Source organism: Microcaecilia unicolor, chromosome 11 (genome assembly GCF_901765095.1).
Source record: "Microcaecilia unicolor chromosome 11, aMicUni1.1, whole genome shotgun sequence".
Lineage (NCBI taxonomy): Eukaryota > Metazoa > Chordata > Amphibia > Gymnophiona > Siphonopidae > Microcaecilia > Microcaecilia unicolor.
In genome coordinates, this window is record NC_044041.1 from 197,361,435 (window position 1) to 197,505,613 (window position 144,179).

Sequence of the window (144,179 nt, forward strand, 5' to 3'; positions counted from 1 at the left end):
TGTGACTTGAACCTGAGCGACCTCTTCGAAATGCCAAATTTAAACTGGCTCTCTGGCTCTGTAAGCAGAGTAGGTTCTCCTGTCTCCTAAAAGCTCACAATCGGGGGGGGGGGGGGGGGGTCAATTCTCAAAACCTACCATTGGCACTAAGATCAGTTAGCGCCAGAGTACCGCACATATTAACGCGTGCTGAATGTTCAAAGGGCTTTAGCAAAGGAAACAAGGACATTTGAGTGACAGGAGATGGCGTCACATGACAAGGCTGAAGCCATCTACACCCATAGAGGTTTAAGTGCTTCCCTACACGGCTGCCGCCATCTTGATACACTCAAAATACATTACTTTCTTTGGCCGCAAACTCTGCCTACTGGCTTCAGGTCACATAACGGGCCAAGCATGCTCCCGCTATCTCCTATCAATTAAACCTCCTTGGTAGGAAACAACATGCGCACCAAAGATGGCAGCAAATTGTATTTAAATGTAGTCAAATGGATGTTAATGAGGTCATTTCATATTCTCTCCCAATGCTCAAAGAATAGCACAGAAACAAATGTTGCCCTTAACACTGGAAACTTACTGCCAACTTGGGGGTGATGTCGAAGGTTTTGAAGAGAGGATTTCTTCAGCATTTTTCACTTTAAACTGACAGTTTTGTCGTCTCTTTGAAATGGAATGGAGCTTGTGCAGCCCCAGTGGTGTAGCTATAGGGGGGCCTGGGGCCCCCAGTTTGGCTGGCGGGGGTCCGCCGACCCCAACCCCCGCTAGCTGAAGCATTTATCTCTCCCGTGCTGATCTTGCACTTGCCTCCTCTCCTGTTTCCAGTCGCTCCCCCCGCCGCTGCAGTCCGCGGTCTCACCTACCTGCCTCCTCGGCTCTAGGCCCCCTTCGTTCAAAGCGGCAGTCGCAGATCGCCTCTCTTCTGGCCTTGCCTCCCTGTGTCCCGCCCTCGTCTGATGTAACTTCCGGTTTCCGTGAGGGCGGGACACAGGGAGGGAATGCGTGGGATAAACATAAAGGAATCCTATTCAGAAGGAATGGATCCTCAGAAGCTCAGCGGAGATTGGGTGGCAGAGCCGGTGGTGGGAGGCGGGGCTAGTGGTTGACTATAAACCACACCTCACTAAGCGCAGCTTACAGAATAGTGCTTTTTTTCGGTGTCATATATAGAATTCACTCCTAAATACTAAGAAGTTAGCATTTAGCGTGCGATAAGCTTTAGTAAAAGTGACCCTTCGTATTCTATAACAGAACTTAAGTATGTAATTGTTATAGAATTAGAGTCACAACCCCAGTAAAGTGGACACCCAGTTATAAAACTGTCCCTTATGATTATTCTTCAGGAAGGAGAACCACAGCACAATCGTACGTGTGCTAGACAGCTTTTAGCTCCTAAAATGTACTCAAGAAATTCGGTTCCTTGGAAGTGTGTATGACTAGACTTGCTGAAGTTGTGATGCCTGAGACAGAGAAGGAAGTTACATTAAATTACTATCTTACTTCTATTTCCTCTGCAGTGTTACAACTTCTGCGTCTTAAGACAATGCGTTATTCGTCGGAGGGGGCTGCAATAGAGGATTTGTTTTTCATTATTCCTCTATCACTGTCATTGCTAAGGCACGCAAGACTCGTCAGTTGTCAAATCTGCAATCAAACAGTGTCATCCCAGCTGTCTCTCAACCTTTCTCCTTATCTTTAAATCATGAAACAACAACATACAGTGAAACTGATTTAAGAAGGTGGCCCTTCCTTTCATTTACAGTGCCACTGTCCCAGCTGGGAAATGTCAAATTCCCCCTTAGTCTGTTCTCATTCAGGAGGTAATTTTATAACCCGGGGTCTAGGCAGGAAAACCACGTCCGCGGGTATAGTGTTGTCTGTTTAATAAAAGCAACATATGAACCTATGACCCTTACTTTAGAAGCTCAATTCATGTTTTGGATGTCTGAAAACCAGCATTTACACATCCACATTGCATGGACAGCCAAATCTCAATTTTATGAAGCTGGGATACAGAGGTCTAAAGCTGCAGTACATCCTTACAGCAGAGAGGGGATAGTTGCCCGACAGTCGTCACATTTTAAGGTGAATTAATTTCAAGTGTATAAATAGAAAAAAGAAAAAATATTACTGTACAAAGATAGAATTAACTATACGTTAGGAAAACATTTTTGGATCTGTGTGACCAATGACAAAGTGGGTGGGTAAGTCTCATTGACTATGAATAAAAATGTCAGTGAGTGACACCCCTGAGATCTATCGATATCACTGATTGGTTTGGAGTCTATTGGGACCCACAAAATGTTTTTTTTCTTTTGACATTGAGAGAGAGTTTATTCTGAGATTTTATAATGTCCCTTGTTTTGTCCCATTCATAGTTTGGATGTTTACGTTCGTAAAATGGACATTCATGCTGGATTAGGGTTACCATATGTCCGAATTTACCCGGACATGTCCTCTTTTTGAGGACATGTCCGGGCAACCAGGTGGGTTTTCACAATCGGCCCGTTTGTCCAGAAATCCGGACAAACGGGCAGATTGCTAGCCTCCCCTCCCCTTACTTACTACTGCCCTGGTGGTATAGTGACCTCTTCCGCCTTCGGGGCAGGAAAGAGCCCCCTCTTTCCTGCCCGGAGCGCTGCTCTGTATGTATCCTTCCTGTTGGTGATATGGGCCCCGATTCAAAATGGCCACCGAGAGTTGAAGTGACCTCGTGAGATTTCAACTCTCGGTGGCCATTTTGAATCGGCGCCAAGATCACCAACAGGAAGGATACATACAGAGCAGCGCTCTGGGCAGGAAAGAGTGGGCTCTTTCCTGCCCCAAAGAGGTCACTAGACCACCAGGGTAGTAGTAAGGTAAGGGGAGGGGGAGTGATGGGGTGTGTGACAGGGGGAGGGGAAAATGTAACAGGGGGTGGAGCAAGGGCGTGACGGGGCAGAGCGGGACGTGAAAGGGGGTGTGTGTGAGGGGGCGGGGTGGTGTGTGAAAGGGGGAGGGGCATGTGTCCTCCTTTTTGGGGGACAAAATATGGTAACCCTATGCTGGATGGAACCAGCACCTGAATATACAGTTCTCATGTATTTTACAAAAGGCTGGTGGTACTAGTATTTTAGAACAAGATCTGCAACCAGTGATGTACCAACTTGAATGTCTTTATCCTCGGTCACATGTCCTTTCTAAAATGCAATTCCACATGACTTTATACGTTCAGCGGGGGAAGCTGATAGGCAAAGTGGAGGTAACCGACCCAACTGCGACAGAAGATGGGGGACAGGTTACTGGACATACTGTCAAGGAGGCCCCCTCCTCAGACCTCAGCCTAAGGCAGACAGTCCAAACCTCAACCAGTGATGGGGCCATGCAAATCTTTTTAGCAGTGCTGCCATACCACCATCTTCACTCCACCCCTGTCCCCACCTCTCTCCAAGGCTCCTCCTCCAACAGAAATGACATCATTCTATGCAACTAGTGCAGCGGAAGCAGTGCAGTTAACCCATGCTAGAGTGAGTGACCATGGATGCGCTGGGCGGGCAGGCTAACAGACAGCAGCAGCAACAAGACTGGTAGAAGGAAGGTAAGAAGAATTAATGCTGGGTGGGGAGAGGAGGGGGGAAGGAAATATGCTGGATACCTGGAGCAAGGAGGTAGAAAAGGGAAGGGAAGATGTCAGATATGTGTGGGGGGGGGGGGGGGGGGGAGTCTTAAGCTGCCCCTAGGTGGGGGAATAGCTGGAGGTTCCCCTAGAGCAATGATTCCTAAACCTGTCCTGGGGAAACCCAGCCAATCAAATTATCAGGATATCCACAATAAATATGCATGAGAGAGATTTGCATACCAAGGAGGCAGTGCTTGCAAAGCAATCTCATGACTATTCATTGTGGATATCCTGAAAACCTGGATAGCACTTCTGTGATCTTTCCCTTCCCATGACATGCCCCCCCCCCCCCCCCCCAAAAATAACAAAATAGAGCGTAATTAGCACACACTGACAGGCAAATTACCGCAAAATGCCTTTTTTTCTGCATTAAGCTTACGTTAGCACTTAACACGGTTTAGTAAATCAAATCAGAATGATTCTTATTAACTGCTGTATCCTCTTCTCAGAGTTCATTGCGGTGTACAATAGGCAATAAAGATAAGAACATACAATAGAACAATGATTCAAATCAATCATAAAAATATATATAAATCTGTCTAATTAGTAGTATTACTAGGAAACAAAAAATGTCTTAACTTTCTTACTAAATAGCGAGTCGTTTCTCTCTCTTTTAATACATATCGGAAACGAAGTCCACAAAGAAACCACCTTAGATGAATATATATAATTAACAATTCTAAAAAGATGAACATTCTTAACAGAAGGTGGACATAACGTCAAACAGATGAAAATCCAAACAGCAGCATTACTATATCAAGTTTTTAAAAAATTAATCTCCAAGGGCCTCTTAGATTGTGAGCCCTCTGGGGATGAGGATATGCCTACAATACCTGAATGTAATTCTCCTTAATCTTCTACTACTAAAAAAGGCGTGAGCTAAACCCAACATGATGCACGCTAAGCTGCAAATTCTAGAACGACAGTGTTGTTGCGGTTGGGTTCTAGAATGCTAGTATAAGTCTACATTCACATGTCTAACTTTAGGCATAAGCACTTACACTCGTTCAATGGCTCAGTTAAGCACAGAAATGATAGTATTCTATAACTTGACACGCCCCTGACCCGCCCATGACCCTCCCATGTCCACGCCCTCTTGTAGTTCCACACTCTGGAATTTGAGTGCTCAACTTATAGAATACCAACTAAAGCCCTGATGCTCAAAACTCCGGCACTATTCTGAATATTGCTGTAAAAATACCGCAGGAAGAGCACAGAAGTACAACGCCCTAATGCTCAATGCTAATGAGATGCAAATGTAGGCGCAGTCATAGCATTGAGCTTTAGGGAGTTGTGCGGGAGGATGGTGCTGGTGTACGCACAGAACAGTTCCACAGTAAGCTCAGCTCCTGTGCGCGTGATTCTGGTAAAACGTGAAGCACACACTTGAGGGGCATAATCGAACAGGACGCCCAAGTTTTCCTGAGGGCATCCCCGCAGGACGGCCCCGTGAAGGGGCGGGGAAACCACTATTACTGAAACAAGATGGGCGTCCATCATTCATTTCGATAATACGGTTGGGGACGCCCAAATCTCAACATTTAGGTCGAACTTAGAGATGGTCGACCTAAATGTTGAGATGGTCGTCCCCGGTTTTCGGTGGTGATGGAAACCGAGAACACCCATCTCAACGACGACCAAATCCAAGGCATTTGGTCGTGGGAGGAGCCAGCATTCGTAGTGCAATGGTCCTCCTCACATGCCAGGACACCAACCGGGCACCCTAGGGGGCACTGCAGAGGACTTCACAAATTGCTCCCAGGTGCATAGCTCCCTTACCTTGGGTGCTGAGCCCCCCCAACCCCCCCTAAAACCCACTCCCCACAACTGTACACCACTACCATAGCCCTAAGGGGTGAAGGGGGCTCCGCCACATTGCCTGCTCTCTCTTCCCCTCATGTCCGGCACGCTCGTTTTCACTAAAACCGTGCCGGACCGTGAACACGATACAAAGGCATTATAATGTCCTCATTTTTGTTTTCCATTCCTTTCCTAATAATACCTAACATTTTCTTTGCTTTTGTTTTTGACTGTACTTGGAACCGTCCCTTTTGTAAACGTTTGCGAGAGCCAAAAAGGCAGAGGAGCACAGGAAATAGCATCTACAGTTATATTTCATAGAGAACATCTCCCATAAATAAGGTGTCAGATACTGCTACAGGGTGCACTGTGTCACTTAAAACAATATATATTTTTTTTTAAAGGGGAAAAAAATCAAGTGTTAATCAAACAAAGCACCTGGTTTCTGTCAGATGAACAGCTGTGAAAGATATTTCTGTGGAAGGATCAATACAGCTTACCTGACTGTCTTGTCAATGTTAGAATTGTCTGCAGAAGGAAATCATGGAATTAATGATGGATACGGGAAGCACACTTTGTTAGATACCTGTGCAAATGTGTGATTATTTTTAACGTTCCTCTGTAAGACCTCTACCTGCTATTTAATCATTCAGCAGGAATCTTGTGCAGTCTGCAGGAAGGAGGCTTTCCCTGTTTTCATTCCTGCTACATCTCAGTGCTTAAAAATCCAGTGCTACAGTCTCCTAAAACCTCTTAGGTGGAAAATGACACCTTCAAATTATGGTCACATCCTCCCTTCTTCTTTTCTTTTTTTTTTTTTTTAAATTGGAAATGGCATTTGTTTCTCCAAAGAGACATTTGGATATCACACCGGCACTGGATTCCCTTTAAAAAGCGTCTTACAGCAGGCTGCAAAAACTGTTATATTAAGGTGGTATCTTTATAAGGGGCCCAATATTCAAAGCTAGTTATTTAGGTAACGGATGCTGCTACCGGGGCCAGTCAGTGATTTTCTATCCAGATAATGTTGCTTAAAATGATCTCAGACCACTTCGGGGTAATGTCAGGGCAGAGCTAGATGTTTTTCAGGTACCACCTATATTTCCCACTAGTACCTGGAAACCAGTGCGTTTTTTTTTCTAGCAAAAAAGGTGCCGGTACTCAAATGACAGGCCACCTTTCAGGGGTGGGGTGATCAATGAGAGCTAGGCCCCCCTGCAACCAGTCACAGAATCTATGATAAGGCAGAATTGGTGTGTAGAGCCTGAGCTCTTTCATTAAAACTTGGAGACCATGGGTCAATTTTAGTAGACAATGGAAAAGGTGTCGGTACTCAGTACCCCCAAGTACCCCCTCAAAAACAACCCTGCTGGAACTATTCAGGTAACTAAGGACAAAAACCCCCAGCTGAATTAAAAGGTAACCAGAAAATGTCTACCAGCTGGTATATACCCAGATTTCCTACAGCAATATCTGGGTATCAGCTGGCACTGAACAACTGGGTTACAGTGTGAGTAATGGGAGCCCAAAGCAGAATCAGGCGGAAAGTGAGAGGGATATCATTGGGAACGTATCTCCTTCTCTTCAGCAGGATATGAGAAGGGAAATGAGACTTGAGATACCACCTTTCTGAGGTTTTTGCAACTACATTCAAAGTGGTTTACATATATTCAGGTGCTTATTTTGTACCAGGGGCAGCAAAGGGTTAAGTGACTTGCCCAGAATCACAAGGAGCTGCGGTGGGAATCGAACTCAGTTCCCCAGGATCATAGTCCACTGCACTAACCACTAGGCTGCTCCGACAGAATAGAGTGACGGAAGATGGAAAATGATCAACCAGGTTACATTCAGTAAGTCTTCCTATCACCTTAACAAAAGACTCCTTGAACTAACTAAGTATTTGACTCTTTGGTCGGGATTCAGAACATTGCCCCCCTAATTTTATATAATGCATTACAAGTGAAGCATCTAACTTTAGAAACTCAAATGGAAGTTAGGTGCCCAAACAAAGGGTAAATGGAACTTAAGAGTTTAATTGAACTTAGGTGCTTTCTATAAGTGAGTGTTTAAGTACTTTAGTGCCTGACTACAAAGGGGACTGAAAGCCCACCTCTTTAACATTGCTTTTGACTCGTAACCACTTTAACCACTCGCCTCCACCTACCCTCCTCTCTTCCTTCCCGTTCACATTAATTGATTTGATTTGCTTACTTTATTTTTGTCTATTAGATTGTAAGCTCTTTGAGCAGGGACTGTCTTTCTTCTATGTTTGTGCAGCGCTGCGTATGCCTTGTAGCGCTATAGAAATGCTAAATAGTAGTAGTAGTAGTAGCATGTGGGCAGGGGATGGGCGGGTCACACACTTAGGCACCAAACTAAGGGACCCTTTTACCAAGCTGCGGCAAAAAGGGGCCTGCACTGGCATTGGGGTGTGTTTTTGACGCAGCAGGTAGAAGGTAGGTTTTTCTGGTTTTTTTTTAAAGAAATGGCTACGCGGCAAGTGAAGCGCTTGCCGCGTGGCCATTTCAGGGGGGGGGGGGGGAGCCCTTACCTGCCACCCATTGAGGTGGTGGAGAGGGCTCCAGCGCTAACTGGGCAGCGTGCAGCACTGCCCAATTACTACCAGGTATACTGGGGTAGGAAGTACCGCTGGGCTGCTGTGGTAGCCTGACAGTACTTCCTTTTTAGGGCTAACAAACGTAAAATGTAAAAATAAAATATCACATTACAAAACATTGAAATATGTTTATCCAATTTCTTTTAGGTATTTATGCTCATGAATAATGTTTGTTTCATTTAATCAACTTGATATTAAATCACATTGATTTTTGACTCATTTATCAGGTATTATAAAAGAACAATACAGTGTATTGATATGTCATTTTGTTTTTCATGTGAGATATTTATATTTCAATGTTTTCTAATGTGATATTTTATTTTTACATTTTACCGTTGGTAGCCCTACGTACTTTAAAGATTCTATACAAAAATTTCTATATTAATTCATATATGTCGCTTTTAGAATATACATATCATAGTAACATAGAAGATGACGGCAGAAAAAGACCTGCACGGTCCATCAAGTCTGCCCAACAAGATAACTCATATGTGCTACTTTTTGTGTATACCCTACTTTGATTTGTACCTGTGCTCTTCAGGGCACAGACCGTATAAGTCTGCCCAGCACTATCCTCGCCTCCCAGCCCCGCCTCCCAACCACCGGCTCTGGCACAGACTGTACAAGTCTACCCAGCACTATCCCCGCCTCCCAACCACCAGTCCCGCTTCCCACCACCGGCTCTGGCACAGACCGTATAAGTCTGCCCAGCACTATCCCCACCTCCCAACCACTAGACCCGCCTCCCAATCTATCATTTTATATTGGTTGCTATTGAGTATATAATTTTATGGATATTAATAGATTTTTTATATGTTTTTAATTTTGCATATCTAGACACATTTTGTTTGTGATTATACAAGTTTTTAAATGTCATGTCATTTGTTTTGTAGCCCCTGACGCAGCCCTGCTGGGCGAAACACTGCCTGTGTCGGGCTGATTCTGAATATTTTTGTTATTTAATAAATTGATATTTCTCTTATCGATCTGCTCTTTTGTGTTTCCATTTTGGAGTTTGCAGACCGGTTGCCCTGTTGTTTTCTTGGACCCTTAGTAAACAAGGCCCTAATAGAATATTATTTATATGTTACATATATATCCCACATTTTCCCACCTATTTGCAGGCTCAACGTGGCTTACATAGTACCGGAGAGGCGTTACAGACTCCGGTGTAAACAAATACAAAGTGATCTTGTGGTAAGATAAAGTTCATGTGTCACAGCTACACTAGGGAATCGTACAACGGAAGAGTTGTGTTATGTCCATTACATACTTTAGTTTTGTTGTGTTGCAGAGATCAGGCATTTATGTTGGATCGGTAAGGTATGCCTTTTTTAACAGGTTAGTTTTTAGTTCTTTCCAGAAGTTTAGATGGTCGTACGTAGTTTTCAAGGCTTTTGGTAATGCATTCCACAGTTGTGTGCTTATGTAGGAGAAACTGGATGCGTAAGTTGATTTGTATTTGAGTCCTTTGCAGCTTGGGTAGTGCAGATTTAGGTACATTCGTGTTGATTTGGAAGTGTTTCTAGTTGGAAGGTCGATCAAGTCTGTCATGTATCCCAGAGCTTCACCGTAGATAATTTTGTGAACCGGAGTGCAGATTTTGAAAGCAATGCGTTCTTTGGGAGCCAGTGTAGTTTTTTGTATTATAAGCTCTAAGGTGCCAACATTTATCGCTAAAATTTACACCTACCTGTTACGTGGTTTAAGTGTTGGCACCCAAATACTAACTTAGACTCTATACCAGTGGTTCCCAAACCTGGTCCTGGAGGCCACCCAGCCAGTCAGGTTTTCAGGACATTCATACTGAATATTCATGAGAGAGATTTACTTGCACTGCCTCCACTGCATGCAAATTTCATGAATATTCGTTGTGAATATTTGAAAGGGATTAATCCACAAACAAACCATTTCCAGAGACGGGAAGGTAGTAGAACTAGAGGACACACATTGAGGTTTAAGGGGGGGGGGGGGCCGACTCAGGAATAATGTCAGGAAGTATTCTCTTCTCCCTTGCTTTTGGCGCCTAACCACCTTCCCATTCCTGATACCTACACTGACTACATAGTTTTTACCTTTAGATTGTAAGCTCTCTTGAGCAGGGACTGTCCTTCCCCATGTTTAAACTTGTACAGCGCTGCGTAACCCTGGCAGCGCTATAGAAATGCTAAGTAGTAGTAGTAGTAGTAAGTACTTTTTCAGGGAGAGGGTGGTAAATACCTGGAATGCAAACGGTAACAGAATTTTAAAATGCACTGGACAAACACAAAGGAATCCTGTTTACAAAGAATGGATCCGAAGCAGCTTAGTAGAGATTAGGTGAAAACACCGGTAATTGGGAAGCAAAGCCAGTGTCAGTGCTGGGCAGACTTCTACGGTCCGTGCCCTGATCGTGGTTGAATAGATCTGGATGGGTTGCAGTGGAGCTTTTCAGGGGCCTCAACGACAACTTCAGAAATTTTAGAACAAGGACCGAGCTGGCTATGCCCTGAAAATGTCAAATCAAGATCAAGTGTACATATGAAGTATCACATACCATTAGTTTATCTTCTACATATGAAACAGGGGCGTATCTGCGTGGGGCCACAGGGGCCTGGGCCCCCGCAGATTTCGCCCTGGACACCACTACTGCCGTTAACGTTGACGTCCTGCACGTACAACGTGCTGCGACGTCAGACTCCGTCCAACTGGAAGGATGCAGCTTTCACAGCACGAGGATGAAGAAGTTAAAGAAGACCTCGGCTGGGCTGGCGGGGGTTGGGGTCCCCCGCCAGCTGAAGTAATATTTTTAAAAAACGGCAGGAGGAAGCGGACCTCGGGCGTAGGTGACGGCGGTAGGCGGGGAAAGGGTTGACGGCGGTAGGGGGGGGCGGCGGCCGGGGGGGGCTATAATGTGCCCCCTCACTCTAGCCCCTGCCCCCCCTACCGCCGAACCTCAGATACACCCCTGATATGAAGTATCACATACCATTAGTTTATCTTCTCGGGCAGACTGGATGGACCGTACAGGTCTTTATCTGCCATCATCTACTATGTTACTATGAAAACCTGACTAATGGCTCGGGTGCCTCCAGGACTAGGTTTGAGAACCACTGCTCTAGGCTATAATTAAATCTGGGTGCCTTGATGCTATTTATAGAGTACTATCTTAGCACACAGATTTTGAGCATCTAATTTTTAGAGCCCTCTATAGAATTGCTGCCCTCCCCCATAGGTTCAAATCCCAAGATTCTTTTTTGGCGGAAGGGCAAGTGTAGAACCTTCACACTGACATAACAAGCTTAATAAACCCATAATCAGACAAATTGTTTCATATGATAACTAATATATCATTGAAGAAGAGGGTAGCATGGAGTGGAGGAGTGGCCTAGTGGTTAGGGTGGTGGACTTTGGTCCTGAGGAACTGTTCGATTCCCACTTCAGGCACAGGCAGCTCCTTGTGACTCTGGGCAAGTCACTTAACCCTCCATTGCCCCATGTAAGCCGCATTGAGCCTGCCATGAGTGGGAAAGCGCAGGGAACAAATGTAACAAAACTAAAATAGATACTATTGGAAATTCTACATGGAATGTTGCTACTATTGGAGATTCTACATGGAATCTTGCTACTATTGGAGATTCTACATGGAATGTTGCTATTCCACTAGCAACATTCCATATAGAAGTCTGCGCAGGCTTCTGTTTCTGTGAGTCTGACGTCAGACTCACAGAAGCAGAAGCCTGCGCGGCCACATTGGTGATCTGCAAGGGCCGACTTCTACATGGAATGTTGCTAGTGGAATAGCAACATTCCATGTAGAATCTCAAATAGTAGCAACAGTGGAGAAGTGGCCTAGTGGTTAGGGTGGTGGACGTTGGTCCTGGGGAACTGAGGAACTGAGTTCGATTCCCACTTCAGGCACAGGCAGCTCCTTGTGACTCTGGGCAAGTCACTTAACCCTCCATTGCCCCATGTAAGCCGCATTGAGCCTGCCATGAGTGGGAAAGTGCAGGGTACAAATGTAACAAAAATAAAATCGATACTATTGGACATTCTACATGGAATGTTGCTATTCCACTAGCAACATTCCATGTAGAAGGCTGCGCAGGCTTCTGTTTCTGTGAGTCTGACGTCCTGTACGTGCAGGACGTCAGACTCACAGAAGCAGAAGCCTGCGCAGCCTTCTACATGGAATGTTGCTAGTGGAATAGCAACATTCCATGTAGAATCTCAAATAGTAGCAACAGTGGAGGAGTGGCCTAGTGGTTAGGGTGGTGGACTTTGGTCCTGAGGAACTGAGTTCGATTCCCACTTCAGGCACAGGCAGCTCCTTGTGACTCTGGGCAAGTCACTTAACCCTCCATTGCCCCATGTAAGCCGCATTGAGCCTGCCATGAGTGGGAAAGCGCGGGGTACAAATGTAACAAAAAAAAAAAAAAAATAACAATTACTCTAAAGTTGGTATCGTAGGACACAAGTTGCTTATATATTTTTGGGAAACGGTTCTACCAGGCCTATCCTGCAAAACTTTTTTTCTATATTATTGTCAAACATATTTCAGTGAAAGCACAAACAAGGAATTTGAAAGAGATGATTGCTTCCTTTGTAGGGGACAAGAATGCCTACTGGGAGGGGAACATATATGAATTCTGATTTGCAATCATTTCCACCACTTATGAGGTCTCTGGACTTATTCCTGCTGAGCTTAATTTACCGAGCGCTTTGACTAGATCACCGGAGAACATTACAATCACTTTGACTTGGTGATGCCCAAAGCACTGTGGAGAAACTTCAAATGACTTTTTCAGTAGCACAGAGCATGTGACCTCATCATTAGATACTACTACTACTTAACATTTCTAGAGCGCTACTAGGGTTACGCAGCGCTGTACAATTTAACAAAGAGAGACAGTCCCTGCTCAAAGAGCTTACAATCTAATACACAAGTGAACGGTCGGTCCGATAGGGGCAGTCAAATTGGGGCAGTCTGGATTCACTTAACGGTAAGGGTTAGGTGCCGAACGCAGCATTGAACAGGTGGGCTTTAAGCAAAGACTTGAAGACGGGCAGGGAGGGGGCTTGGCGTAAGGGATCAGGAAGGTTGTTCCAAGCATAGGGTGAGGCGAGGCAGAATGAGCGGAGTCTGGAGTTGGCGGTGGTGGAGAAGGGTACTGAGAGGAGGGATTTATCCTGTGAACGGAGGTTACGGGCGGGAACGTAAGGGGAGATGAGATTAGATGCCAAGATGTGCAAAGAACAGGCAACTTCTTGAAAACCCACATTTACCAAATTGGGGGTGGGGATGGGACTTGATATACCGCCTTTCTGTGTTTTTTTGCAACTACATTCAAAGCGGTTTACATCAGGGGCATATCTGATAGGAATTAACCCCACAGAATCCCTGGAATCCTTTACATAAAGGTTCTATTTCACCAATTTGGTGTTAGACCAGGGGTGGAGGTATTGAGGTCTATTTGATAAAGAAATCTACTGCAATATTGGAGGTCTGGGTCATTACATACGTTTAACCTTGGAACAAGATAGATATAGAACATAGGAAGCCAAGGTACCTAATTAAGGAAAAATAGAGAAGTAGTATACCATGCCATACTTTGTAGTGTTGTTCAAATATTTTTACTGCTCTAATTGCCTCCTGTTCATGTTTGATCTATTCTTACTGTACACCGCCTTGAGTGAATTCCTTCAAAAAGGCGGTAAATAAATCCTAATAAATAATAAATAATATTCTATAACAGTGTGCATCATTTTTAGGAACACCTATGCCCCTCACATCGCCACGTTCCCTTTTGAGATTTGCATATTAGAATTAACGTGCAGCACTTTACAGAATATGCTTAGAAAGTTGCACACACAAATTCTAATTAGTGCCAATCGGTGTCAATAATTGCTTTTAGTGGACAATTATTGGTGCTGATTGGCTTGTTAAACAATTAAGTTGCACACACAAATTGGCCGTGTGGCTAATTTGCATGCACAACTTTAGTCACCATCAGGGCCAACAAGAGACAAAGCTGGGCCCGGAACAATGTGCCCCGGCCTCCCCGCTGCTGCCACCACCCCCTGCCTACCTGCTACTGCTCCCCCCACCTGCCCATGGCCACCGCACCTCCCTGCCTGTTCGCTGTCACCACCTTCCTCCGCCTGTTCACTGCTGCTGCAACCGCACCCCCACCGGAACCACCCCTCAGCCAGTTCAACCTCTCTCTTGTCTTTCCCTCCTCTTCTCGGCAGTGTTCCTGCAGGGTGCGGGCAGCATAAAAAAAAGAAGCAACTTACCTCTGGCTGGCCTCTGAAATGCTTCCTCTGCTGTGTGTCCCGCCTGTGTGGACCCAGGAAGTTGTATCAGAGGAGGCGGGACAAAGCAGAGGGAACATTTTCAAGGCCTGCCGGAGGCAGGTTGCATTCTTTTTTTATGCTGCCAATAGCCTGCAGAAGCACTGCCGAAGGCAGGAGGAAAAGATGAGAGAGATACCGAACTGAGCAATACTTATAGCCAGAACTGGGGAAATTTCCTGCCCCCCGACCACCCCTCTCGGGGGCCCTGGTTGCCATATCTAGAACCCAGGGGTTACTGCAAAACTGCATGGGAATGTTAAAGTGGGTGGAGCATGGGCATGTCACCTCCCAAAGCCCTACAACTTATAGAATAATCTAGGTAGTGTGTGTGGCATGGCTCACTTAGATGTGTCCACTAACTCCTGCCATTGAGTTGACATAAGTACACTTAATCTGATCCCCCAAATCCAAGGAACCTTCAAGAGCTGCTTCTATTATTTGTGAGAACTGTGCCGCCTCTCTCTTCCCATTGAGAAGGCAAGTCTTGTGTCAGTTGTGCATGCCATGATAACATCAAGACTAGATTATCGTCATGTGCTCTACACTTAGGGTTACCATATGCCCGGATTTACCCGGACATGACCTCTTTTTGAGGACATGTCTGGGCAATCGGGCAGGTTTTGCCAGCCTGCCCGTTTGGACAGCCCGCCCGCTTGTCCAGAAATCTGGACAAACGGGCAGATTGCTAGCCTCCCCTCCCCTTACCTTACTGCTGCCCTGGTGGTCTAGTAACCTCTTCCGCCTTCGGGACAGGAAAGAGCCCCCTCTTTCCTGCCCGGAGCGCTGCCCTGCATGCATCCTTCCTGTTTGCTGATCTCGGCACCGATTCAAAATGGCCGCCGAGAGTTGAAGTGACCTCGCGAGACTTCAACTCTCGGCGGCCATTTTGAATCGGCGCCGAGATTAGCAACAGGAAGGATGCATGCAGGGCAGGAAAGAGGGGGCTCTTTCCTGCCTTGAAGAGGTCACTAGACCACCAGGGCCAGTAGTAAGGGGAGGGGGGTGACGGGGTGTGTGACAGGGGGGGAGGGGAAAATGTAACATGGGGCGGAGCTAGGGCGTGAAAGGGGGTTGGTGGGTGTGAAAGGGGGCGGGGCAGGGTGTGTGTGTTGGGGGCGGGGCATTGGGACATTTGGGAGTCCAGCATTCTTAGTAGAACGACAACTCAGACATCCCTACAGAGCAATGGGACACCCTAGGGTCTGCTGCAGTGGACTTCACATAAAAGGTCTCAGGTACACATCTCACTATTACCCCCTTGTATTGTACTAATCATCATTTCTATAGTACTACTAGATGTACGCAGTGCTGTACACATTATATGCAGGTACTTTCTCTGTCCCTAGAGGGTTCAGAATCTAAGATTTTGTACCTGGGGCAATAGAGGATTAGGTGACTTGCCCAGGTCACATGGAGCTGCAGTGGGAATTGAATCCAAGTTGCCAGGATCAAAGCCTGCTGCCCTAACCATTAGGCCACTCCTCCACAAACCTACTGCACCCGACTATACACCACTACAATAACCCTTATGTCTGTGTCACCTATAGGTGTGTACTGTAGGTTTTACAGGGCTCACACTTTCCGCCACAAGTGTAACAGAGATACAGGCCTGGGTCCCCTTCTCTAACGTGCACTGCACTGACCACTAGGCTTCTCTAAGGGACCCGTTTGCTGCTCTAATAGGAATAGCCATAACATCTGAAGCAGTGGCGCAGCCACAGGTGGGCCTGGGTGGGCCGGGGCCCACCCACTTAGGGCTCAGTCCCATGCAACAGTAGCACATGGTAATGAAAATGCTGCTCTCCACAATACTGGCACCTTCGCATGCTCAGTTTTCAGCACATGCCTGCTGCAGACTACCAAAGTGGAGACCAGAGAGAAGCATTTTCATAAGTACATAAGTAATGCCATACTGGGAAAAGACCAAGGGTCCATCGATGTGGGGGTGGAGGAGAGAACATTTAGTGCCCACCCACTTCTTGCCTAGGCCCACCCAAAATCTGCTGTCTGGGTACGCCCCTGATCTGAAGCTGTCATAGAGGCTGGTATGCACTGTTTCTTTCACATCTTACTGGGGGGGGGGGGGGGGGGGGGTCATGCTTTAATCCCTCCAGTAATCATCTGGTCTTTTAGGGGACCTTTTTACAAAACGTCTAACTTTTAGACCTGAATGTTTTTGCTTTGTTCCAATTTGGCAAAACAAAATGTCCAAGTTTTTGGGGAACACCCAAATCCCATCCCCAACATATGCCCCCTTACGATTTGGATGCACTGCAGATGAACTGCATTGAAAAATATCTTAACTATAGCGATTTGGACGTTTTGGCTTTTTTTTTTTTAACCCCCACATCCATCTGCCGCTTTGTGGACGTTCTTCTGTTTCGAAAATGAGCCCTGCATTCTATTTTTTCTAAAGCCTACTTTTAAAAAGTGTCAAATATAAAAATCCAGAACAGATATGTAATTCCATTATTCCAATCAGAGAGTAAGTATTCTGAGTACGTCCTACTGTCAGACTCCGGCTCGGCTGAAGACCTGTCCGTCAAGATACCAATACCGAGAAAATTGAATCAGAAGGCTCTTTCTGTTTATTCACTCTTTCCTCTTAGCCTGATTTTTGGTTCCATTACTTGTAGGTATTTTCTTTTATTTATTGTTTTGAGGGAAAGAGAGGGGGGGGGGGGGTGGTGTTGAGGAGCAGAAGGTGGAAAACCGCCAAACAATAGACCGGTGGATGCATCTTTTTAAGCAAGCATGAAATGTATAGAAGGCACAGAAGAGAGACTAATGTACTCCTCCTTCCCTTCTTAGAAAAGCAGCCTGTAGGAAAAGAAACCATGCCGGTAATTTAGTTTCAACCTAAAGGTGCTGTTGGTGTTATTATTTTTCTGATGTTTGAGCTAGCTTCCATGACATCGTCGGCTTCCCAAGCGGCCAGTTTCCACATAGCATAGCCGTAATACTCCTTAATATTTTCATTCTGATGTAATTTGCGGCCCCAGCTTTTTAAATATCCGCTCTGTAATAATGTTTAATTTCAGGGGTCACTCCGCCAAGGAGTATATTAAAGCTTATAAAACTCATTTCCAAAGCTCAAATATCAAGCTGTGATCAGGTTAGGAGGGCAGCATCTGTGAATATTTCATCTTTTATCATGCTGATAATAAGGAGATGACAGAGCCGCGTTATTACAATGAGAGAATTGCTCATTTCAACCCTGGCTGCTGGAAGCTAAGGTCTGCAGAGTGTGTTACTCAATAAAAGCAATTCTGATATGAAAAGCAAGTTTACTGAGAGCTACCACAGTGTCTGATTTGATTATTATGAATAATATATGGAATAGGAGCTTGCATGGCAGGTGTGTTTTGTTGGGGGTGGGCAGGAAAGCTTAACTTTTGACGACGGAGGGGGAGAGAAATAATTTATCAAGAGTAGGCTATTCTATAGGAAAACAAAAGTAAAGAAGTCTTTTTTAAAAAGAAAATCGGAAAATAATTGTAGCGAAGGCAGTTTAAAGGGCTACGGTCGTTTGGAATATACATCAGGAATTTTAGTTTCTAAACGGAACCAAATTTTCCAGGTGTGTAAATTACATCTGCGGTGAGGGTACGTCAAGGTTTCTGTACGTTTATAATACCTGCAGGGGGGGTTGGGGGTGGAGATAGAGTTGCAATTTTCTCTGATAATGCTGTGTTCCGTTACCTTGTTTGTTTGGTTTTTTTCAGTGTGTTGTAAGCTACTATGTTTGATCTTGAACTCAATAAACAAGGTTGAAACACAATCCGGCTTATTTTCGAAACAGAAGGACGCCCCTATTTCGACCCAAATCGGGAGATGGGGCACCTTTCTCCCGTGGGCGCCCAAATCGGTATAATCGAAAGCCGATTTTGGGGCGCCTCCAACTGCAGTCTGTCGCGGGAACGGACAAAGTTGACGGGGGCGTGTCGGAGGCGTGGTGAAGGTGGGACTGGGGCGTGTTCATCGGCCGAGGAGAGATGGGCGCGCTCAGCTGATAATGGAAAAAAAGAAGGGCGCCAGAAGCGAGAGTTTGGGTCGCTTTTTTGGACCCTTTTTTTTCACGAACAAGTCCCCAAAAAGTGCCCCAACAGCCCAGATGACCACCAGAGGGAATCGGGGATGACCTCCCCTGACTCCCCCAGTGGTCACTAACCCCCTCCCACCAAAAAAAAACAAAAAGAACTTTAAAAACTTTTTTTTCCAGCCTGTATGCCAGCCTCAAATGTCATACCCAGCTCCATCACATCAGTATGCAGGTCCCTGGAGCAGTTGTTAGTGGGCGCAGTGGACTTCAGGCAGGTGGACCCAGGCCCACCTGTGACACTTGTGCTGCTAAATGGGAGAGCTCCAAACCACCCCCAAAACCCACTGTACCCACATCTAGGTGCCCCCCTTCAGCCATAAGTGCTATGGTAATGGTGTAGAGTTGTGGGCAGTGGGTTTTGGGGGGATTTGGGGGCTCAGCACACAAGGTAAGGGAGCTATGGACTTAGGAGGTATTTTAATTTTTTTTTGTTAATTTTTAAAAGTGCCCCCTAGGGTGCCCGGTTGGTGTCCTGGCATGTGAGGGGGACCAGTGCACTACGAATCCTGGCCCCTCCCATGACCAAATGCCTTGGATTTGTTCGTTTTTGAGCTGGGCGCCTTCGGTTTCCATTATCGCTGAAAACCGATACCGCCCAGCTCAAATCCGCCCAAATGCGATGCATTTGCCCGGCACAAACCGTATTATTGAAACAAAAGATGGACGCCCCTCTTTTTCAAAAATACGGTCTGTCCCGCCCCTTTGCGTACCCGACCTCGGAGATAGGCGCCCATGGAGATGGGTGTTCGCGTTCGATTATGCCCCTCCACATCTACTTGTCTAGCTATTCACTGCTACCCCCTCCCCCTCTAATTCTGTACTTCCGCTCCTTACTAACTAGACTATGGGGCCCTTTTACTAAGCCACGTAAGCGTCTACGCGCGCCCAAAGCACGCCAAAATGGAGTTACCGCACGGCTCTTGCGGTAACTTCATTTTTGGCACGAGTCCGATATGCGCGGCCAAAAAATTATTTTTATTGTCTGCCGCACGTATCGGATGCACGCCAAGTGGCATTTGGCATGTGTAGGTCATTATTGCGTGAGACTTTACCACTAGGTCAATAGCTGGCGGTAAGGTCTCAGATCCAAAATGGATGTGCGGCCATTTTCATTTTGCCACGCGTCCATTTTCGGCAAAAATTTTAAAAAGGCATTTTTTTTGTAAGTGCGCTGAAAAATAATTCTGTGTGCGCCCAAAACACGCGTCTACACTACCGCAGGCCATTTTTCAGCGCACCGTAGCAAACGGACCCCTATATCTATAGAAGAACTCTGTCTTGGGAGCTTTTTTTTTTTTGGCAGGTCGTTTTAGCCTAGAACCTTTTCAAACTTGTTTCATTTGCCCATTACAGTTACAATTGAACTCCATACTGACCCCAACCAGGGGCGTATCTGGACTCTGGCGGTGGGGGGGGGGGCCAGAGCCAGAGGGAGGGGGCACATTTTAGCCCCCCCCCCGGCGCCACCGATCCCTCCCCCCGCCATTTCCGGACCCCCCCCCCGCCACTGCCAGACCCCCCCCTCGCCACCAATGACACTCTCCACCCCCTCCCGCCGCTGCCAACCCTCCCCCGCTGCTGTTACTTACCTTTGCTGGCGGGGGACCCCAACCCTCCGCCAGCCGAGGTCCTCTCTTCCATGCAGGCTGCAAGTTGCAATGCTTCCTGTTCTTCTGAGTCTGACGTCCTGCACGTACAACGCGCAGGACGTCAGACTGAGTTCCAAATTCTGAGTCTGACGTGTGCAGGACGTCAGACTCAGAAGAACAGGAAGCGTTGCAACTTGCATCCTGCACGGAAGAGAGGACTTCGGCTGGCGGGGGCTTGGGGTCCCCCACCAGCAAAGATCGGCGACGGGTTGGTGGCGGGAGGGAGGGGGAGGTGGAGAGGGTCAGTGGTAGGGGGGTCCAGGGCGAAATCTGCGGGGGCCCAGGCCCCTTTGGCCCCACGCAGATACGCCCCTGACCCCAACCCAGTACCTTTACTTTATTAAAAAAAGAAATACCACTGTACCCATCCCTATACTATTATGATACTCTAGGATCTTTCTGGCACACGGTTTCTCATACAGCCCTAAAATCAGAATTCAGACCAGACTACCACAAATTAGGGTGAATTAGGAGGGGTAGAGGAAACAAGTTTCCTGAGTTTGCAGAACAGGTTCAGAGCATTAGCTGAAGACCAAGTGAAGGTGGTAATGATAACACTGCAAAGGAATCAATGGCGTTAAGCCACCTAGATTATTGCAATTCCATCTTCGCCGGATGCAAAGAACAAATCATTAAGAAACCAAACGGCCCAAAACACAGCAGCCAGACTCATATTCGGAAAATCAAAATACGAAAGCGCCAAACCCCTAAGAGAAAAACTACATTGGCTCCCAACTAAAAGAACGTATCGCGTTCAAAGTCTGCACCTTGGTCCACAAAATCGTTCACGGTGAAGCCCCGATCTACATGCCAGATCTCATAGATCTGCCAACTAGGAACACAAAAGGACAGCATGCACATACCTGAGCCTCCATTACCCCAGTTGCAAAGGACTCTAATATAAATCAATCTATGCGTCCAGCTTCTCCTACTTAAGCGCGCAACTATGGAACGCACTGCCTACTGTCATAAAAGCAATGCACGACCTAACAATCTTCCGAAAAACGACTGAAAACCAACCTGTTCAAAAAGGCATACCACAATGATTCATCCTAAATACCAGACTACGAAATAGTAACAAAACTAAACACAGCTGAACTCCCTACACCGGACTACCTCACTTATTTGGACACGCGCAACGCGTTATGCACCACCATCTCATTTCCCATACCGGAAATTAACTTTATATATTCGACTGTTTAATTACCCTATGATTTACTCTATCATCCATGAACATTAATGCAACACCACTTTGTAACATATCCTACGGCATTATGTAAGCTACAGAAATGATAAGTAGTAGTCTTTGGGATTCCGCACAGAATTTTGCTACTCTGGGATTTCTGAATCTTGCTACTCTTTGGGATTCTGCATGGAATTTTGCCACTCTTTGGGATTTCGGAATCTTGCTACTCTTTGTCCTTATCCCTTATTTGTCCTGTTTGTCTGGCCTAATTAGATTGTAAGCTCTGTCGAGCAGGGACTGTCTCTTCATGTTCAAGTGTACAGCGCTGCGTATGTCTAGTAGCGCTTTAGAAATGATAGTAGTAGTAGTAGTAAGCCACACTGATCCTGCAAATAGGTGGAAAAATGTGGGATACAAATGCAACAAATAAATAAATACATTTTTATGACTGCTGTTGCATCTCTTTTTATGGCCAACAGAGTGAAAAAAAAACTTTTTGGGTGGATTCCTCCTGATGCAGATTTGAAACTTGGGGGTTCCTTGTCGGGGATTTGAGCAGTGCTACAGTTGATCTGCTTTTGGAGCTGTCCGGGATGGACAATTTTGCTGAAATGTAAAGGTTACTGAGACCACCCAGGTGGATACGCTAAGTTACAGTTTTTACTGTGCACCTGTGATAAAAGCAGTTTAAGGGAAGGCTGTCTTTGTAGGCGTCCCTGGCGGTTGAGGTTTCGATTTTGTAATAGGATATTCAAAGGTTATTTCCAGAGCAAATTGAATGGTATTTGTTTCAACAGATAAAAAGCGATGTCCCAATTCCTTCGCCTCATACGCCCTCAGAGACTGGCCCTTATCCTCATATCTCCCACAATCACCATGCATCTTCACAGCCAATTAAGATTGCAACTTAATTGGCTGATTTAAAACAAATAGGAGGAAATATTTTTTCACTCAATGAATAGTTGAGCTCTGGGACTCTTTGCCGGAGGATGTGGTAACAGTGGTTAGCGTATCTGGGTTCATAAAAATGTTTGGACAAATTCCTAGAGGAAAAGTCCATAGTCTGCTATTGAGACAGACATGGGAAGCAGGGGCGTAGCCAGACACCCAATTTTGGGTGGGCCTGGGCCCAAGATAGGTGGGCAGAAGAACTGTGCCTTGTCCCACAAGTGATTTGGTCTCTCCCTCTCTTGCCTGCATGCCATATGGTCTCTCAAACATCCCCCTCCCCCGCATACCTTTTAAATAGCAGATTTTCACCGGCAGCGAGCAGCAACTAATACACAGTGCTCATGTTGGCCCCACACCTTTCCCTCTGATGCAGCTTCCTGTTTCCACCTAGGCAGAAATACATCAGAGGGAAGGCTGTGGGGCCGGTGCGAGCAGTATGTATGTCACTGCTCACTGCAGGCGAAGATCTGCTACTTACAAGGTATGCAAGAGGTACGGTTACCATATTTTGTCCTCTGAAAAAGAGGACACATGTCCCGCCCCCTGCCCCGCCCACACCCCCTGCCCCTTTTGCATCCTCACCCCGCCCAGGGCCACATATTCCTCTCCCCTGCCCCCCCATCACCTCCCCTGGGTCACCTCACCTCCCCTTACTTACTATCTACTGCCCTGGTGGTCTAGTGACCTCTTTGGGGCAGATTGGCAAAACCCGCCCGGTTGCCTGGACATGTCCTCAAAAAGAGGACATGTCTGGGTAAATCCGGACATATGGTAACCCTAGTTTTAGAGGATTAGGTGTGTGTGTGTGTGTGTGGGGGGGGGGGGGGGGGGGTTGGGATGGGTCTGGGGGCAGTCAGGCCCGCCTTTTTAAGAAGCCAATCAGGCCATGGCTCAGTGGTCCAATGCTCTCAGCCAGAAAAAAAACGCTTTAAAATATCAACCTCCTAATGTTTTAGTCCAGCTCCAACCAGTAGAGCAGACCTTTCCCCATGACTGGGAGTCCAGGAACTAGAACCTTGCATGTTAGTGACCCCTCTAGGGAGCAAAGTCACATTTTAAAATGAAACATTTTGCTCCAGCCTCTAACATCAAATGCCACACTTACTATGTGAGAGAGAGAGAGAGAGAGAGAGAGAGAGAGTGTGTTTGTGTTTTCAGCCCCGCAGAGTTACACTAGTCCATGAAAGTCAAGCAAGGTTTTCTTCTCCCCCCCCCCCCCCCCCCCCAGTTTCACACATTATCATCATCATTTCCCCTCCATTTAAGAGTTGCTAACGATGATCACTCTGGAATCCAGACTAGCTTTCCATTATCTGGTGGCACTGAAAATGCACTGGAGGAGGCAACAGTAACCATGAGCCATTTCTATTTTTGAACATTCACTGGAAGCTGCAGGGGAGCCCGTGAGATTTCCTTCACTTTTGAAATTGTGTTGGGATATTATACCCAATATGCTAACGACAGAGTCTTTAGAAATCCAGCAGGAAAAGGGCCAGATAATGAAACAAAACTTGAAATCTAAAGGAATGCTATTTTGTTTTATTTTCCCAAGATCAAAATTTCCTAACAAAGTTTTCCATTAACTGTCCTTTTATAAAAGCCTACCCTCCTCGTGGAGTGCTACAGCAGGACTTCCAAAACCTGTCCTGGTGACCCCCCCCCCCCCCCCCCAAGCTAGTCCGGTTTTCAGTTTATTCACAATGAATAATCATGAGATAAATTTGCATATACTGGGACTCTAGTATTTGCAACTGATCTAAAACACATTTACCGCAGATATTATGAAAACCTGAATAACTGGGTTCATCATGGCAGGTTTTGGAAGCCCTCTGCTAGAGGCAGGATGGGCAAAGGTGATTGATCCTGCAATACTAAGCTGGACAAAAAAAATCCCATTTCCCAATATCAGCATCAAACATATAAACGGCGAGTGACCGTACTTCCCTCTCTGCCCCGCCCCCGCGTCAATACGTGATGACGGGGGCGGGACAGAGAGGGAAGTCTCTACTGGCATGCTGCAGACGTCAGAACCGCTCCCTCTCCCCTGGAGTCGCCGCCGCCCCTCCATCTGGCCCGAGCACTGTGAACTTACATCACCACGCAGCAGCAGGCACATCAGCAAAGCTGCCATCGGGCTTCCTTCTCTGCCTTTGTCCCGCCCTCGCTGACGTTATGTCACACGAGGGCGGGACACAGGCAGAGAAGGAAGCCCGCCCCGACGGCAGCTTTGCTGATGTGCCTGCTGCTGCGTGCTGATGTAAGTTTACAGTGCTGCGCGGGCCGGGTGGAGGGGCGGCGGCGGCGACTCCGGGGGAGGCGGGGCGGCGCTGACCTCGGGGGGGGGCTCGGAACCCCCCCCCCATTCCCAAAGTAGCCCGTTTTCACGGGCTCAACGGCTAGTTAAATAAATAAAACATGTACATCACTTTTTTTTGGGGGGGGGGGGGGGGGAGGGTCTAACATGACCAAACACAAAAGATCCAAATGTTTGCGTCATGGTAGCCCATGTTGATAACTTACCTCCTTAGTGTGAAGTTTGTCTCTTGTAACCAGAGCTGATATTGTGATGTCATAATGCCTCAGTCCACCAATAAGAGCCAACCTCATCAGTGATGTCACAATGGCTTGATTGTTTTAGACGACTCATTTTTATTATATATATCAGCGATTTTCAATTTCTATAAACATTTCTTCTTTTTTTTTTTTTTTAGAGGGGGGGGGGGTGAAGTTATCATGCATTATTGTTAAGATGTGTTTTTCTTTACTGTTATCCCCAGTTATTAGAAACTAGGTCTCACTGCATAAAATGGGACCTTTGCTAAAATAGCATGTCTTAATGGTAGCCCAAGTTGATAACTTCCCTCCTTAGTGTGAAAAGTTTCAGTCTCTGGTAACCAGAGCTGATATTGTGATGTCATAATTTCCACCAATGCCTAAGAGCGACCTCATCAGTGATGTCACAATGGCTTGATTGTCCTATATTAAGTTCATTTTTATTACATACAGTAGTGATTTCCATTTCTGGAGACATTTCTTTTTTTCTTTAATTAAGGGGGGGGGGGGGGTGGAGTTATCATTGTGTTATGTTACTGTTAACCCCAGTTATCAGTAACTAGGTCTCATTGTATAAAATGGGGCGGGCACTAAAATATCATAGTAACATAGTAGGTGACGGCAGAAAAAGACCTGTACGGTCCATCCAGTCTGCCCAACAACAAAAACTCGTATGCGTTACCTGACCTTGATTTTTATCTACCATTTTCAGGGCACAGACCGTAGAAGTCTGCCCAGTACTAGCCCCGCCTCCCAACCACCGGTGCTGCCACCCAATCTCCGCTAAACTTCTAAGGATCCATTCCTTCTGAATAGGATTCCTTTATGTTTATCCCACGCATTTTTGAATTCCGTTACCGTTTTCATCTCCACCACCTCCCGCGGGAGGGCATTCCAAGTATCCACCACTCTCTCCGTAAAACAATACTTCCTGACATTTTTCTTGAGTCTGCCCCCCTTCAACCTCATTTCATGTCCTCTAGTTCTACTGCCTTCCCGTCTTCGGAACAGGTTCATTTGCGGATTAATACCTTTCAAATATTTGAACGTCTGTATCATATCACCCCTGTTTCTCCTTTCCTCCAGGGTATACATGTTCAGGTCAGCAAGTCTCTCCTCATACGTCTTGTAACGCAAATCCCATACCATTCTCGTAGCTTTTCTTTGCACTGCTTCAATTTTTTTTTTACATCCTTAGCAAGATACAGCCTCCAAAACTGAACACAATACTCCAAGTGGGACCTCACCAACGACTTGTACAGGAGCATCAACACCTCCTTTCTTCTGCTGGTCACACTTCTGTCTATACAGCCTAGAAACCTTCTGGCTATGGCCACCGCCTTGTCACACTGTTTCGTCGCCTTCAGATCCTCAGATACTATCACCCCAAGATCCCTCTCCCCGTCTGTACATATCAGACTCTCACCACCTAACACATACGTCTCCCGTGGATTTCTACTCCCTAAGTTTATAAAGTATTAAAGTTCTTTATTAAAACAGTGAATTGACCCAGTTCCATGACTTAATAGTAAAATAACCCATCTTAACAGCAGCCCTGGTTAATAACTATCGTCACTTAATGGTTTAATCTGATCAAGGGGTCTGTAACAATATTTATAACTTTCAACAGTAAGTCAGGCTTGGATGCATAAAAGACCTGAAAGCCTTCAGGGAACGGCAAGATGCAGGTATTGTGGCTTCATAAGGGATGCTTACTCCGTACCTCAGCATAGTACTGGAAAGTACTGTATATCAGATGCAAAAGAGCCTTCGCTGCTCTGCATAGATCCCATCCTATTATTTGGAAGAGAAGGCGTACAAATTACACTGAGCTTAACTACATTCCAGCACAAATTGGAGAACACGGTACCTGTCAAAATTCTCCCTACTTGAAGACCCGGATTTATTGTATGTAGAAGAAATTAACATCCCCTTTCTAATGCCCTGGTGTCTTATTAAAATCAGAAGAAAGACTAGACAGAAATACTATGTGAATGCAGAAAGAACACACATAAGTTGGGATGGAAAAATTTGACTCAGACCCCACGGAGAGCCAGGTTAGAGGTTTGGTAGCTCAAGTCAGGAAGAGCTTAAATAATTCAAGGTGGCCCTGGCAGTATTAAACTTTTCTTTCATGGGAATGGCACAGATGTGATCATTTCATTGGCAGATGAGCACTTCTGCATCAAAATAATGCCTCTTCCTTCATCTGCCTCTCGTCATTTGAGATGGTATCACAGCAGTTCTAGTGCAGATTACCTTAATGACTCCTTTTACTGTACGGAAACGGAAGAAATGATTGATAGCATCGATTCAGGTCATCGGACGACTTTATACGGTGACTCTAAATGGCCTAATAAGCCATTTGAAATAATTCAGGCTTCTCGACAAATACACAGTGCCCTAAAGAGACTCATTCTCCCTATTAATGGCCAAAAAACAGCATTTTACAGCTGTACCTGCTGTATACCACCATGGGTGAATCACTTTATAAAGGCAATTAATAAATCCCAATAAATATTAATGAGTACATAATAGGGATGTGCATTCATTTGAAACAATGTAGGAAATGTCATCCCGATATTTCCTATGATGTTTCATGTCATTGGCAAGTGAAAACGTGCGGAGAAAAACATGACAGTTTGTGATTTTTGGTGTGCTGTCAATAGTGCGCACTCTGAGTGTTGCAAAGAGTACGTGCTCTTAAAGCAGGGCCGGTCTTAGCAATTGCGGGGCCCTGTGCAGACCAATTCAGCGGGGCCCCATGCCCGCCCCCCCCCCTCCTGTGCCCGCCGCCATAAGCCATAATTTATCAGAGTTTAATAGGAGGTTTAGAGCACTCAGAACCCCACCTCATCCCGTATGCTGCGTCCCGTCACTGCGGAAGCAGGAAGTGACATCAAAAGAGGGTGGGCTGCAGTAGCGAGGAGGCTCTGGGCTCAGCAACTGACGGGATATCGAAATTACTGCTGCTGCCTGATGCTCTCTACTGAAACGTGGATGCACATTAAGGTACGGAGGAGGGGAGGTGTTCAGAGGCAGGAGGACACCCAAATGTTATGTGCGTTGATATAGAATATGGCCAGACGGTACCTAACTGTAGGCACTGGCATTTAAGTTTGAACATAACAGACCTAAATTCCAGGCATCTACAGTTAGGCGCAGTTTATAGCTAAGCGTGATTCTATAAAGGACACATACTCTTTATAGAATCGCGCTGTGCATTAAATTTTTTGCACTAGTTATCCTGTATAATAATTTGGACCTCTGCACTTCCGTCTGGCTGCCTGGGTTCGTAACACAGTTCCTATTCGTCTGCGCTGTGGATGACGTCACAGGGCGGACCAATGGGGGAAGTAAGAGGGAAGGGAACCCAGCAGCAGCCACCGGAGGTGAGTAACCAAACGCCCCCCTCCCCCCCGAGTTCCATGATCCCCAACCTCCCTCTCTTCCTCCCTCCTTCCACTCCCGTCGTCCGAGTTCCACGGGCCACGACGGCCCCCACTGTCGTTAGAGTTCCGCACCTCCCCTCTCCTCCCATTTCTGCCTCCCAGCGCCTCCCTCCCTCTGTCTCTGTGGCCTCCGAGTGCAAGGAGGACGTGTGCGGGTGCCCCAGCCCTTCGTACGTGGCAGCTGCTGTTTAAAAAGTTTTACCTCCTGCTCGGCCGGCAACACTCAAGTCCACCAAGCACAGACGCCGCTTCAGACAGGCTGTGGTTCGCTGCTCCTGTGGTCCCACCCTTCCGCAAACAGGAAATGAGGGTGGGACCAGAGGAGGGGGGGTCCTGAGACGAGGGGGGAGGGGGTCCTCAGATGAGAGAGGGTGGGGGGTCCTGGGGAGAGGAGGAGGGGGAGGGGCCCTGGAACCTTGCTAGCGCCCGTTTCCTTTCTGTTGGAAACGGGCCTCTTTTACTAGTAGAGTATATCCCAAGATGTACACAGTATTACTGAATATCGAGGATCCACACCTAAATTCTTAAATCTTGCCTTTTTCCAACAAGCCTTTCCCTCTTCTTAACCGATGTTGCTCTCGGCTCTTTCACTGTGACTAAAGACTGAAGACCTAGTACTTGTTTTGTCTCCAAACTATTGTCTTGTCTTTCGTTTTTTTTGAATGCGTGGTTGCCTTATCTTTTTCTTTCCTATCGAAAATTTTAGTTCTTTTTCTACATACATAGTAGATGACAGCAGAAAAAGACCTGCACGGTCCATCCAGTCTGCCCAACAAGACAAACTCATATGTGCCACTTTTTGTGTATACCTGACCTTGATTTGTACCTGTCCCTTTCAGGGCACAGACCGTATAAGTCTGCCCAGCACTATCCCTGCCTCCCAACCACTAACCCCGCCTCCCACTACCGGCTCTGCCACCCAATCTCTGCTAAGCTCCTGAGGATCCATTCCTTCTGAACAGGATTCCTTATGTTTATCCCACGCATTTTTGAATTCTGTTACCATTTTCATCTCCACCACCTCCCGCAGGAGGGCATTCCAAGCATTCACTACTCTCTCCGTGAAAAAATACTTCCTGACATTTTTCTTGAGTCAAATATTTGAACGTCTGTATCATATCACCCCTGTTTCTCTTTTCCTCCAGGGTATACATGTTCAGGTCAGCAAGTCTCTCCTCATACGTCTTATAACGCAAATCCCATACCATTCTTGTAGCTTTCCTTTGCACCGCTTCAATTCTTTTTACATCCTTAGCAAGATACGGCCTCCAAAACTGAACACAATACTCCAGGTGGGGCCTCAATAACGACTTATACAGGGACATCAACACTTCCTTTCTTCTGTTGGTCACACCTCTCTCTATACAGCCTAACAACCTTCTAGCTAGGTGCCTATAGGGATATTGTAGGCACAATACATGGTTAACCAGCGTTAAAGATGTTAATGTGCCTATAACATAGCTTAGTAAACAGGGCCCTGAATTAGTGATTACTCTCCATACCACTGTATATGTTTGCACACCAACAACTTGACCTGGGGGAGGGGGTGAATGGAAGGGGGGATAGGGTATATTGTATCTTAGTCTCTCTGTTCTCATGATAGAGTCAGAAGAAACCCAGCTCTCTCCATGCTTTGCCAGTGTTTTTCCTTATGATTTTCTTTTATTGTCCTGTTGGCTGTCCACTTTGTCATTATATACTAAAAATTAATAAAAACAGTTTAACCTAAAGAACAAAATTACAGAGCATATATGTAAGCATAGATTAATGAGACAAAGCTAACATGGATTAAATACACAAACAGAGAGTAGGGTTAAATGGTCAGTAATCTCAATGGAGAGGAGTAGATTGTGGGGTTCCCCAGGGGTCTGTGCTGGGACTGCTGCTTTTTAACATATTTATAAATAATCCAGAGATGGGAATAACTAGTGAGGTAATTAAATTTGGTGACGACACAAAGTTATTCAAAGTTGTTAAATCCCTCACATAGCTCTGGTTCTGGACAGTGTCAGATTTCCTCTCTCGCCCCCCCCCCCCCCCCCCCCCCCCCCCCGATGCCATGGTTTGTGTTATTATTTTATTGTAAACCGCTGTGAACTACTTGCTGGGTAGAGCAAGTCTTAACAAATAAATACTACATACATTTACGTGGCAGGATTTACACCAGGTTTCAGTTGGTGTAAATCCTTATGCCCAAAGTCTGGCATGGAAATCAGCTCCAAGCCCTATGCTATAAATAGCTCGCAACCCGGAGCGTCATTTACAGAGTAGCACTCCATGAAGGTGTAATTAAACTCTGGAATTCGTTGCCAGAGAATGTGGTAAAGGCGGTTAGCTTAGCGGAGTTTAAAAAAGGTTTGGACGGCTTCCTAAAGGAAAAGTCCATAGACCGTTATTAAATGGACTTGGGGAAAATCCACTATTTCTTGGGATAAGCAGTATAAAATGTTTTGTACATTTTTGGGATCTTGCCGGGGTATTTGTGACCTGGATTGGCCACTGTTGGAAACAGGATGCTGGGCTCGATGGACCTTTGGTCTTTCCCAGTATGGCCACACTTATGTACTAAGGTTTTTCTCAGTGCCCAAATTTGGGTCCCATTATTGAAGATGAGAACACAACTCTTAACAACGTTGCATCTGTGATGACATAAGGAAAACAAAATGAACATTCCCAGAACCTACACAGGAAAAAAGGCAGAACAGCATTTTCTAGCTGTTCACCCCTAGCATACAACCTTGTCTATTTGCATAACATGCTGTTTTCTCTATTAATAGGAAGAATTATTTCAGTCTGTGCCTTCTAAAGGGGTTGATAATAGTTTAATGACACCTTCCACCATCAAAATGAAAATGCTACTAATGAATGAAAACCACCGGCTCTGGCACAGACTGTATAAGTCTGCCCAGCACTATCCCTGCCACCCACCACCGGCTCTGGCACAGACCGTATAAGTCTGCCCAGCACTATCCCCGCCTCCCAACCACAAACCCCGCCTCCCAACCACCAGCTCTGGCACAGACCGTATAAGTCTGCCCAGCACTATCCCTGCCACCCACCACCGGCTCTGGCACAGACCGTATAAGTCTGCCCAGCACTATCCCCGCCGCCCAACCACCAGCCCCGGCACAGACCGTATAAGTCTGCCCAGCACTAGCCCCGCCTCCCAACCACCAGCTCTGCCACCCATTCTAGGCTAAGCTCCTGAGGATCCCTTTCTTCTGCACTGGATTCCTTTATGTTTATCCCACGCATGTTTGAATTCTGTTACCGTTTTCATCTCCACCACCTCCCGCGGGAGGGCATTCCAAGCATCCACCACCCTCTCCGTGAAAAAATACTTCCTGACATTCTTCTTGAGTCTGCCCCCCTTCAATCTCATTTCATGCCCTCTCGTTCTACCGCCTTCCCATCTCCGGAAAAGGTTCGTTTGCGGATTAATACTTCGTTTGCGGATTAATACTTCGTTTGCGGAATAATAGACTCAGGGCTTTTTTCGAGGGGGTACTGAGTACCGGCACCTTTTCCATTGTCTGCTAAAATTGAACCATGGACCCCAAGTTTTAATGAAAGAGCTTCAGGCTCTACACACCAATTCTGCTTTGTCATAGATTCTGTGACTGGTTGCAGGGGTCTGGCTATTGTGGGATGGGTCCCTCAGTGATCACCCCACTGCTGAAGGGTGGCCTGGCATTTGCGTACCGGCACCTTTTTCGCTAGAAAAAAACACGCTGATCAGACTAGACAAAGGATTATTATCTGCCTGGATCTTATCTGAAGAGCAGCTGTCCAATACTGTTCCTTTTTTCATTTTTTATATAAGAACGTAAGATCAGCTATGCTGAAGCAGACCAAGATACGTCCAGCCCAGCACCCTGTCTCTGACCAGGTTGCATGACTCCAAAGTAAGTAGAAAAACCTACCTATTCACAACACTCTACAATTAACCATATAAAACTATGGACAACCTCCCTACGTCACAAATGTTAATATACTAATGTAACGCCACCCAAACGTCAACTGTAAGCCATTTTGAACCAAAACTTGTTTTTAGATAAGAGAGTGCATAAATAAATAAATAAATATTTCATGTCCCAGGATGAACAGTGGCTCTCCCAAGTTTACCTAATAATGTCTTATGAACTTTTCCTCCAGGAACTTGTCCAATGGCAAATGCCTGACGTGACCACGTTTAACTAGTCATTTCTCTATAATCTATGCACTGGAAAAGACTTCTCATGTGTAGTGAATCAAAAGGATAACTACAGGAACATTCACGGGGGAAGTTATCAACGTTGGGCTATTGGCAAGTTAGATTATTTTACCACAAGTCATGCTACTTTAGCCCAACGTTGATAACTTCCCCCCTGATTGTGAAAGTGAAAATCTCATTCTCGTCGCTTCACTGGCTCCCGATCCGCTACCGTATACAATTCAAGCTTCTCCTATTGACCTTCAAGTGCACTCAATCTGCAGCCCCCCATTACCTCTCTACCCTCCTCTCCCCGTATGTTCCCACCCGTAACCTCCGCTCTCAGGACAAATCACTCCTATCTGTACCCTTCTCCACCACCGCTAACTCCAGACTCCGCCCCTTCTGCCTCGCATCACCTTATGCCTGGAACAGACTTCCCGAGCCCTTACGCCATGCGCCCTCCCTGCCCATTTTCAAGTCCTTACTCAAAGCCCATCTCTTCTCCCTTGCTTTTGGCGCCTAACCACCTTCCCCATTCATGATACCTACACTGACTACATAGTTTGTTACCTTTAGATTGTAAGCTCTCTTGAGCAGGGACCGTCCTTCCCCATGCTTAAACTTGTACAGCGCTGCGTAACCCTGGCAGCGCTATAGAAATGCTAAGTAGTAGTAGTAGTATATGCAACCATAAGCGGTTTTTTTTTCTTTTCACATTAAGTGTGTTTTAAGTTTAATTGGTATTTGATATTACTTGCCTTTTCTTTGTCGAGGTCAAAGCAGTTTACAGACAGAAACAAAAAAAAAAAGGCAAAGATCTGCCACAGAAATGGCAAATCAAAAGAAAAAAAGCAGATCAAAAAAGACAAAAAAATAGAACAGGAGGGTAACAGAAGAAGTGGTTTATTACAAGTTACCCGACGTGGCCACGTTTCACCCTCAGGCTGCGTCAGGGGTAAAAAAATCTACAAAATAAAAATACATGAGTAAAACATCACATTGTATATTTGATAATAAAACATATCTAAAAACACTATCACATCATATAAAATAAAAACAGATCAAATCTAAAAACATAATACAATAAAATATAATATCAAATCAATATCAGTTAAAAACATTCAGATTAAATATGCATGCAATAAATAATAATTTTAATACAAGACATGATATCAACAAAAAATAATAATATCAACACTAAATGTATATCAACAGAACCGCATAGGACAGATTGGTGGAGATATACAACACTAAAATAACTAAATGACCATTCATACTAAATATCACCTACCTAATAGGGGTAAAAAGCAAAGTGAACCCCTAAAAGTAGTCCTACAACCACCTAAAAAATACAAAATGAAATAAATAAATAAAATCTCACAATGCTTGGCCTCAATTGCCGTCTTTTATGCACATTCAATGATCTAAAAATATTGAAATTAATATTCACTTTGTTAAAAAGTGAGAATCAGTTTACAGGTCACACTAATAACGTATCAAAAAGAAAGGAACTCCAACACAGACAAGATTTACAATCATCCATCTTATCACTGCAAGTTTGCGACAAAGAGACCTTCATTCTCACAACACGTTTCCGTAGTTATCCTTTTTTTTTTTCCCAGTATCTTCATTATACAGACAATGAATGACTAGGGGTAATGTTTGACCACTCATGCAGCCTCTTTGGGGAAATATGGCTCCGTTGGGCATTCACCTTTGAAAACAAATTGATGTTATGAATTGTGTTTTTTTTCTTTTTTGGTGCTATTTTTTTTTTTGGGGGGGGGAGGGGTCCATGTTGGTTCCTGTAGCACGTGCCACTTTTCGTGTTTGCAATCCTCTTCTGAATCCAGCTGTGTTGGTTGCCTTGACCACATCTTCCAACAATGATTGCACAGCTTAATTATGTGTTGGCTGGAAAAAGCTTTCTACGATTTTACATTTATGGAATACTGTTTTTGCTTTTGTGTTGTTTGACAGGTTAAAACAGCTCCTTCCCTATTTACTCGTTACACCTCCCCTGCAGCAAAGTTATATTTCTCTGACACATCATGATCCAAATTTTTCAAGTTTACCAGGCTAATCAGTGAGTGGAGGAGTGGCCTAGTGTTTAGGGTGGTGGACTCTGGTCCTGGTGAACTGAGGAACTGAGTTCGATTCCCACTGCAGGCACAGGCAGCTCCTTGTGACTCTGGGCAAGTCACTCTCCATTGCCCCATGTAAGCCGCATTGAGCCTGCCATGAGTGGGAAAGTGTGGGGTACAAATGTAACAACAATAAAATAGATACTATTGGAGATTCTACATGGAATGTTGCTATTCCACATGTAGAAGCCTGCGCGGCCACATTGGTGATCTGCAAGGGCCGACTTCTACATGGAATGTTGCTAGTGGAATAGCAACATTCCATGTAGAATCTCAAATAGTAGCAACAGTGGAGGAGTGGCCTAGCGGTTAGGGTTGTGGACTTTGGTCCTGGGGAACTGAGGAACTGAGTTCAATTCCCACTTCAGGCACAGGCAGCTCCTTGTGACTCTGGGCAAGTCACTTAACCCTCCATTGCCCCATGTAAGCTGCATTGAGCCTGCCATGAGTGGGAAAGCGCAGGGTACAAATGTAACAAAAATAAAAAATAATCACATCACTCTAGTCACCCAAATGCATTTACTGTCCTAAGAAAAAGAACAGAAAAGAATGTTAAAAAAAAAAAACTGGTAGAGAAGAGAAGATGGTAACACCCATGGCTACCAAGAACATCTACCCAATGTTCTGCCCATGTGTTGTGTTGGCGTCTGATAAAAAGAATGACGCTGCTTTTATTGTCATTTTGGGGATCTTGCTAGGTATTTGTGACCTGGATTGGCCACTGTTGGAAATAGGATGCTGGGCTTGATGGACATTTGGTCTGTCCCAGTATGGCAATACTTATGTACTTTATAGAATATGCTTAAATTTCTACATGGATTATAGAATATGCTTGAGCGCCTGTCCACACAACTAAATTTAGCCATAGCTGGTTATGCCAAGTAGAACTTGGCATTAATGCCGACGCCTAAATTAGGTGCAGACTGGGTATATTCTATCACAACACATATGCATTTTCGACATGTCCATGACCCACCCATTTCATGCCCATGGCCACACCCCCTTTTCAACTATGCGAGTTAGAATTTACTCACATCATGTTACACAGTATGTTTAGACAGTTGTACGTGTAAATTCTAATTAATGCCAATTAGTGTAAATAATTGCTTGTTTAATGGCAATTATCAGCTCTTGTTAACTCATAAAGACTGTTGGACTCAAGTCTCCAGTGGTGAATTGTCTTTGGTCAGCCTCTACTTTCACCTGCTGTGATTCGTCATCGTAGAGGATTCCCCCTGTTTTGCACTCTGGAAAGGGCTTCGACAGCAACTCCAGTAACTGGAACATGAGGACGGTGCCAGGTAGACTTTTACGGTCTATGTCCCGCAAATGACAAGATGCATTCAGATAGGCTGAAGTGGGCTTGTCTGAACTGACTAAGAATCCTGGTGGCTTGTGTGTTGGGTCTGAGGGCTTTCCAGGAGCTGTGGGACCCCAGTAACCTAGAAATCACCGGGGATAATTTGAGAGAGGGAGACTCGCCCAGAGGCGGTTGGGACCCAGTTGGTGGGAGGAGGGTGCTAATGTAGAGGTGGACCTGAGCTTTGCTGGGGATAGACACTCTTGAGTGGCCTCGGGGTAGCCCCAGGCAGGTGGCTAGGCGTTTCATGACATGGTATCACCTATGCTTGCTGATGGTAGGGATGTGCTTTCATTTTCCCTCTCTGTGGTCTGGATTTCTGCACCCCTGTGCCACAAAGGAGAACACCATTCCACACAGGATTAGCATTTTCATGGTTGTCTGCAAAGCTTTAGTAAAATTCTTATCACAGAGTGACCCTTGAGGAAGAGAATCCTTTATACATTTGGCTGTAAAGTAATGCTGTTAACCTTTGCCCTTCGAGGATTCCTGCTGAGCTGGGTGGTGGTTTTCAGAGCTTTTCACCCCCAAGTGGAAAATTCTCAATTGGTTTCCCATAAAATTAAACTGTATTTAGCTCATTAATAAATGCAGATACCAGTCAAGGTATTTCTTTACAGATAGCTCTTGGAATATAGTATTTTCAGTGCAGAGAATGAGAAGAAATTACTGAGGAGTATATGGGGGAGGGGGACACATCACAAAATGGTTGTGGGATTCCAGGGGGGAGCCCAATGCCAATTGTGCCCTGTGGGGGACTCCAGATTGAAGCTTCAAGGGTTTAATAGAAGTTAATGCCACTCGATGCCTTGGTAGATTTAAGAGGACCCCTGCCCATAAAGAGCTCATTGCTAATGAGGAACACCTGCTAGGTTTTAGCTGGTTATAAGCAAAGATTAAGTGTTGTGGGTTTTACAAATCCCTCTGATCTAGACGGAATGCTTTCATTTTGGAGGTGAAAAGAACGGATTCTTTGCAGGTTCTAGTGCCTTTGATTGGACCAGTAGAAGAACTGACCAGTGTGTTGCATAAAAACTTAAGTGGGGCAGATGTGAAATGAATCAGAATTGTTCCCTTCTTCTTAACTAGCCCCTTCAGAGCATCCCAGCCACTGGCAGAAGTCACTAAGGTTGTGGGAGGTGGGGTTGGGGGTTGGTTCGATTTCATTTCTTGGGGTTTCATTTAGTCTTTTGTGGTGTGTTTTTTTTTTTCCTTCAGTACCCACTTCTCAACCTTCCCATAAGAACGTAAGCATTGCCATATTGGAACAGACTGAAGGTCCATCAAGCCCAGTATCCTGTTTCCAACAGTGGCCAATCCAGGGTCACAAGTACCTGGCAAGATCCCAAAACAGTGCAATACATTTTATGCTGCTTATCCTAGACATTATCCCCTATTCTCTATTTCTGTGGATAACACTCTCATCCTTCCTTTCTCATCAGCTCCTAACCTTGGGGTCATCTTCGACTCCTCCCTCTCCTTCTCTGCATATATTCAACAGACTGCTAAAACCTGTCGTTTCTTTCTCTATAATATCAGCAAAATTCGCCCTTTCCTTTCTGAGAACACTACCAGAACCCTCATCCACACTCTTATCACCTCTCGCTTAGACTATTGCAACTTGCTTCTCACAGGTCTCCCACTTAGCCATCTCTCTCCTCTTCAATCTGTTCAAACTTCTGCTGCACAACTAATATACCACCAGTGTCGTTATGCTCATATTAGCCCTATCCTAAAGTCACTTCACTGGCTTCCTATCCGTTTCCGCAAACAGTTCAAACTCCTCTTATTGACCTATAAGTGCATTCACTCTGCAGCTCCTCAGTACCTCTCCACTCTCATCTCTCCCTACATTCCTCCCCGGGAACTCCATTCACTGGGTAAATCTCTCTTATCTCCTCCACTGCTAACTCCAGACTCCGTTCCTTTTATCTTGCTGCACCATATGCCTGGAATAGACTTTCCTGAGCCGGTACGTCAAGCTCCATCTCTGGCCGACTTCAAATCTAAGCTAGAAGCCCACCTTTTTGCTGCTGCTTTTAACTTCTAACCCTTATTCACTTGTTCAGAACCCTTATTTTATCATCCTCACTTTAATATTCCCTTATCTCTTATTTGTCCTGTTTGTCTGGCCTAATTAGATTGTAAGCTCTGTCGAGCAGGGACTGTCTCTTCATGTTCAAGTGTACAGCGCTGCATACATCTAGTAGCACTATAGAAATGATAAGTAGTAGTAGTGTTTGGGATTCTAGAATCTTGCTACTCTCTGGGATTCCGGAATCTTGCTACTCTTTGTCCTTATCCCTTATTTGTCCTGTTTGTCTGTCCTAATTAGATTGTAATCTCTGTCCAGCAGGGACTGTGTCTTCATGTTCAAGTGTACAGCGCTGCGTACGTCTAGTAGCGCTATAGAAATGATGAGGAGTAGTAGTAGTACATAAGCAGTGGATTTTCCCCAAGTCCATCTTAGTGCACATTCTTTAAGAAAGTTCACATTCTTGATGACATTCATTCCAGAACATTCTTTTTCTCTTCCCCCTTAGTCTCCTTTTCACAAATTTTGGAAGTTCTATTCTTATTCAGTCTTCATCACGTTGTTCATGTGACCTGTACTTTTGATTTTGTGGACCCATTATTTCACTAGAGATTTTTTTATCTGTGCGTCTTCTGACCACGGCTCTAAGGGGGGCCCGGCGCCAGGGTCTCTCTCTCTCCTGCTCCTGACGGACCCCGAGTGATCGCATCCCGACAGGAGAAGGAGAGAAAAGCACTGCTCTTTGCTTGCCTCTACTGCCGTGCCAGATGGCTGCTTTTCCCCCTCAGGCACATGCTCAGTTTTGAAACCGAGCATGTGCGACAAGACAAAAAAGCAGGGGCAGGACAGGCATGGAGTGAAGAGCAGCGCCCTGCTTCTGAAAGATTTTTCTCCTGTTTTTTTTTTATTTTTGTCTACTTCTCACCCTGTGTCTATGAAACAAGTCAACAATTTACAGATGCCTAAAGTGCTTGCAGAAGATGTCCAGTACACCATCCCATTAAAACAGCTCGAGAGTTTGATTTCTACCTGGGAGGGTGCCTTTCTGGCTCTCTGAACTCTGCAATCAATTGTCAATTGAGATCTGAGCAGAAAAAGCAATTAAATTATTTAAAGCCTTGTCCAGCACCGCCGCATTACCTGCCCTGCTCTTTCTTGCCCCTCACATCCTGCACGCTCTTTTTAGTGAAATTGAGCATGCTCAGTTTCACTAAAAGGAGCATGCTGGACATGAGGGGGAACAGAGGGCAGGGCAGGCAACGCGGCAGTGCCGGAGACCAGCGCTGGACAAGGCTTCAGCTGATGGGGGCTGGGGACCTCCACCAACCAAGGTATTTGTTGCAGCAGTGGGTGGGGAGGGAGCGGCAGGGTGGCGAGGTAGCGGCAGACCAAAATTGCCCCATCACCTCGGGCTCTGGCCCCCTCCCACCGTGAGGTCTGGCTACGCCCCTGCTCCCGTTATTCTAATTTTTTATTTGTTTCTAATGGGAGCTTTCACTGAAAGCCTTCTCTGACTTACTTTCAGCTCCTGAGCCAGAGACTGAGAAACTGCTGCCGTAGAAGGCAGACGCTTCGTGCTGTGGATACGATACCCAAAGTTTTATAGTTCTAATAACATTATTTTACTAAAAAAAAAGCATTAGAATTTGCTATTGTCGTCTTTATTCAGACTACTCTAAGACTGAAACAGTCCATCACTGGAAGATGGGGAGGGATCATTTGCTTGTCTCTTTAGGTAACGTTTAAGTGATAATGCAAAGAGGCACTTGTACATCAGAGCCTAGCGAGAGACACAACCTAATAATCCCAATTTAGGAGCTGTCCCTGTGGAGAAGGTTCCTTCACTCTGAGATTAATAATTGGAGAACGCAACCCATGGGATGCAGGCAGCAGCTGCCTTCAATCTGGCACACTGGTAAAAGTGCACCTGTTCTATTAAAGTGGAATCTTTACAAACAAAAAAACAAATGCAAAAGTATGTTGTCATTAGTGTACAGCAACGCTAAAAGGCATTTGAGTTGTTGTTATGCAATGAAATAGGTTAAAAATATATATATTATTAGTCACCTTCTCACAGCGGCGTACCAAGGGCGGGGCGGTGTGGGCGGTCCGCCCCGGGTGCACGCACCTGGAGGGGTGCAGAGAGCAGCTGCGTGCCTGTCGGCTCCGCTGTTTCCCTGCTCCCTCTGCCCTGGAACGGGTTACTTCCTGTTCCGGGGCAGAGGGAGCAGGGAGGCAGTGGAGCCGAGAGCCGCATGGCTGCTCCCAGCAGCCAAGAATGCGCCCGGGGGTGTGTGTGTGTGTGTCGTGCGCATCGGCGATCTACCCCGGGTGGCAGCCGACCTAGGATCGTCACTGCCTTCTCAAGGCAGTGGCATAGCCACAGGTGGGCCAGGGCCCACCCACTTTGGACTCAGGCCCACCCAAAATTGTGACACTCTTGCTGTGGCTGGTGGGGATCCCCAAACCTTGCCAGCTGAAGATTTTCTCTCCTTGGGCAGCCAGCGCTCTTCCAAATGTCAGCCAGCAGCACTTGCCTTGAGCCGACACTGACACTTGCCCTTCTACACACGCACAGTTTTCGCACGTGCAAAAGCACTGAGCACGCACGGCCTGCTGGCAGCGGCATCAGATTTTGAGGCAAGTGCTGCCGGCTGCCGTTTGGAAGAATGATGGCTCCTCAAGGAGGAGGAGGAGGAGGAAATCTTCAGCTGGCAGGGTTTGGGGATCCCCGCTAGCTCAAGTATTCAATATTTACGGTTTGTGGGCAGGGAGGGGTGGAGAGAGGAGCAAACCGGAGGGCTCAGGCCCACCTAAAATTGTCCATCTGGCTACACCCCTGTCTCAAGGTGAGTTGAAGTTCGGGTACTGTAGGAGTTCCCCTGACCCAAAGAGGGTTTGAAGTCGAAGGGGCCCTTTTACTAAACTGTGGTAAAATTTGCAGTTATAGTTTAACATTGGATTTTTACTGAATGGTTGTTGCAAATGTAACAGGTCAGCTATTGGAGGCATTCCCTCTGTTTTTGTTTTATTTTATTGCAAGTCATGTTTTAAGATTCAGTTCGTAACAGACTGTTATGTTTGGCAGTAATCTTAAATAAATCTTACTAGGAACCCTAAATGTATAACGCTCCAAACTTAATGGATCCCCGATATATAATTATACTCCCTCCTGTTCCCTATATGCTTTTATCAACACAATAAATACTTTTCTTTTAACAATTTTTTGCCTCAGCGGTGCTGATAACCAAATCTTATTTTTTGGGAAATGTATTTAGCAACAACAAGGACAACTTGAACCCCCCAGTCTGACTAACTACCTTTAAAGATAAGTACTTAAAAATGAAAATCTAAGGAAATTGATTAATATTAAAAGCCCATGAAGAAGTTGGTGCTAAATACATTTCCAAAAAAATAAGATTTGGTTATCAGCACCGCAGAGGCAAAAAATTGTTAAAAGAAAAGTATATATTGTGTTGATAAAAGCATTTAGGGAACAGGAGGGAGTATAATTATATATCGGGGATCCATTAAGTTTGGAGTGTTAAGATTCAATTCAACATGTGGTACCTGCTCCTGGATAATATGGTAACACTTACCACCTCCTAAATAGGAGACGCTGAGTGGTCCTGCATTAACTCTTCATCAGGCAGTTAGTGTGCATTAATTGCCAAATGCCTTCTATACCCACCCATGTCATGCCCCCCCCCCCCCCCCCCCCCCCATGTAAGTCCTGATTTTCCGGGTGCTAACTGCTAAAATATGCAAAGTCCCATAGTCAATATAAGCAAAAGGAAAAGAACGCCATCAATAAAAAAAGTAAAGACCTAAAATTATACAAACACATAAATCTTATGTGCAGTCGACAATACAGACAAACAAGAACAGAGCAAGTCATTCATTGCAGACAAACATTTTAAAGACAAGCCAACCCGCAAATGTCACGTATCATTAAAAGTAGAAATGCCGCATTGAGGAGAGGCATTCACAGGGATGTGTTTTGGACAGCAATTATGCCCCCCAAAAGACAATTTTAGTAACTGGGAGTGTGCAGGTACACACTTTATTTTCCATAAACGCTACCTGCACAAAAAACAGGTTCAAAGATCTGTGGCTGCTTTACATCTTGGCCAGGTATCCAGGGGAAGGAACCCATAAGAGTTGATCCCAAAGTGGCATATATATATATATAAAAGTAATAAGAAATAAAATGGGCAGTCTGAAAATTGCCCCCAGTTGGAATGTGGATTGTGCACAGGGAAAACATTTCCCAGAGAGGCTGAAGAACTAGAGGACATGGAATGAAGCTGTGAGGAGGGAAACTGAACGTCAAGAAGTAATTTTTCATGCGGAGGGGTAGTGGATGCCTGGAATGTTCTTCTGTAGGAGGTGATGGGGAGAAAATAGGACGTGCGGGAGAAACAGAGAGGAGAGCCCACATGTAGCAAGAGGGTGGAATAAAAGTATAGAGCATTTCTACGCAAAGCAAAACTTCAATGACTCACACTTTAAACATAAGACATAGAAGAGGGATAAGCCTGTTTTGGCATTGCTTCATTGACTGCCAATTGAGTGCCGGATTGAATTTAAAATCTTTTCCCCTGGCATTTTCAAGCTCTGATTTACAATAGACTATCGTACTTATGATCTCTAATTCAGGTTTATCAGCCTTCACAGGATCTTTATTCATCACATGGGAGGGGTAGGGGCAGTCCCTCCTCCAAGTGCCAGGAAGGGGTTACTTTGCAGTTATGTGTCCCTAAATTATGGCATGCTTTACCAGTGAACTTACGGTTTTATCCCTCCTGTAAAAGAAAGTGAAAAGCCTGGTTTTATGGGTGAGTTGAAAGGTTTTGAATTGGATGAAGGAGCTATGCGTCTTCTGATATCTGTTTCATTAAGTTGGTGAGCTGAGAAGGGAGATTTCATAGAATAATTTTTGTTTTTTTTAATACTTCAGCCTCTTTCGGTGAAGTTTATCAGTTATTGTGAAAGTCAGTCACCTGCACAAAGTGGCAGTTTCAACTTGTGACTTGGACTGGTCATTGTTGGAAACAGGATACTGGGCTTGACTGACCTTCATTCTGTCCCAGTATGGCAGTGCTTATGTTCAAATGTTCTCTCGTTGGGAATCTAGGCTGCCGAAGATAGAGTGTTTCCTGAGGGTACTGTAGATAGCATTGTACCTATGCACATGGAGAATAACTTGCTTAGTGAGTGGCAGGTATGGATTAAAAGGCTCCTTTAATTCATCTGTTCTCCCTTCCTACTGCAATACAGGGGCGTAGCCAGACAACAAATTTTGGGTGGGCTTAGGCAAGAAGTGGGTGGGCACCAAGTGTTCTCCCCCCTTCCAACCACCACCAAAAAAATATTTCAGCTGGCTGGAAAATGCTTCTTTCCACCTTGGCAGTATGCAGCAGGCGTGCGCTGAAAACTGAGTGTGTGCAGGTGCCAGTATCGTGGAGAGTAGCGTTTTTGTTACCATCAGGGGGCAGTCTTCAGCTGGCCGAGCTTGAGATCCCTATCAGCTACTGCTAAATGTGTGCTACTGTTGGGTGGGCCTGAGCACTAAATAGGTGGGCCCTGGCCCACCCAGGCCCACCTGTGGCTACGCCACTGCTCCAATAACACAGAAACTTCTGGACCTCCAGGCTTTTTTGAAATCTGACAATGATTTGGTCTTCATCATCTCCCTTGGGAGGCTGTGGCATGCCCCCCCCCAACACACACACACACACACACACACACGCGCGCCTGTGTTACATAGGCTGGAGCCCTGGGCAGAAATTCAAAACCCAACAGCACCCTTATCTTAGAGCAGGCTTGGTAGCCTCCTGAGACATTTGCCCTAGTTGCAGTCCCGTAACGCCAGTTCTGATGATGAAAATGTGCATCTAATGATCAAATTGTTTAACTTTCTCATCTATTGGATTTGTCCAAAGATTTACTACTTGTTCTGGAAGCCTCTGCAGAGCCTCCTTGGCTGCTATGGGACCCTCAGAGTCTGTTCTCTGAGCTGTCATCTCAGAATCCAAGAAGCCCATGGCCACTTTGCAGTCTGATGACCTTATCCATCCATACAACAAATCATGAGGTTTCCTACTCCCGATTTATCGAGCAGGAGTCATGTGAGGGAAAATGAGAACATGGATTTTCAATCTAGGAGCTGACCTGAAAAGCTCAGAACAGATGTGTGGAGGTAGTCCAAAGATCTTCAACAGTGATGTTCACTAACCAGGAAGCCCCATACTTCATTTTCCCGAGCAGAAGGAATAAATGTGTCTCGGAGAAAGTTTTTATCACACTTGGAGAATCTCTGCTCTTGCTTTCGTTTGCAAGAACCAATCTTTGAGCCTCCGAGCGCCTTGCAAATGCTTCTTTGCTCTGCAATAGGAGCTTGGAATAATGGTGCAATCCACGGTCTATTTTTAAACCAGCGATAACATAATACAAAAAAAAAAATTTGCATGAAAACCCAGTCTTCAATCTACACCTGAAAATTATTTCAATTCCCGCATTCTGTTCAGAAAAAGCCTCCGGGTCAGATTCCTGTCTTGGACTCCTCTTACCGAATAACTTGAAGATAGTTAGTCTGTGCTTAAAAATTCTGTCGTCATGGCAACTACTGTATTAAAACAGCTGCTTTTCTTCCCCCCCCCCTTCACCTACTTTGGGTCTGTATGGAATTTAATAAACAAATGCAGATTTTACAGCCCCTGGTAAAGTATGGTTGTGTAAAAATAAATAAAACATGGAGAAACTGAATGAATGCATGGCAGAAAGATCCTTCGAAAGACTGCAAAGAAAGAAACCGACTTCTGCAAAATGTTCAGTTTCATTTGACAGATTGACATCTTTTATGCCAATTTGCTGGGGCACACTGCTGTTGATGTTTGCAGGGGTGGCTGGCTGGGCTGAGGTGGCTGGCTGCACATGTTTTTGTGAAACCCGCAGGCTCTCAAGAGTTGGTGATTTGCAAGGTGTCACTGGAAGATCCCAAACTTAGATGCATTGCAGTGCTGGAGGGGAAAAAAGAGGGAAAAGGAGAAACAGGGGTGATATGATACAGACGTTCAAATATTTTGAAAGGTATTAGTCCGCAAACGAACCTTTTCCGGAGATGCGAAGGCGGTAGAACGAGAGGACATGAAATGAGTTTGAAGGTGGGCAGACTCAAGAAAAATGTCAGGAAGTATTTTTTCACGGAGAGAGTAGTGGATGCTTGGAATGCCCTCCCACGGGAGGTGGTGGAAACGAAAACGGTAACGGAATTCAAACATGCGTGGGATAAACATAAAGGAATCCTGTTCAGAAGGAATGGATCCTAAGGAGCTTAGCCGAGATTGGGTGGCAGAGCCGGTGGCGGGAGGTAGGCGGGACTGGTGGATGGGAGGCGGGGATAGTGCTGGGCAGACTTACACGGTCTGTGCCCTGAAAAGGACAGCTACAAATCAAGGTCAGGTATACACAAAAAGTAGCACATATGAGTTTATCTTGTTGGGCAGACTGGATGGACCGTGCAGGTCTTTTTTTGCCGTCATCTACTATGTTACTATGTTAGTGGATTAGAGGGAGGAATTCAGTAAAGATCGCTCAAAGTTAGACATTGGGTTGATGCACTGTAAGCAGAAATGATAGCAGCAGTTCTGCACTGCATGGAGGAGTAGCCTAATGGTTAGAGCAGTGGGCTGAGAGCCTAGAGAGGTGGGTTCAATTCCCATTGCAGCTGTTTGGCACCCTGAACAAGTCACTTAACACTTCCTTGTCTTAAGTACAGAGACTTAGGGCCAGATGCACTAAGGTCCTCGGAAGAGCCCTTCGCTTACCGATTCCATAGCGAATCGGTAGGGAATGGCCATGCATCAAGGAAACGGAATGCAAATGAGCTGCTCGTTGTAGCTCACTTGCATTCTCTATTCCCTTGGAAGCCAGTCGGCCGGTCGAGCATGCGCAGAGCAGCCAAGTATTATGCTGGCTTCTCTGCGCATGCCGAGGACGTCCTTTATGGACGTCCTTCACTAAAAAAAACAAAAAAAAGGACGTCTCTGCCGAGGCACACCTTCTCTCCCTGTAAGGCATCCCGCAGGCGGCAAACTGCACCTGCAAGTCGGGGATCGGGGAACCGATCTTCATTCTTCTACTTTCCTCCTTGTCCGCAGTTTGGAACCTCTCTCTCAAGCCCCTCCACACCGTGTCATCAAACTCATACCTGGCAGCTATCGGCGGCTTCTGCTCTGGCCGCCTTGCCCCGGGGCAGTGGCGTTCCTGGCCTGGATGGCACCCGGGGCGGAGTGCCGATGCACCCCCCCCCCCAGGTGCAGCACCCCCCCCCCCCCCCCGCTAAATGACACCTTCCCCCCCTCCAGTGAAATGACACCCCCCCCGGGTGCACGCCGCTGGGGGGGGGGTGCCGCGGCGCGCGCCTGCTCCGAGTTCGCTAAACTTTGCTGCAGCTCCCTCTGCCCTCGGAACAGGAAACCTGTTCTGGGCCAGAGGGAGCTGCAGCGAACGAGCGACAAAGTTTAGCGAACTCAGAGCAGGCGTGCACCCGGGGTGGACCGCCTCCACCGCCCCCCCTTGGTACACCACTGCCCTGGGGTGTTAGCAGCATGTCCGATGCGCCTCCTCCAGGTTTCTCTCAGCCAATCACAGAGCGTTTAGCTGTTACTGGTGTCAGCGAAATGCGCTGTGATTGGCTGAGAGAGACCTGGAGGTGGGGCATAATTGAAAGAGACATCCAGATAGTTTTTTTGATTTGGACGTCCTCGCACCCATCACAAAAAAATCTGGGGGAAAAACTTCCAAGTGCTCGTCAGGGACGTCCTTTCTTTTGTGAAGGACGTCCATGTTAGGCACTTTAGAAGGACGGCCCTGACGAGCACTTGGACGTGGCTAGGCAAAGGTTTCCGGCTGGTTGGTTTAGTGAAGGATGTCCCTGACGAGCACTTGGACGTTTTTTTTTCCTGATTTTTTTTTTTGTTAAATTTATAGAAGTTTTTAGAGGCGAATAAATCTCGCGCAGCCCCAACGAGAGGTACAGACTTCCCGTTAGATTTTCCACGGTTAGGCAATCGGAAAACGGTAGTGCATCTCATTCCAATACGATTTATAGACATTGGGGTACTAATTTGCTCATCTGCATTCCGTTTTCGTTAGCTGCTACCGTGATCGGAAAATGGCTCGGAGAAGCCTTTTGTGCATGCCACGGTTTACTACTTGCTCGTTAATGGCTCGTTGTTTAGTGCATCTGGCCCTTAGAGTCCTTTTACTAAGGTATGATAATGGGCTTCTTATCATTTGTCCTTAGTGAAAGGATCCCTTAGGTAGTGAATCCACTAGGGACAGTGAAAGTACCTGCATGTAATACTTTGGTTCTATCACAGAAAGGCGTATATCTAATCCATGACCCTTTACCAGCGTATTTTTTCTAGCAGAAAAAGGTGCCGGTACTCAAATGCCAGGCCATCTTTCAGAGGTGGGGTAATTGCTGAGGGCCCCGCCCCATAATAGCCAGGCCTCCTGTAACTAACCTCAGAATCTGCGCAAAGGCTGGCGGTAAGGTCTCAGACACAAACTGGACGCACGCCAATTTTGATTTTGATGCATGTCCATTTTTGGCAAAAATTTAAAAAAAGGCCTTTTTTACAAGCAAACTGAAAAATGGATCGGCAAGTACCCAAAACCCACGCCTACACTAATGCAAGCCATTTTTTTTAGCACACCTTAGTAAAAGGACCCCTAAAACTTTGGGAGGGGATGGTCGCTTACATCATTCACACAGAAAGCTTTCAGCTTGGAAAGAGGTGGCTGGGGTCGGGCAATATAATAAAGTCTGCAAAATCCTGCGTGGAATAGAACGGGTAAAAGCGAATCGATTACTCTTTCAAAAAGTACAAAGACACGGGGACACTACATGAAGTTTCACGTAAATACTTTTAAAACAACTAGGAGAAAATATATATTTTTTTCACTCAACAAATAATTGAGCTCTGGAACTTGTTGCCAGCAGTTAGTGTATCTGAGCTTAAAAAAAGGTTTGGACACGTTCTTGGAGGAAAAGTCCATAATTTGCTATTAAGATAGACATAGGGAAAATCACTACTTTTCCTTGGGATCTGTAGCATGAAATCTCATTACTCTTTGGGTTTCTGCCAGGTACTTGTGATCTGAATTGGCCACTGTTGGAGACAGACCCTCGACCATTCTTCTAAGGTTCGGAGATCCCTTCTCATCGTTCCTACTCCCTCCAGGATATCCACTCTATTGGCTATTTTCATGTTATCCGCAAAAAGACACACCTTTTTTTCCAACCCTTCAGCAATATCTTCCACAAATATATTAAACAGAATAGGCCCCAGCACCGACCCCTGAGGAACTTCACTGCTCACCTTTCTTTCCTCCGAGCGGATTCCATTTACCACCACCTTTTAAAAATGTTTGCCCAAAATGGACGTGCGGCTAAATCAAAATTGGCGCGCGTCCATTTAGGGTCTGAGACCTTACCGCCAGCCATTGACCTACTACTACTACTTATCATTTCTATAGCGCTACTTGACATACGCAGCACTGTACACTTGAACATGAAGAGACAGTCCCTGCTCGACAGAGCTTACAATCTAATTAGGACAGACAAACAGGACAAATAAGAGATAAGGGAATATTAAAGTTCCTGCTCTGGGGTGTGCAAACCTCAATTTTAGAAGAACTTTTTATATCTTGGTAGTAATGAGTATTAATCTGTAAACTAATGTAATGCAATTAAAATAGTGTGCCCCTAAAAGCTGGATGTAAAGGGTAGCATGACTCATGCACAATGGCCCACTGGCATCCTCAGGAAGAGCAAGGGTCACTTCCTTCACCACTATGGAAAATCTGAAACAAGAGGTGCTCTTGGTTGCCTGGGATATGATTAAATTATTCATTTACATTATTTATCAACTGCTTTTCCAAACCCAAAACTGTGTAGACCCATCAAATATACACTAATTAAATTCATCAAATGACCATTAAAGAAACATAAACTGAATAAAATAAACACAATCCTACCCCAAACTGACCCACAGAAAACCAAATTAATACCACGCCAAACCCACCCAGTCAATCCTAATCAGTGGCCGGTTCAAATCCTACTGCTGCTCCTTTTGATCTTGGGCAAGTCACTTAACCCTCACTTGCCTCAGGTACAAACTTAGATTGTGAGACCTCCTGGGGGACAGAGAGATATCCAGAGTACCTGAATGTAACTCAACCTGAGCTACTACTGAAAGGTGTGAACAAAATCCAAATAAATAAAACCAAACAACGCCAAGGTATTCCTATGAAATCTCTTCACTCTACATAAAAAAAAACTGCTATAATAACAAGTCACACAGGCTATGCCCAGTAAATGACCGCTGGTGTCAATGTTTGGGTTAGGACTCAGTAGAATAGATTAGGGGAAAAGGGCAGGGATATACTAGCGGTAAAGTCTCACAAGGTAGCCGGGCGGTAGTGACCTACACATCTCAAATGCCACCTGGCGCGCGTCTGATACGTGTGTCCAAAAATTTATTTTTCAGATGCACGCCAAAAATGAAATTACCGCAAGAGCCACATGGTAGCCAGGCAGTAACTCCATTTTGGCACACGTTGGGTGCATGTAGACGCTTACATGGCTTAGTAAAAGGGCCCCTTAATTCTCTTTATTTATTTATTTATTTATTTATATCTCACATTTTCCCACCTATTTGTAGGCTCAATGTGGTTTACATAGTACCAGAGAGCCTTTGCAGACTCCGGTGAGAACAAATACAAAGTGATGTTGTGGTAAGATCAAGTTCATGTGGCACAGCCACATTAAGGAATTGTCTAACGGAAGAGTTGGGTTTTGTCCATTACGTGCTTTAGTTTGGTTGTGTTGCAGGGATCAGGCATTTAAGTTGGATCGATGGGGTATGCCTTTTTGAACAGGTTAGTTTTTAGTGATTTCCGGGAGTTTAGGTGGTCGTATGTCGTTTTCAAGGCTTTGGGTAATGCGTTCCACAGCTGTGTGCTTGTGTAGGAAAAACTGGATGCGTAAGTTGATTTGTATTTAAGTCCTTTGCAGCTTGGGTAATGTAGGTTTAGATAAGTTCGTGTAGATTCTGATGTTTCTAGTTGGTAGGTGGATCAGGTCTGTCATGTATCCCGGGGTTTCCCCATAGATAATTTTGTGAACCAGGGTGCAGATTTTGAAGGCAATGCGTACTTTGATTGGGAGCCAGTGTAGTTTTTCACAAAGGGGTTTTGCGCTTTCAAATAGCATTTTTCCAAATATCAGCCTGGCTGCCGTGTTTTGGGCGGTCTGGAGTTTCTTTAAGGTTTGTTCTTTGCATCCTGCATAAATTTACAAGTCAGTGAGCCATTCGGTTACTTGAGGAAAACACCACAGTAGCATATAAGTCACTGTTCTCTCATCCCCCAAAGCAGGCAGACACTTGGAGATAAGGAGTACTGAGTAAATCCAGAGATGTTTTGCTGTATGCATAACCAAGCCATAATCTTCCAGTTTATCAAGTATATGAATCTGTTCTCTAAGACTAATACATTGCAGCAAGAAAGCATTGAATCAACACAAATAATTGTATTTTGTAGGAAAATATAGCCTTGCCTGCCTTGGTTGGGTCCAAAGTATATTTCCTTTTCTCACACCCATCCTAAGGCAGCAGAACTGTAACACTGATGCTTTCCAAGAAGTTCAATAGCTCTCTCTTTCTTTTACAAGTCTTGGCTTAAAATTGTTCTCTAATCTAAAACAGTTTTAAGGGGGGAGAGTAGAGGAGGGATCAAGGAAAACACTGTGTAAATGAAATCTCTTGTTTCAGATTCTTTCACGGACTTTCTCGTGTCTCGTTTCTACAATTCCCTTCCCTTTTGATTTTGTAACTCTTATCTTCCGTCTGTTCTTTAAAATGTCATTTCATTTGTACTTCAGTACTGCTCTTTCCCTAAAAAAACTGTGACCAGATAAGGTTTATAGAGCCTAATAAAACCCCTAGTACAGACTGACGCCCCCTATTCTCATTAGAAACTGAAACAGGCTGTATGGAAAACTACAAAAATTCATGCCGATAAATATACTTTCATCTAATGACAGCCACAATTAAGATAACTCCATGAAGATTCCCGTCCCAGACTACCAAGAGTCCCCTCCACCCCGTTGGGAAACTCATTTGCGAGCATCCCACTGAGGTGTCGATCTGGACTCATAAATGAGGTGTATTTTCAAAGCACTCAGCGGCACTTACAAATGCATTAGGCTCTATGTGCGTGCATCCCACGCCTTAATGAGACTACCGCGCCCCCTGGTGGTAATTTCAGATTTGCCGCATGCCCATAACATCTGGACAATTTATTTCTTTGCTCCTACGTCCGGTGTTTCCAGTGGTAATCGGCAGTTGGCACGCACCCACCGGTCACCGCAGGTGTAACATAGTAACATAGTAGATGACAGCAGAAAAAGACCTGCACGGTCCATCCAGTCTGCCCAACAAGATAACTCATATTTGCTGCTTTTTGTGTATACCCTACTTTGATTTGTACCTGTGCTCTTCAGGGCACAGACCGTATAAGTCTGCCCAGCACTATCCCCGCCTCCCAACCACCAGCCCCTCCTCCCAACCACTGGCTCTGGCACAGACCGTACAAGTCTGTCCAGCACTATCCCCGCCGCCCAACCACCAGCTCTGGCACAGACCCTATAAGTCTGCCCAGCACTATCCTCACCTCCCAACCACCAGCCCTGCCTCCCAACCACCAGCTCTGGCACAGACCATACAAGTCTGTCCAGCACTATCCCCGCCTCCCAACCACCAGTCCCGATGCCCACCACCGGCTCTGGCACAGACTGTATAAATCTGCCTAGCACTATCCCCGCCTCCCAACCACCAGCCCCGCCTCCCGATCTTGACTAAGCTCCTGAGGATCCATTCCTTCGGCACAGGATTCCTTTATGCTTATCCCACGCATGTTTGAATTCCGTTACCGTTTTCATTTCCACCACCTCCCGCGGGAGGGCATTCCAAGCATCCACCACTCTCTCCGTGAAAAAAATACTTCCTGACATTTTTCTTGAGTCTGCCCCCCTTCAATCTCATTTCATGTCCTCTCGTTCTACCACCTTCCCATCTCCGGAAAAGGTTCGTTTGCGGATTAATACCTTTCAAATATTTGAACGTCTGTATCATATCACCCCTGTTTCTTCTTTCCTCCAGAGTATACATGTGTAGTGCATGAGTCCTTACTACTAGATCAATGGATGGCATTAAGGGCTCAGGCCAGTTTTAGTCACACGCTGGTTTCAGATTTACCGTATGCTCATTTGCCGTCCCATTAAAAAAAAAAAAAAAGCCCTTTTTTGCAGATGTGGTTAAAAACTGGCCTGGCGCATGCCCAAACACGTGCCTACACTACTGCAGGCCACTTTTTACCGCGGCTTCGTAAAAGGAACCCTGAGACTTATAAAGTTACATAGTTACAATGGAACTTAGACTTTCAAAGTGCTTTGAAAATGAGCCCCTATATAGTCTACTGCTGGTGACATGATGGAGGGAAGGCTCCCAACAGTAACCAGGACCAGGCACTGTCCAGCTGCTCCATGCATGTTATCTCCTCCTTCGCCCCCCCCCCACCCCACCCAATGTGTTTTTTAAGTGTCATTTAACTGGTGCTTTGGGTGAAAATGCCTGACACTTGAATTTCATTGTCTTGCCATTCAAGGATGAGTCTTCTGTGTTTATTACATTTGTATCCCACATTATCCCACCTATTTGCCGGCTCAATGTGGCTTACATAGTACCGTAGAGGTGATCGCCAATTCCGGTATGAACAAATGCAGTAATGTTTTGGTAGAATAAGGTTCAAGTGTAACAGACACATAGGGAATTGTTTATCCCACACATTTTAAAATTTCCTTGCTATGTTTGTCTCCACCACCTCCACTGGGAGGGCAATCCAGGTATCCACCACCCACTCAATCTGTGAAAAAGTATTTCCTAATGTTGCTTTTAAGTTTCCTTCCTTGCAGATTCATTTTATGTCCCCTGGTTCTATATTGCTTTAGCTTCTTCGGAAACGGTTCATTTGTTCATTAAAACCTTTCAAGTCTTTAAACATTTGTATAATATCTGCCCTGTCCCTCCCCTCCTCTAGGGTAAACATATTCAGGTCTTCCTCGTATTTCTGGCACAGAACACATAAGGGTCCTTTTACTAAGGTGCACTGAAAATATGGCTTGCGGTAATGTAGAAGCATGTTTTGGGCGTGCGCTGAATCATTTTTCAGCGCACTTGCAAAAAAAATGCCTTTTTAAAATGTTTGCCAAAAATGGACGTGCGTGCCGCGCGTCCAGTTTGTGTCTGAGACCTTACCGCCAGCCATTGACCTAGCGGGAAAGGGCATTGTGGTGCACGCCCAATACACATGTCTGAAAATAAAAATAAAAATTTTTTGGATGCGCGTATCAGATGCGCGCCAAAAATGAAATTACCACAAGAGCCACATGGTAGCTGGGCGGTAACTCCATTTTGGCATGCATAGACGCTTAACGCAGCTTAGTAAAAGGGGACCCATAGCATTTTAATTGCATTTCTCTGAACAGTTTCAAATCTTTTTATCTCCTTAGAGAGATGTACCCTCAAACACTGAAGACAGTACCTGAAGCAAGGCCTCACTAATGACTGTACAGGGGCATTACCACCCCCTCCTCTTTGCTACTTAAGGCCCTTTCTACAGTTTTGTCCTAATACCCTATATAATAATTTGCACCTCCAACGTTCCATGTCTGGCTGCCTGGGTTTGTAACATCTCCTGACGTCAGCCAGCCTCCAGTGTTCCATTCCCCCTCACTGTCCCGCCCTCGCGTCAAGACGTAATGACGTCAGAGGGCGGAACAGTGAGAGGGAAGGGAATGCTGGAGGCGAGCTGACGTCAGGAGGGATGTTACGAACGGAACGGAAGCCAGCGCCAGCCAGCCAGAGAACGTTCAGGTACAAATCGAGGGGAGGAGAGAATCGTGGGACATTGAGGGGAGGGAGGGAGGAAGGAAAGAAAGGGGATGGGAGGACAGTACAGGGGAGAATTGCGGGACACGGATGGGAGGGCAGGGAAGAGGAGAATCACTGGACATGGAGGGGAGGGTAGAATGGCGGGACATCGAGGGGAGGGAGGGAGGAAGGGGAGGGAGAGGAGAATTGATGACATGGATGGGATGGGAGGACAATAGAGGGGAGAATCGCTGGACACGGATGGGAGGGCAGGGAAGAGGAGAATCACTGGACATGGAGGGGAGGATAGAATGGCGGGACATCGAGGGGAGGGAGGGAGGAAGGGGACGGAGAGGAGAATTGATGACATGGATGGGATGGGAGGACAATAGAGGGGAGAATCGCTGGACACGGATGGGAGGGCAGGGAAGAGGAGAATCACTGGACATGGAGGGGAGGGGAGGGAAGAATTGCTGGACATGGAGGGGAGGGCAGGGGAGAGAGAGAGAGAGAAAAAGCTTACATGACAGCCTTCCTAGGGCCCATTTCATTGTTGAGGAAACCGGCATGGTTCCACTACTTGTTCATAATCACCTCTTTAAAATCATCTGGCCACTGCTGGGGTGTATGACTCATTTCAGTGATGGTATTTTGTTTGGCTATTTTCAAAGAGAAAAGCAGCAGAAAGCACAGTGTTTTGCTAAATTTCCAAACCATATTATTTTACATATTGGCATTTTCATTGGTTTGCAGTAGCACGGACAAGACATGAATTTTAAGCATGCCCCCAGGGCAAAATCTGACAGAATACTGAATGAGAGTAGCTTCTTGGCTTTCAAAAACATTAGGATTTCTAGAAAGGAAAAGCAAATCCTTACATTCTGGGTTTCTGTGACTCTGACTTTTTTTTTCACTAATACATTTCCTGGGGAGGGTGGAACACTTTGAAAATGCATTAACCCACTGGCAGCGTTATGGAGCAAGATAGTGGCATAGCCTGGAAGACTACTTCTACCTGGCATGTCCTCTCTGTTGCTTCACAGATAAAAAAAAACAAACAAGAAAAAACCCACCTTCCGAGCATTGACTGCGTTTCTGCAAAGTATGAACATCAAGAAATCACAGCTGTGTTAAATCAAGCTCCTGCCTGATAAACACGGCAGTCTGAATTATTTCATGTGTCAGCTGACAAATGTGTCTTCTTTCTAAACAGAAGAATTGCTATAATTTAAAAAGTTGGTGATTAATTTTTAATTGCAGTATGAATATTTTTTCACTTGCTGGATGCTGTTACGGGCAGAAAGTTTTGTCATTTAAAATTCAGTTTGTATGAATCGCAAATTGTGAGTACCACAGCAAGGGGACGTCAAATGAAAATTTTTCAATAATCTTCTGTAATTATAGCTTCATTCAACCTTAAAAAAGGGAAACATATAATTATCAAGGTAAAAACATCATATTCGACTTGAATGGAAGGAAGGTGGTCAAACCCAGCTAGACTACGGAGATGGAAAGACATATGGGGGAATTTTATAAGTGACTTTTGGGTTAAATGACGCCAAAAATGAACGCTAAGTTCTATAAATGGCGCTCCAAATTGGATGCCGTATATAGGATAGCGCTTAGTGCCAGGATCTTTGCCCAGTTTTAGGTGTGAAGATTTACATCAACTGAAACCTGATATAAATCCTCCCACCTAAATTCTGTAACGCTAGCTTATTTTAGAAAGGGAAGGATGCCCATCTTCCGACACAAATCGGGAGATGGGCGTCCTCCCGAGGTCGCCCAAATCGGCATAATCGAAAGCCAATTTTTTTGCATCCTCAACTGTTTTCCATCGCGGGGACAACCAAAGTTCACGGGAGCGTGTTGGCACCGTACCGAAGGCAGGATGGGGGCATGTTGGCACCGTACCGAAGGCAGGACGGGGAAGTGGTTAAGAGATGGGCGTCCTTGGCCGATAATGGGAAAAAAAGAAGGGCGTCCCTCATGAGGATTTCGTCAACTTTACTTGGTCCCTTTTTTTTCACGACCAAGCCTCGAAAAGGTGCCCGAACTGACCAGATGACCACCGGAGGGAATTGGGGATGACTTCCCCTTACTCCCCCAGTGGTCACCAGCCCCCTCCCATCCAAAAAAAAATTTAAAAACATTTTTCCAGCCTCTATGCCAGCCTCAAATGTCATACCCAGCTCCATCACAGCAGTATGCAGGTCCCTGGAGCAGTTTTTAGTGGGTGCGGTGCACTTCAGGCAGGCGGATGCAGGCCCCCCCCTCCGACCTGTTACACTTGTGGTGGTAAATGTGAGCCCTCCGAAACCAACTGTACCCACATGTAGGTGCCCCCCTTCATCCCTAAGGGCTATGGTAGTGGTGTACAGTTGTGGGGAGTTAGGGGGGGTTGGGGGGCTCAGCACCAAAAGTAAGGGAGCTATGTGCCTGGGAGCAATTTGTAAAGTCCACTGCAGTGCCCCTAGGGTGCCCGGTTGGTGTCCTGGCATGTGAGGAGGACCAGTTCACTATGAATGCTGGCTCCTCCCATGACCAAAGGGCTTTGATTTGGTCATTTTTGAGATGGTCGACCTCGGTTTCCATTATGGCCGAAAACCAAAGACGACCTCTAAGGACGACCTAAGGACGACCATCTCTAAGGTCAACCTAAATATTGAGATTTGGGCGTCCCCGACTGTATTATCGAAATGAAAGATGGACATCCATCTTGTTTTGATAATACGGGTTTCCCCGCCCCTTCGCCGGAACATCCTTAGAGGTGGATGCCCGTAAAGATGGTCGTCCACATTCGATTATGCCCCTCCACGTGCAAATTCTAAGAACATCCTTAACCAGCCCATGCCCCTCTCATGGCCACACCCCCTTTCAGATCCACACTTAAACATTTACGTGCTCATCTTTATAGAATACCAATTAGGAAGATGCTTGCGTATATTGAAATGATAGAGGTCTATAAAATAATGAGTGGAGTGGAACCGGTAGACATGAATCACTGGTTTATTCTTCCCAAAAATACTAGGACTAGGGGGCATGCGATGAAGATACAAAGTAGTAAATTTAAAACGAATCAGAGAAAATATTTCTTCACTCAACATGTAATTAAACTCTTGAATTCATTGCCAGAGAATGTAGTAAAAGCATTTAGCTTAGCGGGGTTTTAAAAAAGGTTTGGATAGCTTCCTAAAAGAAAAGTCTGTAAGCTGTTATTAAGATAGACTTGGGGAAAATATATTCTACTGTTTTGGGATCTTGCCAGGTACTTGTAACCTGGATTGGACACTGGGCTTGATGGACCCTTGGTCTGTCCCAGTATGGTGATGCTTATGTACTTATGTCAATTATTACTAATAATTGTTAGTGCCCAATTATTGGTGCTAATTGGCTCGTTATTCAATTAAGTTGCATATGCAAATTTGGCGTAGCACTTAAAGTTTCTATGTCTTCATATATGCTTCATATTCACACTTTATCTGGGAACAATTATTATACTACTCATATTTGAAAACAAAGGATGCCAACAATGTCCCACGATCAGTCTCCTCAGAGAGAGAAGACTCCAAAATAGCAAATTATCTACACCTTGTTTTTGAAGTAGATCTGGAACCATAGGACCCCCCAAGAGCTTCCTCCGTTTGTTTCACTGCAGCACAACTATAATAGACCTTATTCAAAGGTGGAATAGAAGTTGAGGAATATTTCAAACTATCATTAAGGTATTTTTTTTTAAGAATTGTACAGGAGAGATAGTTCTGGAGATCTAGGAAAATTCAAAACCCAGAGATCCATTTATACATTTTCTTTAGCATAGAATATTCTTGTGACCGGAGTGATATGCATATGAAACAACATGCTGGGATTTTGAAAAACAGTTGAAGTAGAAATCATTGCACCAGCTCTGCAAACTATCTGCATTAAGATTGACTGCAGTAGGCATGCTTCTGTGTGGAGAAGCAGCAGCGGCAGCAGCCTGGGGAGGGCGGAGCCTGGAGGAACAGGCGTGGACCGTGGAACGGAAGGGTTGCTTGAAGAAGAACAGAAGGAACAGAGCATCCCCTTTTGATCGGTACCGGGACGGGCTGTCTTCATACTGTCCTGCCCTTGCTACGCCACTGCTTCTGCCTAGGGGTCGCCAAGATGGAATCTTCATGAAGGTTCTATAGGGAAGTGGTTCCCATATCTGATTCTCATGAAGGTACCACCCCCAGATGGGCCAGAACACCTCAAATGAATGTTCAAGAGAGATTTTTGCTTAGACTTGTTCTAACACAGGGGTTCTCAACCCAGTCCTCAGAGCACACCTAGCCAGTCAGGTTTTCAGGATATCCACAATGAATATGCATGAGATACATTTGCATGCACTACTTCCATTCAATGCAAATCTATCTCATACATATTCATTATGGGTATTTTGAAAACCTGACTGGCTAGGGGTGTCCCAAGGATTTGATTGAGAACCCCCTGTTCTAATAATAATCAGTCAAATCGTCCTGTTACCCTAAAAAGCAGAATGGGGAAGGGAAGATGTTCTTGAGAACTGGATTTGCGAATCATTAGAATAAGGTCACTGAAGGTCTGATTTAAAAGCACAGAGGGAGGGCGAACTCTTCGTGAATCATCCAAGTTTAATATTGTTGTAAAGAGATTCTCAGCATTCAACTATCTAAAACTAAAAGTGTAGCCTGAGAGGTCACTTCCCATTTCATTATTATTAAGTAGGATTTAGCTTTATTTTATTATGGCTCTTCACACAACCATGTTAGAAGTTAATTCATTTCTTACATAATCTTCTACCTATCTTACTAAATGCTAAGCTTAATAAAGTGAATATGTAGAGTGGGTATGTGGGGTGGGGGGGGGGGGGGGGGCGGAATAGAAAGTGCTGGCAGAGGAGGAAAGAGATTAAGACTAGCTGAGTGAGAGCTGGGTTTTTCTGGGTTTAGCCTAAGCCAGCCTTCAGTTTGCATGGCTAAAGGAAGTCAGACATGTGCACTTGGTATTTGTGTACACCTCTTCCAGGTGCACCTGGACTTAGCTAGCCTTAGGCTTGCACAGGTAAAGAAGACTGGACAAATTCACTAAGAATTTGTGCACACCTCTTCCAGGTGTGACTGGATTTAGCTATCTTTAAACTTTCACAGGTAAAGGAGGCCAGACATGTGCACTAGGTATTTGTGTATACTTATTTATTTATTATTACATTTGTACCCCACGCTTTCCCACTAAAAGCAAGTTCAATGCGGCTTACATAGTAATAGGGATTACAGAATATTGATAAAGACAATAAAGTTGAGTATCGCAGAGGAATAAAAGACAATAGGTAGGAGAAGGACAGGGTGAAGGGATTAGGAGAGGAGAGAGCAAGGGTAGGTGAACATTGGAAGGGGTGGAGGAGGCGGGAGGGGGATGGGTTACAGGATGAACAAGGGAGTTATGGTGGGAGAAGTAGTCAAGGTCGTTGTTTCTTGGATATGTGTTGGGTAGAATGGTTTATAGGATTAGTTTGGGTCATTTGGATAGGCTTGTTTGAATAGATGGGTTTTTAGGGATTTCCGGAAGGGTAGATAGTCATTGATTGATCTAATAGGTCTAGGGAGGGCATTCCAGAGTTGGCTGCCTAAGAAGGAGAAATTGGATCCATAATAAGTTTTATATCTGAGACCCTTGCAATTAGGGTAATGTAGGTTGAGGTAAGTACGTGAAGTTTCAGACCTGTTTCTGGTGGGAAGGTCAATCAGATTAAGCATATAGCTCGGAGATTCACCGTGGATAATCTTGTGGATTAATGTATGGATCTTGAAGTTGATACGTTCTCTGATGGGGAGCCAGTGAAGTTTTTCACGAAGAGGAGTTGTGCTTTCAAATCGAGATTTGCCAAAAATATACCTCTTCCAGGTGTGCCTGGGCTTAGCTAGCCTTAGGCTTGCACAGGTAAAGGAGACTGGACATGTGCACTCAGCATTTTTGTACAGTGTAAAGAAGAAATGCCATGTACCTTGAGCACTGAAATTTACTCTCCAGTTTTATATTGTCACTCATGGAAAGCATAACCACCATAAGTCTGTATGTCATGTTTTACTTCGCAGGAAAAGAAGTAGGAATATTATAAGAAATATGCCATCCAACTGAGGGTTGGCTGCTTTTTAAGATATTTTTCTCTTTGTAACATAAATGCAGCTGAATGATGTTGCCTGGGTTTTTGTAGCTCTATGGCTTTGTGAACATCAACAGCATTTCTTTCCTTCAAAACTTCTGGAGTCAGTGGTTCTGCAGGTATTTCAGTACCTGTGAACCATGAGCCAGATTCACCCCAAGTGCAACAGCTGCCTTACAAATCACACAGGATTTCCCTGCTGGCCCGGACTTCTTGCGGAGTGGGTCAAAGTGCCTGCAGGGTTAATTATACCCTCAGAGAGGGAGGGCAGTTTTCACCAGCTAGTTAAGGCAGGGGCTGAGCATTTTCCTACCCAAAACTGTAAGGGGAGGGCAGAGCTGTCAGAGAGCATGCAAGAATTTAATTTCTGAAATTCCCATGTGTGATTTACAGGGCAGACTTTACCCTGATCTTCAGTCCCTGATAACTTTTCCCCAACTTTGTACAGAAATATGCCAAATAACAAAGCATAGAGACATAGAAACAGAGAAATATGACAGCAAATAATGGCCAAATGGCCCTTCCAGTCTGCCCACCCTCAGTAACCCCTAACTCTTCCTTTTCCTAAGTGATCCCACGTGGTTATCCCATGCTTTTTTAAATTCTGACACAGTCCTCAACTCCACAACCTTCACCGGGAGGCTGTTCCATGCTTCCACCACCCTTATCATAAATGAATACTTTCTTAGTTTCCTCCTAAGCCTATTTCCTCTTAACTTTATCAAACGCCCCCCCCCCCCCCTTATTCCAGAATTTTCCTTCATTTGAAAAAGGCTCTCTTCCTGTACATTTAATACCCTTGAGATATTTAAATGTCTCGATCATATCTTTCCCTCCTCTCTTCCAGCGTGTAGATGTTGAGGTTCATAAGCACATAAGCACCGCCATGCTGGGAAAAGACCAAAGGTCCACCAAGCCCAGCACTCTGTCTCCGACAGCGGCCAATCCAGGCCCCAAGAACCTGGCAAAACCCCCAAATTTAATAACGATCATTATATGTTTTATGTCCAAGACCACTAACCAATTTTGTACCCGCTCTCTGGACTGACTCCATCCTGTTTACATCTTTCCGTAGGTGTGGTCTCCAGAACTGCACACAGTAAATGGGGCCTCACCAGAGACTTATACAAGGGCACCATCACCTCCTTTCTTCCTGCTGGTCATCCCTCTCCTTATGCAGCCAAACATCCTTCTGGCTTTGATGGTCACTTTTTCTATCTGTTTGGCCACTTTAAGGTCATCAGACACAATTACCCCCAAGTCCCACTCTTTGTACACAGAAGCACTTCACCCCCCTATGTTGTACCATTCCCTCAGACTCTAGTGACCCAAGTGTATCCTGCCTTTTTTAGCATTAAATCTTAGTTGCTAAATGTCGGACCATTCCTCAAGCTTCACTATGTCCTTCCTCATGTCATCCACACCCTCTGGCATGTCCGACCTGTTGCAGAAATTGGTATCATCTGTAAAGAAACAAGCATAGTAACATAGTAAATGATGGCAGATAAAGACCTGAACAGTCCATCCAGTCTGCCCAACAAGATAAACTCATTTTACATGGTATGTGATACTTTATATGTATACCTGAGTTTGATTTGTCCTTGTCATTCTCAGGGCACAGACCGTAGAAGTCTGCCCAGCACTGTTCTTGTACTAAAGGTTCTAAAGATTCTGGAATCCTAAAGAGTGACAAGATTCTGGAATCCCAATTAGTAGCAACATTCCATGTAGAACCCCAAAGAGTAACATAGTAAATGATGGCAGATAAAGACATGAACAGTCCATCCAGTCTGCCCGACAAGATAAACTCATTTTACATGGTATGTGATACTTTATACCCAAGTTTGATTTGTCCTTGCCATTTTCAGGGTACAGACCATAGAAGTCTGCCCAGCACTGTTCTTGTACCTTCTGCAATATAACATAACATAGTAACATAGTAGATGACGGCAGAAAAAGACCTGCACGGTTCACCCAGTCTGTCCAACAAGATAAACTCACATGTGCCATTTTTTGTGTATACCTTACCTTGATTTGTACCTGTCTTTTTCAGGGCACAGACCGTATAAGTCTGCCCAGCACTATCCCCACCTCCCACCACCGGCTAAGCTTCTGGGGATCCCTTCCTTCTGAGCAGGATTCCTTTATGTTTATCCCACGCATGTTTGAATTCCGTTACCGTTTTCCTCTCCACCACCTCCCGCGGGAGGGCATTCCAAGCATCCACCACTCTCTCCGTGAAGAAATACTTCCTGACATTTTTCTTGAGTCTGCCCCCCTTCAGTCTCATTTCATGTCCTCTAGTTCTACCGCCTTCCCCTCTCCGGAAAAGGTTCGTTTGCAGATTAATACCTTTCAAATATTTGAACGTCTGTATCATATCACCCCTGTTTCTCATATCACTGACAAAGATTTTAAAAAGAGCCGGCCCTAAGACCGATCCCTGCGGTACTCCGCTGTTAACACCCTTATCTTCAGAGCAAGCTCCATTTGCCACTACCCTCAGGAAATTAAATAAATAAAGGCTTTAATCCACTGATATGAGCTGCGAACCCACAAAGACGCAGGAGAAGCTGTGTGACAAAGAAATTACTAAAGTAGAATAACAGAGAACAGCACCACTTGTGTTACAGGGCAGACTTTACCCTGATTTTCAGCCTCTGCTACTTTTCAACATTTTAAACCATTCCCTTTGCTTCTATCATATCTCAGCTGGAGACTACAGCTCGCTCAGGAGTTCACTATGTATGTTTGGCCAGTAGGTGTCCCTTCGGTGCAAAAGCCAAGACTCCCCCTCTCCAACTCCTTGAGGAGAGAGGGAGGATTAAGAATATTATCTCCATGGTATCCCCAGCTCTGGTCAAGCCAAGTAACAAATCTCAGAAGCTCACATCAATGCTGGTAAGCCACTGGGCATCTGGAATAAACGGCCAGTTCATTTTACTCTACAACCCTACAAATACTGTCACTTTCCCCCTTTAATGCCAATACAAATTGAAGTTTATATTTTTGCTTAATGCTTCTTTTCTCCTCCCCCCCCCCCTCTCTATTTTCTTGGTCTGATGCATTTACTTCAATACACATTCTGAACCTCATCAGACTTATATGGTCTGTGCCAGAGCCGGTGGTGGGAGGCGGGACTGGTGGTTGGGAGGCGGGGATAGTGCTGGGCAGACTTATACGGTCTGTGCCCTGAAGAGGACAGGTACAAATCAAAGTAGGGTATACACAAAAAGTAGCACATATGAGTTTATCTTGTTGGGCAGACTGGATGGCCCGTGCAGGTCCTTTTCTGCCGTCATCTACTATGTTACTATGTTATTCTCCACCACTAACCCACCTCCAAAAAACCTGCCACTGTGTGGCATATTACACTGACTTACCCCTTTACAGGTGAAAAAGTCAGAATTCCTGTTTTGTACATTTGGAAGAACTGCGAGAAAGCTTCATCTTAAAAAGGTTTTTATATACTGCTTAGGTTTTAAAAAGGTAAGCGGTAGATAAAGCCTTTTTAAATAAACAAAAATAGAAACTTCTATTTTCAGTGGATTTACTGTTTCAAAATTAGTATTTTTTTTGTGTGTAAACCCTATGTTACAACCTTGCAGCACTGGGTTCCAAGGTGTCTATGGGGAAAAAAAACCAAATAGCTCCTGATTTTTAAATGTCAAGAGAAAAAGCAAGGAAACAGTGAGGTAGATTAGAAGAAAAATCACAGAACAACATGCTATTTTTAGCAAACAAAATGCATCAGGAGATGAATCACAGATCCATATTTTCAAGGCAGGAGGACAGTCTGAACAGTGTAGAGGTATTTTTAGCTGAGCTGCAATTTAATGACCTCAACACTTTGATGGTTAAGAATCTCAGACCTTATGAGAGATACCTATGTATGATACATGTCAGAGGTCCTTTATTTTGAAGCTGCTTGGCACCCCACTACTCTTCCTCACACCCATATATACAATGCCTAGCCTTTGATGATAAATAACTGATGAGAACTCACCTTCTCCCCTAGGACAGCAGAGACACATGGGTACTTGATTTGTGTCTACCTTGGTAGTATCGTTCCCTCAAAATGTAGACAAGCTGGTTAGAATCAATGGAAGAGAATTCAAGACATTTAAGAGGGAGAATGGCTGACCCACCTTTTGTTATTTTAAAGGTGGAAATTAGAGGGTGACATTAGCTCAGTATTGGGTTATCTGCCCACCTTTCATGGAATTTTCCACAGAATGAAAAATGCCTATTATGGGGCATAATTATCAATGTGGGCTACAATCAAGGCATGTAATAACACAAGTTTGGGTAAAATAACATATCTTAACGGTAGCCCATGTTGATAACTTTTCTTATAGTGTGAAGAGTTTCAGTCTCTGGTAACCAGAGCTGATCTTGTGATGTCATAATGCCTTAGTCCACCAATAAGCCTGCCATGAGTGGGAAAGCGCGGGGTACAAATGTAACAAAAAAAAAAACAGCCAAGCTCATCAGTGATGTCACAATGGCTTGATTGCTTTAGACTGCTCAATTTTATTATATATAGCAACGATTTTCAATTTCTATAAACATTTTTTCTTTTTTTTCAAGGGGGGGGGGGGGGGGGGAGTGAAGTTATCATGGATTATTGTTAAGATGTGTTTTTCTTTACTGTTATCCCCAGTTATTAGAAACTAGGTCTCACTGCATAAAATGAGACCTGTGCTAAAATAGCATGAGTTAGTGGTAAAATAGCATGTCTTAACGGTAGCCCAAGTTGATAACTTCCCTCCTTAGTGTGAAGAGTTAACAACCAGAGCTGATATTGTGATGTCATAATGCCTCATTGCACCAAAAAGAGCCAAGCTCATCAGTGATGTCACAATGGGTTCATTGTCCTATATATAGCAATGAACTTCCCTCCTTAGTGTGAAGAGTTTGTCTCTGGTAACCAGAGCTGATCTTGTGATGTCATAATGCCTCATTGCACCAATAAGAGCCAAGCTCATCAGTGATGTCACAATGGCTCGATTGCCATATATTTGGCTCACTTTTATTACATATAGTATTTTGATGTATAGAGCCATTTCCTTTTTCTTCAATTAAGGGGAAGGGGTGTTTTCAATGTGGGCTACTGTTAAGGCGTGTTATTTTACTATTTATTTATTAGGATTTATTTACCACCTTTTTGAAGGAATTCACTCAGGGCTGTGTACAGTAATAATAGACCAAGCATGAGCAATAGACAATTACAGCTGTAAAAATATTCAAAAGCAATACAAAGTATGGCATGGCATACTATTTACAATGTCAACACAATACGTAATAGAACATTATAATTGATAGCGAAGGGTAAAGCAAAGATGTAACATATAGAAAGGTAAGAAAGTAGGAAGAGTTAAAAAGTAAGGTGATTGATTTGCAGAAAGTTGCACGTGAGTTCAGAGACATGGTTAAATATTATCTCAGCTAGGCTAGGAGTGGATAAACATGTCCCTCTGCAGTATGTGCAGCCCGAGTCAATCCTTGTGTATGTGAGTGAGACTAACAAGTTAGTTACTTCTGTTAAAGGCTTGGTTGAAGAGCCAAGCTTTCACCTGCTTCCTGAAGTAGAGGTAGTCTTGTGTTAAGCAGAGCCTTTCAGGCAGTGCATTCCAGAGTGTGGGGGCTACTCCGGAGGAGGCTCGCTTGCGGGTATCACATTGTGTAATGTCTTTACTATTAACCCCAGTTATTAGTAACTAGGTCTCATTGCAATCTGGTAAAATCAATGGTCCTTAGCCATGCTGACTACTCTAACGGAATTTATGCCGGATGCAAAGAAAATCTTATAAAGAAGGGTCGTCTACAAGACAGTTGGAAAACGTATACTGAATGTAATCAGGAGCACCGTGATGATCCGGTTTTGTTTTGGGAGGCGGCGAAAGCGGTGCTTAGAGGTGAAATTATCAGCCACGCGCATTTTGTACGTTCGGCACGAGATAGAGAGATATTAAGATTGAGTAAGTTACTTTGTCAAGCGCGCAAACGGTTTGGGGAGACTCATGTGGAGAGCCATAAACAGCGAGTGTTAGAGCTCCAATCGGCGCTAAATGAGTTATTGCAGAGGAGGGCACATAAATCTCAGGCCTACTATCGTTATTCGCTTTATAAGTACGGGAATAAAATGGGTAAGTTGATGGCGCGTTTAATTAAACCGCGGGGAGGGAATAGAACTATTCTGACCCTTAGGAGGGAGGGGGGTGGTCTCCATACGTCTGATAAGGCTATTTGTGATTCCTTTCGAGCTTTTTACAAGGCTTTGTATGCCCCTCCGAATGATGAGGGACTGCCCAATCAGTTATATTTAGACAATCTTAAACTGCCGAAACTCACAAAAAAGGAGTTGGGTAGCCTTAATAGGTTAATTACTGAAGATGAGGTTAACTTGGTCATATCTCGCAGCCCGTTGTTGAAGGCCCCGGGTCCCGATGGACTTCGAGTGGAATTCTACAACTTGTTGGGGGATGGAATTGTGCCTGCCTTGACTAGGTTTTTGAATCATATAATAGGGAATCAGGTGATGCCTTCATGTTTGAACAGAGCACAGATCATAGTGTTGCTTAAGCCTGGGAGAGACCCTTTAGAACCGACGTCGTATCGTCCTATCTCTTTACTGAATTATGATACAAAGTTATTGGCAAAAATTTTAGCAAATAGGTTGGGGTGCTTGCTGCCTCGACTGTTACATGACAGTCAGGTGGGGTTTGTAAGAGGAAGGGCTGTGAGCAAAAATTTACGAGCGATCTTGGCCTCTTTAGAATATAGCTCGCAGGGACACTTGGCATCATTGCTGATTAGCTTTGATGCGGAAAAAGCTTTTGATAAGGTTCACTGGGAATTCCTTTTTGATACTTTAGAATGTTATGGATTCTCTGGGTGGTTTGTTGATGCGGTCCGTGTACTGTATGCTAATCCCAGTGCAACATTATTGGTGAACGGGCTTGAATCGGAAAGTTTTCCCATCCGGCGGGGCACTAGGCAGGGGTGCCCTTTATCGCCACTTCTTTTTGTTTTGACATTGGATCCCCTCATAAGAGATATTATGGAGAATCCCATGGTTAAGGGTGTACATGTGGGGTCTCAAACGTTCAAGGTTGCTGCTTTTGCAGATGATCTTTTGGTGCATCTCACGAACCCAAGGGAATCGCTAGAGGCATTGTTGGAGACGTTTCGAGAATATGGGGATTATGCTGGCTTTCGGTTAAATTTGGACAAGTCTGAAGTTTTGGCCTCCCCAGAAGTGAACCAGCGGGATTGGGGACCTGAGTTCCCGCTGCGGTGGGCTGATGAATCTTTCAAATATTTGGGGGTTCGGCTTGCCATGGATACCTCTGTACTCTATCAAATAAATTTAAAGGTTCTGTTTGATGACACTAAGGTTAAGTTAGATGCTTGGATGCATCTCCCTTTGTCATTAATGGGGCGTATAAATTTAATAAAGATGACGTTGTTTCCCCGGTGGCTGTATGTTCTGCAAACTTTGCCAGTCCGTTTGTTGCAGAAAGATCTGAAACGGATAACGCGACTTTTTAGTCGTTTTTGTTGGGCCGGGAAAAAGCCAAAATTCAGTCAGGAATTGTTAGTTGGGAGTTGGAAGCAGGGTGGCATAGGTTTCCCAGATTTGTTCTTATATAATCAGGCGTGTTTATTGCGTCATCTGGGGGACTGGATTGATTCGACTCATTTTTACACACCCACAAATTTAGAAAAGGCCTTTTTTTTTCCATATGATGTGATGGCGCTTCTTCATCTGCCTCGGAGTAGGGTTCCCGCTAGATTTAAAAACAGCATCTTGTTACAGCCGCTTCGTGAGGTATGGCAGTGGTGGGTGCGACGACTGGGGGGACATCCGTATATCACGGACTTATTACCGATAGTAGGAAATATAGCGTTTCAGGCAGGGATGGACAATCCGAATTTTGGTGCCTGGGGGCAGCAGGGAGTTGCGCGTTTAGAACATTTGTTGCAGAATAATGGGGAGTTGTTGCCATTTGAGGCTATTCAAGACAAGGTGGGAGTAGCCTGGGGTAATAGGTTTGCTTATACGCAGGTCACGCACTATATGAAGTCCTTGCATCAGGCTTCTTTGAGGGGTCGATTGGGGGACCGGGTTCGAGGTTTTTTTGAAGGGATAAAAACTGCTAGATATTCGGTCTCTGATTTGTTTGGGGCACTGGTTAAGTGTAGACCTCGGAGAACATATGAGGGTCTTAAGCATAAGTGGGAACAGGATCTGGGGTCCTCTTTGACTTCATGGAATGTGGAGGCTACTTTAAAGGGCATTCGCCTATTAGTAACGGATGAACGGTTGAGAGAATGCGGGTATAGAATAGTTCTTCGGGGTTACATGTCTAAAGCGCAGTTGGCTCATGTGTCAGAGTCAGTTGATGCTGCTTGTTCTAAGTGTGGGGGGGGTCATAGTTCCTTCTACCACGCGTTATGGCAGTGTCCAGGGGTGTGAGCATTTTGGCAGCGAATCCGGGGTTTTTTGATTAAACTTGGGAATAAAATTGAGGGCACGGAGGGACAGTTTTTGCTAGACCATCCACGGGCTTTTGCCTCTTTGAGTACTCCTGCAGCTCTGTTATGCAGAAAGCTGAGTTTGGTAGCTCGAAAGTGTATAATGCAATATTGGACCTCTTCGGAAGCGCCCGCTTACTGGCATTGGCGTAATCAGGTGCACCTTTTAGCATCTTGGGAGGCTAGAGATTCCAAGATGTCGCCTAAACGTAGAAAACAATTTCTTCAGATCTGGATGCCTTATCTTCAGATTTTAAGTCCAAGGGGTCGGAGTTTACTTATTAATGCATGTTGATCCTCTCTGCTTTCCATAGAGTACAGTGATCACCACATAATCTGTAACCTGCTAAACAGTTCTGGATTATTGGTACTGTTGTATTTCTTTGAATTTATACGGAGTTTTTGGAATTTGAGTGGTACAGGGGTGGGATGGAGGGGAGGGGAAAGGGAGGGGAGTGATGGGGGGTATGGGTAGTTTATAAGCTGTATGGTTAAAGCATAGTATTCTACTGTTTGTAAGTTGGCATTATTGTATGTGCTTACTTTGAGTTATCAATAAAATTTATTTAAAAAAAAAAAAAGAAGCTTCTGACTGCTCAAAATACGGCAGCCAGACTTGTATTTGGATGACCGCGATTTGATAGGGCCAAACCCCTTCGTGAAAAATTACATTGGCTACCAATCAGAGAACGTATTACTTTTAAAATTTGTACCCTGGTCCATAAAATTATATACGGTGATGCCCCAGGATATATGTCTGGCCTCATAGACCTACCATGGAGTGGAGGAGTGGCCTAGTGGCTAGGGTGGTGGACTTTGGTCCTGGGGAACTGAGGAACTGAGTTCGATTCCTGGCACAGGCAGCTCCTTGTGACTCTGGGCAAGTCACTTAACCCTCCATTGCCTGCCGCATAGAGCCTGCCATGAGTGGGAAAGCACGGGGTACAAATGTAACAAAAAAACCCCCCCAGAAACTCAATCAGATCATCACGCTCTTATTTAAGTCTCCGCCACCCTAGTTGCGAAGGACTCAAATACAAAACAGTTCATGGATCCAGCTTCTCATATATTAGTACATAACTCTGGAATACACTCCCAAAGGCCGTGAAAACTATGTACGACCACCTCAACTTCCGCAAATCACTAAAGACTTATTTGTTCGAAAAGGCATATCCTAATGATCCAACTTAATTGCCTGAGTCCAACAACTCGGATAAACCCAAGCTTGCTAGGAACTTAATGAACTTTACATAACCTCCCTCTCTCTGTTCTCTAATGTGTCTGTACATATCTATTTCATTTATAATAACATCTATATTCCTAACCGGAGGAGGCTTTCGCCCCATGGTGCTATGTAAGCCACATTGAGCCTGCAAATAGGTGGGAAAATGTGGGGTACAAATGTAACAAATAAAATGGGACCTGAGCTAAAATAGCACAAGCTAGTGGTAAAATAATACATTTTAATTGTAGCCCATATTGATAATTACCCCTCCCTATAAGGAGGAAATCTAGTGCTTTTCCTCATTATATATTCGTAACATCGTGTTTTGGATTTTAAGGCAATAATAAACACACAATCTTTCTCCCAACTTTTCCATAATCCCAGTAAAAGGAAACTGTTGCACGATGTTGCTTTGTTGAGGTGTCTTTAGGTGTCTAAAATGTATCCAGAGAAGGAGCATAGGATGTCACGTAATACTGATAATGTGATAACTCATTCCACTGTACTCGCTCACTTATAAGGGAAAAGGAAGAGGGGAAGGGAGGTTGGCTTTTTCGTATACCCTTTTCTATCGTAAATTAGTGAGCTATATTCAGATACAGTTGGTATAAGATGCTAAAGTATATAATTTCAATCACTGTGAGGTTTGGAAAAGTCAAGGAAGTCTTGGCAAGTAATAATGGCCTTGTAAAAGTACCGATATGAAAAATGTTTTATTAATATAAACTTCCAAGATCTCACAGGTTTCTTTTGGGGACATTACAGTCACCAGAGAAGCCTGGAAGGATCATTTACTATAAAATTCTATTTTTTGGTCCTTCAAAAAGACTCCAGTTTTCTCCAGCCAGTCGAAATCTCTGAATGACCTTGAAGTCAAAGGAAGTGGAGAGCTTTTATGTGTGCTAAAATAAATGCCTTTGGCAGGTGTTTCTCCCAACAGATTTAGTGCATGTGAAAGGGGCTTAGCACATTGATCCACAGAACACCCCCTCCCCTTCCACAAGATGGATTCGACCTTGTGGACTCTTCAGCCCTGTTGTGCACAGATCACCTCAGATGGTCTGTCCCCGCAAAGGGTGTTTGTAAGAATGCCAGTTGCAAAAGATTGTATTATTTTTAAAGTGAGTAGAGGACCCCCCCCCCCTCACACACACACACACATACACATTCACTAAGTACAGAAATAATACGACTGATAAATTCTGCCTGTATTATTTAAACTTGTTTTCAGTAGTTCTGCTGCTTTAGAAGCTCAACAGTGGATATTCTGTCACTTGGAGCCATCTGCTCCCTGTACACAGTAATAACACATTCCCAATAACATAGAATGACAACATGTTCCAGCTGAGAGCTATTTCTTTCAAAAGTGGCTATAGATGGGCTTTGATAATTGAAAGATTGATACAGGACTATAGAATCTTGATATCTAGGATTGGATGTATAATATTACCTAACCCTTCACTATCCCAGTTGCAAATGTCTAAAATATAAATCATCATACATAAGTACATAAGTATTGCCATAATGGGAAAGACCAAAGGTCCATCAAGCCCAGCATCCTGTTTCCAACAGTGGCCAATCCAAGTCACAAGTACCTGGCAGAAACCCAAAGAGTAGCAACATCCCATGAAGAACCCCAAAGAGCAGCAAGATTCTAGAATTCTAAAGAATAACAAGATTCCATGCAGAATTTCAAAGTATAGCAACATTCCATGTAGAACTCCAAAGAGTAGCAAGATTCCATTCAGAATCCCAAGTACATAAGTATTGCCATACCGGGACAGACCAAAGGTTCATCAAGCCCAGCATCCTGTTTCCAACAGTGGCCAATCCAGGTAATAAGTACCTGGCAGAAAAACAAAGAATAGCAACATTCCATGTAGAACCCCAAAGAGTAGCAAGATTCCATTCAGAATCCCAAGTACATAAGTACTGCCACACTGGGACAGACCAAAGGTCCATCAAGCCCAGCATCCTGTTTCCAACAGTGGCCAATCCAGATCACAAATACCTGGCAAGATCCCAAAAAAGTACAAAACACTTTATACTGCTTATCCCTGAAATAGTGGATTTTCCCCAAGTCCATTTAATAATGGTCTATGGACTTTTCCTTTAGGAAGCCGTCCAAACCTTTTTAAAATTCCGCTAAGCTAACCACCTTTACCACACATTCTCTGACAACAAATTCCAGAGTTTAATTCATATGCCACCAGCCTTTCGTTTATAGACACACAACTTTGGAACTCGCTACCCAAAGACCTGAAACTCACAGAAAACTACCTACAATTCAGAAAAAAAAAACCAACTAAAAACACATCTTTTCAAGAAGTCCTTCCCCCCCTGGATCTGCCTAATCCCACACCTCCATACATTACAAAATGTTCAGAAATGGAAAACAATAACATTAACCTTTCTCACAATATGCTAATATATCGTACTAACACAACCTAAGCAATTATCGTACTTCTGTATTATATGCTAGACTTCTACTACTACTATTACTATTTAGCATTTCTATAGCGCTACAAGGCATACGCAGCGCTGCACAAACATAGAAGAAAGACAGTCCCTGCTCAAAGAGCTTACAATCTAATAGACAAAAAATAAATAAAGTAAGCAAATCAAATCAATTAATGTGAACGGGAAGGAAGAGAGGAGGGTAGGTGGAGGCGAGTGGTTACAAGTGGTTACAAGTGGTTACGAGTCAAAAGCAATGTTAAAGAGGTGGGCTTTCAGTCTAGATTTAAAGGTGGCCAAGGATGGGGCAAGACGTAGGGGCTCAGGAAGTTTATTCCAGGCGTAGGGTGCAGCGAGACAGAAGGCGCGAAGTCTGGAGTTGGCAGTAGTGGAGAAGGGAACGGATAAGAAGGATTTATCCATGGAGCGGAGTGCACGGGAAGGGGTGTAGGGAAGGACGAGTGTGGAGAGATACTGGGGAGCAGCAGAGTGAGTACATTTATAGGTTAGTAGAAGAAGTTTGAACAGGAGGCGAAAACGGATAGGGAGCCAGTGAAGGGTCTTGAGGAGAGGGGTAGTATGAGTAAAGCAACCTTGGCGGAAGATGAGACGGGCAGCAGAGTTTTGAACCGACTGGAGAGGGGAGAGGTGACTAAGTGGGAGGTCAGCAAAAAGCTGGCCTAAATTTCATAACCACCTTTTTAGCAATATGTAAGGCACATTGAACCTGCCATATGGTGGGAAAATGTGGGCTACAAATGAAATCAATCAATCAATGAATAAATAAATAGTGGCAGGGATACAGAATCTGTCGCCTCTAGGACTTGGAGGTCTCAGAGGATGGACGCAGAGATACAAAGCTTGTCGCCTCTAGAACTGAAGAGCTTAGGGAATGGGTACGGGGATACAGAGCCTCTCACTTTTAGCACTGGTAGGGATCATAAACCTCACAAGTTTGCTGTTGTTTTCAATAGCATCTGCAAATGTTTGGGGTCACACAATATGGCAGCTGCATAGGGTAGACGGCTTCAACTTTTTGACGTCAGTTCAGAAAAGCATTCTAATGGATGCATGGTGCTGAAACAGGGCAGAAACAGCACATCCATTTATAGAATAGTGTCTTAAGTGTTTCTATATTTATTTATTTATTTGCTGCATTTGTACCCCACATTTTCCCACCTATTTGCAGGCTCAATGTGGCTTACACTGTGTTGCAAAAGGTATAATCATAAACAGAGTAAGAGGTATGGTCTAATTTAACACATTACTATGTAAGAAATTAGGTAGATAAGTCAGAATTATTTACATAACACAAAATAAAACAGGTAAGATATAATGACCAATAGTGATAATGTGATTAACGTAATCAAATTAGAAGGGATCAGTATTAGTTGGTTTAGATATAGAATGGAATCAAGTCATTAAGGAAGATTTTTATTGGATCTGAAAAGAGGGCGTGGCCATGGGAGAGCCAAGGATGGGTCAGGGACATTCCCTTAAAATGTGTGCAGTGTTATAGAATAGTCAGTATCAGCGCCCAGCTTGCGCATGGACATTTCCACATGGTTTCGGTTGATGTAACTCCTTACGCCCAAGGTTGATCACTGATCCTGACGCTGCATTCTATTCTTTAAAGGGCGCTGATCTTGGATCGCTCTTGATACAATACCATTTACTGAATCCAGCCTTTAATATTTATACAGTGAAAGCTTTAATCAGTACTAAAAATTCATTACCGTACTTCAAACTCGCTAAAATGAGAAACGTCCCAATCTGTCACTCAGTTATTACTCTGAGTTTAGGGTTAGGTTGAGTGCAGTCCTGTACTGGCTTACCAGAGCGTTCCAGCCTTGGAAAAGTGGGCAGAAGAACCTCAGAAGGAGCAAGCAACTTTTTAGTGTGTTCCCCTCCCCTCCCCCCCCCATGTGTTTTAGTGATTGGGTGACTAATGATGAGAACCCAGGAACTGCTGAGTCCTTAATGAGTCATGCTACTTCAAAGATGAACAGGCCAGGGTGGGGAAACAGAGACGCCCAGGAGTACATTTAACATAGCTTTAACACTCAGTTACCACTCTCTCCCTTGTCATCCCACAGCCCTCTGTATATCTGATCCAAACACTGAATTTGTATTTATTTGTTGCATTTGTATCCCACATTTTCCCACCTCTTTGCAGGCTCAATGTGGCTTACAATACACCATGAATAGTGAGAATACATGAGAAAGTATGCATTTAGTATAACAGAAGGATTTTGGGTAACATGATAATGGTAAAACATGATAGTATTTCCTGTCCCTCCAACAGTGTGCAATACTGTATTTGAAAGAAACTAGGCATGCTCATTGAGGATGGTATGATATGGTTCTGTTGTATTTACTTGTAACCACTCAGGGGTAGATGCATCAAGCAAACGTAAAAAAATCAAAATCGTTAAAGGCCCTAACGATTTTTAAAAAACGAAGAATGCACCAAAAAAAAAGTCACACATGCTCAGATCGGTATAGAAACGTACAATGTATCAAAGAATCACAATACACATCGTTAATCGGCCCCCAAATCATGCGCAGAGCAGCCAAGCGTTATGTTAGCTGCTCTGCGCATGCCACAAACAGTCAAAACACAGTCAAATCACAAGCACATGGCTCCCAAATCAAAACAAAAAGAAAAAAAAAAGGGTCGGGAGGGGGCAAGGGCGCTCATCAGGAGCGTCCTGTACGGACGGCCTTGCCCCCCCCCTGCTGCTCCCCACTTTCCGCCGCTCCCCCCACCCCGAAAAAGCAAAATTCGAGCAGCCCCTGCCCCCCTCCCTTCCTCACTACTCTGTCACCTCAGCTCCGCCTCCTGACATCCTCCGTCCTGTGCCCCGCCCCCTTTTGGGGTCGTCGCCGCCATTCCCCTCCTCCATCGGGCCCCCCTCCCTCTTACCGGGCCCGTGCAGCGCCTCTCTCCTCTGTCCGAAGGCGCTGCACGGGCAAGAAGAAAGCCTGATGCCTGCCTTCGCCCAGCTTCGATGGCGCGTCTTACTCCTGCTGGGCCCGCCCCTGTCTGACGTCAGTAACCTACGTAGGTAACCGACGTCAGACAGGGGCGGGCCCAGCAGGAGAAAGACGCGCCATCGAAGCTGGGCGAAGGCAGGCATCAGGCTTTCTTCTTGCCCGTGCAGCGCCTTCGGACAGAGGAGAGAGGCGCTGCACGGGCCCGGTAAGAGGGAGGGGGCCCGATGGAGGAGGGGAATGGCGGCGACGACCCCAAAAGGGGGCGGGGCACAGGACGGAGGATGTCGGGAGGCGGAGCTGAGGTGAGAGAGTAGTGAGGAAGGGCGGGGGGCAGGGGCTGCTCGAATTTTGCTTTTTCGGGGTGGGGGGAGCGGCGGAAAGTGGGGAGCAGCGGGGGGGGGGGGGGCAAGGCCGTCCGTACAGGACGCTCCTGATGAGCACCCTTGCCCCCTCCCGACCCTTTTTTTTAATTTTTATTTATTTATGTTTTTCTGACGTCCTTTGGACCAATCACAGCGCTTTTAGCTCTGCTAATGCGCTGGGATTGGCTCAAAGTTTGTTTATTTTTTCACTTAATGATTTTTCCTGGCACAGAGCTGTCCTAACGAGAGGTCCAGACCTCTCGTTAGTTTTCCTGCCTTTTTCCTGCGTAAAGGCAATCGGAAAAGGTTAGTGCATGTCGTTTCAATGGGGTTTTCACACTAATTGCTCATCTCCATTCCGTTTTCGTTAGCTGCTGGCTTCCTCGGTAAAAGCCCTTTGATGCATGCAACGGATCAAATTTTCCTCGTTGGAGAGTCATTAAAGGCTCATTTAGCTTTAGTGCATCTGCCCCTCAGTTAGCAGTAAGTAGGTTCCCGAGACTAAGTACTAGGGGGGAGGAGGGGTTGGAGGGGGTGTGGGGGGGGGGGGGGGAAGGGAACTTTACACATTGTATAGTTTAACCGCGATATGTATGTAAGATGTTATGAATATGTTACGTTGTTTACCTTTGTTATAACATTCAATAAAATTTAAAATTAAAAAAAAAAAAAGAAACTAGGCAGCACACTAAAATTGAAAGATTTTAAATGGAAAGGAACATTACATTTCTCAAGGAAGCTTTTTTTTTTTGTATTTGATTAAACATGAAAACCTTTCACTGGACGAGCCCCCTCCGGGATTTTAATGCCAGTTCCAGAAACCAGTACCCTTTGCCACTGAGAACCAGAATCTCCAATGCCTTATCATACATATTTTGGGGAGTATGGTTTTGAAGGGCCCATTTTTAAGGGCCTGCAGTAATCTGTTTAAAAGCCTGACTATATGGCAGCTGTGGTCAGGGACCCTGCCTCAATTAAAAACAAATCAGTCCAGTGCCGCAAAGAAAAGTCTTTATGGTTTTCCAGCTGCCACCTGGAGGTGGAGCCATTTAACTGTCATCACCCAGGGACACAGCTCTTTCTGAACCAGTTCCCTGCTGCTGAGTCCTAAGGTTGAGCCATTTATTAATCTCCATGCTTCCCACTGTAGGGAGCGACTGAAAAACTATAACATGGATCTGTTAGCATAAAGGAAAAAAAAAAGCCTAAGTTCTGTGTATCAAACCAAAATAATTACTGCTCAGCTCTTGATCGATTTGTGGGGGTTTCTTTTTATGATCCTGCCCTTTGTCAAAACCAGCCTCTCTCTGCTTTCAAAGTTTCCTCATAGTGAAGTGCACAGCTGCTTTCACAGCCCGGCTCAGACAATTTGTCATCACAGGTCTCTGTGTTGTTTGGCAAAGGTGTGTAATGAATACTGTTTTCTGTAATACATGTAAAAAAAAATGTTGTTTTACACCCAAGACTCTGCTCCATAAAGCAATGATGCTTTTAATTGATGGACTGGAGGAAGGTGCTTCTGGCATGTCTGCTTTGTGAATTTTTAAATAGGTTTTAAAGAGCTCAAAAATCTTTATGCTTGCTGTCACTGAGAAATGATCTCCAGCCCATGTGAAATCAGCTTGCTTCTCAGTCTGGGTAGGAAAAGAAAGGTATTTTGGAAGTGAATTGGGAAGACATGGTTGTTGGCTGGTGGGGGTGTGATAAGTGTTTATTCTAGCTTTATTAACTCTTTGGAGCCTGAGGACAGGATATCTGGATCGGCCATAGGGTTAAGAGTGGACACTGAGAACATACAGGCTTCAAAGGGTTAAATTTTAAGTCACATGAGAGGCAGCATAGGATCGGAGATCAATGTTCATAATTGTAAGCACAAGGACTGCCCTTACTAAAGAACTTAGCAGTACAGGTCAGGGTATCTTTATGAAATCTCGCTGAAACCTCCCTATCTGGGGTTACCAAGGCTCTTTAGAAATCTGTACATGTTGACACGAGCTTATAACAAGCGCAGGGTGTGTTCAATATGCATTTCACATCCAACATACTTTTAAAGAAATTACATAGAGTGGAATAGAAGATTTCTACCCAGGCCAGCTTAACCATTAGAAAAATTAGGCTGTTGCCTAAGGCCTGCAGTTTCTGGTGAGGTGACAGAGTGCAGCTGTAATGAAAGCAAGACAAAAGGTCTGGACAGTCACACGAACAGATGTTTATCCATAGATAATTTCCAACTTGCAATTTACCTGGGTAAATGGCTTTTGGAAATCACCCATATTTATTTACATATATTCTAATATTTGAATGTATGCAGATCAAAATGTAAAAGCACTTACATGGTCAACAACACCCCCAACTGCATAAGTACCTTTAAAAATAAAATCTACAGCATTGAGGGGCACAGTTATCATTGTAGGCTACCGTTACGTTACCACTTACTCGTGCTATTTTGGGACAGGTCCCATTTTATGCAAAAAGACCTAATTACTAATAACTGTGGTTAACAGTAAAATAAAACATCTTAAAGATAGCCCACGTTGATAATTTCTCCCTATAATTCAAGAAAAAGCGATATCTCTAGAAATCAAAATCACTGCTACATGTAATAAAGGTGAGCCAAGTATAGGACAGTCAAGCCACTGTGACATCACTGATGAGGTTGGCTCTTATTGGTGGAATGAGGCATTATGACATCACAAGATCAGCTCTGGTTACCAGAGACTGAAACTCTTCACACTAAGGAGGGAAGTTCATTGCTATATGTAATAAAAGTGAGCCAAGTATAGGACAGTCAAGCCATTGTGACATCACTGATGAGGTTGGCTGTTAGGCATTGGTGGAATGAGGCATTATGACATCACAATATCAGCTGTAGTCATAGGAGCCTGCTCTGTGGGTGCTGTGAGTGATTTAACACCCCCAATATTGACCAAAATCCTTGACTGTGGCCAGGGAGGGATAATTTCCATTTTGTTTAGGAACCCCAATTACTACACATCCTTTGCACCTACCATACTTTAATTTTTGCTGTTAAAAACGTACCCGCTTTACTACGTATATCTATGGAAAGAAAGCTTACTTTTAACTAATCAATCCTTTTAAACTTATTTAATATACCGCCCATCTCTAGTCCTAGGTGGTAGAAAAATAAAACCATTAGAAAAGGTTAATTTCTTTTCCGACTGTCTTGTCCAGAGTAAGTGCTTCTCGGTACCACAAAGTATAGCTTACTTTAATGGATACCTTATGTTTGGCCTTCACTGACATTAAACAGAAACGCACTCTGAACAAATTGGAGAGTAAACGAAGGCGAATATGTTACATTCCTGTCTGTGTGTCCTGGCATCATTATTCTAGTTCAAGACGGTTACTGCAAAACCAAAATCAGGTTTAGCTAATATCTACTTAGACGTGTGCGCTTCAAAGTGAAAAACCTTGCTTTCCTGTGTAAAAAATGTTTCTAAATCATAAGCAACTGTATTCAAGGCTGTGCAAGATCATACATGTGAAAAAAAAAAATCAAGATTTTGATAGCAGAGAACATTCAGATAGTGTGTAAAATGCAATTCTCCCTCTCCCCCCCACATAAATTAGACTCTCTGGGGAGAATCAGCTGTCGAAGGCTAATAATGACTGTTTATGTGAACTGTCATCGGAGAGGCTCAGCTCGTATCTCAGGGTAACAGTAAATAACAGAAACTAACTAAAGTTTGGGCTGTATGTGATACAATCTGGTGCCGTCTGTTGCAATCTGTAATTTCTCCAAGCTTGGGAAAGCAATCCGCTTGGAGTTCAATGTATGACATTTCTTCCCCCTCCTCCCCCTTATACATTCATGGTATATTCTGATGACCAGTAAATGTCCTGCAAGTCGGCCCAAGGAATTGATTCCAAGATGATGCCACTTCCGAAGTCCACCGTGGCATCCAGGAACATTCTAAACTAGACCATTTTTGATTTTTATATTTAATTCACTATTCATTCTAGGTTGTTCATAGGGGACGAGGGGATTCCTGCATACATTTTCTTTAATATCTTTTGAAGGGGATCTGGGTGTCGTCGTCGATAATACACTGAAACCTTCCGCTCAGTGTGCTGCTGCGGTTAGGAAAGCGAATAGAATGTTGGGTATTATTAGGAAAGGTATGGAAAACAGGTGTGAGGATGTTATAATGCTGTTGTATCGCTCCATGGTGCGACCGCACCTTGAGTGTTATATAATATATACTTGGTCTGTGGCTAAATTAATTGTATTATTTTACACCTGGCTTCAGTTGACGTAAATGGCCACAACTAAATTTAGTCGCAGGAATGGGCGCTATGCATATTTTATAAACCACGCCTAACTTTAAGCATGGATTAAAGAATAGCGCTAAGTGTGGTTTCTATCGGTGCCAGTCTAGTGCTATGTGCATGACTCGCATTAATGCACATTAGTAAATCAAGTCCTTTTGCCTCAGTCTCTAAATAAATAGATGGAATTCCTGTGAGCTCTATCATAGTTTATTAAGCCAACATAATTATCCAGAAGTGTTGTGCATGAGCTCTCCAGATCATGTAGGATTCTCCTTTGGATGAGAGAGGACTTATGCAGTCTGGAAAATCCCTGCATTGTAGCATCAATTGGTAAGTAAAAGTTATTGCGAAATATAAAGAATCCTGCCTAGATCCCTGCTCTTGTGTATGACAAGTAGATAGAAAGGAAACAAAAATAAATAAATCCAATGACCAGAAGAACTAGGAGTAAAATAAGAATGACACAAACCCTTGGGGGGGGGGGGGGGGGTTCAACGAATGTGTTTCATTGCTGTTCAGCACCGAGGTCTGGACAGCTCCTGTGATGGGCAGGTGGGACCTGTTGACCTGAACAGCACAATTCTCATTTTTGAAATATGCTATCAACAAAATAAAAAATAGTTGATGATTGCAATTTTTCTAACTGGTGGCTGTAAATAATTACATGGTGCCCAGAGGAGAGGAGATCAGCAAACTACAAGCAGCTAACAGGAAGATTTTCAAGTTCAACAAAACAGCTGAGGAAGGGAATGTTAGATGCAGAACGACATCAGGGAATGTATTTATTAGCACAGTATAAAGATGTCATTTTATAGATATTTTTTTTTGTCGAATATTTAAAACAATTTCACCGGCCAGGAGAAGCTGCTGCCCAGTTAAATCGTGCTGACCTGGTGATTCTTGGATTTTCGGTGGCACGTAACTTGATGGTGCTGTTGAAAATCTGAGGAGACTGGTACTGTCCAGTTAGCGCTGGGGCAGTACAGAGGCAGAACTGGAGTGGAGCTTGGATTTGCCCTGTAAGCAGAAATTTTCAGTTTTCTAACCAGCTATGCGGCTGGATAAAGTTACAACAGCAGAAAGGCTGGTCTGTCTTTATTCAGGTAGTTGTTACCTGAGTGCCAGTCTGAATATCGGCTGGCATCTGGATATCGGCCAGTGGCCAGGCAAGACCTGGATATTCAGTGCCAGTGCCTGGATCAGAACTGGCATTGAATTTTCTGGCCTGAGTTTGCCTGTGATGTTCAGTGTCTTAAACACTGCTGACTGCCTTGAGCTCTTTGGGTGTATTTCTGAGTATTTAAGTGAACTAACACCATGTTGACTTTACTTTCTGGTTCTCACAGTGGGATAAACTCACTACACATTTCGTCCTGGTGGAATTCCAACTGGTGTCTTTCTGATAATGTTCAGCAATGCCAGGGTACACTGAGGCAGGGGGAGGCAGGGTTCAGGCACAGGTGTCTCTGTGAACTTCAAAACTATTAGTACAGTCTGGACTTTTCAGCTCCACCTACAACAAATTCTGAGATCTTTCTTTCTCTCTTTCTCATTTCCCTGCCCTATTTTGTATTTCTGGCTCATTGGAACTAGGTCTGGGAGCTGCCACCTTGACTTTTCGTTTGCAGGTGTAGCCTAGTGGTTAAAACACAAGGTTTGATATCCAGGGAAGCCTAGTTCAAATCCCACTGCTACTCTTTGAGATCTTGAGCAAATCACTTAACTTCTCCATTGCTTCAGGTACAAACTCCAGAAACAGGAATATCCCTAGTGTACCTGAATGTAACTCACCTTGAGTTACTTCTGAAAAAGGTGTGAACAAAATCCAAATAAATAAAATAATATTAGGACAAGCAAGCCAACATCTGTAGATCAATAATGGATCAAGTTCTCTCCTTCCAACAAGATTACAAGGGAGGTGTCCTGTGAATCCCCCCAAAAGAAATAGACAAAAGGCAGCATCCTCTTCCAACCCTAACCATTTTACTGGGCAGAATCAATGGACTACGCTGGTTTTTCTCTGCCATCATTTACTATGGTGCTATCTGCAGAGACAGCCTTTGACCCAAAGATCCAGATGCCTAACTCTGGGATTTGCATTTGTCTTTTTGTTGTGGCTTTGCTATTTTGGCATCTGACTGATTCCATGTAGTCCTCCAGGAGCAGAAGAGTCCAGAGGTTTGTGGTGAGATGATTCTTTCCCTAGAGGCTCCAGCGGAGGTCCAGACATCTAAAGTACGTGGCCTAGTTCCCTCCTGTTTATCAGAGATTCAGGCAGAGTCTGCGACTCGTTCACTATTTTTCCTCATCCTCCATGTGCTTAGAACCTTGACCAATTTCCTTCTTCTCCAACTGCATTAACTTGGGAGCAAGGAGGAAACAAGATTCCAATACAGGAAACATAAAACCAGAAAATCTTCAGGAACATAACTAAATCATGGTTGCAGAACTGGCCTGAGGTTATCTAACACACTAGGCTAACTTTCAGCCGTGAGCCCCACCCCACACCTGTCTCACCAGATTGGTCACAGCTCAATACCCTCCCCCCTCCAACAATGGCCAGCATCTCGCTTTCCCTACATCCCTTCCTCTTGGACTCCTGCATCTTCATCTTCCATCTGCCAACCCCCCCCCCCCCCCCGTCTCTAATATCCTGCTCTTCTCCCTCCCAGGGGTGTATCCATGGGGGGAGGGCATCAGAACCTTGGGCTACCCCACTTTTGGCTCAAGGCCCCTTCAAAATTGTGGCACTGGATGCATGGCTGATAGGGATGCCCAAGCCCTGCCAGCCAAAGAGATTTGCCAAATAAGCCCCTGCCCATTTTGCCTGAGCAGCAGGAAGTTGGTGAGGTGTTCCAGCCACTGATGCTAGCATTTCCATGCATGTTCAGTTCATGTGTTGAACTTAGCATGTGTGGACATGTCGGTGTTGGTGGCTGGAGCACCCCAAAGACTTCCTTACTGCTCAGGCAGCAGGGGCTCAGGTGGGGCTTGGGCATCTCCGGTAGCACAGGTATGATATGGCAGTGGGGGGTGGGAACTGAGATGAAATGCATGACCCCCAGTCCACCCCTGAACCCCCCCCCCCCCAAATGACTACACCCCTACTCTCCCCGTGGTCTCCAGCATCTCTCTCTTCCATGCTCCAACCCACCTCCTCCTCTCCTGTGGTCTCCAGGTTCTTCCTCCTTTCTCTCTTCCTTCCCACCACTCTGAGGTGTTCAGGTTTTACCTCCTTTCCTCCGGGGCGGTGATGTAGCAGTCTGCAGCTCTAGAAGATAAATCCTGGCCAGCATGGGGCCTTGACCATCCACACATGCTCAAGCCTGGTGGCTCTTGCCCCCTGTGAACTTCCTGTTTCAGAAGGGATGGGACCCAGCAGGCCTTTGGCATGTATGGATATTCAAGGCCCCATGTTGACCATCATGCATTTTCTACAGCTCCTAACTGCTGTGTTGCCAAACTGTACCAAGGGAGAAAAGGTCTGAACACCTCAGGGCGGAGGGATGGAAGCAGAGGGAACCTGGAGACTTAAGTGCTAATGCAATGCCATCCCCTAAATTGTGACACTCTAAGCGGCTGCCTAGCTTACCTAATGAATGCACTGACACTGCATAGCTGGAAAAAATCTAGATATACTTGTCACTTTCTACAGGGAGAGATCTAATACAAGGCCAACAGTCTTTGGTGTTTTATCTCCTATCCAGCACAGAAAAACTAGACAGGAGCAAGTAGGAAAAATCAAGCCCCTCCCAGAACTACAGAGAGGCTCCCATCATGGTGCACAGCTAACCATCTGCTGGTTCTAATGATCAGCAAGAGAAAGTGTGGAAGAACAGAGACTCAAACTCATTCAGCTCAGGTGTATCTGATTTTAGTTTTATTTTCTAATCGCCAAGACCACAGTCATTCCTACCCCTCACCTCCAGGGACTTAGCAGAACAGTCTGACAACCTACCGTGTTTTAAATGTATTTTCACATTTTATTTAAAAAAAAAGTTTCCTTTCCCCCCCCCCCCCCTTATTATTTACAAAGAAGGGAATATGTTAAGCAGATAACAAGCTGGTTTTGGCGATATTCTTTTTTCTCAAATAAAATAGTTATTTTTAACTCTCAAACTGTCTGTTCTCATCATTTTTAGAGCCTCTACGACAGCTCCAGTCTTTGGCTCAAAGCTAATCATGGCTTCTGGCCAAAGATTTTCTCCTAAAAAACCTGCTTCTGCCTTGGTTCCATAGAACGAGTGCTGAAGGATTTGCAACTGTTTATAGATAGATATGACTGTATATTTATATCATTAGAATAAGGCTACGCTACGGAGATTAGGGATGTGTAGCCAGAAAATGCTTATTATATGTCTTGTCGTCTCCGGAAATGTTCATTTCAATTGTTTTCGACAGGCCCATTTTTTGTCACGGGAGCAAAGTCATATCAGGCCAGATTCTATAAATAGAACCAAAAATTAGACACCATGAAAAATCCACATACCCCCCCCCCCCCCCCCGGATTCTATATAGCGTGCCTAGAGTTCTGTGCCGAAATCCAAGCATATTCTATAACAATTGTGTAACTTAATTGGCTTAAGAAGCCAATCAGCATTGATAACAGCGCTTAACAAGTAATAATGAGCACTAATTGACAATAATTAGAATTTACATGCACAAAGTCCCAGGATACATGACAGACCTTATAGAGCTGCCAATAAGAAAAAAGTCAGATCGTCAAGATCCTACCTAAACCTACACTTCCCAAATTGCAAAGGACTGAAATACAAAACAACTTACGCATCCGGCTTCTCCTACATAAGCGCAAAACTATGGAATGGCCTCCCAAAAACTATGAAAACAATCCACAACCACCTGAACTTCAGGAAATCACTAAAAACCAACCTCTTCAAAACGGCTTACCCCAACGACCCCACGTAAACCTCTTCACCCAGCAACACAGCAAGACTACAATTGTACTGGACAACACGCAATCTTCATCCATTCCGACCCTCCACTTATACCTCATAAGATCACTATATAACCTTGTATCTGTTATCAACCGACTAGGCTAACGCCTCTGACGGTACTACGTAAGCCATATTGAGCCTGCAAATAGGTGGGAAAATGCGGGGTACAAATGCAACAGATAAATAAATAAACCTGCTAAGCGAATTCTGTAACACAGTGTACCTAACTTCCAATGTGCGCCGGCAAAAGGGGGCATGATAATGGGCAGGGAAATGGGCGTTTTCTGGGTGTTCCAAAATTTACACACACTGTTGCAGACTATGGCTCTCTGTGCCTAAATCTACGCAATGGGATTTATGCCATGTTTTTGCTGGTGTAAATGGAAGCGCGAAGATTTAGGCGCTACGATTTCTGCCTAAGCGTATTCTATATAACCACTCCTAAATCTTAGGGGGAAATGTTTTTCACATGGATTCTTTAGGTGCCATATATAGATTCCCCCTATACCGCTATTCTTTAAAGGGCACTCCGGGTTGAGCACCCTGCGGATTTCTGTGCCCAACTTCGGGTGGGATCACTTACGCCTGCTGAAACCTGGGGTAAATCCCGGCGTGCCAGTTGGGTGCGGCTCTCCCACAGCCACACCCCCTTTTGAGTTGTGTGTGTTTCAATTTAGGCGCCTACTCCCCACAAATGTACAAGACTACCATAGCCCTAAGGGGTGAAGGGAGGCACCTACATTTGGGTACAAGGAGGTTTTGGGGGGGGGGGGGGTTGGAGGGCTCAACATTTACCACCACAAGTGTAACAGGTGGGGGGGGGGGGATGGGCCTGGGTCCACCTGCCTGAAGTGCACTGCGCCCACTAAAAACTGCTCCAGGGACCTGCATACTGCTGTGATGGAGCTGGATATGACATTTGAGGCTGGCATAGAGACTGGAAAAAAATCTTTAAAACATTTTTTTTGGGTGGGAGGGGGGTTGGTGACCACTGAGGGAGTAAGGGGAGGTCATCCCTGATTCCCTCCGGTGGTCATCTGGTCAGTTTGGGCACCTTTTCGAGGCTTGGTCGTGAAAAAAAATGGACCAAGTAAAGTCGGCCAAATGCTCAGCAGGGACGCCCTTCTTTTTTTCATTATCGGCTGAGGACGCCCATCTCTAAATCACATCCCAGTCCCACCTTCGGTACGGTGCCGACACGCCCCTGTGAAGTTTGGTCGTCCCCATGACAGAAAGCAGTTGAGGACGCCCAAAATTGGCTTTCGATTATGCCGATTTGGATGACCCTGAGAGAAGGATGCCCATCTCCCGATTTGTGTCGGAAGATGGGCGTCCTCTTTCGAAAATTCACCTGATAGTATATCAAGTAAATAAATCAAATCAAAATAAGTTTTTATTTAAAATGTGTTCTTTGGGTCAATTTTCAAACTGCCCACCTTAGTGCAAAGTCTGCAGGCACTTTTTCTCGGTCTACTTCAATGCTGAAAAAGGAGAAGTGAGTGCAGGACCCAAAGACCACTGAACCAGCTTAAATACAGGCAAAATTGTGCTGGAAAAAAAACACAAAAAACCTAATGCCCGTTGATTTGAAACCTCAATTGTTGCATGTTATTTTCAGAGCCCAAGCAAACTACACCCCCCTCCCCCAGGATCACCTCCACCCAATCCATGTGAAAGCAGGCGCTCTGTGGGACCTCCAGATAACAGGAGAGGGACGTTCAGACAGTTAATTAACCCTGGTAAACAGCTTTGAAAATGATCCTCCCTATGGTTTACTAAATGCTATCCAGAGATGGAATAAGAGCATCGTCAGCACGCCCGAGAGACTGGAACATGAATATAGAGAGAAGGAATGTTTCATGATGTTGCCTCTTTGCCAGCCCTTTGCCAAATTAAGCAGGGATGAAAAGCAATATAAAGTCATTGCACCCCTGATAGAAATGTAGCATATGGCAGCAGTTAAAGTCTGCATGGCTCATCCTGTTCACTCATTTTTCCTTACTGTTGTAATATTACAGAACTCTCCCAATATCCCATTTTACTTTTTCTTCCTTATAACTAAAGGTTTTAATGTTTAACCCAGGCGTTTGTTTATTTATTTATTATCAGTCAAAAGATCATTCAGAATAGTTTACCAATAGAAATCAAACAAAATAAAACATGGAAAAGAAAATAAGACGATACCTTTTTTTATTGGACATAACTTAATACATTTCTTGATTAGCTTTCGAAGGTTGCCCTTCTTCCTCAGATGGGAAATAAGCAAATGTGCTAGCTGACAGTGTATATAAGTGAAAACATTCAAGCATTACTATGACAGTAAAATAGATACCATTGGAGATTCTACATGGAATGTTGCTACTATTGGAGGTTCTGTTGCTACTACTGGAGATTCTACATGGAATGTTGCTATTCCACTAGCAACATTCCATGTAGAAGGCTGCGCAGGCTTCTGTTTTCTGTGAGTCTGACGTCCTGCACATACGTGCAGGACGTCAGACTCACAGAAACAGAAGCCTGCGCGGCCACATTGGTGATCTACAAGGGCCGACTTCTACATGGAATGTTGCTAGTGGAATAGCAACATTCCATGTAGAATCTATAGAAATCAAACAAAATAAAACATGGAAAAGAAAATAAGATCATACCTTTTTTTATTGGACATAACTTAATACATTTCTTGATTAGCTTTCGAAGGTTGCCCTTCTTCGTCAGATCGGAAATGGCCGATGATGGCCGATAAAGACATGTACGGTCCATCCAGTCTGACCAACAAGATAAATTCATATGCATACTTGTCCTTGACATTTTCAGGGCATAGACTGTAGAAATCTGCCCAGCATGGTCTGTGTTGTAACTTCAGAAGTTGTCATGGAAGCTCCTGAAAAACTCCACTTCAACCCATCCAAATCTATTCAGCCATGATGAAGGCACAGACCATAGAAGCCTGCCCAGCATTGGCCTTGTTCTCCAGCTCCTGGCTGGTTAAATAGCACTGAATATGGGCCAGTGCATGTTAACTGTTAACATGGCAGATAACATGGTGCAATGCAGTTAATGCATAGTAAAGACATTCAGGAGTAGCCTAGTGCTATGGGCCAGTGCATGTTAACTGTTAACACGGCAGATAACATGGTGCAATGCAGTTAATGCATAGTAAAAACATTCAGGAGTAACCTAGTGCTTTGTGCAGTGGATTTTGATCCTAGAGAACTGGGTTTGATTTCCACTGCAGCTCCTTGTGATTCTGGGCAAGTCACTTAACCTTCCATTGCCCCAGGTACAAATAAAGTACCTGCACATGCTATGTAAACTGCTTTGAATGTAGTTGCAAAAAACACAGAAAGGCAGTATATCAAGTCCCATTAACAAGATTCCATGCACAATCTCAAAGAGCAGCAACATTCCATGTAGAACCCCAAAGAATAGCAAGATTCCAGAATCCAAGGGAGTGGAGGAGTAACAAAGTAGCCTAGTGGTTAGTACAGTAGACTTTGATCCTGGGGAACTGGTTTTGATTCCCACTGCAGCTCCTTGTATATATGTAAATTGCTTTGAACGTAGTTGCAAAAACCAAAGAAAGGCAGTATATTAAGTCCCATTAACAAGATTTCATGCAGAATCTCAAAGAGTATCAACATTCCATGTAGAACCCCAAAGAATAGCAAGATTCTGGAATCCTAAAGAGTGACAAGATTCCATGCAGAATCTCAAAGAGTAGCAACATTCCATGTAGAACCCCAAAGAATAGCAAGAATCTGGAATCCTAAAGAGTGACAAGATTCCATGCAGAATCTCAAAGAGTAGCTCCTTGTGACTGGGCAAATCACTTAACCCTCCTTTGCCCCAGGTACATAAGTACCTGTATATACCATGTAAACCACTTTGAATGTAGTTGCAAGAATCACAGAAAGGTGATATATTAAGTCCCATTCCCTTTCCCTATATAAGGTGTGCCTGCATTCATGCATTTTTCATACATAAATGCAGAATAATTGCCATTTACAGGTGTTTGCCGTAATTGCTATTCTGTAAGCTCAAGTGGCATAGAGTGCAATTGAGAAGGAGTGCACATGGGGGGTGGAGCATGGGCAGGATGTGGGTGTGTCAGGCATCAATGTGCACATATCGGTCTGGATTCTATATAAGACGCCAAAAAATTGACGCTCACAAAAGAGCTATTCTGTAAGTTGTGCTTAAAGTTAGGCACGGTTTAAAGAATAGCGCTTATGCCTGAGGATCATGCCTAACTAGGTGCAGCCATTTGCGCCAACTGAAATGTTATGCAAATGTACGCACCTACATTAGGGGCATATTCCCGTTATTCTATAACAGCGCATGTTAATTTTAGGAATGCCCCCATGCCACCCATGACTTTCCTATTTCCACACCCTCTCTTTCACATCGTGTGTAAAATTTAGACGCGGATCTCGCACCTAAATTTTAGTGTGCAAAGTTCAATTAAAATTAATTAGTGCCTGTAATTATTGGCGCTAGCTGGTTTGTTATTTAACTAAAATGTGCATGCTGAAATTTGTGTGCACAATTTTTGGTGACTTTTATAGAATTCAGGGAGTATAGAATATTGTAAGATGTGCCCATTGACCGGCACACTTGAGTATGTCCGTTTACATCTGGCAAAAGTGAACAAACCTTTTTGGCACACCAAAACAGGCACTAGCAAGTAATCCATTATTGATTTGACACTCCCCATGCTGCGTTGGGGTGCCAAAAAATGACCTTTTATGTAAATGTATGGGAAAATGCTGAGAACACCCTGAACATTTAATACAGAGGTTTTGCAGTTTCCGATCCAGATGTGCCTTGAATTTAACTGACACCCCCTCCTCCCACCTCGTGGTTTTCTCAGTATGATACAGGAATGATTTGACATCACCTGTTCCAGTAAGGCATCACTATGTGGATCTGCAGTTATCAAGTGTTAATTTGGGGGGGGGGGGGGGGGTCAATATTCAGTGTGATAGGAGGGCATCTACCCAATTAAATCACACTGTCCAGGTCTTGGGCTGGTATTCAGTGGCACTTAACCAAGCTGCTCAATATCCATATAGATTGCCATGACACTCTTCAGTTAGTGCCAGGGAGGTCTGTGGGCTGAGCAGGGCCAGAGAGGTCCAGGGCAGATCAGGGCCATGGAGGTCCAGGGCAGAGCTGGGCCAGGGAGGTCCGGGGCAGAGCAGGGCCAGAGAGGTCCAGGGGCAGAGCAGGGCCAGAGAGGTCCAGGGCAGAGCGGGGCCAGGGAGGTCCAGGGCAGAGCGGGGCCAGGGAGGTCCAGAGGAAGAGCAGGGAGTAAGCCAGGTACTGCTAATATTCTCAATGCCGATGTCTGGATAACTATCCAGGCAATTGGACCACATACATCGCCCAAATAGCTAATCAGCTCCTACACTCAATATCAGTGATTTGCAGATAATTTATGAGAGCCACCAAAACTCTGGATAATGAGTTCTGTTACCCAGATATTTGCCAATACTGAATAACCAGGTCCAGTTCAGCCATGGTGTCCAATGTTTAGGAAAATATGACCCCTGTGGGTTGCATTTTGACCTCTTTGCAATTATCTGAAGTAACTGCAAAACTTTACCATACTTCAGAAAACGCAGCCTTGGATATATGCCTGATGTAGCTGACAGGAAAAATAGTAGGTATTGTTGAAAATTCAGACATATCAGCGCAGCGCCTGCTGCTCTTCCATATTTCATGATTTTATTTTATTTTTTTGGTGATTCTGTGTGGAGTCATCCTTGCTGTACAAATGATCTGTGTCAGCGAACGGGCAGTTTCCTCAAGTAGAAAGGGTTAAGAGCAGTGAGGGTGCTGTTTCATTACAGACCTGCAGTATGTCCTTGTGGAGTTTGCCTGGAGCGGTTCTAACCCTGCCAGCCATCCTTCCCAAACACTGTCAGGATAATGATTTATAACCCTGCTTAAGTGAGGGCCAGGCTCGTTCCCAATACAGCTATTTGCTTCCATTCACGTTCTCTCTGGCTCTCTCTCTCTCTTTTTAACTGTTTCCGAAGGATGGAGCATTCAAGGAGCTAAGAAACAAGGCAAGCACCACCCTTGCATTACCAGATGTGACTTTACTTAGCAGACAAAAATCCTCTGGAATGTGTGTGGCCCATTAGAGCTGATTGTGTCTAGTCTGGAGGCAGGTGCCCTAGTTAGTGTCATTCCAAACCAAGTGACAGAGAAACTAGAAATGAAAAGTAAATAATGGATGTTAACAGCTTCTACATGTGTACATATCACATCAGCATTTTCAGAGGCATGAGCAGATTATAGGATAAAACCCCGAGAAAAAAAAAAAAAAGCAATGTCCCAGGTCATCTTCCCCCGGGACAAAGTCTGCAGTTTCTTTAGTACCTAGGTAATATTAGCCAGCCTTCAAGGAGAAACTACCCAGTTAGCACCTGCAGCTATCAACGTGAGCTACCGTTAAGACGTGTTATTTTGCCACTAACTTGTGCTATTTTTGCACAGGTCCCGTTTTATGTAACAAGACCTAGTTACTAATAACCGAGGTTAACCGTAAAATAACACGTCTTAACGGTAGCCCATGTCAATAACTTCCCTCCTTAAGTAAAGATAAAAGAAATTACTGTAGAAGAATGAACCTAGTATAGGACAGTCAAGTTATTGTGACATCACTGATGAGGTCACTCTCAGGCATTGGTGGAATGAGGCATTATGACATCACAATCTCAGCTGGTTTCCAGAGACTGAAACTCTTTACACTAAAGGTTATGTTGTTATAAGAGTTTACTCTATTTTTCCTAGTGATTATTACTTTGTATCTTGATCGTACTCATTTGTGGTCTAAGTATATAAGACATTTTCTGTAAATCCATGAGAATGTAATGGATGAAGTATTTTTTTTTCCCTTTGGATGTATTGCCTGATTGCCGACATTTATTGTTTATGAATGTATCATATTGAAATTTAATAAATAAATCATAACAAAAAAAAGGTGGAAGTTATCAACATGGGCTACTGGTAAGATGGGTTATTTCACCATCGACTCATGCTATTTTAGCACAGGTCTCCTTTTATGCAATGATACCTAGTTACAAATAACTGCTTTTAACAGTAAAATAACACCTCTTAATGGTAGCCCATGTTATACCTTCCCCCCTTAATTAAAGAAAATAGAAATATCTCTAGAAATCAAAATCACTGCTCTAGTAAATTAGCTTAATGTCCCCTAACATGGGACTTTCCTGCACGCTAAGCCCATTTTGTCGTGCAGCCGTATTAATTTGTTAATTTGTTGATTTTCTGGTCATGCACTAATGTTAGCATTAGCATGAAGCCATTTTAAAAAATTAACGTGGGCGTGCGTACCGCCTCCTTTTCAGGAAACGCTAAGGGCTCCTGCATTATGGACATGCTAACCAGTTAGCACAGCAGTACATAAGTATTGCCATACTGGGAAAGACCAAAGGTCCATCGAGCCCAGCATCCTGTTTCCAACAGTGGCCAATCCAGGTCACAAATACCCGGCAAGATCCCAAAAATGTACAAAACATTTTATACTGCTTACCCCAGAAATAGTGGATTTCCCCCAAGTCCGTTTAATAACGGTCTATGGACTTTTCCTTTAGGAAGCCATCCAAACCTTTTTTAAACTTCGCTAAGCTAACCGCCTTTACCATATTCTCTGGCAACGAATTCCAGAGTTTAATTACACGTTGAGTGAAGAAACATTTTCTCTGATTCGTTTTAAATTTACTACTTTGTAGCTTCATTGCATGCCCCCTAGTCCTAGTATTTTTGGAAAGCGTAAACAGACGCTTCACATCTACCCGTTCAACTCCACTCATTATTTTATAGACTTCTATCATATCTCCTCTCAGCCGCCTTTTCTCCACGCTGAAGAGACCTAGCCGCTTTAGCCTTTCCTCATAGGGAATAGCCCTTCTGCACCCATTCTCTGCCCCTGACAGGCCCCTACCCCCAAAATACCATGTGCTTACCAAGCACAAATGGCAAGACTAATGCAGAATGCTTTAGTACATCCTTTCTCCTGCTTATCTATGGACTTATGCCAGTATTCTGTAACAGCAGTCACGTGCTCAATTGTTGATATAGAATTCATGCTTACCCCCAGATTCTATATACTGAGCTTAGATTTAGGTGCCGAAATTGGTGCGGATTCTATAACAATGCTTGCAACCTAATTGGTTTAACAAGCTAATGATCACCGATACCAGCTCTTAACATGCAATAATGAGCACTAATTGGCACTGATTAGAATGTAGGCGCACAACTCGCTAAGCTTATTCTGTAAAGATGTGCGCCAAATCTCTAACATGCACAGAAAAAAGGGGTGTGGTTATGGGTGGGTAAATGATTGTTTCATGGACGTTTCAAAATTTACGTGCCTAGTTATAAAATATAACTAGGCAGCACAGAAAGTTACATCATATCTTCAAGATACTACTGATTTACTTCGCTGTATTCAAACTGTAGATGTGTCCGATACTGCTCTTCTAGTGACTGTTGATGTTACTTCATTATATACCATCATTCCTCAGAAAGATGCATTATTAATTATTGCTGAAGAATTAGAGAAGCGTCCTTCTCCTCAGCGAATTTCTAAGACTTTCTTAATGCAACTAGCTCAATTGGTAATAGAGAGAAATTATTTCTTTTTTCAACAGCAATTTTTTGAACAAATTCAAGGTGTAGCGATGGGGGCGTCACTAGCCCCTTCCATTGCTACTTTATATTTATCTAAATTTGAAGAACAATTTGTATATAACTTGGAAGAGTATCAAAGCATCTCATTATGGAAACGTTTCTTGGACGACATCTTTTTTATTTGGAATGGATCTTTGCAAACATTGGAACTATTTATGACCAAACTTAATTCATATCAACAGAATTTGAAATTTACAGTTAAACATCATATGACAGGCATTGAGTTTTTGGATGTCTGGATATACAAGAAAGATGGTCATCTCCATACTAATTTATATCAAAAACCTATGACACGAAATACTTTGTTACACTTTACCAGCTTCCATCCGTATCATTTGAAAAAAAGTTTACCAGTGAGTCAGATGTTGAGAGCAAGGAGAATATGTTCAGAAGACATGATGTTTGAGATGCAGGCATCAAAAATGGCTGCTCGTTTTCAAGAGAGAGGTTACCCTAAAGCAATTATTAAAACAGCATACCTGAGAGCTAAATATTCTCATCGAGATTTATTACTACAATATAAAAATTCATTGGAAGTGGATAAATTAGTGATGGTTATTCCCTATTCCATTTTAAGCTCTCGTATTACAGAAAGTATACACAACAACTGGAAAATTATACAGATTCATGCTTGTTTTAGGGATCATCCGATTGGTGCCTTTAAAAGAGGCAAAACGATAGGAGAGATGTTGACATATAAAAAACTTGAATACATGGTAAATTCTGATGAACAACTAGGTCACTATAAATGTGAAACCTGTCAATGGTGTGAATTGACAATTGAAGGTATAACATGGATACCTCCGGGTATAACACGTCCTTTAATGTCTCACTCCTACACGAATTGCAACTCTAAGAACGTTGTTTATGCCATTGTCTGTCCATGCCAAATGATTTACATTGGGAGGTCCAGCCGCCCCATTAAAATTAGACTAAATGAACATAAATCTCGTATTAACAATAAAATTACATCTGCTCCAATTGTTCAACACTGGATAGATAAAAATCATCAGATAAAGGATATTAAATGGAGAATTATAGATCACATTCAGTTAGGATGGGAGGGTGGAGATACTGGATTTCTTTTGAACTATAAAGAACAAAAAATGATTTTTCAATTACATTCTTTGCAGCCGCATGGATTGAATTCCGAATTGGACTGGTGGTCTCTGATTGGTGGTTAATAGATGTGAAGGAACCAATCGGAGCATAGGAGTTAGAATCAGCTGAGGTCTATTTAAATTGTAGTAGCGTTAGAGAACGCCGCAGCCATTTTCTTTGGGACACGGAAGTGAACATACAATGGTAAATAGTTTATGATAAACAGGAATGAGTTAAATAAGATTGTGGTGATATGGATATGTTTGGAAGCATATATAGAAAATAATTTTTAATGATATTTTTTATCGTAGCAAACCTCTTCCCTGACGAAGTACATACGAAACCTGGCCAAGTCGGCGGAGGTTTGAATGGAAAGAAATTTTGCTGCTTCATTGTCAACTAACGTAAACTGAAGCTAAGTAATGTTAAATACTAGATAGTATAAGATAATATTTATAAGAATAAAATTATAGAAATCGGGTTGGTCAATGAAGATTTGAAAAACACCATTAAAGATTGGGGGAAAAATCCCCTGTATGGTGGAAATGAATTTGAGATCTGAAGACCCCCGAAAGTAAATATATTAAAACATGTAAAAATAAAATGTCTGACTAACATGTATAAGATATCACTACTTGGAATGGTACAATACTGGATATAAGACACACGTGTTAGGGATTATATATGAACTAGTTATAAAATATGGCTCAGTGCACCTAAATCTGCACACAGGGATTTACACTGTTTTCATTGGTGTAAATGGATGCGTGCAGTTCAGGGGCATAGCCAGACTTCGGCGGGAGGGGGGGTCCAGAGCCTGAGGTGAAGGGGCACATTTTAGCCCCCCCAGGCGCCACCGACCCCCCCCCCCCCCCGCCACCGACCCCCCCCCCCCCGCCATTGCCAAACCCCCCTGCCACCAACTTTGACTCCCCCCCCTGCCGATGACCCTCTTGACCCCCCCTGCTGTCGCCTACCTTTACTGACGGGGGACCTCAACCCCCGCCAGCAAAGGTAGGCGACGGCGGGTTGGTGGTGGGAGGGAGGGGTTGAGAGGGTCATCGACAGGGGTGTCCAGGGGCAAATCTACGAGCCCCATGTAGCTCTGCCCCTGGTTTAGGCGCTGAAATATAAACTAAGCATATTCTATAATCTGAGCCTAAATCTAGGTGCCGATTATAGAATACACTTAGCACTGATTTCGGTGTCAATTTTTAGGTGCTGTATATATAGAATCTTCTCCTTAGCGTGCAGCGCCAACGCCGTACCTCCCCCTCCCCCCAAAAGCTTTGGTAAACAGTTTACACAGCTTAGGGTCCTTTTTACTAAGGCAGAGTGGAAGTAGCATGTGCTAAATGCTAAGAAGTCCATAGCTATAAAATTGGCTTTTAGCGTGTAGCTTGCGTTAATTTTATTAGCGCACCCTAAGCTTTAGTAAATAAGCCCCCCCCAAAAAAATTTGCATCTGTTTCTCATGGTCTAATTGGTCTTCAAGACAATTGAAAACTTCTATACTTCTTAATCAATCAAAAAAAAACTACTTCTCATACCCCATTCTCTCTACCTCTCACCCCTTCATCCCCAAGAAAAGGAAGCATTGTGAATCTCTGTGAAAGGTGCTGGAAAGTTTTCAGATCGTTTCAGACCTGAGCAATACTGATGCAGTGTAAAGGTTTCGATTTTGCTAATCAGGCCATTTTGAAGGTGAACCTATTCATCAATGTATTTTTGCCCTCTGGAAGGCTTTGGCAGTGAATACATTTGGGCCTTTACGTGATTAAATGATTGGTGATCAGCTCCTTGAGAAGGCTATAACTCAGGAAAAGCTTGCATTTTTTAACCATGACGGTAACGAGCCTATTCTCCGCATGGTACAAAACTGTCAGAAGCTGTTCCAAACAGGGTCTCTCTGCTAGTCCACGTGGCAGAAATCTGACTAGCTGCAAGGCCACTGGTCCAGTCTGTCCTTACAAGTCTGCATAATAACCTGAACTCACTTGTTGTATCTTAAAGAGGTGACAATTTACTTCCAGACCTAATCAAATATGTTTTTTTTTAAGAAGAAAATGATTGGTCTATGATATTTGAAGAGACACTGACATGAATTGTACGCCCTGATTTATCAAAGGTTTCCCCCATGGGCACAGGATGAGAGCAATGCTTTGATAATCCGTCTTGGCGACAGCTCTTTACCTATCTATGACATTATAACGTTGCTTTGATAAATGCCTTCAGCACCAGAATATTCAGTAATGGATGGCGATGTCCGTAGGTACCTCACAAAGGGGACATAGGGGTTAATGTTGAAGCATTGGTGGTAGGAAGAGGATTGCCTTGGTCTTCAGCTGTGCCTTTAGTTCTAAAACCATCCAAAAGAAGGAATTTCTAGAATTAAAAAATTAGGTAATGCACGGTTTAAGAAACAGGAAAACTACCATGAAATCCCTTGCTGTGCATTAAGGCCTTAATGCCCTTTAGTAAAAGGGACTTTACGTGAAGATCCTGTAACAATACTGCACAAAAGAGGAACAGAAATTATACAGTCTGTGGCATAGGAGCCAACTTTTCAAAATGATTGGGGGTGCTGAATTTTTTTTTATTACAGGTGGTGCATTCTCCCCTCCCCCTCCACCTCCCTCCGAGTTCCAGGCCCCCTCCCTGCCTCCCCTCTCTCTCTCCTTTCCCTCCCCCCTCCCTCCGAGTTCCAGGGCCCCCTCCCTCTGAGTTCCAGGGCCCCCTCCCTCCTCTCTCCCTCCGAGTTCCAGGGTTCCTCCTCCTTCCCAGTTCCAAGGTCCCCCCTCCCTCCCAGTTCCAGGGTCCTCCCTCCCAGTTCCACGGTCCCCCCTCCCTCCGAATTTTAACAGTCATCTATCTTACCTCGTCAGGGTTAGGGCGGCAGCAGCGGTAAAAAGCATGCAGGCTCGGCTCGGTGCTTAGTTGTTTTCCCTTCTCTCTCTCTCAGCTCTGGTCCCGCCCTTGTGGAAACAGGAAATGAGGGCGGGACTAGAGCTGAGAGAGAAGGGAAAACAACTAAGCGCCGAGCCGAGCCTGCATGCTTTTTACCGCTGCTGCCGCCCTAACCCTGACGAGGTAAAATAGATGACTTTTAAAATTCGGAGGGAGGGGGCCTGGAATTCCAAGGGAGGAAGGAGGGAGGGAACGAACTTCCGGTGGGTGAAATATTGGGGGTGCTCGAGCACCCACGGAGTCGGCGCCTATGGTCTGTGGCTAGCAGCTGGCATCCCTTGCAAGATTCTGTGAAAAATGGAGCCTGTTTCAAAAGGATGGGTTCCACCTTAACCAGGATGGAACCAGGCTGCTGGTGCTAACATTTTAAAAGGAGATACAGCAGCTTTTAAACTAAAATGGGGGAGGGGAGGGGGAAAGCCGAAAGTCACCCAGGAGCGCATGGTTCAATGTGGAGTACAGTCAATAGAGAATCCACAAAGCGTGGAGAACTCAAAGAAGACCCACGGATATTTTGTAAAACAAACAGAAAAGTGGGCACAAAACCAGAAGTCCCAGAGACTGGATCACAGTAAAGCTAAAACCAAATTTTATTAATTAGTATATTTGACTCGACACAACCGTTGTGGTTCGGCCAAAAGGCCTGCATCAGGAGTCTACAAATAAAAAACAGTAAAAATAGACATTTAACATAACATAAAAATGAATTGATATATAAATCTAAATAAGACGTATATAAAACAACATTAAAAACATTTTTTATTTTGTTTTGTTTTATTTGGTTTATTCGTTTTATTTATTCTCTCATACATATCAACATTCTTAATTGTTACGCATGTATTATTATTATTATGATTTTGCTATTGTTCTGATCATTTGATATATATTTTGCATTTGTATTTGCATTTTTATTTAACATTCCACATATTATTATAATGTTTTTAATGTTGTTTTATATATATACATATATACTGAGATTCCAGCTTCAACTGAAAATAATCGGAGCAACTGTAGTGCACAATGCTGGATAAGCCGATAAGACAAACTGTTGATCTTCTCACAACCAGATGGATGCACCAAACAACAAAAGTCATCGTTATGGTACAAGATTACGAATCACGATCCACTGGCTTTGCTTCATTGGCTTATGTCAGGACAATGCATTAAGGGAATGAGTTTCTTGAAGATGAGGCTTTGAGTACTGTCTCACATCTTCCTGCAGTGAGACAACTTGTCTTCCATTATCCTGCTTATTAATTTTGCCGGAGCTGGAAAGTGTTTGTGTTTTTAATCATGTGACCTTTAAGTACTAAGGTGACCAAGGTTAATGGCTTGGTCCCTGTACAGCATGGTTTTAGCCTTATTTTTTTTTGCTTTTAAGGTTTGGTTATTTATCAGCTGTGCAGTGTTGCTGGCAGCAAATTCTCAAGCTGATTTCCCAGACTTCTTTCAGAAAAGTGATTAGATACGGTAAAGAAAAATATAAACTGCGAAGCTGATTTCTTAGCCTAGACAGTATCGTTCACAAAATGTTCCAGTGTACAGAACATAGAGTTAGACGGGATATGTAAGAGAGAAAGTGTAAAATTAGTGAGTCAGGATGAAATCTGGGCAACGTTTCAAACTCCCACAGCCGTGGACTCCCTGTGACCTCAGGCAAGTCACTATCACCCTGCGCCTCAGTTTACCCAACTGCATTTTGGGTAGTTTAGCATCGTTTTGCCCTTTCTTCAACCCTGGAAAAGATCACGGAATCCAGATACCAGAATTGTGTTGTATTTCACCTAGTCTCTGAAAGTTTGGCTGTGGATACATTTGTGAAAACTAAAAAAAAAAACCCAAAACCCCAGTATAGAAAGAACCCATCTGGATGCGAAGTGCCATAGAAATCAAAATTATTATTCTTGTTATTCTTCTGAAAGTGCTGGCCACCAAAAATGGTGAAAATATGCTTAGATCTGACAAAGACCTCAAGGCATTAATATATTGGAAATTAAATCTGGAAGTAAGAAACAGAACAGGATGACATTTCAAAATGCAAAGTAAAGTTTCCTTACAAACAGATTAAATTGACAAAGGCTCCCAGATATGATCAAAGCTTTCTCTACTGGCATATACTGCCATAGGTCAATAGAAATATGACCTCTCACTCTACTGATGTGTCAAATGTTAGGTACCAATTTAGCACTTATCATCACACATCAACCAACCTGTTTAAAAAGGCATACCCTACCGATCCAACTTAAATGCCTAATCTCTGCAACACAACCAAACTAAAGCACCTAATGGACATAACACAACTCTTCCGTTCTCCGATTCCCTAATGTGGCTGTACCACATGAACTTGATCTTACCACAACATCACCCTGTATTTGTTCACACCGGAGCCTGCAAAGGCCTCTCCAGTACTATGTAAGCCACATTGAGCCTGCAAAAGGTGGGAAAATGGGGGATACAAATGCATTGGCCTTAAATACAAATCTACCTACGCCTCCAACTTCTCCTTCATAGGTACACAACTATGGAATGCTTTACCCAAATCCTTAAAATCAACTGAGAACTACTTAAATTTCAGAAAATTACTGAAGACCCTCCTGTTCAAGAAGGCTTACTTCCCAGACTCAACCTAATCTTACTTCTTCCTGGATTCGGCAATATTCATGGACCCTATTACCTTGTATTACCCTTGTTATTCTTTGTTGTTTATGTGATACATATTTGCCTATTATCATATTATTACTTTGTTTAGTTATGCTTTTGTTATTTTTTATTTAAATATATTTGACAACATCAATAGTAAACAACTCAACATGCTCTATTTACCCAACATGCAAGCAATAAGATAACATGCTGAAACCATATAACGTGTATATGTCCCTTCCCTCCCCCTACCATCCAACCCAATCCACCTCCCCCCCCCCCCCCCCCCCCCACTTCTAAACCCAATAACTCAGTATGCCTGGGTTGCTCACATTCTACAAAACTTGGAAATGTATCCAGGGACTAGGCTAAGAGTATAAGCCCGACCCCTCCCTCTCCCTACTCCTCATCCATAAACATGTACTTTTTCCCATCCATACCATCCTTAACATGCATTGACAAGCAAACTTCGTCCCCTTGGGCTAAGAATTTGAATATATGGAATCCATATCCCGAGGAATGTCTTCCTACGCTTAGGCGATGATTTCGAATCTCTAGCCTCCCAAGAAGCTAAAAGGTGCACCTGATTACGCCAAATGCCATTAGGCGGGCACCTCCGGAGAGGTCCAATATTGCAGTATACACTTTCGAGCCACCAGACTCAGCTTTCGACATAACAGAGTTGCAGGAGCGCTCAACGAAGCAAAAGCCCTTGGTTGGTCTAGCAAAAACTGTCCCTCTGTTCCCTGAACTTTATGCCCTAACCTGATCAGAAACCCTCGAACCCGCTGCCAAAACGCTCGCACCTGTGGGCACCGCCACAATGCATGATAGAAGGTGCCTGGACCCCCCCCCCCCCCCCTACCCTATGGTTCTGTGCAAGCCACATTGAGCCTACAACTAGTGGGAAAATGTGAGGTATAAATGTATTAAATAAATAAATGGGGGTGAAATGGCAGGCACACGTGTAAGTGCATTTGGGTGTTACTCTGTAACTTGGCGCTTAAGGGGCTCATTTTTGAAAGAGAAATACGTCCAAAAAGTGGCATAAAGCACCGCTTGGAAGGATTTCTTCTCAAAATGTCCAAATCGGTATTTTCAAAACCTGTTTTGCAGACATTTATTTATACATTTCATCTGCAGTACACCCAAATCGCCAGACAGCATGTTGGGGGGGTGTTTTAAAGGTGAGATTAGGGCGGGCTTAGGCGTGTGCCTAACACTTGGTCATTTTACAGCCATAGTGGAACAAAACCAAAACATTTAACCAAAACCAAAACATTCAATATTTTGGTCTAGACCTGTTTTTCTAATGAGTAAGACACAAAAAGGTGCCCTAAATGACCAGATGACCACTGGAGGGATTCAGGGGACAACCCCTCTTATTCCCCCAGTGGTCACTGACCTCCTACCACCCCGAAATCTGTGAATAAAAATAGTATTCACCGGTATCTATGACAGCGTGAGATGTTATAGCCAGGTCCATTAGAGCAGGATGAAGGTCCCTGGAGTAGTCTGGTGGTGGGTGCAGTGCACTGTAGACAGGTGGACCCAGACCCATGCTTCTCCCTGTTACGTCTGTGCTCCCCTCGCCCTCTGGTGGCCAGAACCGGTGGCTGCTATGGACTATCACCCATTCCAGACTTTAGCGCAGTCCAGTCCGGATCTTCCAGGCTGCCAGACTTGTCTGTTTTGTTTGACCCTGCTCTGCACCCATAGCTGCCTGATGATTGCTGCAGCTGAAGCTCAGCTGCTGCTGGGCTTATTAGCCATTTGGAACCTGCCTTTGCTTTGCGTCTAGGCCCTGGTATGTTGGTGCTTTTGCACTTCAGCCTGAGTCTGTTTCCTTGCTCTAGTTCTTGCCTGAAGTCTTGCTTGTTCTAGTTAGTCTTTGTTTAGTTTAGGGTATTGCTTGTTTACTGTATTGTTTGTTTCCCAATCTTGTGTCTTGTTTGTATGTCTTTGTCTAGTTCTGGGTTTATCTGTGTTTGCTCCCTGCTTCAGTGGCTGCTCAAAGCTTTCAGTCCTGTCCTGTAGCCTATCCTTTCCCTGCCTTGCTGACCCTGTGCTGCCTAGCTGTTATCCAGTCCTGCCGGCCACCTGAAGCCTTGAGCTCAACTCTTGGTGGAAAGTGGCCAGGTGCAGGTGAAGCCTAACTGTTTGTCAGAGATGGGGTGGTTTTGCCTGCCACTGCTGCTCCTCGGCAGTGGTCCAAGGGCTCACAAACCCAGTTTCCAGCTTTGAAAACGTGACACTCCCCTCCCTGTCAAGAATTTTCCATCTGATATCATTCAATTGATTGTGCTGATCATGCCAATGTTGGACTAAAAGAGCTGTAAACACTTTATTTTTAATACGTGATTTATGTTCTGTAAGACATTTCCTAATCGGGCGACAAGAACACCCTAAATCAGCTGGGAGGAAGGGAATGATGAACAATTATTAAAATATATAGAGCAGCGCTGGGTTTTGCAGCATCCCAATGGATTAAATGCTGAATTGGGGTGGTGGTCCTTAGTTTGAATGTTGCTAAATAAAGTTTTTTCATATTTGAACTTTTTGACCAATCGGAGTTGGCTGTTGCCGATCAGCTGTTCATTAGAAATTTAGCGGCATGGTCGCCGCCCTCATTTTTCTCTGATGCTGGAAGTGAACTTTCAATGTGATATTTGTAAGTGCTGCCACCGTTAAGGAAGCAATAATTTTGATTTTTAATTCGATCTTCGATTAATTTGTGTTTTGTTTCCTTAACGGACCTCTACCCTGAAGAAGTAATCGAAACCTGGCCAAGCCGGCAGATGTGGTTTTGAAATTTATAGATAAAAACTGGATCAAGAAAAGTTATAAATGTGAAATTTATATAAAAAATATTATTAATAATGATTGATGACTGATGAGAATTTGAAGATTTAGAGTTGCCGGGAGAATTTCTAGTATTATTGTTGAATAGTTCCCGTACACTGATTTTTGTCCTATCAATTGGATGTATTCTATAACTCCCATGGTATGTATCTGAAAAGGGGGGGATAGCCATGGGTGTGTCAGGGGCATTCCAAAAAGTTGCATGTGGAATTACAGAATATTGCCTAACCTGCATTTGCACCAGGATAAGCAGATGTATGTTCAGCATCCAAAAGTTAGGTCACACTAAACTGTACGTTTTTTAAAAATATTCTATGGAGAAACACCAGGTTTACTCGAATAGCTGGATCTTGTTTTCTTATTTTAGGAAGCAAAGACTGGGGGGAAAATGATCTGAATTTCTTCTCCTAGATATATGGTGCTGTACACAGCTACCTTGCCCTTGGTGACAGCAAAGTGGTGGAATGCTAGACCAGTTCAAATCCAGACTATTTCTTTTTATAAGATGTTTCATAAAGCTTTAAAAACGTATTTGTTTGAAGGATATGTATTGAGTAAAATGTGAAGGAGGGTTATGTTTTTACTTGTTTTTATTGTAATTCCTGGTCTGTCCAGTTTTCTTATTATGTAAATCACACTGAACTCTTTTGGGTATGTTGCAATTCATAAGAAATAAAGGAGCCCTTTTACTAAGCAGCGGTAGGGTAACATAGTAACATAGTAGATGATGGCAGAGAAAGACTTGTACGGTCCATCCAGTCTGCCCAACAAGATAAAACTCATATGTGCTGCTTTATGTGTATACCTGACTTTGTATCTGCCATTTTCTGGGCACAGACCGTAGAAGTCTGCCCAGCACTAGCCCCACCTCCCAACCACTAGCCCCGCCTCCCACCACCAGCTCTGCCACCCAATTTCCGCTAAGCTTCTGAGGATCCATTGCTTCTGAACAGGATTCCTTTATGTTTATCCCACGCATGTTTGAATTCCGTTACCGTTTTCATCTCCACCACCTCCCGCGGCATGTAACTGTAGACTAATACTAATGTTCTACATCGCATTATCCATGATACAATACTAGCTTAGCGCTCAGATTTCTGGACCTTTTAGCGTCCTTTCTAGAACAGCTCTCGTGGTGTCTGATGATATGGGATGTTTCGTTCACTAGCAAAGTTAATGTTGCATGGATGGGATACTAGAAAAACCTGCAGCTGTGGACTTAGTAAGAAGGTTTCTTTAACATACAGTGCGCAGCGATGAGGTGACACAGCGGGAATAAATGATGTGCTCAAATTCAGTGGCAGAGCCAGGATTCCAGCTCAGGAATTCTAAGCTCAACACACATCCCTGCAGCTTCTTCTACCAGACCCGCCTGTTGCTAACTGTCGGGCATGCCAGCCCTGTGCCATTCCCGAATCTCCTAGCTCCTAAAGGAGCTGCCAAGTTCATTAGCAACCAAAGGAGAAATATTAACTAGCATCTCCAAAATGACTGGTACAAATGCTCAGCTGTTTCGGGGGGGGGGGGTTACTGTGAAGTGATCCAGCCCTGGCATCACACTCATCTGCCACAGATTTCTCCACATTCCTGTGGTGCACACCTATGGACTTACTGGCAGCATGCAGGATAATTGCACTGTAGTGGGAAGGGGAGGAGAAAGAATCCAGTTGTCAAGGAGGAAGGAGGAAATGTGAATTACATTGCACACAAGAGAGAGAGAGGAGTTACAGCAGGTAGGTAAAATTAGGACTAAGCAGTCCCATGCCAGGATGCTGTGTCAGAGATAATGAGGGCCATCTCGGGGAGTCCTGTATTATCAAGATACAAATAGAACTCGCTCAAGATATGAAGTGCAATGCCATCTGGAGTAAGGATATTCTCTCCTGGACTGATCAGATCATTTTAAATTCATATTTGCTTTTTGCTTAACTAACTGGGTTGTTTGCTTAAAAGCAAGGCCGCCAAGAAGGGGGAGGGGAGGGTAAAATTCCCTGGGCCTGGCCTCCAAGGGGGAGGGGCAGTGCCACGAAGCTTCTTCCAGGTCTTTCTCCTGCGTGCTGGCTGGGATAGGGTTACCATATGTCCGGATTTACCCGGGCATGTCCTCTTTTTGAGGACACATCCGGGCAACCGGGCGGGTTTTGCCAATCTGCCTGTTTGTCCAGGTTTCTGGACAAATGGACAGGCTGGTGGGCAGCGACGGCCCGCCCACCCATTTGTCCGCCCGTTTGTCCAGAAACCCGGACAAACGGGCAGATTGCTAGCCTCCCCTCCCCTTACTTACTACTGCCCTGGTGGTCTAGTGACCTCTTCGGGGCAGGAAAGAGCCCCCTCTTTCCTGCCCGGAGTGCTGCTCTGCATGCATCCTTCCTGTTCCTGATCTCGGCGCTGATTCAAAATGGCCGCCGAGAGTTGAAGTGACCTCGCGAGACTTCAACTCTCGGCGGCCATTTTGAATCGGTGCCGAGATCAGCAATAGGAAGGATGCATGCAGGGCAGCGCTTCGGGCACAAAAGAGGGGGCTCTTTCCTGCCCCGAAGAGGTCACTAGACCACCAGGGCAGTAATAAGGGGAGGGGGGGTGACAGGGTGTGTGACAAGGGGCAGAGCGAGGGCGTGAAAGGGGGCAGGGTGGGGTGTGGTGGGGGCAGGGCATGTGTCCTTTTTGGGATATCGCCTTAATGTAGTCATCTGGGTCCCAGCAGACAGGAACTGGAGCAGTCAGACACAAAAGGTAAGGGAGTGGGAGGCCTGAATGTGTGTGGGGGGGGGGGGGGGGGAGGGGGCCCGGTGTGTGTGTGAGTGTAGGGGGGGGGGTCAGTGCCACTGTGGCCCAGGTGGAGAGGGCGAGCGGTCTTTTCCCGGGCCCAGCTGTGTGTCTCACAGCCCTGCTTATAAACTGACCTCACACTACTGCTGTGAGTCTCCCTTGCTTTTCTCAACTTCATCTCGTGTGCACTTACAAGGGGCAAAAGGCACACCACTGTAATCTAACCCATACCCGCCGGTCCCCACAACTAATGTCCTCCATCCCCACCCGTACCTGTAACCTTCAGAAGTAGTTATTTCGTTTAATTATGCTACTGAAATACATTAGAGCAGCAATATACCTGCTACTGGGAAACCGGAACAAGACGGACTGTTACAGATCCCTACATAGACACCACATACCAGCAAAATTCTTCACCTCAGTTGCAGATCCATCTGATACAAAATGGGGAACCACAAAAAAAATATGCAGACAAAAACTGAAAGCTGAGATACTGCACTCTGCATGTCGTGCAATGGCAGAGAAAGAAACGCATGTTCTCCTGAACAGTACAAAATAAAGCTGAGAGGTATAAATTCTCAACAGCGAAATAATTCAATCACTAAACTGAAAAAAAAAATCATTTTTTCCTACCTTTGTAGTCTGGTGATTTTAGTCATCTGGTTCCCAATCTCTAGTTCTGCTTTCCTTGGTCTGTGCTAAAATTTTGGCTAATAAATCATCCTAAATCTAGATACCCGATGAATTTTCAACTGAAAACATAGGGCGCTAGTGTTTTTACTGTGCGCTAAGTGCTAGAGACGCCCATATGTGGATGAATATCGAGCCCATAATATATACTACAGGTCCCATGAGCCCCGGTTGTAAACCACAGAGGCAAGGAATTGCAATACTGATACTCACATAAAAGTATCCATGCCGTTACCCGCACTGGAGCTGTGCAGACCTTCCTAATTACAAGGCTTTGAAAGCAATTTAACCAGGCGGGAGAGCCTTCTGCTCAATTAAATCGATGTTCAGTGGCTCTTAACCAGACAGTTATTCAGACCGCTAACCAGTTAAGTAAGTGGATAACAGTTAAGACAGCAAAAGGGATGTTCTAACTTTCTCCACGGAGCTAACCCGGCACTTCTGGACTGCTGCTGTATCCAGATACTCAATACTGGAGCCTGGACATGGCCCGACATTAAATATCTCTGCAGTGGCGTTCAATGGTCGGCTGTTGCCCGGGGTGGGTAGCAACTGCGCCCCCCCCTGGGCGCAGCATTGTTTGTCCGTTCTCCTGAGTGCAGCATGACACCCCCCAGGTGCTGCGTTCCCCCCCCCCCGGCGCACCACCGTCCCCCCTGGTGCATCACCTCCAAGCCCCCCCCCCCCCACACCAGGTGCATTCTTCTTACCTGCTGGGGTGCTGGGAGCAGCCGCACAGCTGTCAGCTACGCTGGTTCTCTGCTCCCTCTGCTCCGGAACAGGAAGTAACAGCAGAGGGAGCAGGAAACCAGTGGAGCGGACAGCCGCACGGCTGCTCCCTGCACCCCTCCTGTAGCGTGCACCCGGGGCGGACCACCCCCACCGCCCTCTCCCTTGGTATGCCACTGTATCTAGGATGTATTTAGTTCATGGCTGTAAGTGGCTTGAAAACCACTGACCCCCAACGGGCGGAATATTACCCTTGATGTTTTTGTATTATGATCTGATAAATTTGATGGGTTAGAAGGAAGCCTTTCCCCTGTCCTTATCATGAAGCATTTCTGCACTGGGTTGTGGATGCAAATTAAAACCATCTGTCAGAAAGGACCCTCAATCTATTTCTTGTAGCTGTGAACTGCTACCAGAAAGGATCCAAAGACAGTGTGCAAAGAAACAAAGCACAGTGGGGCAGAGAAACAAATGTCTTCCAAAGGCCACAATGCAGGTTAGCCATGTACAAATTCATGAAATCAAACCAGTGGGCACAGCAGGGATGCGAATCCGACATCCCAGTTAGGAGATTGTTTCTACCAGGAGGATGAAAGTTTACACCCTCAAGCATGACTTACCACATTTGTTTCAGGAAGTGGGTGTACAGCCCCTCTGGCCTTGTAGTTTGCAAGTTGTTTGTGGAAAAATCGTTTGTTTTATTTTGTGCTTCCTTTTGCTTTCTATTTAATTGAATTTATTTATCCTTTTACTTTGCTTTTGTTTCGGTCGCTTAGCATGCATTAAAACAATGGCAACAACATTTTATTTTTTTTAATGCTGTTTAAGATGAGAAACAACCACAAATAAGACAGGGGCAGTCTGTGGAGGATGCAGAAAGAGACAAGGCTTACAGATTTCGTTCTATATCTCGGATGTTGTGCTGCATGCAGAGTCTGGCTTCTTGGGTTTTCGTTTAATTTGTGTTTGCATATTTATAGTCACTTATTCTGTACTTGGTAAGGGTCTATTTATGTTCTGAGGTCAGGTGCTCTGTTAGCATGGAATTTCTATGTAACATAGTAACATAGCAGATGATGGCAGAAAAAGACCTGCATGGTCCATCCAGAAATGACCAAGTCTAACATAGTAACATAGTAGATGACGGCAGAAAAAGACCTGCACGGTCCATCCAGTCTGCCCAACAAGATAAACTCACATGTGCCATTTTTTGTGTATACTTTACCTTGATTTGTATCTGTCTTTTTCAGGGCACAGACCGTATAAGTCTGCCCAGCACTATCCCCGCCCCCCAACCACCCGCCCCGCCTCCCACCACTGGCTCTGGCACAGACCGTATAAGTCTGCCCAGCACTATCCCCACCTCCCAACCACCAGCCCCACCTCCCACCACCGGCTCTGGCACAGACCGTATAAGTCTGCCCAGCACTATCCCCGCCCCCCAACCACCCGCCCCGCCTCCCACCACTGGCTCTGGCACAGACCGTATAAGTCTGCCCAGCACTATCCCCGCCCCCCAACCACCCGCCCCGCCTCCCACCACTGGCTCTGGCACAGACCGTATAAGTCTGCCCAGCACTATCCCCGTCTCCCAACCACCAGCCCCACCTCCCACCACCGGCTCTGGCACAGACCGTATAAGTCTGCCCAGCACTATCCCCGCCCCCCAACCACCCGCCCCGCCTCCCACCACTGGCTCTGGCACAGACCGTATAAGTCTGCCCAGCACTATCCCCGCCTCCCAACCACCAGCCCCACCTCCCACCACCGGCTCTGGCACAGACCGTATAAGTCTGCCCAGCACTATCCCCGCCTCCCAACCACCAGCCCCACCTCCCACCACCGGCTCTGGCACAAACCATATAAGTCTGCCCAGCACTATCCCCGTCTCCCAACCACCAGCCCCACCTCCCACCACCGGCTCTGGCACAGACCGTATAAGTCTGCCCAGCACTATCCCCGTCTCCCAACCACCAGCCCCACCTCCCACCACCGGCTCTGGCACAGACCGTATAAGTCTGCCCAGCACTATCCCCACCTCCCAACCACCAGCCCTGCCTCCCACCACCGGCTAAGCTTCTGGGGATCTGTAGTAATTTGGCTTGGTCAGTTTTCCGAACAGGGAGCTGAAAAGCGGGGCCATGTGTGAAAAATGGTAGTCACTGAATGAATGCTAGGGCCAACCTACATCTTATCCCTAGAATGAACGAGTTCAGTCTTGCAGGGTACTTGGTCATTGAGGAAGACCACTTGATTGGGAGGTGACTGGAAACTTTCAAGGATGATAATTTCTTATCTTACTACAGCCCTACGGCCTGAGCAAGTGACAGGCTCTGAGCGCTGCAGTCCAGAGGCCCTGCTTCTCCTCCCAATGCATAACTCAAGTTCCTCTGTTCACATCCTTCACTACCCCTTCTAACATTGCTCGTCCTGATCTTTTAAATTCCAATTTCAGTTTTACTTTATTCATAATATTGGGGCCGATGTTAAAAGTGATTTAATCAGGCAGTGTGTGGTGCCAGTGAATATCAGCTCTGACCATAGGAGCCAACTTTTCAAAATTATTGGGGGTGCTAAGCCCAGTGGAAATAACCCTTCCTTGGACACATACAAGGAATTTTCTCAATACTCGGGATGCTCAAGCACCCACAGAGTCGGCTTCTATGGCTCTGACCACCTCAGCACAATCTGGTCAGTTCCTGGTGGTCCAGGGACAGACTCGAGATGGAAACGGAAGATACACCAGGCGTCGGTGATATTCAATGCCAGTGTCCATATACCTAAATGGGCAGATAAGACCATATGAAAAGCAGTCCTATCTTTGCCTGATTAGATCTGTGGGTGCTGGCAGTGAACATGGGCCAGTACCAGAATAACTTCCAGTTTATTTTGGACATATCTGCAGCGTTTGATACATTTGATCATTGATTGTTGCTACATCGCTTATGGCATAACGGGAACAGTGTTGGAATGGTTTAAATCATACCTCTCATGTCATAAAATGCAGGTGCAGGTGGGTACTCTACATCTTCTGCCCTGCGAGTGGTTAATACACAACTGTTCATAAAATTATTTATGGCGAGGCACTGGGATACATGACAGACCTTATCGACCTGCCAACCAGAAACACCACAAAATCTACACGATCATACCTAAATCTCCACTACCCAAGCAACAAAGGACTCAAATACAAATCCACCTATGCATCCAGCTTCTCCTACTTAAGTGCACAACTGTGGAACGCACTGCCAAAAGCAGTAAAAACTACGGTCGACCACCTTAATTTCTGGAAAGTACTAAAGACAGAACTGTTCAGAAGAGCATACCCCAACGACCCAACATAAAATACCGGACATTTGTGACACAATGTAACCAAGGACCGTAATGGACATTACCTGACTCTTTCTCCCCTCTCCCCCTCTACGTTCCCCCAATTGTACATATCTCACATGTACCTCATTCTACCACAATTCACTTTGTATTCATTCGTACCATGTATTTGTTCAGACCGAAATCGGTTAACGCTGATAACGGCAATATGTAAGCCACATTGAGCCTGCAAAAAGGTGGGAAAATGTGAGATACAAATGCAACAAATAAAATAAAAATAAATAAAATACTGCAGGGATCGGCTCTGTCTGAGATATTGTTTAATGTCTATTTAACACCTGTTTGTGAAGTGTTGAAGTCGCAGGGATACGCGTGTCGTATTTACACTGATATCCAGTTTTTTCTGCCTTTGACAGAGCTATTCCTGTTATGGAAAACCAGCTTCAAGCTGTTTGATGAGCTGAATCAGTGGGTGTTTTCTAATCGTTTGACTCTTAACGTATCGAAAACTGAAATTTTGTTGGTGAAATCTGATTTATTGGACATTTTCTGGGGGTACGCTTCCAGAGACAAACTGGGAAAGTGAAGTGAGGTATCTCTAGTGGGTCGAGAAGACTGGTGTGGTGATGGATGAAGAGTTACATGTACCTGACAGTTCACGGTTTTGTTTGACAGTTGCACAGACCACGGACCCTGAAGAAGTGGACGAAACTCTGGCCATAGTTGGCCGTGGGCTTAGTGAAGGCGCTGTGCGTCCACACAAGATAAGTGGAAAAGATTCAATAAAATTTGGAGAGTTAAAGTGTATATTTTAGGGACATTTTCTGGAGGCTTCTTGGAGCCAGTGATGACAGCAAGCGCTCCGTGAATTAGTGGAACATTAAATCCGCTTTTAAGGAGTCTGTAGAGGCTTTTTCTTCCATGAGTAAGTTCTCTCTAGAATTTAAGGAATCCTATTCAAACCTTAATTGACCCACACACGGAGGGGATTGTTTTCTTTAGTTATTGGACATTGTGCCATCTGAAATATTGCTGTCAGGTTCTAAGGTAAAAATCGACATTGTCTTTCTCAACTCAGGTTCAGTCTGTAGTTCAAAAGTCATTTTTTAAAATTACGTTTGTTGAGAAAGTTGCTCCCTCTGATTTCACAAGGTGATTTTCGACAAGTTTTACAAAGTTTTGTATTGTCAGGCCTTGATTACTGCAATAGTAGATGTGTTGGTTTACCTGCTACATGTATTCATTCTTTGTAAATGGTGATGAATTCTACTGTTCGTTTGCTGTATGGCTTGCCAATATATGAGCATGTTTCTCCTTATATGGAAACGCTTCAGTGGCTTTTTGGACCGGACCGCATTAGGTTCAAACTGTTGGTCATGATCCACCAAAGGGTTTATCAAGAATCATCTCAGCATTTATCAACCTGTCTGCATTGGTATCATCCGAAGCGAGCTCTACGCTCTGAGAACCTGTGTTTGCTAGAGGTTCCTGATTTTGCGACTTGTTCGTTTGGGATCTACTAGGAGGAGAATTCATTCTGTTGTTGGTCCTGCTGAGTGGAACAAAGAGCCTGTTGTCTTTAGGAAACAGAAAAATCTGGTTGTGTTTAAGAGATTATTGAAACAACACTTGCTGAAGCAGTCTTTTGTTGTTACATTTGTACCCCGCACTTTCCCACTCATGGCAGGCTCAATGCGGCTTACATGGGGCAATGGAGGGTTAAGTGACTTGCCCAGAGTCACAAGGAGCTGCCTGTGCCTGAAGTGGGAATCGAACTCAGTTCCTCAGGACCAAAGTCCACCACCGGCCCTTGCAGATCACCAATGTGGCCGCGCAGGCTTCTGCTTCTGTGAGTCTGACGTCCTGCACATACTAGTGGAATAGCAACATTCCATGTAGAATCTCCAATAGTAGCAACATTCCATGTAGAATCTCCAATAGTATCTATTTTATTTTTGTTACATTTGTACCCTGCGCTTTCCCACTCATGGCAGGCTCAATGCGGCTTACATGGGGCAATGGAGGGTTAAGTGACTTGCCCAGAGTCACAAGGAGCTGCCTGTGTCTGAAGTGGGAATCAAACTCAGTTCCTCAGTTCCCCAGGACCAGAGTCCACCACCCTAACTTCCAGTCTGAACTTGATTTTAGGCTCCAGTGGGCATGATTTTTGTACTGCTTTTTGTTTGCTGTATGTAGTTACAGTTTGTTTTTGTTTGATGTATTTTTATTGTGTGTGTTGTTTTTGTACTCCGCTCTGGATAAGTGCGGAATATAAATTTTAATAAATGAAATAAAAGTATTTCTGCAAAACAAAGATAACAAGAAAAATCAGATGCTCCCTTGGCGCAGTAGTTAGATTCTGATAGACCACTTTCTGTTTTGCAATAAATTTATCAAGAAAAATACATAAGAAAATGCAAAGAAACTAGGTCAGATGTCTAACACATTTTCAGAGATTGTAAACATCTAATAAGAAAGGCCTATTTAAATATGCATAAAACAGTGGCATAGCTAGGTGGGGCCAGGGGAGCCTGGACTCCTGCAAATTGCGTCCGGGCCCCTAGTTTTGCTGGTGGGGGTCCCCAACCTCTGCCAGAAAAGGTATTTGCTTTTGCAGGGGGAGCGACGAGGAGGTGAGGGGGAGTGGCGAGAAAGTTGGGGGGGGGGGGGTGAGGTGGCGTGGCTGCAGACTAAAATGTGCCCCCCCCACCATGGGCTCTGGCCCCCTCCCACAGCGAGGTCTGCCTCTGGCATAAAAATGGTAGCTTGAGGCGTGGTCTTCATCAGATGCATCTGAACATATCACACCATCCAAGTAGTTGAACTACTGTGAATATTTTGGGGGATCACCAGAATTCTACATGAAATGGAGTCGAGTAGAAGGCAATAAAAGAAGACTTGAGCAGTAAAATGCAGGAAATACCAAGGAAAGCAAAAACATCTATTCCTGAGGCCATCTAAGGCTTGCAAAATAGAAAAAAAGGTACATTTGTGAGAGATTTTCCCTGTCTTTTTCATTTTCTTCTGCCATGGTCCCAGGCTATGTGGCTCCATCCAATTTCCATACTGTGGAGCTTACAGCGATAAGTACATAAGTAATGCCACACTGGGAAAAGGGTCCATCGAGCCCAGCATCCTGTCCACGACAGCGGCCAATCCAGGCCAAGAGCACCTGGCGAGCTTCCCAAACGTACAAACATTCTATACATGTTATTCCTGGAATTGTGGATTTTTCCCAAGTCCATTTAGTAGTGGTTTATGGACTTGTTCTTTGGGAAACCATCTAACCCCTTTTTAAACTCTGCTAAGCTAACCGCCTTCACCACATTCCCCGGCAACAAATTCCAGAGTTTAATTATACGTTGGGTGAAGAAACATTTTCTCCAATTTGTTTTAAATTTACTACACTGTAGTTTCATCGCATGCCCCCTAGTCCTAGGGGGGATGCTGATCTTGTGACAAACTTCAAGTCCTCCTACAAAGTCAATGTTTCCATTTCCAGGCTCCCTGTCCTCCCATGAAAGACTCCTTCCCAGAGTCACACCCTATCTGCCAGGACTCACGATGTAATGTGAGAGTGTGAACACCTCGGAGCAGTGCGGACCTGCTTTTTCAAGGTTATGCTAAAGTTAAGCTGGAAAAGTGAAATGGGAAGAAAACCATCTCAGAAGTAGAATGATTTCGTGACACGGTAGAGGGCGCATATTTTTTCTCAATTAATGCCTTGTTAACAAATTTAATTTCTGTTTTTTTTTTCTGCTAAACAAAACACAAAGGGAAGAGTAGAGATTGGGTGAAGTTGGGGGCACCATCTGCTTTTGTTCTAACTGCAAGGCTGTGTAATTATGCAGAAAATGAAATCACTAGCAAAACATTAATGAGAGTAACGTTTGTACATTCAATTAACGAAGGTATTTTGCTTGTCCAAATGTCTTGTCTCTTATGAAGAACATTAGTTTTACTTCTCTCTCTCTCTGCCTTTTCGCATCCCTCCACTGTCCTTTCACAGCTTGCCTGCCGTCTGCAGGTCTCTCTCCCAGATGAGAAAGACGTTGAACCCAAACCCATTTCTCAGGTTTTTTTTAAAAGAGAGATTGATTACCTCCCATTATCATCTCCACCGCTTTGCTGCATTTCAGGGACTGCTTACATCTCTAGACATGATATCTGCCTCCTCGATGTAACAGGTGGGACAGGCCTGGCACGTACTCCCTCTTAAAAAGCTGCTGCTTGCTGTTTTGAACTGCAAAATTCCCTTCGTAGAATGATGGTGTAGTATCAGTCATCCGCGGGGTGTTTATTTGGTTTGCCAGACCAACGATCTAAATGAAAATGTCGCATACAGTGGAGAATCCCATGACAAGAACAAGGACAAAACATGAATGATACAGGACAGTTCTATGCTCTGTTGCCTAATTATGTCAGAAAAACCAAGGCGGGGATAGAGCTGGGCAGACTTATACGGTCTGTGCCAGAGCCGGTGGTGGAAGGCGGGGCTGGTGGTTGGGAGGCAGGAATAGTGCTGGGCAGATTTATACAGTCTGCCAGAGCCGATGGTGGGAGGCGGGGCTAGTGCTGGGCAGACTTATACGGTCTGTGCCAGAGCTGGTGGTTGGGAGGCGGGGCTAGTGCTGGGCAGACTTACACGGTCTGTGCCCTGAAGAGCACAGGTACAAATCAAAGTAGGGTATTCACAAAAAGTAGCACATATGAGTTTATCTTGTTGGGCAGACTAGATGGACCGTGCAGGTCTTTTTCTGCCGTCATCTACTATGTTACTATGTAGGTCAGGGTAAAAAAAGCCCCACATGTAGTCCAAATCAGGTGCAAAAGAGTAGGGGTGGACCAAGAAATCTCTCCGGCCGATGGTATGTCGGAGTAACTTTATTCAGCGCCAATTGTGTACAAGATCCGACAGGGGGCCGTGTTTTGACAGATGCTATAGAGTCCACAAAAATATAATTTTGGTGGGCTCTAGAGCATCCGTTGCACTCACACTGCATTGTAGCAAAGATTGTTACCAGACATTTCATTCCGCACCTACATTCTGTGATCAGGGCCGCCGAGAGACTGGGCCAGGCCCGGGACAAGGCCGCCCCCCCTCCACCCGCCACCGGGCCCTCTGCACTGACCTTAAGTGCCTCACCTTCGAAAGCGCAGCAACAAGCAGCGGCAGACCACTCCTTCCTTCCGTGTCCCGCCCTCGCGGAAGTTACATCAGGCGAGGGCGGGACACGGAAGGCAGGAGCGGTCTGCCGCTGCTTGCTGAGCGTTCGAAGGTGAGGCGCTTAAGTTCAATGCCAGGGAGCGACGGAGGGCGGGCGGGCCGGACTGCGGTGGCGGCGGCGGCCCTCCCCCCCAGAGGCCCGGGCCCGGGGAATTTTGTCCCCCCTATTCTCCCTCTCGGCGGCCCTGTCTGTGATTTTCAACACAAGTGCATGACCCCCAAAGCAGACGGTAGATCCGTCGAAACACGGGTCGGGTCTTGTACATGCTTGGTGCTGAATAAAGTTACTCCAACATACCATCGGCTGGAGAGACATCTTGGCACCCCCCCCCCCCCCTACTCTTTTGCACCTGTATTGCCTAATTAACCTATGCAGGGAATGTATTTACAGTGCATAGCGAAATTCAGTGGAAGAGCGATCAGTTATGGAGTAGCCATGAGTTAGGTGGAATGTGGGGGTGTTGGAAAAAAGGCAGGTCTGAGCTTTGACGCTGCCACAGTACCTGTTGCACTGAAGATAGCTCCCCCAGTCTGGCATCCTTTTGGGGTGTGGTGGTTAGTGTTAGCGTATAACCAGGAAGGAGCTACAGGACCCAGTTATAAACTCTATTAAGTTTTCTTTTGGAAAATAAGCTTGCCATCCCACGGGTAAAGCATACGAGGGACTTGCACCTCTGCAAGACATTCCATTTTTAAATTCCCAGGTCCAGTGGATTATCCTTATTATGCTGTAAAAGTACACCTCAATTAAGAAGATTCAGAACAGTGTTAAGTAACAGTGCACTCTCTGACACAATTTGCTGGGAGCCATGGTGGAGGTGTTAATCAGGCTGCAAAGTTCTCACTCCACCCATCTCAGCCTGAGATGCTGTCAGATAAAACAAAAATGCAGAATGAATGATGGTTCCAGTTTGGCCGGGCCGCTTTTTTCATCATGTAGGTGCAGTATCTTAACCCTGGCTACCTTTACAGCTAGCATTTGTGCACGTAACCTGCTTCCCCAGGACTAAGGCATAGGTGAAACCCTAAGGCTCAAACATTTCATAGGGCTCTGTCAGATACACTTGATCAGCAATTTCTAACTGATGTGTTCAGGAGTGCTATCAGACTGTTGCTTCCCACCCCCCCCCCCCAATTCATCTGCCAACCTGCAGAGAGAAGAGGGTTGTAGGCCCAAGCTGCCGTCACCTACAGAAGACTCTCTCATCTTCCTCATCCCCTGTGTTCTCCTCTGTCCAGAAGAAAAATGTATTTAGCGAGCAGTACTTTTCACCTGCCTCCTCTGGAACTGGAACTGCATAGAGCACCATAGTTTCATCATGACACCCAGTGGCCCCCGCAGTTCTGACGGAAGAGAATCACCGGCAGAACAAGAAGGAGCAGGAGGCCGCAGAAGAAGGTAAGAGGTGCTGAAGACTGCCTGGGGGGGGGGGGGGGGGGGGGGGGAGGGGTGATGAAGGAGATTATGCCTTGGATTTGGGGGGGGGGGAATGAGAAATGTGATAAAATTATGCCGGGGGATGGTGATGAGAGGGTTTCTATATTATGGTGGAGGGTGAGCGGCAATCCTGACTACGGAAATGCATTGCAGGCTACAAGAGTTCACTTCAGCATCGTGTCATGGTTGTGGTGTGATTTAGGTAAAACAAGCGTTTTAATCATTCAGCATTGTTTCGTAACAAAGCATGCAATAAAGTCGCAAAAAGTCAATTCTAAATCAGTAGCAAGCCCTCAGCTGTACACAGGCAGGGAAGAAACCACTGGGCATCTAATTAATGGAGCCTTTAGTCCTGAGTTGGCCTTCGTTGGTCTTTGAAAGCCAAGCAGAGCCCAGAGGGAAGAGGACACAGATTGAAAAAAAACAAACCAGAATAATTCTGCTGTATCCTTTCATCATTTCTCTGGAGACACTCTTCCATGATCCCAAAGGACTTGACTGTTGCATATGGAAAAAATCTTTCGGAGGTGAGCAAACTACCTACAGGAAGAGACTTCAGCTGGGATGAAGCAAACTGATGGCCTATGGATGGAAGTTCCCAAATATACAAAGGTTGCATTAGGAAAGTGATGTGATGGTAACTTTTGTTTCTGCACACCCTCCATGTACTATCATAAGGGGTGGACACAGACTTTTTCCCTACTTTCATTTTTCTTTTTTTTACCATTTAAATGAAGCAGCAAAAAAGCAACCCCCCCCCCCCCCAAATAAAACAAAATGAAGAATAAGCTCCTCCCCATTACACAAATGGCCCTCCCAGATCGATGCAAAACAGCAAAAGTAGAGGCTGACAAATGCGCAAACCAATAGGGAGATAATCTCAAAAAACAGTTTATTCAGAATATTCATATCAATATCAAGGACCCGACACGGTCCATGTTTCGGCGCCAAAGCGCCTGCCTCAGGGGTCACAATCAACTTTCTGGTGTTTGCTGATCAGTTGGCTGTTCCTTTGTTCTCTTTGTGGATTAACTTGCATACATAAAGGAATTCAAGCCTATCACCTTCTTCTCAGAGAAAGTTAATTGTGACCCCTGAGGCAGGCGCTTTGGCGCCGAAGCACGGACCGTGTCGGGTCCTTGATATTGATATGAATATTCTGAATAAACTGTTTTTTGAGATTATCTCCCTATTGGTTTGCGCATTTGTCAGCCTCTACTTTTGCTGTTTTGCTTTGACTTTCCGTGGAGGCTCCTCCTGTCTTCTTGGATTTCCTCCCAGATCGATTACATTTGATATACTGCTTCTCTTGTAGTCAAACCAAAATGGTTTACTGTTTAAATTAAAATGCAAAGAACTCCGTAATTGATAGTAAAGCTCAAACACTCAATAACACAGACATTCTCCCAACCCAAGTCAGTCGCAAACAATTAATAAAGAACTTAAATACATACAACACCCTTGGCACTGATGCACGAACACGATATTTAACTCAGTTACGATAGGCAAAATGCTTCGAAAGCGCTAAACCCCTCCGAGAAAAGCTACATTGGCTTCCAATCAAAGAACATATCATCTTCAAAATTTGCACCTTTGTCCACAAAATTATCTACAGCATAGTCCCAGGATACATGACAGACCTCATAGATCTACCAACAAGAAACAGAATCAGATCATCACGATCATACCTAAACTTACACTATCCAAATTGCAAAGGACTTAAATACAAAACAACTTACGCATCCAGCTTCTCCTACGTAAGCGCACAACTATGGAATGGACTTCCAATAGCTGTAAAAACAATCCATGAGCATCTAAACTTCAGAAAATCACTAAAAACCAACCTCTTCAAAAAGGCCTACCCCACCGATCCAACATAAATCCCCACACCCAGCAACACAACACAACTAATGATCATACTGGACAATACACAATCTTCATTCCCTTCGACTTTCACGGTGCCTGACACACACCTACTTCATTCGACCACAATTCAATCTTGTATTTGTTATTCAACCGACTGGCGAACGCCTTTACGGTACCATGTAAGCCACATTGAGCCTGCAAATAGGTGGGAAAATGTGGGCTACAAATGTAACAAATAAAATAAAATGTAAAAAAAAACATGCAAATTCATGTAAAGCAACTCATTACTAAGTAAATTCCATAATGTGACCTTCACTGAACACCAAGTGCCCACCTCAAGTCACATTATAGCTATTTAATTACAGTAAATTAGCCCCAGCTGTGACCCGATGATGCCAGGCCATCTCTTAAAGGGGCATCATCTGTTTATACAAGTCCCAAGCGGCTCCCTCATCAAGGTCCCCCCAATAGTGCCCCCAATTACCCCCCAAGGTGTGCACCCCATCCCAACAGGTGTCTCCCAGGTCCATAAAGACCCCTGCACCTTCCTTTAACCCTCTCTCACCAATGCCTTAAAAAATCAGTGGTGATCTAGGAGGCTCTTTCCCTGCTGCTGCTGCGATCCAAGATGGTGCTGGCAACCCCTAGTGGTAGTCTTGAGGTACTAATGTTAGGTGTCAAGATCTAAAATGGTGTTGGCAACCCCTAGTGGTAGTCTTGAGGTACTAATAAGATCTAAAATGGTGTTGGCAACCCCTAGAGGTAATCTAGGAGTTACTGGTGCCATTTTGGATCCCGGTGCTGCCAGGGCAAAAGCAACTAGGGATTGCTTCTACCCACCCCCTAGACCACCGTTGATTTGTTAAGGTACCACTGATGGTGGGTCATAAGGGAATGAAGGGGTCTTTATGGACTTGGGGAGTACCCTTTGGGGTTGATGTCACACTTTGGGGGGTTATTAGGGTCACTATATGGGAGGACCTTGATGGGAGAAGGGTCTGCATAGAGGATTTGTAGAAATAGGTGAAGCTCCTTTAAGAGATGGCCCAGAAGCATCGCAATTAACGTTATAATATCCATTACCAAGGGAGTCAGCAACTTTCAATACAGAGATACTTCGGGTTGGTGGCTCCTGTGGTAAATCAAGGTGTGGTACAGGCTTGCCTGTTACAGCACCTTTGTAACTTCCCCTCCCCCCCCCCCCCAAAATGTTTGTTAGAAACAGGAACGATCCCTAGTTGCTCCCTCTCACTTGTGCAATGATTACTAATATCGTTGGCATACCAAGGCCTTCACCGTTCTTAATTTCTGCCATATAAGAAAATGGTGCAAGCCTGGGCCTGCCCCTGAAGAAGCACCAAAGACTGGGAGGACAATGAAGGAGAATCTGGGCCATATTTTGTCTTTGTTTTTTTTTGTAAGTTTAATTTTTTCTTCAACTTTGCTTCGTTCAAAAAATGAAAAAGGAAATTTCATCAACATTCCCCATTTCTCTTCAAACAAAAGTATATCCCTAACACTCAGCTACAGTACTTTACTGATAAGGGTAGAAAATTCTAGAGGGAATATTGTAGACGGTGGTTAATGCCACCAGCTCCGTGGCATGACGGCTAACTTAATGCACAGTGCGCACAGGGCTGGGTACTGTAATGCCTTTTCCCAATTTAATTGCGCAACTCTCCTGATAGCATGAAAGATTCTCGATTCAAGACTACCAGAGAATTTATGTCTTTTATTAAAATTCTTTGAGTCTAGTGGAAAAGAGGTTCATTGTGTTTTGTGTCTGTGGGGATTTATGATTTGTTTAATGCATATAAAAAAAAAATGGAAATTCATAATAGTGTCCTGTGGGATACGGAAATATATCCTAATACCAAGAAAAGGAAAGGCTGAAGCAGTTGGGGTATAATACTGATCTGTCTTTATTTTTCAGGTTTTAGTGCACCTCTAGCAGAATTCTAAAAAACGAATCTGTCGCTTGTACAAAATAAAAAAAAAGTTCCGTTCCCTACCTTGCAATACTTTAGCAAGAACAAGATTAACTTTTTTAAGAAATTGCTTTTCTATAGGATTTAATTCAATTTTTTCTGCCAACCATCAGTCAAAATCTTTGAAACATTCTGTGCAACCTGTTAGGCTAATCCTCAAGAGAAATGGGCACTTCAAAGTTAAGGGTGTGTGTGTGTGTGTGTGTGTGGGGGGGGGGGGTCTTATCAAGTACGATTAAAAAATTGGTTCGCTTTGCTCTTTAGCACAATTCTTTGAGGTAGGGGCCAAAAATAATAAAGGGAACTGGGACTTGATATACTGCCTTTCTGAGGTTTTTTGCAACTACATTCAAAGCGGTTTACATAGTATATTCAGGTACTTATTTTGTACCAGGGGCAATGGAGGGTTAAGTGACTTGTCCAGAGTCACAAGGAGCCGCAGTGGGAATTGAACTCAGTTCCCCAGGATCACAGTCCACTTCACTGACTACTAGGCTACTCCTCCACTCATTCCACCAATAACAACCAACCTCATCAGTGATGTCACAATGGCTTGATTGCCCGATACTTGGCTCACTTTTGATATTGTGATGTCATAAGGGGAGGGGAAAAGGGAAATGGGACTTGATATACCGCCTGAGATTTTTTGCAACTACATTCAAAGCGGTTTACATATATTCAGGTAGTTATTTTGTACCTGGGGTAATGGAGGGTTAAGTCACAAGGAGCTGCAGTGGGAATTGAACCCAGTTCCCCAAGATCAAAGTCCACTGCACTAACCACTAGGCTACTCCTCCACTCATTCCACCAATAACAACCAACCTCATCAGTGATGTCACAATGGCTTGATTCCCGATACTTGGCTCACTTTTGATATTGTGATGTCATAAGGGGAGGGGAAAAGGGAAATGGGACTTGATATACCGCCTGAGATTTTTTGCAACTACATTCAAAGCGGTTTACATATATTCAGGTAGTTATTTTGTACCTGGGGTAATGGAGGGTTAAGTCACAAGGAGCTGCAATGGGAATTGAACCCAGTTCCCCAAGATCAAAGTCCACTGCACTAACCACTAGGCTACTCCTCCACTCATTCCACCAATAACAACCAACCTCATCAGTGATGTCACAATGGCTTGATTCCCGATACTTGGCTCACTTTTGATATTGTGATGTCATAAGGGGAGGGGAAAAGGGAAATGGTATACCGCCTGAGATTTTTTGCAACTACATTCAAAGCGGTTTACATATAGTCAGGTAGTTATTTTGTACCTGGGGCAATGGAGGGTTAAGTCACAAGGAGCTGCAGTGGGAATTGAACCCAGTTCCCCAAGATCAAAGTCCACTGCACTAACCACTAGGCTACTCCTCCACTCCTTACTCTTCAGGATTCCGGAATTTTGCTATTCTTTGGGGTTCTACATGGAATGTTGCTACTCTTTGAGATTGTGCATGGAATCTTGTTAATGGGGCTTGATATACTGCCTTTCTGTGGTTACAATCAAAGCAGTTTACATATTATATACTGGCCCTTATTTGTACCTAGGGCAATGGAGGGTTAAGTGACTTGCCCAGAGTCACAAGGAGCTGCAGTGGGAATCGAACCCAGTTCCCCGGGGTCAAAGTCCGCTGCACTAACCACTGTGATAGTTTGTAAAGATTGGCTTGCCTGTGTTCACCCTTTTTTATCCGGGTGCGTAAATTTTCACACATTATTACCGTTGCATAGGGAAAGGGATTTTCCAGCTGATGTTTAAAACTATTTAACCACCCAGGAACAGCTCCTGGCTGGTTAACTAGCCTTAAGCTGGCTAAGTGCTAAGATTCAGTGTGAGATAGCTGCCTATCTCAGCTAAATATTACCTCTTAGTTGCTAGCCTGGTCACCAGCTATGTCGCACGACATAGCAAGTTAATTCCAATATTCACTGGCTGACTGGCTAAGTTTAGCGGCCAGATAGACCCACATAAATAGTGGGTCTATGTTTGGCCACTATAACGTTGCCGGTCAGCTGATGAATATCGGCTTAACCGGCTATGTTTTTAGTGGCCAAAACCCCCCTGAAATTCAATGTCAGTGGCCGGATACAGCTCGGCACTAAATTTCTGGGTTCACCGCCGACCATGGGAGTTAGCCAGGCTCCATCTCATAGTCTGAATATCGGGTCCTCTGAATTTAGTTCATACCTGCTTTCCCGCCCCAGTGCACAGGTTCGTTTTTAGTGAAACTGAGCATGTGTGATGTTCATGCGCATGGGGGAGGGGGAAACAGGGCAGGCAGCACAGCTGCAGGAAAGCTTCTGCTGGCAGGTTTTGGGGAACCCCTCCAAACTCAAATTGGGGGGGGCAGGCTCTCAAGGTCCCCTGTGGCTACACCACTGATGGAAACTAAGCGCCTAGATTCCTATAGGCTCCTATTGTAGACTTTCCAGGTATCTAATTGGAGGCTGTCGATTCTAGCATTAACTCCTGAACGACTATTTGAAAGATATCCAGGGCTGGATTTAAATATAGAGTGTTCTTCAATGCAAGGTCCAGGGGCCAGTGGCAGCCCCAGAGACATCTGGGGCAGCCCCCATTGTCATTCTGGATTTTTTTTTTTTTTGGGGGGGGGGGGGGCGTACTTTCTGCTTCTCTACCCAAACCTGTGACAGAAATAGGGACGTGGATTGGAGAATGGCCTAGAACTACTTGCTTGAAGGACAAGACTTTTCTCAATAGAAGAGAATGAATTTGGAAATGTCCAACTCCTTGACTATACCCCTAACAAAAAGTTCAAAAGTAGGCTGGAAGTGATGGACGTCATGAATACCTGCTGGCAAGCAGTAGGGCTGTACCGAATATTTAATTTGGCCCCAAATAGTGTCCTGAACACACTATTCGAATTTGGCCAAATAGTGATTTAAATTCTAATATCAATGATCTAGAGCTCTACCGTGCTAAATAAATCCTACAAAAATATACACTTACCTCTGATTTCACATTGCTTCTTTTATTATTTGTTATGTTAGCACTCAATGCCCATTGCTCGTATTCAGCCAAATAATATTTTTCATTATTCGTATTTGGCCGAATAGTAGAACCTATTATTCAGTAAGGTATCTGGCAGCTGTTCTTCCGCTCATTTGGATCCAAAGTGGCCCTGATTTAAAAATTCGGGAAGACCATTGCTATAGGCAAAGGAGGGAAGAGATGATTCCACTCTGAAATCACCAGAAGGCGTTCCCCCTCTCTCTTTCCATCACCCTTGCCTGGATCCTCTCTACTTTTAAGAGATTCCTTCTCTAAGATGTAGCCAAGAGGGGTAGGAAAACAAGAAGGCAATTCCATCCATAATATCCACCGTGGAACAAAAGACAAAGAGCAGATCTCGATGAAGAAAATGCAGTCTTTAATAAGTAATATTGATGCTCCCAGGATTCACACTCTCAAATGCCCGATGTGGCCGTGTTTCGCCTGGAACACAGGCTGCATCAGGAGCATAAAATGCCAGTTGGTGTAAATCTAAAAACTCCACCAACATAGATCAGTGTGTATTCTTAGTAACATAGTAAATGATGGTAAATAAGGACCTGTACGGTCCATCCAGTCTGCCCAACAAGATAAACTCATTTTACATGGTATGTGATACTTTATACCTGAATTTGATTTGTCCTTGCCATTCTCAGGGCACAGACCATAGAAGTCTGCCCAGCACTGTTCTTGTACTAAGTTCTGAAGTTAATGTCGAAACCCCTTAAAATTTACACTCCAGCCCATTAATATCTATTCAGTCATGATCAGGGCGTAGACCATAGAAGTCCGCCCAGCACCGTTTTCACTTTCCAATTACCGGCGTCACCACCCAATCTCCGCTAAGATTCCGCAGATCCATTCCTTCCGAACAGGATTCCTTTGTGTTTATCCCACGCATGTTTGAATTCCATTACCGTTTTCATCTCCACCACCACCTCCCGCAAGAGGGCATTCCACATATCCACCACCCTCTCCGTGAAACAAATATTTCCTGACATTACTCCTGAGTCTGCCCCCCTTCAACCTCAATTCATGTCCTCTTGTTCTACCGCCTTCCCGTCTCCGAAAAAGTTTCGTTTGTGGATTAACACCTTTCAAATATTTGACCGTCTGTATCATGTCACCCCTGTTTCTCCTTTCCTCCAAGGTATACATGTTCAGGCCAGCAAATCTCTCCTCATAATCCCATACCATTTTTGTAGCTTTTCTTTGAACCGCTTCCAGTCTTTTTACATCTTTAGCAAGATACAGCCTCCAAAACTGAACACAATACTCTAAGTGGGGCGTCACGGACGACTTGTAGAGGGGCACAAACACCTCCTTTCTTCTGCTGGTTATATCCCTCTCTGTGCAGCCTAGCATCCCTCAAGGTCTGCTCTTTGTCTTTTGTGTCAAGAGAGAGAGAAAGGTCAAATATCTTATGAACGGCTTCCTGTGATTTGGCCTGTCACTAGGAGTTGAAGGACACACTGCTTAATGCTTACCGTGTTACATTCAGAAAAAAAGAGAGAAACATATGTGCAGATTTGGGAGACTCTTCAAGGCTGCGCTGCACCCGTGGAAAATGTAGATTCTTGATAGGAAAACTGGTGCAATGAAAGCTGACAGACATCACTCATCTGCACTCCTTCTTAATTATACCTCTGCACCTCCAGTCCATGCTCAGCGTGTGCTTTGTCTGAGCAGTGATACCCAGCTAATAAGCAATAGCCCAGAATTCAGGCACGATGCCTGGAAATCAAGTTGGAAGAGCGAAGCTGCTCTGCCCGGTGTGACTCATTAGACTGGGTTTCATCACGGCCTATGTTGCTCCAGAGGCATGGAAAGGTTGTATTCGACTAGACACTTTAGCCAAGTTCCCTGCAGGTAAGGGGAACACTGCCAGCTTTGACGATACAGATGATTAACTGCTTTATGTCTGCTACATCGGGAAGCGTTTGTGGTTCCCTTTTCCCACTAACGCCAGGGGAGGTTGAAATGCCGGAAGCGTTGTATATGTTTGACACCCCTATGAGCTGTGACAGGTTTATTCCCCGATATGTGTAAGAAGAGATTTCTAGAATGTGGTATAGTAAATTGCTTGGACATTTACAATCTACGCACTAGACCTTGGGGGGGGGGGGGGGGGGGTGGTGGTGACCAACTTGTCCTTGAGATCCATAACCAGCTCTATTTTTCCAGGGTATCTGAGTGAAGAGTGATTCTATAGATGTGTAGATGTTTGGCTCAACAAACCAGTCAGTAGTTCCAAAACCTGCCTGGAGCTGTGAAACTCAGGGACTGTAACTGAGAATTCTTTTAGTACATGATAGGACATGTACCCCACTGCAATTCGCCTTGAGCTACAACAGAAAAAGATGGGAGCCAAATTCAAATAGGTAACTAGATAAATATCCATTAGAACCTATTCTTGTGTATGGTGTCACTTTGAAGGCACAAGTCCCATAAACACGTCTGGAGTAAGGGAAAGGGAGTGGGACTTGATATACTACCTTTCTGTGGTTTTTGCAACTACATTCAAAGCGGTTTATGTAGTATATACAGGTACTTATTTGTATCTGGGGCAATGGAGGGTTAAGTGACTTGCCCAGAATCACAAGGAACTTCAGTGGGAATTGAACCTAGTTCCCCAGGATCAAAGTCCACTGCACTAACCACTAGGCCACTCCTCCACTAGCAACATTCCATGTAGAATCTCAAATAGTAGCAACATTCCATGTAGAATCTCAAATGGGGAAAGGGAAATGGGACCTGATATACTGCCTTTCTGTGGTTTTTGCAACTACATTCAAAGTGGTTTACATAGTTTATGCAGGTACATGGGGCAATGGAGGGTTAAGTGACTTGCCCAGAGTCACAAGGAACTTCAGTGGGAATAGAACCCAGTTCCACAGGATCAAAGTCCGCTGCACTAACCACTAGGCTACTCCTCCACTTCACTTCAGGCAATTTTTCTTTAACACAGTCACCCTTTTTTCTATCCACCTCAATTTCCACCCTATAGTGTCTATGAAGATGTTCTCTTGTCTATTTTCTTGACATTGTAAGTAGACATTATTGTTTGAATATTTTACTCTTGTAATGGACCTGACTATAACTTGTGAGGCTCTATCATAGTGGCTAGTGAGTACTATTTTTATTCACACTTTTTGTGGGTGGATGGGGGTCATTGACCACTGGGGGAGTAAGGAAGTCTATGCAGGATGCAAAGAGCAGCTCATAAAGAAATTTCAGACCGCTCAAAACACAGCAGCCAGACTTATATTTGGAAAAACGCGATTCGAAAGCGCCAAACCCCTCCGAGAAAAATTGCACTGGCTTCCAATCAAAGAACGCATAGCTTTCAAAATCTGCACCCTGGTCCATAAAATTATCTATGGTGAAGCCCTGGGATACATGACTGACCTCATAGGCCTACCAACCAGAAATGCAATCAGATCAACACGAACATACTTAAACCTCTACTACCCAAGCGGTAAAGGACTCAAATATAAATCAATTTATGCATCTAGCTTCTTCTGCATGAGTACACAAAAGCTGTGAAAACAACGTACGACCATCTTAACTTCCGGAAATCACTAAAGATCAACCTGTTCGAAAAGGCATACCCTACCAACCCAACTTAAGTGCCTGAACCCTGCAACACAACATAACCAAAGCTCGTAATGAACACTATATAACTCTCCTTCTCTACTATTCCCAAGGTGCCTGTAACATATGAACCTATTAGACTACAACATCACTTTGTATTTGTTTCTCTACCAGAGTTGGCGAACGTCTTCACGGTACTATGTAAGCCACATTGAGCCTGCAAATAGGTGGGAAAATGTGGGATACAAATGTAACAAATACATAAATAAATCATTGAATCCCTCCAGTGGTCATTTAGGGCACCTTTTTGTGTCATCTCTGTTCTAAAAACATGTGTAGACCAAAATGTTGACGTTTTCAACCTAGACGAGTTGGTTTTGTTCCATTATGGCTGTAAATCGTCCTAAGCCCTCCCTAATCTTGCCTTCAAAATGCCCCGGCATGCCCCCTTCTGATTTGGATGCACTATAGATGAATCCAATAGATAAATGCTTGCAAAACAGGTTTCAAAAACACTGATTTGGGCGTTTTCAGAAGAAATCCGTCTAAATGGTGCTTTGTGGCACTTTTTGGACGTTTTTGTCTTTTGAAAATAAGCCCCATAGATTTTAGTACCTAAACCTTCCTGACCTCAGAGTGAGGACAGGGGAAGGCATTTGTGAAGTGGAAAGTTTATGGGGCTTGATTAAAATGCAGATGGCATTCAGTTTGTACAGGACTGGGGAGGCCCCATGAGAGCCATTAGGAGGTGTAAAAGGCAACTAATTACTATGCAGCAGCTCCTTGCACAGACTTCTATGCAGAAGGGTGCATCCCAAGGATTCTTCCTCTCTCTCTGTCTCTTTCTTTCTCCTCTCTCCCTTTGTTTCTTTTTGCCATCCCCTTCTCTATCCCCCCCCCTCTTTTTTTTTCCTTTTTTAAAGCATATTTTTTCTAAACAAAAAAATGAGCAATGATGATGTTAAGTGACTACGGAGCTCATTTTTGAACAGAAAAACAGAAAAAAATCATTAAGAAACTTCAAACCGCTCAAAACACAGCAGCCAGACTCATATTTGGGAAAGCGAAATACGAAAGCGCCAAACCCCTAAGAGAAAAACTACACTGGCTCCCACTAAAAGAACGAATTGCGTTCGAAGTTTGCACCCTGGTCCACAAAATTATTCACGGGGAAGCCCCGACCTATATGTCAGACCTTATAGACCTGCCTACTAGGAACGCAAAAAGAGCAGCACGCACATTCCTCAATCTCCACTACCCCAACTGTAAAGGACTAAAATACGAATCCACATACGCAACCAGTTTCACCTACGTTTGCACGCAGCTATGGAACGCATTACCGAAGGCCATAAAAACAATGCAAGACCTAATTATCTTCCGAAGGCTACTGAAAACTGACCTGTTCAAGAAGGCATACCAAAAACATCCATCCTAAATACTAAATAATAAGACTGCACATGAACTAGAAAAACCGAACTCTTTATCTCTTGATTGAATAACCTCTTTGTTAATAATGATCAAGCACTACCACTTTAATCCTTATGTCGATTATGGTCTCTCTATAGACGATGACCTAATGTCTGTTACAATCCAATCTATCACTCAGGAACTAATATGCAATACCATAACGCATTCTTCTTTACCATCTATGTATGCACCTTAATGCAATGCCTTTTGTAATTCTGTTACCCGGAAATGGCAACCGCCATTACGGCAAATGTAAGCCACATTGAGCCTGCAAATCGGTGGGAAAATGTGGGATACAAATGCTACAAATAAAATAAATAAATAAAAAGTGGCATAAAGCAGTGTTTGGACGTTTTTCTCACAAAAAACATCCAAATTCAAATTTCAAGAGCAATTTTTAGATATTTCTCTATGAAGTTCAGAAACAAAAAAGCAACCCTGGGCCTTCAGGATTGAGATGATCAAAGTCTCTTGGTTAGTAATTGACGGATAGTGTATACGTTAGTGAGGGATGGCCTTCAGGAACTGGGATAACATTCTGAGGGGTCTATCCGTCAATTAATAAACAAGAGTCTTTGATCACCTCAATCCTGAAGGCCCAGGGTTGCTTTTTTCTTTCTGTATTATTTTGTATACTGTTTTACCCTCTCTTTTGTGTCTGTGTCTTTCTATGAAGTTCATCAGAAATGCATTCAAAGCACAAGGGGGCATGTCGGGGACATATTAAGGGTGGGATTTGGGCGTTCCTAAGACTTGGACATTTTTCAGATGTAATGGAACAAAAGTGTCCAGGGCTAGAACGAAGACGTTTTGAGCTAGACCTGTTTTCACAATGAATCAGGCACAAAAGGGTAACCTAAATGGCCAGATGACCACTGAAGGGAATCAGGAGTGACCCCCACTACACTCCCAGTGGTCACTGACCCCCCCCCCTCCTACCCGCCCTCCCCCCCAAATATGAATAAAAATATGACTTACCAGCCTGTATGACAGCCTCAGATGTTAGAGCCAGGTCTATTAGAGCAACATGCAGGTCCCTGGAGAAGTGTAGTAGTCAGTGCAGTGCACCGTGGGGTGGGGGACTCGAGTCCCTATCTCCCCCTACCTGTCACATTTGTGGTGGAAACTGTAAGCCCTCCAAAACTCACTATAAACCCACTGTACCCACATTTAGGTCCCCCTTCACCCATAAGGGCTTTTGTAGTGGTGTACAGTTGTGCGCAGTGGGGTTTGGGGAGGCTCAGCAGACAAGATAAGGGAGCAATGGTGAGATGTATACCTGGGAGCATGTTTTTGAAGTCCTCTGGAGTGCCCCCTAAGGTGCCCCATTTCTCTCCTGGTCTGTCTAGGGGACTAGTCTGCTAAAAATGCTGGCCCCTCCTACATCCCTATAGCTTGATTTTCTACGTTTTTTTTACTTGGACACTTTTTTTTTTTTTTATAATAGACTAAAAAAAAAAAAAAACATCCAAAGCAAAAAAAAGCTGGTTAGAAACAGTATTAAAAAAAAAAAAAAAGATAAACGTTTTTCTTTTTTTGAAAATGACCTTCTTTTCTATTCGGATTTTGGACATTTTTTTGCAAAACGCCTAAAGTCGGACTTAGACATCATATCGAAAATTCTCCTTCACCTATAAAGTACAAACAGTTCCATTCATTAGTGGCATGATTGTTGTGAACTCAAACAAACCAGCTGAGCAGCTGTGAGTCTGCTTAGTCCCAGTCCCAGTTAGAGATGTGCACAAGGACATAATTTGGTCCCCATCCCACCCCATCCTCACATCTTCTTCCCAATTCCCTATCTTCATATTGCTACAGTCCCATCACATCCCCACAGTTCTTTCCTTTCCCTGCACCCAATTTGCATTTGAGCCATCTTGTAAATTCAAGGAAAACATAGGGGCCTGTTTACTAACCTGACATGTGCTTAGCATAGGTTAAAATCCACTACTGCAAGGCACACTTAGGTATCCCTTGGTAGTTTTGTGTTCAGCATGTGCTACCCATGTGCTGGGGGGTGTATTTGGGGGTAGCGTTATTTGGTCAGCATAGCTGCATCGCCATGCACTATCTGACATAGCCGCCGGGGGGGGGGGGGGGCAGGGGGGACAAAATTCCCTGGGCCCGGGCCTCCAAGGGGGGCCTGGCGCCACAGTCCCACTCACCCTCCGTCGTTGACCGTCTGCCCCCTGCATTGAAATCGCAGTCTCACCTTTGTGAAAGCAGTGCTGTAGGCAGCAGAACGCCTCCCTTCGGCCCTCCTTCCCTCCTTGTGTCCCGCCCTCATCTGACGTAACTTCCGCGAGGGCGGGACACAAGGAGGGAAGGAGGGTCGAAGGGAGGCATTCTGCTGCCTGCAGCGCTGCTTTCACAGAGATGAGACTGTGATTTCAATGCAGGGGGCCCAGCCCGGTGGCGGACGGAGGAGGGGAGCGGCGGCGACCTTGGGGGGGGGGGGGGGTGGAGGGGGAGCAGTGGCTGTAGCAATCTTGAGGGGCGAGAGGTGGTGACCTTGGGGGGTGGAGGGAGGAGCGGCGGTGGCGACCTTGGGGGGGGCGGGGCAGTGAGGGCGGCGGGGTGAGGCTCCAGGGGCGGCCTTGCCCCGGGCCCGGCCCAGTCTCTCGGCGGCCCTGCTGATTAGTGCATGACTAGTACGGAAGCCCTTACTATCTAGTAAATAGGTGGCATTGAGGGCCCCCCGTGCTAAGGGGGAAATTAGCATGTGACCATTAATACATAAAATGGGAAGCATGGCGATTTTACAGCCGTGACAAAAGTGGCCTCAGCATGTGGGAAAGCCCCCCACTACTGATACTGCAGCCATGTTATAGCAAAGCTTAGTAAAAGGCCCCCATAATGGGGTAGATGTTCAGCCTACGACAGTGGACGATTTTTGTCTGCCACTGGCATTATTCCTGGATACTGGCATTGAATACCCAAGTTTATGTGGCTGACTCTCTCTTATGCATTTAAATGTGATATTCAGCACTTAGGGCCCTGTTCACAAAAGCACGCCAGCGTTTTTAGCACGCAGTAGAAATGAGCACACACTAACTGTGTAGATGCTCATAATATTCCTGTGCAATCCAAAAGGGGGTGTGGCCATGGGAGAGGCATGAGCGGGTCAAAGGCATTCCAAAAAGTTGCATGCAGTGTGGTAGAATAATGGGTCTCTGCACTCAGCTTGGATGCCAGTGTTAGATAATATACTGTAACCAGGTGCCTCTCTTGTGCAGCCAAGGATAGAACAATCTCCTCCAGCCACAGGCTCCCGGTACAGTGAAGAAACAGATGTCCACCAGTAACTTCAATCTTAAGAACTTTTATTCCATGTAGGTTTCTAGTACACAGTTCCAACAGCAGCATAGCACATACCAGGATTCAATGCAGGCTTCAGGCTGGGCTCTTTATCCAGTGCACAATAAACAGTAATTCAATTCCCAAGACAAACAGTTCTTTCAGTTCATCATCACAGTTCAGTCACCAAGCAGCATTTTCTACCTCTATCCTCTTTACCTTCAGGAGAGTTCAATATTTTAGGGACTCCTTCTACCCAAGGGTTTTCCCCTGCATCAGCTTCACAGTGAATTCAATACTTTTGGGACTTCCTCTCACCCTACGAATTTCAGCCTGCTTCAGTACTTTAGGGACCTCCCTGCCCAAGGATTTTCAGCCTGTACCTGCCAGTACTTTAGGGACCTCCTTGCCCAAGGGTTTTCAGCCTGCAACTCCTTCTCTCCTTCTGCTTCTCTCTCCTGAACTGAACTCCACTCAACTCCTGGGACTCCTTCCCACCTGCCTAATCAATCCCTGGCTTCAGCTACCACAACCAATCATTCTCCTTCCATTAGCTTCCTCACACCCAAACCAGCTGAGTTAAGCATTAGACTAATGAGACCAATGATGAGCTCCTGCACACAGGGTTTCCTAACTCTCTTTCCGCCTAGTGGCAGCCACTCTACACAACCTGCCAGCTTACACCCATGTCTTCTCTGATTGCAGCTAGGAGTCCAGTCCGGGTTCTTCATCTCCCCCTCTGGCTCCTTGCCTGCAATGCCTTCTGGGACTTGTATTTCAGACTGAAACTGCCTTAACCCAACTATCCTGGAGGTGACTTTATCACAATACGTTCTATTCTCCACCTTACCTATAAGGTAATAAGATAAGAATAAAAATATGTAAGAAAAGGGGGAATTAAATACTATATTTGTTGAATTACATTAACCTGCACTGCAAGGTTTAAGGACATGTGCTCAGAACATGAAGACCATACATTTAACTTTAAAATGTTTATTTACAATACAGGTAATGTAATATTGTTACAAGAGAGAGGCAGTTTTTTAAAGAATCTTTCACGTGAAATGTGCTTTTCAAGATTTAAAGGTCTGATTTATAAATTATGCTGGATAATGGTAACTCACTTTGATAGAGGCTACTGGGTGTAGTGATGGAGATCCTTGCTGAAATAGAAGTCTTTTCTTGTAGAGTTGTTGTTGTTGGAGCTTGGGGAAAGTCTTGTCAGGGTGTGTGTGAAGTCCATCAGAGAGGCAGGAGGCAGATCCCCAGAGCTGGGCATTTTCCAGGCTTTTTATATTTTCTTGCTGGACCCTAGGCTGAAGTCAGGTGGGGTGTGCTTGATCCAATGAAAACTCAGGGATAGCTGAAAACTGGTTTCATCTAGTTTTGAGATGGAGCATGGTAACTGGTCACATGTTTAATGACATCATACGACTTTCTGTCTGGACATCTGCTGGTCCATTGTCTGAGAATAGGTGGAGTTTCACTGTCTTTGGTTAACTGTAGTCTCTGTGATTGCTGTCCATTTTCAGAGTTTTATTCTTTGGAGATGTGTTGATGGACTTAGGTACCCACCCAGCTAGCTTTTATTATCAGTAGTTTCCAGGGGGAAGGTGAAAGTACAGTCTTTGCATCTGTATATATTTTATATTTGTATATGATCCAGCAAAATCAATAACTCTGACAATTAAACTCATATCATGCTACACCAGGTTTCAGCAGGTGCAAGAGTTGGACATGGAAACCGGCAATAAGCGTTATTCTATAAAGTGAACACACTCTTTAGAGATCAGTGCTTAGCACCAAACTTTTCTGGCACTCATTTTTACATAGAAACAGAGAAATATGTAGGCAGATAAAGACCATAGGCCTATCCAGTCTGCCCATCTGTGCCATATGGACTTGTTCCAAGCTCTCTCGAAGTCAACCCTGTTTTTGTCTTCATCATTTCCACTGGGAGACCGTTCCATGAATTCAGCACTCTTTCCATGAAGAGCACAGCAGTGGTGCTCCCAGGTCAGCTGCCACCAGGGGGGCAAATCGCCACTGTGCACCCCCGGCGCATCACACCCCCAGCGCATCACCTCCCCCCCCCCCCCCCCCCCCGGTGCATCACCTCCATCCACCCAAGCACATCGCTCTACCTCCTGGGGCTGCAGGAAGCAGTCGCACGGCTGTCGGTAAAAAGGGGCCTAAGCGCACCTTTAAAACACACGCTGATGCTAGTGCAGAGCTTAGTAATAGGGCCCCTACGAGGGAAATTCTGTATATGGCGCCTAAAAAAATCGGCGCTGAAATCAGTGCTGATTAAGCGTATTCTATGGGTGCTGATTATAGAATATGGTTAGTTGATATTTCAGTGCCTAAATCTACACGCATCCATTTATACCAACGAAAACGTGGCATAAATCCTGGCATGTAGATTTAGGTGCACTTGGTCATATTCTATAAGTAAGTGCATAAATTTTGGAGCACCCACTTTAGAAGTTTGGCACACATTGTTACAAAATATGTTTAGCGAGTTGTGTGCCTAAATTCATTTTAAAAAAAAAACAACAACAACAACAACATGTGCTATAGTATAGCAGAATAAAATACACAAAGCTGAGTTCAAACCGTACAGTTAATCCGTAGGCGAAAGAAAAAGGTCTAAAGTTCTCTATTTTTGAAGACTAGTTTTATAGCCAGGAATAGAATTTAATGCGGACTGCTCATATTTTTTCTATAGTAGAATCCAGAGCCACCAAATGACCACGTTAACTTGAGAATTGTCTTTCCAGTGCATTATGCTCAGTTTCAATGCAACTGAGACCAAGAAGTCAAACGGTAGTTTATCGTTTTCTGAAAATAGAAATGGGATGCAAGTGGATTTGCAGATTATATACTTGGGTAAAAAAGATTCTTGAAACCCAAAAATCTCTTTTAATTTTTCCCAGACATCTGACCAAAATAATACAAGATGAGGACATTCAAGCAAAAGATGCACAAGAGTTCTGGTATTTTTTTTGCATGACCAACACAAATCACACTTAGAGGACCCAGTCCCAGACAATTTACAATTTGTGTGCCTAAATTCTAATCAGTGCTCATTATTGCTTGTTCACATTAGCTTATTAAGCCAATTGAGTTACATGCATTGTTATAGAATCTGTGCTGATTTTAGTGCAGCTCTCTAGGTGTGTTATGTAGAATCTTGGGATAAGTGACTTGCCCAAGGTCACAAAGAGCAGCAGTAGGATTTGAACCAGGTACCCCTGGATGTCAATACTGATGCTCTAACCATTGATGCTACTCCTCCACTGTTCCCACTACTCTTGTTACCTGTAGAGGTCTGAGGAGTTCCTTTTTCTGAGGAAGGTAGAAGAAAGAGGTCGTAAAGATGGAGGAGCTTTTCATAGCAAACCAAAAGAAAAAAAGCAGATCAAAAAAGAGAAAAAAATGGAACAGGAGGGTAACAGAAGAAGTGGTTTATTACAAGTTACCCAACGTGGCCACGTTTCGCCCTCAGGCTGCATCAGGGGTACAAAAAACTACAAAAATACATAATGAATAAAACATAAACATCACATTGTATATTTTATAATAGAACATATCTAAAACCACAATCAAATCATATAAGATAAAAACAGATCAAATCTAAAAACATAATACAATAAAATATAATATCAAGGGGGCGTGTCAAGATGGCGCCGTGAGCAGACGTGTTGAAGGAGAGCTCCTGCCTTTGCCTGCTTGTAGAATATATAATTATATACCTGCTTTCTTAATGCCGCATACCAAGCGTAAAGGGACGACTCGGGGGATTCCCCTTCACCCCGCGACGTCCACACCGGCAAGCGGAGGTTTGGAACGCTTCTTCCCTGCATTGTCCCGAAGAAGCGGTGCGGAGTCCTTAGCGGGTGGGGTCGGTGAAGCGACCTCCCCGCAGGAAATAGAAATTTCTTTCTCCCCGCCTTCTACGACGCCTCCATGCCCTGCAACTGCTCTGAGCGAGTCGGGGTTTCTCGTGGAGCCCGGAAAGGGCTATCCCGGGGAGCCCAGAGGGGAGCCTAGCTCTGTAAAGAGAACTGCAGCTGCAGAGGAGACGGAGGTGAGCCTGGGCAAGATCTGGCTGAAATTATTGGAAATTGAACAAACTTTGAGACAATCTGCTGATGAGGTAAAGACTTTAAATCTTAACATCCAGGAAGTGAAAGGTTCCCTAGATTTGGCAAAACAAGATTTTACTTCAAAGATTGAGGCCTTACAGACAGAGACAAAGCAAACAGAAGAATTTAAAATAGCAGTGGTAAAAGACAACATGGAAATTAGAAGAAAATTGGAGCAGGTAGAGAATTTCAATAGGAGATTGAATCTTCGAATGTTGAATTTTCCTAAAATATTGGGAGAATCTCCAAAGGATTTGTTTCAGAGATATTTAAAAGAAAATTTAAATTTCCCCCAAGAAGTGTTTCCTCCTCTGGATAAAATTTACTATATACCAAGTACGATGAAAAAAGTTCGGACAGGAAATTCTATTGATTTACAAAATGTTACAGCTATTTTGGAGCAAACAATTGAGGAATCACCAGAAAGGGGGACATTGATAATTTCCTTTGTATTTCAACAGGATTTAAACGCAGTTATGCGTCTTTACTTTAAATCTACTAAACGAGAATTTGCAGGCCAAAAGATTTGGCTCTACCCGGACGTGACTAAATCCACACAAGAAAAACGTAAAAAGTTTCTATCTATGAGGTCAAAGGTGTTGGAATTGGGAGGCTCTTTCCTCCTGGCTTACCCATGCAAATGTGTCATCAGGTTGAATCAAGTTAAATATATATATTATATTCCTGAACAGCTTCAGACTTTTCTAGACACTAAACAACGATAGAGTTAGAATTATAATGGGACTGACGGAACCAAATTTTCATTTATAATATTACGAATTTGTATAACTTCACTATTTCCTGCCCCCCTATTATTGAGGTCTAAGGAAGCCAATATTTGATTTTACTTAGATAATTTGTTGTATTATTATTTTCTAAGGGCTGTATTATACTTTTGCAGTATGATAATTTCTGTAAAGTATGTATAAAACTAATAAAAATTATGAAATATAAAATATAATATCAAATCAATATCAGTTAAAAACATTCAGATTAAATATGCATGCAATAAAATAATTTTTTTTAAGTTTAAAGTAATTTTATTGATAACTGAAAGTTAAGCAACACAACATACTCAATATTGCCAACTTACAAACAATAAGATACTATGCATGTAAAATAAAAATTTTAATACAAGACATAAGATATCAACAAAAAAATATCAACACAAAATATATATCAACAGAACTGCATAAGACAAATAGGTGGAGATATACAACACCAAAATAACTGAATGACCGTACATACTAAATATTTAGTGCTTCTGACTCAGTTTTTTTCATGGTCACTGTGTAGTTTTTTTTTTTTTTTTGCATTTTTTAGGTGGTTGTATGACTACTTTTAGGGGTTCACTTTGCTTTTTACCCCTACTAGGTAGGTGATATTTAGTATGTACGGTCATTCAGTTATTTTAGTGTTGTATATCTCCACCTATTTGGCTTCAAGTAAATAAATCAAAAAATGACCCACGTCAAGGCCTAAATTTAGGTCCCTAGAAAGTGAGTGGGAATGGAAGCGAGTTTAGGTGAAGAACGATTAGATACTGAGCACAGAAGGCCATTTATTCTCGTTTTTAAAGTTTAAAAAAAAAGGAAGAAAGAAAAATGTTGTTAAAAAAAATTAGACTGCCACAAAACTATATATATATATATATTTTTTAAAAACACTTTTTCTGATCTTCCCAGGTTCCTCTACCCCTATTAATGCCTCTTCAGGGGCAGGTGTAATCCCCGTTCACTCCTGCCCCACTGATGCAGCTATTTCAAATTGCGCAGGACAGACTAAGGTCGGCATCCTTGGAACTTCTGCTGTACAAGAACCATAAAAGCACCAAGGCCATCACCATTATATACATCAAAACCTAACAATGGTGCTGATTCCGGTCTGCCTGTGCAGTTCACAAGAGCTGCAGCGGGAGGGGCAGGTGTGAGGGGGGATATATCACCATTTATTTAAAATCATGAAACTCCAATATGTATCAGTTCTGTTCTTAAGAATATATAACCCGCCAAGGACGTGGAGATCATTTCATTTCAACTTGCATGATCCTTCGTTTCAGCAGGTTCGTGTTGTTGTCGATAACCACGACTGTATGTTTGACGTGGCTGGGACGGGCCAGCATTATGGAACGCGATACCTAGTCATTTGAGATCTATTACCTAAACCAACTTTTCTAAAATGCCTAAAAGCATATTTATTTCAAAAAGCCTCTCCTGCGTATGTTTACACACTGTCGAGAATCCTGGAGAATAAATGAGGAATGCCAGATTAATATAATGAAAATATAGGGAATGTAGATTTAGTCAAAGGGCATTAACATGATGGCCAAGAGTTGGCTGGATATTTATGTATTGAGTTTTCTGATACCCATGTAATGATTATTTCTTTACTCTCTTTATTTCATTGTTTTGTTAGCTTTTGTGTGCATTGTCCTTGAATGACATAATTATGTTTCTCTTCTACTCTGCCCAGAATTGTGGATGGGTACGGATTATAAATAGTTTTAAATAAAAGCTGTAAATTCCCTTAGGTGCCCTCCCTTGATGCAACATTCCCTGCCCTCGGTCTCTGGCAGCGTTCCCAGTGCTAGCTCAGTCCTTTCCTGGATGCTTGTCAGACCTAAACTGGAGTATTAAATTAGGTGGCAGGGGCTAGTGTGGAACAAATCGCCGAAAAGGGACCGAAGAAGCTAGAAAACTCATTCATTCTCTACAAATGGGTTACTCTGTAGCTGCTGTGTGATCCCTGGTCAAACATCTGTCTGCATTCAAGCACACAGCTGGGGCTAATCAATTTGTGTTTGGCTGCTACACATCAGGTTTTGCCAATTCTGCCTCACTGTGCACGGAGCTCTGCTGTAAAAGGCCACAGTTCACGTTTTGTAGCCCTGGAAATCCACCTTGGCTATAATTCCACAGATGCAAACAACAGCCAGCTCTGTTGGTGTTATGCACAGTTCATTACACACTGAAGTCAATTTTCAAAAGGCACTTATACATCTGGCATTTATGATTGATTTATTCATGAAATTTACATTCCGCACAATCCACAGTTCTGGGCAGATCACGATAAAACATGCACAATATCGATATGACATCACGACACATATAAGTGCCGCGTAAAAACAAACATTCACTGCTGGCATTATAACTTTAGAATCTACTACTACTACTATTTAGCATTTCTATAGCGCTACAAGGCGTACGCAGCGCTGCAGAAACATAGAAGAAAGACAGTCCCTGCTCAAAGAGCTATGTAATAAAAGTGAGCCAAGTATAGGACAATCAAGCCATTGTGACATCACTGATGAGGTTGGCTCTTATTGGTGGCCTGAGGCATTATGACATCACAATATCACCTCTGATTACAAGAGACTACTACTACTATTTAGCATTTCTATAGCGCTACAAGGCGTACGCAGCGCTGCAGAAACATAGAAGAAAGACAGTCCCTGCTCAAAGAGCTTACAATCTAATAGACAAATCTAAATATAAGTTGCTATTTGTGCACTAAAATTATATGGGTCGATATTCAATGTGACTTAACTGGCCAAAAACGGATCCTAGCTGATCAGGACGAACTGCTCATTTTGAGCAGCACTTTTAAGGGTCCTTTTACCAAGCTGTGCTAATGGCGGGGGCTGTTTTTCCCGTGTGCCAGGGGCCTTTTTACCGCAGGGGGTAAAAAGACCCCAGTCACACATGGCCATGTGGCAAGAGAACTTTTACAGCATGGCCACGTGACAGGGTTCCCTAACTGCCACCCACTGAGGGCGTAGCTGCGGGGGGGGGGGGCATGTGGGCCTGGGCCCCTGTAAATTTCGTCTGGGCCCCTGGTTTGGCTGGTGGAGGTTCCCAACCCCCGCCAGCCAAAGCCTTCTTCAGCGCCGGTCTCCGGCACAGCTACGTTTGCTGCCCTGCTCTTCTTTCTTTTTGCTCCTCCTGTGCACGCTGACGCTCCTTTATGTGAAACTGAGAAGGAGCGTCAGCGTGCACTGGGGGAGCAAGAAGAAAGAAGAGCAAGGCAGCGAACGCGGCTGCGCCGGAGACCGGCGCTGAAGAAGGCTTCGGCTGGTGGGGGTTGGGAACCCCCGCCAGCAAAGGTATTTGTTGGTGAAGCGAGGCGGGCGGGATGGCAGGGGGGCGAGGAGGCAAGGCGAGGGGGGGGGGGACGGCGTCGGGGTGGCACTCAAAATGTGCCCCCTACCTCGGGCTCTGGCTCCCTCCCACTGTAAGGTCTGGCTACGCCCCTGTCATACGCTAACCCGGTGCTAACCAAGCAGTGTGCAGCGATGTCTGATTACCACCGAGCTACCGTCATGCAAGCCATTTCCAGGGGTTTTCTTTTTCCCCTAGTTCTCCTGGGTCTCAGGCTGCTGCACTAACCAATAGGCTAGGGGAGGAATTCTCTACAGGCCACATAAAGTTAGGTACTAAGGTTGGGAATTCTACATATGGCACCTAAAAAAATCAGTGCAGAAAACATTTCTGCCTGAGCATCTCTCTATATAAAACGCACCTCCAACGTTCTAATGAAGCCTCACTTACTCAACATTCTAAAAGCGAAGGGGGTGAGATCGCTTTGTGTCTGCCCCGCCCACGCGTCAAACGTGATGACGTCGAGGGCGGAGCAATGACACTCAACCAATCGCATCGCTTGGCAGCGAAGCGTCAGGGAAGGAGGCGGCGCTCCCGACGTCTAGCCTTCCCTTCGCTGTGTTCCGCCTTCTTCTGACGTCAAGGATGACGTCAAAAGAAGGCGGAACACAGCGAAGGGAAACCTAGACGTCGGGAGCACCGCCTCCTTCCCTGACGCTTTGCTGCCGGAACCGCCACAGAGGTAAATTTAAAAAGAATTAAAAAAACAAACACGGATGTTGGGGGGAAAGAAGAGGGTGGCCAGTAAAGTAGAACAATGGGAGCGGGAGGCCAGGGGAGAAACGACAGCATGGATGTGAAGGGGGGGGGGGGGGGGGAGAAGAGGGCGGGCCAGGCTGGGACATGGGAGAGAGAGGAGCATGGATGCGAGGGGGGGTCATGGAAGGGAGAGAGGGGACTTGCTGGAAAAGGATGAATGGAGGGGGCAGGGGACAGAGGAGCATGGATGGCCATGGATTGGGAGGGCAGGACTCAGGGAGAGAGGGGAATTGCTGGATAGGGATGAATCGAAGGGACAGATGGGCATGGATGGATATGGATTGCAGGGCAGGCCTCAGGGAGAGAGGGGAATTGCTGGATAGGGATGAATGGAGGGGCCAGGTGACAGAGGAGCATGGATGGGCATGGATTGGAAGGGCAGGACTCAGGGAGAGGGGAATTGCTGGATAGGGATGAATGGAGGGGACAGATGGGCATGGATGCATATGGATTGCAGGGCAGGCCTCAGGGAGAGAGGGGAATTGCTGGATAGGGATGAATGGAGGGGGCAGGTGACAGAGGAACATGGATGGGCATGGATTGGGAGGGCAGGCCTCAGGGAGAGAGAGAAATTGCTGGAAACGGATGAATGGAGGGGGCAGGGGACAGAGGAGCATGGATGGGCATGGATTGGGAGGGCAGGGCTCAGGGAGAGAGGGGAATTGCTGGATAGGGATGAATGGAGGGGACACATGGACATGGATGGATATGGATTGCAGGGCAGGCCTCAGGGAGAGAGGGGAATTCCTGGATAGGGATGAATGGAGGGGACAGGTGACAGAGGAGCATGGATGGGCATGGATTGGGAGGGCAGGGCTCAGGGAGGAGGGGAATTGCTGGAAAAGGATGAATGGAGGGGGCAGGGGACAGATGGGCATGGATTGGGAGGGCAGGGCTCACACTCTCTCTCTCATATACAATGTCTTTCTGACTCTCACTCTCACACACTCTGTCTCACACTGTATCACATTCACTCTCTATGTGCCACACAGTCACTCACACACTCGCTTGGTCTCATACACTCACTCTCACAGAGAATCTGTGTCTCACACACACTCTCTCTCTCGCCCACACACACACACTCTCTCTCACACTGTGTCTCACATACACACTTGCACACACTCTCATTCTCACACACACTCTCTCTCACAAACACACTCACACCCAGACTCACTCTCTCTCTCACACACTCACACTTTCACTCTGACTCTCAAACAGTCACTCTCACATACACTCTCCCAAACATACACACTCCGAGGAAAACCTTGCTAGCGCCCGTTTCATTTGTGTCAGAAACGGGCCTTTTTTACTAGTATTCTATAAGGGGCACCTAGATTTAGGGGCAGTGTATAGAATACAGTAATACCTTGGTTTTCGTTGACTTCGGTTATCATCGGTTTCGGTTTTCGTTGATTTTTTCCAGGAAACATTTGTCTCAGATTTCGTTGGCGTGCCCATGTGACCTCGCTGCTAATTTTGCGTAAACACGCGTTCTCCTACTCAGTGTGGCATTGTTTCAATAATTGCCTTGGTTTTCATCGGTTTCGGATTTCGCCGATTGTTTTCAGACGGATTATTGACGAAAACCGATGTATCACTGTACACTTGATTGATATCCCAACGCCTAAAACTATATGCTCCATTTACACCAATGAAAACATGGCATAAATCCTGGCATGTAGATTTAGACGCAGAGGGCCATATTCTATAACTATTCATGTAAATTTCAGAACGCCCACGAAACACCAATTTCCCCACCCATAGCCACACCCCTTTTTGTCTGCGCGCATTAGAAGTTAGATGCCAGTTAGTGCTCATTATTGCTTGTGAAGTGTGGTTTCTCAATGCTAATTAGCTTGCTAAGCCAATTAAGCTACGTGTGTTGTTATAGAATCTGCCTGGATTTCAATGCGGATCTCTAGGCACGCTATACAGAATCCGGTAGGTAAGCACAGATTCTATATCAGTAATTATGCGCATAATTGCCATTAAGGAATACCAGGGACGTAGCTAGGTGGGGTCATGGGGGCACGGGCCCCTGCAGATTTAGCCCTGGCCCCCTGCTTTCACCCCCCACCGTCGACCCCCCCCCTCACCACATTCGACCCCCCCCTCCTGCTGCCGCCAACCCTCCCCCGCTGCTGCCGTCAGGTACCTTTGCTGGTGGGGGTCCCCAACTCCCACCAGCTGAAGTCCTCTTCAGTGCCAGTTTCCAGCGCGTTGCTGATCTGGATTCTGTTTCAGCGGGAGGGGGGGTCGAGGGGTACGGGAGGTCGGTGGCGCCGGGGGAGGGGCTAAAATGTGCCCTTCACCTCGGGCTCTGGACTCCCCTCCCGCCGAAGTCTGGCTATGCCCCTGAAGAATACTAGTGTTAGTCCACAGT